General features: G+C 29.4%; 3 protein-coding genes across 4 annotated transcripts; 2 read left to right on the top strand and 1 right to left on the bottom strand.

Annotated features, from left to right (window-relative positions):
• The first annotated feature begins 41,468 nt into the window (after positions 1-41,468).
• LOC142323867 (uncharacterized) lies at positions 41,469-52,670 on the top strand. Its single transcript, XM_075364165.1, has 3 exons — positions 41,469-41,864; positions 42,928-43,068; positions 49,628-52,670. Exons 1-3 carry the CDS (start codon positions 41,786-41,788, stop codon positions 49,960-49,962), a joined length of 555 nt encoding a protein of 184 aa, XP_075220280.1. The 5' UTR covers positions 41,469-41,785; the 3' UTR covers positions 49,963-52,670.
• A 23,205-nt stretch (positions 52,671-75,875) lies between these two features.
• Positions 75,876-76,664, top strand: LOC142322716 (uncharacterized). The gene has a single exon (XM_075361792.1). It carries the CDS (start codon positions 75,876-75,878, stop codon positions 76,662-76,664), a length of 789 nt encoding a protein of 262 aa, XP_075217907.1.
• Positions 76,665-85,013: 8,349 nt separating this feature from the next.
• On the bottom strand, positions 85,014-131,600 carry LOC142323866 (SPRY domain-containing SOCS box protein 3). Of its 2 annotated transcripts, XR_012756175.1 has the most exons (7): positions 131,364-131,600; positions 123,999-124,189; positions 120,015-120,117; positions 114,003-114,128; positions 107,486-107,704; positions 103,283-103,556; positions 85,014-88,920 (listed from the first exon to the last, which is right to left on the bottom strand). XR_012756175.1 is itself a non-coding variant. In XM_075364164.1 (6 exons), the coding sequence occupies exons 1-6, from the start codon at positions 131,494-131,496 to the stop codon at positions 103,557-103,559; spliced, it is 807 nt and encodes a 268-aa protein (XP_075220279.1). In that variant the 5' UTR covers positions 131,497-131,600; the 3' UTR covers positions 103,459-103,556. The 2 variants fall into 2 exon arrangements, 1 of the variants encoding a protein (XP_075220279.1); XM_075364164.1 differs by lacking the exon at positions 85,014-88,920 and having other exon boundaries at positions 103,459-103,591.
• Positions 131,601-144,179: the final 12,579 nt, after the last annotated feature.

Below are 144,179 nucleotides of genomic sequence, written 5' to 3'. Positions count from 1 at the left end.
CAAATAATTAAATAATCTATCTTAACATTTATCTCGCAAATACTACAATTAAGATTGTAGCTTAAGATAATCGGAATAATCAGTTTTAAATTACACCTGATTTAAAATACAATAAATGTAAACAACAAGAGAACTTAAAAACTGTACACGATTTAATTTCAACAACAAAAAAAATAAGTAAAAATTCATAAGTACATAATTAGTAAAAAAAAGAATAAAAATTCTCCGACAAAAACTCTCTCCTCATCAATATCAATGGAGGAAGGTTCCTTAGCTGATCATGACGGCGGTTTACGGTCCCTTATGGCGACCAAATTAACATGAATCACTGATTCAGAGAACAGTCCACAGATTTACTCGATGTATTTAAACCGTTTCTTGACAACCTCATTCGACAGATATTAATATATTAAATTAAACTGATATATTTTATTTCGTATTTTGTCTTCTTAGCTAATCAGAAATTTAAATAATCTCAAATCAAGGTAGCGTAAGTTCGCGCACAGTAGTCATCTCTTAACCTTATTCTCTGTATTTCTTTTCTTATTTTATCACGACGCAGGTTTTTTCATAAAAATCATATTTTTGTAAACCTAGCTACATTTTAAATAAAAAAAAGATTTTAAATAAGTACGTTTATAAAAAGGATAAAGCTCACTTAACAAAAAAATTCACTAAAAAGAATAAAATAATACTTTTTCAGTTTTTACTTTCCAGGCTATAGTTCCTGAATTGCGAATAGGAGTATACGCTCAGGATTCATATTACTGTATATTCCAGCATAGGTATAAAGGAAAACTATAGCGATCGGATAAAATATACTGTTAGCCTGTATTTTAATATTTATATACCTTCTTCTTTCTTTCCTGTTTAGCCTCCGGTAATTACCGATCAGATAATTATACTTCAGAGGATGAATGAGGATGATATGTATGAGTGTAAATGAAGTGTAGTCTTGTACATTCTCAGTTCGACCATTCCTGAGATGTGTGGTTAATTGAAACCCAACCACCAAAGAACACCGGTATCCACGATCTAGTATTCAAATCCATGTAAAAATAATATTTATATAACTGTATTTTACATATTACACATATTATTACATATTACATGCGTATTTTACTGTATTTTATATACGTTCGGATTTGTTAACATAAATTCTTCGAAAACAGCTAAAAATCTACACATTGGGCATTGAAAAAAAAAGTTAGATATTTTTGGTAGCTCTATATATGAAGAATAAATTTTCAAAAAATGTTTGAAAAATATTAAAACCGAAAGGAGGTAGAGAAAAAGAACAAAAAATATATATTTAAATTTTAAGAGGAGGTGGTTGATTTATTTGTTTTTTTGGATTATTTATATATACATTTCAGGTAATAAATTTGCTTTAATAAAGTTTTCTCTAAAATGCCTCTGAAAAAAATCGAAATTGGGGTTTTTCGCGATATTTCTCACTTCCATAAAGAATTTTGAAACAAAAAATTATATGACCAATGCTCCATATATAGAAATATTTGAGCCAGATTTGAAGACAATTGGTTCTGTCAATCCTGAGAAATAAGACCAAAATCAGTGCGACATATATACATACGGATTTGCTATCTAAAGAACTAGTTGTATCTTAAAACGTAAATATTTGCAAAACATCCGATACCCCATTTTTGACATGATCACCATACTTTCTTCTTTAATATAATTATTCTTAAATATATTCGCTGGAAAAGTAAAAATAAAGGATGGTTTTTACAATTTTGAATTTTTGTGTAATAGTCACGGAAAACAGCTTCAGTACGATGAAAGTACTTATTAAGTTATTTAAAATTCTAAAGTTTTAGATTAATAATCAAAATTATTTCTAAACAGTTTTTCTCATATCTCGAAAAGGTTGATCAAAATAGTTGAAATCTGGCATAAATATTTGTCTGTATATATATATATATATATATATATATATATATATATATATATATATAGTATATTATATTATATATATATAGTATATTTACTATATTTGTTGTATAACATTGCTGAAACAAATACTGAAGTAAAGTATTGCAAATTACTGAAGTAGAAAATTATTACAAGAAATAAACTTTTAAGCCCCAAAAAACAAGCGGACTGAATGGGAATCGATTAAAATTTTAAAATCCTGAATTCTTGAAAGAGGGCAGCAGCTCTTTCAGTTAAGGGCGTAGATCAGGACTTAAACGGCCATATCAACATCAATCAATCCTCTGAGTACTGCGCAGCTGAAAGCAGTGGAAAACTACAGCTGTTTTCTTTTCCAAGAAAATGTAGCTCTCTGCATTTTCATGTAAGAATGATGGAGGCGTCTTCCTTGGTAAAGTATTCCGGAGGTAAACTAGCCCCCCGTTCGGATCTTCGGGTGGGGACTACTAAGGAAGGGGTCACCAGAAAATGAAAAAATAACATTCTACGAGTCGCAGCGTGGAATGTTAGAAGTCTAAAAAAGGTTGGTAGGTTAGAAAATTTGAAGAGGGAGATGGATAGGTTAAATGTAGTTGTAGTAGGAATTAGCGAGGTTCGGTGAGACAAGGAAAACGACTCGGTCAGGAAAACGAGGAAAACGGTCAGGTAATTTTAGAATAATTAACTCAGCGTCAAACAAACAGCAGGCAGGAGTAGGTTTTGTAATGAAGAAGAAGAGAGGGAAGAGAGTAGAGTATTTCAAAAAGTATAGCGATAGAATTATTGTAATCAGGAAAAAATCAGAATCTAATCGACAACGATTGTTAACGTCTGTATGCCTACAATTGCCCATGATGATGATGATGAAGTAATGTGTGTATACGAAGAAACTGATGAAACAAATACATAAAAGGGGATGAAAATTTAATAATAGTTGGAGATTGGAAAGCAAGCATCGGAAAAGGCACGGATGGAAATATTGTGGGGAATACGGGCTGGGCAAAAGGAATGAAAGAGGGGACCGACTTATTGAGTTTTGTACGAAGTATAATTAAGTAACTTGCCAACACCCAGTTTAAAAATCATAATAAAAGAATATACACATCGAAAAAGCCTAGTGACACTACAAAGTATCAGGTAGATTATATCATGGTTAAACAAAGATGTAGAAATCAACTCGTCGACTGCAAAGCATATCCTGGAGCAGACATTGATAGCGACCATAATTTAGTGATAATGAAATGTAGATTAGGGTTTAAAAACCTAAAGAAAAGGTGTCAGATGAATCGGTGGAATTTAGAGAAGCTTGAGGAAGAGGAGGTAAAGAAGATCTTTGAGGAGAACATCGCAAGAGGTCTGAGTAAAAACGATAAGGTAAACAATATAGAAGAATGCGAGAATGTTAAAAAGGAAATTCTTAAATTAGCAGAAGCGAACTTAGGCGGAACAAAGAGAACTGGTACAAAACTATGGATATCATAGGATAAATTGCAATAGATGGGTGAACGTAAAAAGTATGAGAATGCTAGTGATGAAGAAGGTAAGAGGAACTATCAACAATTAAGAAACAGGAAGTGCAAATTAGCGAAAGAAGAGTGGATTAAAGAAAAGAGTTCAGAAGTGGAAAGAGAAATGATCATTGGTAAAATAGATGGAGCACACAGGAAAGTTAAGGAGAATTTTGTGGTACATAAATTAAAATCTAATAACGTGTTAAATAAATATGGTACACCGATTTATAATACGAAAGGAAAGATCGATAGGTGGGTGGAATGTATTGAGGAGTTATACGAAGGAAATGAATTAGAAACTGGTGTTATAGAGGAAGAGGAGGAAGTCGAAGAGGATGAAAAGGGAGATACAGTACTGAGATCTGAATTTAATAGAGCATTGAAGGATTTGAATGGCAGAAAGGCTTCTGCGATGGACGGGATTCGTGCAGAATTACTGCGCAGTATTAGTGAGGAAGCGATAGATAGATTATACAAACTGGTGTGTAATATTTACGAAAAAGGGAAAGTTCCGTCAGACTTCAAAAAGAGTGTTATTGACATGATACGAAAGAAAGCAGGAGCAGATAAATGTGAAGAATACAGAACAATTAGCTTAATTACTCATGCATCAAAAATCTTAACTAGAATTCTGTACAAAAGAATTGAGAGGAGAGTGGAAGAAGTGTTAGGAGAAGACCAATTTGGTTTCAGGAAAAGTACAGGGACAAGGGAAGCAATTTTAGCGCTCAGATTAATAGTAGAAGGAAGATTAAAAAAAAACAAATCAAGATAAATGGCATTTATAGACTTAGAAAAGGCATTCGATAACCAAGACGGGAATAAAATGTTCAGCATTAAAAAAAATTTAGGGCTCAAGTATAGAGACAGAAGAACAACTGGTAACATTTATAGGAACCAAATCGCAACAGGAGTTAACATAACATTTATAGGAACCAAATCGCAACAGGAGTTAACATAACATTTATAGGAACCAAATCGAACAGGAATAATCGAAGAACATAGGAAAGAAACCATAATAAAAAATGGAGTCCGCCAAGGATGTTACCTATCCCCGTTACTTTTTAATCTTTACATAGAACTAGCGGTTAATAATATTAAAGAACAATTTAGATCCGGAGTAACAGTGCAAGGTGAAAAGATAAAAGATGCTACGATCTGCTGATGATATAGTAATTCTAGCTGAGAGTAAAAAAGATTTAGAAGGAACAATGAACGGCATGGATGAAGTCCTACGCAAGAACTACCGCATGAAAATAAACAAACAAAACGAAAGTAATGAAATGTAGTAGAAATAACGTAGATGGACCAATGAATATAAAAATAGGAAGAGAAAAGATTACGGAGGTAGAAGAATTTTATTATTTGGGAAGTAGAATTAATAAAGATGGACGAATCAGGAGCGACATAAAATGGCGAATAGCACAGGCAAAACGACCTTTCAATCAGAAATACAATTTTCTTACATCAAAAATTAATTTAAACGTCAGGAATACATTTTTGAAAGTATATATTTGGAGCGTAGCTTTATATGAAAGTGAAACTTGGACGATTGGAGTACCTGAGAAGAAAAGAGTAGAAGCTTTTGAAATGTGCTGCTACAGGAGAATGTTAAAAATCAGATGGGTGGATAAAGTGACAAACGAAGAGGTGCTGCGTCAAATCGATGAAGAAAGAAGCATTTAGAAAAAATACAGTTAAAAGAAGAAATAGATTTATAGGCCACTTATTAAGGCATCCTGGAATAGTCGCTTTGATACTGGAGGGACAGACAGATAGGAAAAATTGTGCAGATAGGCAACATTTGGAATATGTAAAACAAATTGTAAGGGATGTAGGATGTAGGGAGTATACCGAAATGAAACGAATTTGATTCTAAGTAAAATTTAAACTCAATACAAACGTAAGAATTTCAAAGTTTATTAAAAACAAAACATACCAAACGTGGCGGATATTAATTAGGTATTAAACAAAACAAAATTTTGAATATTAGAAAACAAAAGTATTAACTCATTAAAATTAACTCATTTTAAGTCAAATCCTCTACAAGTTTTTCAATCAAATTCTCTACACGTTTTCCTTAACAATTGTGTATTTATTACCTAACATTTAACAAAGTTATCTTAAGCCAAAGATAAAATAGTGTGTTTTCGACCACAATCGTTTGTCTTTTACCCCAGATTTCTCGAAAAATACTATAAATATAGTTCTGGACCTATTTTTTTTTTTTTTTTCAATTGTCCAGGCCAGACTTAATATATAAAACTTAATATAAAACCACTAAATTTACCGCTTAATTTGGATCCTAAGAATTACAGTCCGTCGTAATTTTATCGAAGATGCAGAAATCAGGGCGAAATCATTCGCCAGCCGACACTCGCTAACCAAGAGTTTCCGAACCTATATTTATATGAACTTAGTTCTTTATTTTTACCACTGGAACAAGTCCTGAATGTTCGTTACATTCTTCGTGAATCACTCTGTATCCCCAAATGTAGAGGCTGTAAATAAAATTATTGTTATTTAATAAAATATTACATCTTTAAAAAAAAAAATTATATAGTTATATTCGTAGCAGTAATAAATAAGCCTAAATAAAAATGTTGCGTGCATATTAATAATGAAGTATGAAGGAAACTTTTGGAGAAAGGCGCAACCAATAATTTTTAAATTAAATTATTTTTATTATTATTAATTCCCCTTAAGGGTCTTTTTTATTTGTTACTTTCTCATTTAAATGTTCATCGTTAAATATGTATGGAGGTAGCATGTCCATCCTGCTACCTGATTTTATATAATTTTAAGAAGTTTAACAATATCTTAGAAATTATTTTATCATTATGGAACAAGAAAAATAATTACGTGTTTTTAAAAATTATTTTTAGCTTATTCTAAGAACGTTTAACACAGTTTATAGTAATCATTAAAATTCTTTTTTACATAAATTTTCAATGTCACGATTATAGGAAAATACTACTGCGCACGTATGTACTTTTACATGTATTTTTTAAAAATTTGTAAAATTTAGGAAATATTAAATGAAAATAATTTAACCGAGATAATAAGTCATACTGTTTAAAGATAACGTATCATATTGTGAGATATACGGAACATATGTAAACAGTATATTGCATTAAAAACATGATTTTCAAACGACCTCCAATCATATCTGTGTTAAGTACTATTATTATTATTATCATCACGCAAACAGTATTGCTCCTTGTGTTTTAGTTAGTTTAAGCCCTTGTATCTTGCAAATTTTAAAAACTAATATTTATTCATTTTTTTCTAATTTATAACTTTAACATGCTGTTATAAACATTCTATATTTACAATTTATTACTGTCCAGGAAGTAAATTGTGATAACCGACTTAAACATATTTCCTTGAAATTTATCGATAATTTTCATGTTTGTATAACTGTTTAATGATTGGATATCATTAATAATCCAAATATTTAACATTTCCATAATTTTATATAATTACTAGCCAGTCGGGCGAGCGAAGCAAGCCCCAACCGGCTAGCCATGACTGGATGCCCGACGCGTTCGTTATTTTCATGGCTGTGAGAATATTGAATATTTTACAGATATTCATTAAAGAAAAAATAATTAGTCATTTTATTTCATTCTGTTGCCATGGTGACAAAAATATAATGAAGTAAAACGACTAATTTTTGTTTCTTAAATGAATATATTTAGCAATAATCCGCAAGGGATTTAGGATCTCGATCTATGTCTATTTTAAGACATAGATCGAGAAGGGAAGATTTTACTTCCCTGAGATAACACGAATGTATCCTGAAAATTTGAAAGCAATCGGTCGATTGGTTCTCGCGTGATACTGTAGCAAACAAACAGACAGATCCACAAAATTTCGCATTTACACATAAGATTATAAAAATTAATTTTTTAATATTAAATTAAATTTTATTGTTAATTAACTGGAATACAATGAATTATAATTTACTTTGAAACAATTTGAAAACGAATACTTTTATTCACTGCTAGGCCTCCGGTACAACACAACCCAATAACCTCTGCTGACGCTCCTTCATATGGCTAGGCTATGTGACGTAAAATTCCTAAAGAACACTTATATATATAATACGGGTATGATATATAAACGACGGGTTATATTGTGTTAATTGTTAACAGAATTAATCCTACTCTTAGAGTAGTTTAGTTGGCAATAATTTGAAATATCTGAAGAAACAAATATTTTTAAATCATAGATCTAAGAATTTCCTTGCAAAACGATCTCTATAATAACAAAACTTTATTTTACGAATTCATATAAATTTAGATTTATAACTGTCGTGATTCTTATTCTATAAATTGAAATTCTGCCCTATCAATTCTTCTGTTAGTTCTTCACGCTGATATCTGACAATCTATAGCATAATTGTAGAATTAGACAATCTAAAACGGCCAATTCAATATTTATAATATTTAGCCTTAATAAAAAGTAAAGACATGACTTACAATACTGCTGGTATTTCACATATTTCCGCGCATAAGAAAAAACTTTTTTTTTAATTTTTTTCTACAAAGTGATCAAAATAACATTAAAAAAATGTATTGAAACCCGACATTGGACAAATTTTTAAATACCTAAACAATAAATAATACTCTGATTTTAAATATACTTTAACAGTAATGTTTTATATAATAAACCACGTTAAAAACAAAACAAAATAAGCTACCGCAAAAACAGACGAAGACGAAGAATCTTTTATGCGTAAATAGCCCTATTTCTACAGATAATATAGTATATATTTTCTTCAGATAATTAAAATTCCTAATAATAATGAAAAAAGTATAAAAACCATCTTCGTACCAAGCAGATCGTAAGAAGCAATTAAATTTTTTACCGACAAATTTTTGCGACGAACTTATAGCCAGATTTACAGACAAGTGCAAAACTTTTATTTTATTCTAAGTTTATGTAAAGCATAGATGATTCCCTATTGTAGTTTCACTGCCTTGGATAAGATGCGAACCATTGGTTCTAGAAGGTATACAAACAATAAGATCTTGATTTACCCAAAATATATAAGTATCCTGTCCATATTATACAAAAATATTTTCTTAATAAATATTTTGTTAAAATAAAGGATAAACAATTTATTTCCTTATTTCTGACGTTAAATATACATCGTGACTAACGTTTTTCCTTTTCTTAAATAGATAAAAGTTATTAAAAGATTTAAATTGATTATTCATTTCAGCCAAATTAATCAAATATATTATTTTCATCAGTTAAATCAAAATTTACAACGGTTTAAATTCTAGGTAATACGAAACGTCACGATCACAGAGATAATATTTGTAACCGATTCCTGAACAGTATAATTTAAATAAATCCTAATTAAAAACAAAGAAGAATTAATCATCTTATTTGGTTGTATTGGGTTAGTCAATCCTAGAATAACAAACACATCTTGCCAGGCATATCGTGAACGATGACAAGTGTTGTGAAAGAAGGTTTCCCGTTGTCTTTATAACTGAGGATTTATTGATGCATACAGACAAGTCAAGTCCATAAAAACACAAGTGACATTCATTTAACTTTACTATTAGCACCATCATTCTGTCTATCACAAGTGTTGAATATATTATAAAGAATTACATATAATTACGTATAAATTATTCTGGAACTAAGCGATTCTGTTTAATGCCGCTGCTTGTCTGTAGATGCTTTACATGCTGCATCACGGTCGTATAAAAAATAATTATATCATTTACATCAGTACTAATATTCCAAGGCAGACGACCAGACATTTTTCTTTCTATTACACAACTCTCCTTTTCGTAAATTGTACTCCCTCCTTATTCCAAGTGTTAAGGGACTGCTGGCCTCCGTGGCACGAGTGATAGCGTCTCGGCCTTTCATCTGAAGGTCCCGGATTCGAATCCCGGTCAGGCACGGCATTTTCACACGATACAAAAATTGTCATTCATCTCATCCTCTGAAGCAATACCTAACGGTGGTCCCGGAGATTAAAAAAAAGGTGTTAAGGGACTAACAAGTTGTAGTCGAGACACTGGAGATTTAAATGTATTTTTTTAAGGGTACAGTAACTTAATCTAGAACTTTAGGACTTTTTTCTCTTATTTAATGGGTTATCAAGGGGAAAAATAATTTTCAAATTATATCACTGAAAGAGGGTTTATATTTTAAGATCTATCAAAAGTCTGAAAAAATTCAGCAGTACGGTTGACAAATTATTTTACATTAATTTCCTTCTTATCTCTTTATCATTATGTTTGAAATAATCTTACTAAAATAAATTTCAGCCAACAAAATCAGTAATTTCCTAATAGAACTACGAGTAAGATACAAAGGTATCAGTAACAAATAACAAAATAAAGAATTCCACTATAACCTGAATTTGTCAAATAAAATAACCTTTTCTAGTCTATACAATAGAGACAAGGAAAAAAGGTAAATTCTAATTTTACTTATTTGTATATACATAGTAAAATACAATACGAGTATTTATCATATAAAAAATATATTAAATTATAAGATTATGTTAAAAAAAAATTAATCATTATTAGTTATATAATAAACTAATAATGATTAATTTTTTTTTTATTAAACTCGTACATTGTCGTTTGTTGGCATAGTTGAAGCGGGCTTTTTTCGTCAAGTTATTCAAATATTTCATAATAGGAATTTTCTAACTATGCTGCAAGTAATGATGATCAACTTTCCTGTTACTCTAAAAGATCCATGGTTGGGTTGCAATTTTTCAGTGTTCGCTAGCAACTTTTTCGGTATCATTCCCGTAGTCGAGAGAATGATCGGCATTATGTGACACGCTGTTGCCACATTTCTCTAATTTCTCGCTCTGCTTTTTGTCCAAGTTTTATTTATTTAATTGTTCCGTATCGAACAAATAAATAAATAGATAAAAATTTATTATTGTTATTATATTTCTAAAAATAATTCCGTTTCTTGTTTTTATTTGCAAGTGAAATTTATTATCAGCTTGCAGCACTAATCAAAGTTGCATGGTTTTCCTTGATCCTTCCACGAAAATGTTGAAGCAGTTAATTTTATTTTTAGTGGAATAATATAATTAGCCATTTTTATTCAGTATATTTTATATCATTTTTATGTATATTCATTAATATTCATATATATATATATATATATATATATATATATATATATATATATATAATTATATTATTGTTTAAACTAGATAGAGCCAGCTCTATCCGATAAGATTTAACACATAAAATAAATGAATTAGGATTATTCTTAATATATATATATTTAATATATTATACATTTATATATATATATATATATATATATATATATATATATATATATTAAGAATAATCTTAATTCATTTATTTTATATGTTAAATCTTATCGGACAGAGCTGGCTATATCTAGTTTAACCAACAATATAATCTATCAGATACTAACTAAACAAAGGGGGCGTGTATAGTTACCTAAATAATACTCAAATAAGGAAATCCATTTGAAATAACAGAGATCTGTAGTATTAAAAACATAAACAAGGAAATTACTTTATTATAATACTGCTATTATTTCATTAAAAAAAGATTAACATAAAAATGTGCAATAAATTTGTATTAATTAACTCATTCTTATTCAAGCTAGTCCAATTAATGATTAAAACGCTGGGTCCACAACAAAAGCACTGTTAAATACTATATTGAAAATTAAATACAAAGATTTGCAAATGTGTATTTTTACTGGGGAAAGATATATATATATATATATATATATATATATATATATAATTTTTGGCTTGATGATATCGCCACATAAGCTTGAAGCTTGTGAGTTGGATATGAAAATGGAAATTTTTAACGTGTGAAAAATGCCATGCCTAACCGGGATTCGAACCAGGAACTAAATTATTTTATTTATAAAATAGCTTAATAAATCTTTAAAATAATATGATATTAGTATAAATAAATTAATAAAATTACTAACTTAAGTTAAAAAAAATAGTAATAATAAAACCACTTTAAAAAACCCGCTCTAAAAAAGTAAAAAAATATAATTTTTTTCAGTTATTCTTTCAATTTCGACTTTTTAAAATGAGTTTAAAATTAAAAAAGAACGTACTACATTCATGAAATTCATGTACGCAAATAACATTGCTTTCGCTGTATAATGTAAAACATTCAAGGAGTGTAAAATAGCAATTGAGTACATTTTTTTTATATTTACTTCGATAATTGGGTCTGAGATTTAATCAAACTAAAACAGAGGTAAGCTGCTTCAATTTAAGTAATAGAGATGCCAGAAAGTCGCTAGAGGTCTCATTTGTGGGGAAAGGACTGCGAAATAATCCGACCCCGAAGTACGTAGGCTTGACGCTTGATAGAACCCCGATTTACAAGCAACATATTATATGAATACAGATTCAAAATTGACAACTCAAGGTAACATAACTCATAAGTTGGCTGGAAGCACCTGTGGAGCGGATGCAAGCGTAGTCCAACATCAGTATTAGCCTTGGCTTATTCTGTGGCCGAGTACTGTAAACCTGTATAGTTAAAACTGCCACATTGGTAAACTGGATACCGAGTTAAATAAAATTGTGGGAAATTTACTGGTACACTCTCGTCCACCCCAATTAGATGGCTCCCGATACTAGCTAATGTACCTCCACCGCGTCTCAGGCTCCAGAAAGTCCTGATACTACTCTGAAAAAAGATTACCGATGCAGCGGCACAATCAACATGGCCGTCAGTAGATCAACTAATCTGCGCTTGAAATCTCGGAAATCTGTAAGGGAACTCGCCCAAAAGCTCACAGAAGAAGAGTTTAATATCAAACAACAGTGGTAGATCTCGTGGGACGAAAACTACGGTTCCCAATTTATAGAGACGGAGCATGCGCAAGAACTGGGCTTTAGTCTGCTAAGACAGTTGTGGGGCAGAGTTAATAACCGGACATGAAAGATGTAATTACCTTATGAACAAATGGGGCATGTCACCTACAGCTGGTTGTGAGTACTGTGAACCACTCCAAACTGTTGAACGTCTAATTAAGTACTGTCCATAGCGAACATACAAAGGAGATCCACAAGATTTATATCGTGCTGGCTGAAAAAACTGGATGTTAATTTGTAGTTATATAGAAATTTGTAATAATATCTAGGAAAATATTACATATATACATTTGCTACGATATTTGTTTCAATGTTTAGTTTTAATATCTTGGATAGAACACATCTAAATACCAAACGATTAATAAATAATTAAACCTTTAATTTGGGGCCGATTTCAAAATTCAAATTTTAAAGAAGGCCTAAAAATTAATATTTTTTATTTACCATTTATTTTTAGTTCAGTTCATATTTTTTATTTTTATTTAAATTATGAGCAGACACAAAAAAAATTGTAAAAAAAAAAATAAAATAATAATCAATTCAAAAGAAGCAAATTATAAACACGATGATAAAAGTTAGACTAAAATACAAGGAAACAATGCAAAGAAGACTTCTAACGACTCTTAATCAAAACTCTCTTTGGAAGATGGTAATATGGTAATAAATTTTCAATAATTTTCTTCTTTTTCTGTAATAAAATATTTTGAATAATAAAATAAGGCTATTTAACAACACGCTACAGTAATCCAATGGTATCTATTATGTATTTAAAAATAGTAAAGAAATTTTCAATGTTGATAATATTTCCTTATTTATTTTACACTAATATTCGGTTTTCCTAATTCCACTGTACCTACTATAGGTGTGGTGATGGTTGATTAACAATCGAAATGAGTATTTAGTTTTATATTTTTAATTGTTTCTATAAAAAAATTCATAAGTGTTAACCATTTAAAATTTTATTTCAAAAAAAAAGTTAAGCATAACTTTTACTTGGTTTAAACTATATTATTTAAATTTAAATAGTACAAATTAAATTCTTTACACTTATTCACGACCTTGTTTACTTTTTTTAATATATAATAAAATATTAATTAGCTGTTTATGCAAAATAATTTACTTTAATAGACCTGCAGAAAAATTCATACACAATTTTTTTATAACAGTGTTAATTTCGGGAATTTCCATAATTTTATGGATGAATTATCGGGAGTCAGTTGTATCTTATTGTTTTGTTTGAATACTGGTAATTAATGAACACATACTTTATTTTGATCGGTACATAATAAAACATTTACAGTTCACACCAAAAATGGCTAATTTTTCTAGTCCATCAATAATAAAATGAATTACTCCAAAAATGTTCCTGTAAGGATCAAGGAAAACCGTGAAAAATTTGATAATTGCAGCAAAGCTGATGAAAAATTTCATTTGTAGATAAGAATGGAAAACCCATTTTTTTTATTTCATATATATATATATATATATATATATAAAAGTTAAATTATTTAATCAATATTGTTTTTAAATTTTCATTAAATCCTGATAAAATGATAAAAAAATGCTACTAAAAACCATAAGGAAGGAATATACGATAAACAATGAATTCTTTCCCAACGCTTAGGGGAACGTTATTTACTAGCATTCCCGTCGCGGATTCGTCCGCGTTATACGACCTGCGTTTCCCGTCGCGGTCAGGGGATATTTAGCCGGTCACAACTCGCTTCGCTAATCTTTCCGTCTAGCCAGAGGGCTCTGGCCCTTTTGACCCCGCTGTGTTCATTAAATCATGTCTGTGAGAATAACAATGATAAATAAAAAACTAAAGCCTGTTCAATTTTAAAAAAAATATCGGTGTATTGTAATTTCTTCAGAGCAACAGTTTGGTCAGTACAGGGCCCGAAACTCTGAGTGATCTATGAATGTGGGATTCAAAAGTCAGCCTTCATCTTCTTTTTTTTTTTCTTTTTTTTTCTTGTTTAGCCTCCGGTAACTACCGTTTAGATAATTCTTCAGAGGATGAATGAGGATGATATGTATGAGTGTAAATGAAGTGTAGTCTTGTGCATTCTCAGTTCGACCATTCCTGAGATGTGTGGTTAATTGAAACCCAACCACCAAAGAACACCGGTATCCACGATCTAGTATTCAAATCCGTGTAAAAATAACTGGCTTTACTAGGATTTGAACTGGCTACTTGTACTTCATACAGATAAAAATGTATTTTGTCCGGTTCTTAGCGTCACCCGACAAACACCACTAGGAGGTAACCGAACTTCGTTTCTCATTTTTTTTTTTTAATTTTTAATTACATTTATCTTATGTTTTTTAGTCAAGTAATCGGAGGCAGGTGCAGCCACTCGCGTCGGACTTACAGTAACAGTAGCTGTGTTGGTTGAGCCGCCTTGCCGTACACCGTAGCATTCCTTAAAAGACTGAAATTAAAAAAAACCCGAAAATTATTTTTAGATATTTGTCTGAATAGTATTTGAAAGCCCAATTTAATGAATATTACGTTTGTTATAGTCGGAAAGGGGAAAAATTTGCAATCATTTTTTACATATTTTTTTCTTTCTTCACCTCTTTCAAAGTCCAATTTCGAAAAATCTAGAAACTGGTTTTCTGAAAATTACACAAACCATAAATCAAGTTCATACCTTCATTTCAACCGAAAAATTAAAAAAGAAATAATAAAGTTCATTATTACTCCATTTTAACCCTTTAAACTCGGAATTTCAAAAAGAAAATTACTTTCTTAGTACGTACTTAAACCGAGAGAAGAACATGTATACAAATTTATCTTCAGTATTTTTTGCGGGGCATTGTAGAATCAGTCAGTCAGGACAAGTTGCTTTATAACTACAGATATATATTTTTTTAAATTTTATTTTGTATGCATTTTTTGAATAGTACAATAATGTTATTATTAATACCGTAAACACAAACCTCATTCTTTCAAGTACATTGAGCTAAGTCTCATGCAATAATTAAACAGTATTTGAGTACATATTAACTGTACGTATTTACATGTCAGTTAATTTATCATTGTTAAATATTGCACTTAATTTTTTAGCATTCTAATCAAAGGTGATAAAAACTAAAATTAGTAATATTTAAAACCTAACCCACCGGGTTGGTCTAGTGGTTAACGCGTCTTCCCAAATCGGCTGATTTGGAAGTCGAGAGTTACAGCGTTCAAGTCCTAGTAAAGCCAGATATTTTTACATGGATTTGAATACTAGATCATGGATACCGGTGTTCTTTGGTGGTTGGGTTTCAATTAACCACACATCTCAGGAATGGTCGAACTGAGAATGCACAAGACTACACTTCATTTACACTCATACATATCATCCTCATTCATCCTCTGAAGAATTATCTAAACGGTAGTTACCGGAGGCTAAACAGGAAAAAGAAAGAAAGTAATATTTAAAACCTAATTAATAAAGTAATATTATATTTTTAAACGAAATTTTTTTAATTCAATTATAAATAAACAGATACTAACATTTTTTAAACGGTTAAATAAGCTATTAAAAATGAAAATAGGAGCATAACAAAGGTTTTTTCGTAGGCCAAAGTAGAATTGCTGTGTTACGCTAGAACAGTTCTGTTGTATAGTCGGAAATGGATAAATAAATTTTAAATTATAACAATTTTTTTTTTTATAATTTACTTGTATTCCTTAATATAAAATCATGAAAATCTAGAATTTTAAATTTGCTAATATATATGTTTCAAATTTGATGTCTTTATTGCATGGAATATATTAACTTGTTCAAAGGGATATATAAATGAAATAATATAGTTTGGCCCATCCAGACCGGTCACAAATAGCCGACTAACTCCCGTCAAAACTCTGGTGCTATACATAAAGGACACTTTTAAAAAACAATCTGAGTGTAATAACGTTATGTCCACGTTATTATTTTTTATATTATTGCTTAACCAAACATTTTAGTATGAAATGTATAAACATATAAACGTTTTTCAAAGCTACGAAGTTTATTGTATCTTAATGAATTCTGTCATCATCCAGCCAATCTAAATAATTACTACTGTATATAAATGTAAAAAAAAGTCGACTTACGACTGTATTACATTATATAAACTTTTGTATAAATCTATAGGGTTTACTAAAGCATAACCCTAAAAAACGTGGTTGTTGTGTGGAACATTACTATTACTGGAGTTGAAAAAAAAAACCTAAAACAATTACATCAGACTTATCTGTACTAATTAAGATATCTAAATCAATATGTATGTATATATCATGCAGCTAATACGTTCAGTTAATTGGGAACAGAATTTCAACAACAATTTTATTAGATTCATATGCATAGCCACGTGAGGATCAAAATCGAAACCAAAACATAAAAGTATTTATAAACTGACCAAAAATAATAACAATATAATTTGCTGTATTATATAAATATTAATATACGAGAAAAAGGAAAATACTCTTTAAAAACCGAGAATAAAATTCGTATTCATTTTCAGAAAGACAAAAGAAAATAACAGCATAACACTGATCTAGAAAATCTTTCTTTAGAAAAAAAATTATAGTAATAATAAAAATGCTTCGTTAACTATAGTTATTCTTTCATTTTATTCACAACTATTATTGTAGTCAATTATTAACAGTTATGACATTTATTAATAAAGCCCGGGCAATTTCAGTTAGTTTAATAATTGTTACAATAAATGAATTGGTGATTTAAAAACAAAAAAATTAAAAATAATTAATTTAATTATAAATATATTTATTTGTTAAAAATTAGTATATTTTAGTAATTAGTATAAAGAAGCAAAGTAAATTTCAGCTAATTTTAATTATCTTTTTAAAATTATTTCTAAAACAATATATATATATATATATATATATATATATATAAACCCACCGGTTAGTCTAATGTTAAACTCGTCATCGCAAAATCAGCTGATTTTCTAAGTCGAGAGTTCTAAGGTTCGAGTCTTTGTAAAGGCAGCTTGTTTTAAAGGTACGCTTTTATTGTAGAGAGGTTGATTTTCAATTAACCACATATCTCAGGAGTGGTCGACCTGAGTCTATTCCAGTCTACATGTTTACCGGTACATTTATACTTACACTACACTACATCTGTAGTTACGTCAGGCTGGCAAGACCCGGACAACTACCGGAAAGATCAGTAAAATCACACAAAGAAGTAGCTTTCGTTTTTTTTTAGTTCTTTATCTTTCTATTTCCTGTTTAGCCTCCGGTAATTACCGATCAGATAATTATACTTCAGAGGATGAATGAGGATGATATGTATGAGTGTAAATGAAGTGTAGTCTTGTACAGTCTCAGTACGATCATTCCTGAGATGTGTGGTTAATTGAAACCCAACCACCAAAGAACACCGGTATCCACGATCTAGTATTCAAATCAGTGAAAAAATAACTGACTATACTAGGACTTGAACGCTGGAACTCTCGACTTCCAAATCACCTGATTTGGGAAGACGCGTTCACCACTAGACGAAACCGGTGGGTTTCAGTTCTTTATCTACCAATAATAAATGCAACGTTATTTTTTAACCCCAAACAGGCAAGTGTACTACGTGGCAAAGCAAACTGAAATACTGGATGCTCTTTAATTGATTAACATATTTTTTTTTTTTATTTCTACCAGATGTCTTTTACTATTCAAAAATACCTATTTTTTATTTTGCTATATTTATTGTGTCTTCTTTTTTAATAAACACTATGAATTAATTAGGTTACACATAATATGATTTACTCAATCATCGAATTTAGAAATATTATTATCGAATTTATTTTAAAATCATTTAAATTAAATAACAAAATCGTCAGTATAAGATACACTGAATGATTCACGAAGAATGTAACTTTCAGGATCTGCTCTATTCAAGAAAATAAAGAAGAAAGTTCATATAAAATTAGGTTCGGATATGCTTGGTTAGCGAATGTCAGCTGGCGAAAGATTTCGTCCTGATTTCTGCGCCTTCGATAATTTAAACCAGATTGTGATTCTTGGGACCAAAATTAATGGATAAATTTTGTGATTTTGTATGCAATCTGACCCGAACAACTGAAAAAAAAATAAATCCCAGAGCTGTATTTTTAGTTGTTTTCGAAAAATCTGGGGTGAAAGACAAAAAATTTGGATCGGAAAACACACAATTTTACGTTTGGCGTAAAATAACTTGTAAAGAATCTGATTCTGATTAAAATAAAAAGAAATTTTATTTCCTACACATCTTTCTATACGTTTTAATTGTTACCACTGGGTTCCGGACAAGAAGATCTATAGGAAGTAAAATTTCAGGTAATTTTAACGAAGACGCAGAAATCAGAACGAAATTTTTCGCCAGCCGACACTCGCTAACGGAAAATTTCCGAATCTATATTTATTTGAACTTTTATGTTTATTTTCATCAGCAGAATATGTCTTGAAAGTTTGTGACAATCCTATTAATCAGTATACTTTATAAAACAAATTTTATTTATAAAATAATTTTGGTAGCTTCTGGTGCGCAGTAGACAATAATCTTAAATATCCCGTAAAAGTGACTACACACCTTCATATTACTATTACTCTTTAACACAAAGTAAACAGTATTGGCGCTGCTACCTCGGCTAGATAAACGGTTGTAACTCGTCACGTTATGAATATGATTGTAATTGATGAAATACATCATAAATTGATTTCAACTAACGAATGTTACCAATGGAATTATAGCTTATCATCAAAAATAGAATTATGGATCACATATGCAGACAAATTGGCAGCTGATTGACGACAGATAAAAAACAATCTATAGTATCTACGGAAACAAAAATATGTAAACTATTGGTTTTACCCAGGACGGAACGGAGACGGTGTATTCGTTTGGGGTAAAAGGTTGTGTGTGTGTTTGTTCGTGTGTATGTCTGTTACCAATTTCCTCAAAAACTACTGGACCGATTTCTATGCGGTTTTTTGGATTACAGATGTATCACTACAGACCAGGTTCTTAGACATTTTTTACGGTTACAGGCCACCAGGGGTGGCCTGTAACCGTGCGCCTATGGAGTCTATATTAAATTAAATTAAATAATCTGTAAATTAATGGACAACGGACTGCTTCTAGTGGGAGAGAGTCGTGGTTTCTATTGGCGCAAAGCGGACCAATGGTGGTACGCCGGACGGCTGCACACGGCTCCTTCCACGACTTTCTCCCGCTAGAAGCAGTCCGCTGTTAATTAACTGAACTTCAATTAATCCTGAAAAGTTCACCTTACAGAAAAGGTAAACACGTTTTTATTCTATTGCAGAATCATTTAATAATATGAAAAATAGTTACCTTAAAGTTAAATAAAATTTATATATACATACGTATGGCAAGAAAATCTAAAACCATCACTGCCGTACAGCAATTTGAATATTCCTCCTACTTCAGCAAAGTTTCACCAAAATATTATTCCTTAATATGCCTAGCATACCTTCATTCAAATAAGGAGGAGATTTATTGAAAGACAAATTCAAAAAGTTCTATTTTTACCCACGACGGAACGGAGACGGTATATGCGTTTAGGGTAAGAGGTTGTGTGTGTTACCATTTTCCTCAAAAACTAATGAACCGATTTCGAAGTGGTTTTTTGCATTATATAGGTATCACCTCAGAGGAGGTTCTTAGATTAGTTTTACGTTATATGCCACCAGGGGGCGCTGCAATAGATATGTTTCTATCGAACTGATTTCGATGCGGCTTTTTGCATTACGCAGGTATCACTTCAGAGCAGGTTTTTAGATATGTTTTAAAGTTATAAGCCACCATGGGGCGCTGCAGTAGATATGTTTCTTCAAAACTGCTTCGTGGGTTTTTAAAATTTTTAATTTTATCACTTATCACTACGCAATAGTCACAAAAATTCTGACGTCAACATATATACGTTATATCATATAATTCACGTAAAGAAAGATGTTATTCGTTGTATGCAAAGTATATCACGAGGTTCATATAAACATATGTCCTAGAATGCTTTGTTTGCGAGTAACAGGTAGTGAAAGATTTCGCTCGAATTTCAGCTACCCCGGTGAAATGAGGTCGTACTGAAACTTTTAAGACGTTTACTAAGGGGCAGAGTTAGTGACTAATTATGGGGTTTGACCTGAAAAAAAAAACAAATAAAATGTATTAAGATAAATTATACGCACTAGACCAAAGTGAATTATACGTTTCAGTTTATAATAAATGTTCAGAAATGAGCCCGCCATTTCAACACATTTCTTGATACCCTTCTGTACCATTATACAAAAACCATCTGACCTTCTTAGCTCTTGCCGTTGTTGCCCTTTTTAGTTCTTCAGGGCTTTCCTTAAGTTGCTCAGCCGCTTCAATAATGCAAAACATTAATTCCTCGAGAATGTATTTTTGTTTTGTATACAATATTTTTCATCCATCCCCAGACGCAAAAATCTAAAGGCATTAGATCAGGCGATTTTGTTGGCCAGGAATGTGGACCTCCACCGCCGACCCATTTTTTAAGTAAATAATGATTTAATTGAATGGAAACGCCGCAAGAGAAGTGGGAAAGCATGCCATCGTGCTGGAAGTAACCTTCCAGCTGGTACGAATAATAGGTAGTGTTTCCCAAAGATCGCAAAAAGTCGCGCTAATTGTTTTGGGATCTGGAATCCTGCGATTCGGAAAAAGTATTTCATGTTCTACTGCAGCAGCTGTTGCATTACCATTACACACACTCAGAATACTATATCAGACTATTCCTCTGTAGTAAATAAGTATGGCATTACTTCAATGGTAAATACTTAATATAGCTTACAGAATATTTTAAACACTAATTTAGTACTGCGGATTATTGTTATTTTATTGCCTACTTTGAAATAATCATTCTTAAAATAATTAATTGTATTTTGTCACTAATAAAAAAATTCTTACTGCAATTTTTATTTATTTATTTTTATTTTACAACGTTGCGTAATTTCCCGTTTTTTTTTTTAATTTTTTAACAATAAATTCTGTTTTTACAACTTTTCACATCAACAAATTTAATTTGGTTTTTTATAGCTTAAATAACTACTTTTTTGACAAATGTTGTAATGTACAGTTTCTAAATAAAATTCGAATTTTCCTAAGTTTTATTAAACTAACCTTGCATAAGTTTGTTCAGAATTAAATTCTCTCTACATGTTTTGTTTAAAGGTTTGATGTGTTTACCCATTTAATACAATTATTGTACGTCAAACATAAAAAACAGGGGTTTTACCACAATTTATTGGTTTTAATCCCACAAATTTCTTGAAAACTACTACTTAATACGGTTCTGAGACCTATTTTATTGGATTTTTTAGGTTAAAATCCATACAAAATCACTAACTTTTCCTCTTAATTAAGTTTTAAAATTTCAGTTTAACTTCATTTCACCGGGGTAGCTGAAATCCGAGTGAAATATTTCACTAGCCGTAACTCGCAATCGAAGCATGTTAGGACATATGTTTATAACAACTGTTTCCATTATTTTCACAAGTATATATATATATATATATATATATATATATATATATATATATATATATATATATTGTAAATACATATATTTTTTTTAAATTTCAGAAATTCTTTGAAATCAAATAAATTCTCATAAACCATTTTCGTCAGTTTATAACGCAAAAAGATAAAAAAAGAAGAATTTTTACCCGGAAAACATTAATTCTAACATATTTGCTATAAATAAGAGATAACAACTCAACTAACATTATCAAAGAATATTTCATATGGTTTTTAATAAAATAAAATAATCAGGAAATAGATTACTTATCTATAAATAAGATTAAATTTTTACTCAGAATGTTATATTTTTACTTATATAAAATTGAATCATAAATAAAGTGTGTTATCCCTGAAGAAAATCTAATATTTATTAACCTAAGTAATATTCAAAGGTATAATAATAAAATTTATTAAAAAAAGCCCCCACATCATTTTTACACTTACTTGGAAAAACTCCACTTATAAGAAAAGTACTTTAAAAATGTGAAACTAACCTATTATAATAAAAAGTATTGAACATTTATAAAGGATACTGGATCTTTTGTTGTAAATACTTTAATTCCACAACGACAAAAGGAGATGTTTTGTTGGTTATATATGTGTATTAAATGTGGTGGTAACCTGACATGTGTCACAACACTCTTAAAGTGACAACCATTTTCAAGAATAACAAAATTCCATACCAGATCTACTAAGGAAAGTAATGAGTGATATGCCTTCTTTATAAATCCAAATATACGATGCATGTCAACAATCCTAGCCCAAAAAAACTTGGTGATACTTTCACTTGTTCTCTACAGGGATTTGCTGTTTAATGAACATTATTATTTTTAAAGACAGAAAAAAGACAGGCATCTTTCATTGGTGTATCTTGTATCTTAAGTGCTCAATAGTAAAGACTGGTATAGATAATATAAAGAAGAAATTACCCCCATTTTTGGACTTAAACAATGTTTTCATATTCATTACTTCAACTCGGATAGTTTTGTTGGTAATTTTTTTTTTATTATTACACCGCTGATACTTATGAAATAGATATCAAACAGTTCGTTTCAATTATGAGTGAGACTGGATACGTAAAGATAAAAAAAAAAATTACATGAAAAATAGTATACTTTTTTTTCAAAAATCCAAAAACAAAAATTATTTGAAACTCATTAAATTGGATATAAAATAAAAATTGTTGAAAAAGAATTAAAAATAGAAGATAAGTAAATATACTTATTTTACAAAATAAATAAATAAAAGTAAACGTTAAAATAATTCCATTAGAAATTAAATAATTTAAATAATGGAATTTAAAATAAAATAAAATTATACTACGGTAATGGATAATTTTTTCGAAACATATTTCCTGATGATATTGAAAAATTCGTACCTCATAAAACTTAAATATATCAACGTGTAATAGGATATAAAGTTTTCGAGGTTGCTGAAAACAATTACGAAATCATATTTGTGCAATTCTTAGAGGAATTTGTATATGGCTGACAAGTTATATTTGTACAAATAATGGGTTTTCGAGGTCACTAAAAATGATTTTGAAAATTAAAATGAAGTATTAAATATGGAGAATAACAAAATATAAAAATCAAGAAAGATTGAAAATCACGTTAAATTTTTTACTGAATATAATAAAAAAAAAAGGTTTTTTGAGGTAGCTTACAACAATTTTAATGCTAAAATGTTAACATTTAAACTGGTCGAGATACAATTAAGAATTAAACAAGATTAATAAAAACAGGAATAACGTTTTAAGAAAACTGATTAAAATACATGTACATTGAATATTGCGTGGATAAAAAGCATATCCTCTTGCGCTACAGAGTCTATTTATTACACACGGGTTGGTATAAAATTTAGTTCCACAAACGCATTTATTTTATCTAAGTTTCTTGTTTTTGATTAAAAAATAAAACGAACACACAAGTAAACGAATATACACAGATAAACGTTTTATGTACGAACACAAACACTAAATTTTATGAAAATGAAATAAATATATACGAATATTAAATTTTTTATTGGGCATTTCCCAGAAACCACCCGTAATCCGTATTTTTCAAGATTCTATTTATTTATTTTAGTTTCACAGAATTCAAACCTACAATCTATCTGGTCGTGAATCTAATTATTCGCCTTATATCTCTGCTGATTAGTTTTTAGCCCGATAATAATTGCTTCAAATAAATAAGCTGGACTAGTATAGGGAAATTAAATAATTTTTATGAATAAAATACATCGCTTTGAAAAAGACGACACGAATTAAAAAATGAAACATAACCAAAAATAAACAGGAAATTAATAATAATATATAAAGTTAAAGAAACGCTAACATATTTTTTAAGAAATGCAGGCGGATGTTAAAAAAAAGCCGGGTAAGTTATAAGAGAATTCAAAGATACGCTACAAGTGGCATCCAAAAACGACTAGTAAATGACCTTCAGCCCGCAGTCAGGCCCGCCGGAGGCATTGCGGCACACCAGGTGGATGACTCCAACATCCTTTTATTCGGTATATTTTCTCTAATATTGTTTCTTTATACAATATCATTCTCTTTTGAAACTTTAAATTTTTAGTATATAAAATAAACATTATTCATAAAAAAAACAATAAAATAATCAATTTAAATTGATAAAATGCATACATACCAGCAAACAACCATTATAGGCCTTAAAGAGTTTTACCTAAAAGATTTGGATATTAAATATTTTAACAATCTTCTTTAAAAATACAACCGTTCATTGGGTAGCATGGTTGTTGGTTAAATTTAAAATTCTTCGAATATTTAATGAATATTTTCCAAAAGGATTTTGATTAAAGAATTTTTTAGAGCAAATATCTAATTGTATTCCACTTATTAATAAACGTTAAATTAATTAAACCTTAAAGAGATATTAACACAAATTAACGGCTAGTTACTTTATTTAAACAGATGTTGATTTAGCCAGATATTTATTTCTTTTTCAAAAAAGGAGGTTATGTATTCGACCCGTATATTTTTTATGTTTGTTCGCGCATAACTTTTTCCTATTAATACGATTGAAATAAATCTTGTTACAGTTGACGCAGCTGCTTTTCGCGGTGGTACCATGATGTTGAAAAAAATTTTTAAATAAAAAATCGGTCTCAAAAATTGACAAAAAAAATTTGTTCGCCGTCCGGCGAACAAATTAGGTTAAAGGAACCCTCCTTTTCTTTCGTAAATCGTTTCCGGTTGGCCAGTTGCAAATTCGCCAAAACGAAAGTTATTTAATAAACCGATGAACTCCGTGTCATTTTTTTGTCTCGTGTTTATTGTTAGCTCGCAAAATGAAAACCGATGCCACAAATTTATTTCTGCTTCAACAAAGGAGGTTGAATAAAACACCAATTGACTGGAGGCAGCTGCATTATATCGCCAAAAAGGAGCACATAACACCGCCGAATGACTTATCGTTATTAATCAAGTTATGAAAAAATTATGTAAAGAAAAAAGAAATGGAACCGACATCACAATCTTCTAAAAATTAAGAAATAATTTGTCCAAATCTTAATAAATTCCTTAAGACACTTATTTGAATGGGCGCCAAAATACATGATCATACGGTACTTATGTGGTCTTGAATGAACCTATAGATGGCGAATGTAATAAGACCTAATAATCGCAAACGGAAAAGCAATTACAGCACATAAATATGAATTTCACTGTTGTAATATCGGTATTGGTTTTATGAAGTATGTGTACATAGTATTAGAGAACAAATCTAAATTATATCTAGAAATTAATTTTGTAGAAGCAGGTGCCGATTCAAAAAAGTGTCTTAAGGAATTAAGTATTTGCACGAAATTATTTCTTCCTTTTTAGCGCATCTTGATGTCGGTTTCGTTTTTTTTCTTTAAATTATTTAATAAACGTGGCTTTCAAAAACTTATTATCTAATAATCTAAAGCACTGCATCCATATTTAAATTAACAGTAAATAATTTCCTTAAAAGTGATCGGTTACTATAGAATAAAATTGGTCATTAATTTTCCTTTTCAGATTCGAAGGCAGTCTATATTTATTTAAATAATACAGAAACCGAAAATCATTCTTAAAACCAGTTGTTACTGGATACATCAGCAATAATCGATTTATTCAGTCTTGTCACCAAATCCACTGACAGAACCGAATAAATGCCACCACATCTAGTTCGAATTATTTTTTTTTATTGATGGCTCAATCCGGAAAATAATCTGATACATATGGGTTAGCTAAAATTTATAATTAATCTATTCAAGCAAAAAAAAAAGCTGGCAACAACTTTGTTGAATATTAATGGTATTTGCAGACTTTAAAATGTAACTTTTCTACTATTATAATAGTGAAGATTACATTTACTCTTATCCTTGGATTTTAAGTAAACTTTAATAAAAGAAGGATCTCAATTCGATCCTTATTTATTTTATGTATATATATAAACAAAATAATATATATATATTTTTTTTTTTTCAAGGGCTACTATTGATTAATTCCGTTGATTCTGATTTTATTTTGTAAAGCAGATCCCCTCGGGTCCGGTGGTTTCAAGATATTTTTAAACGAAAACAAATGGAAATTTAAAAACGTTTCCTTTTATATGACTGCCCAAAAAGGAGTGTATGACCCCGCATTGGAATCCTTACGTTACCGGGAATGTTATAGACTAACTATATATATATATATGAATTGAATTATTAAACTCTGAACTGTGAGCCTCTATCACTGTGTGAGCTGGGTTTGAACTGAATGATTCAAATCAATCAAATGAATAATATTAAAAGAATAATAGAATTAAATTTACATTAAATAAAATAATATATCAAATAAATTTAAAAAAATTTCTGTTTAATAATAATGGGTTTCCTGTGAGAACTGCGGGTGAGGCTAGAGCAGTGAGGTGACACGAACACCTCGTGCGAGGCTAGACTAATAATCACTATCAACTGGTAGCAAACGATGTGCCCTTGGGGCGCTGTTTTGGGAGGTGCAACGGGGGTGTTCTTTTAATATATCTGCAAACAATCGTTCGATTTTCAAAATTATAACGGCGTATTTGTTAGTAGGTTGAAGTCAAACGTTTACATGCATCAGGTACATCTCGATCTAACAGATCACCGTTATTCGGAAACGTTATATTTTCGCAACCAATCTTCAGACTTTCATAATTCAAACTGGGTATTTGCTAATACAAAATCACGATGGAACAAAACCAGAACAATAATTAACAAATATACTCAGAAATGGACCTTATTACATGATTGTCCAAAAAGAATTGTAATATATTTAGGGTACGTAAGTAAGTACGTTCACAACAGTTAATTTTTAAGGATCAGAGTCATTTAAAAAATAATACGGATACTGCTACCTTTAATGAAGATTCCGTGCAAGATTTCCTAATTTTCCACTACTTACGTTTACGAAAATACTGAACATAAAATTTTAAAATACTGGAAGCATTGCATATGCTCTACGATCTAGTTGCATTTAAAAAAAAAAAAACAGCCTGTTGCAAAGAAATTAATAAGAGCCCTCAAACCTAAACTAGAAATGCTTCCGTTATGTTGGAAATACCCGTATAATTGATTTACAACAGATTATAAAGGAGTCGAAGTTTAAGTACAATTAGCAAAAATTATTTCATGCACTTCGTTAAAATTATTTGACAGAAGGGTAGAATTTTTTAACGGATTTACTATTCGCTGTGAAGCTTTAGTTCAAGTGTATTGTCAATGAAGCAAGCTTCTAATTGAAGTAATGTCAATAATTTTACTTCATCAGACCTGATGAAGAAGTAACTTAATGAGTCTAAAGTTCATGTATGGTACGGATCTCAAAAAATAAAGTGTTGAGACGTGATTTCTTCGATGGAAGTATAACTAGATCATTGATTCTCAAACTTTTTCGCCCACCACCCACATTTAGAATCAAGAATTTTCTAGCGCTTCCCAAAATTGTTAAACTTACCTACCATCTGTTAAAAATAATAATTTCTGTTTTTAAGATGCACCCTTAAAAACAGGATTTAAAAAACCCTTTTATTTCCATATTTATTTCTATCAATATGTTGTTATATAGGGAGATATGCAGCATTAAAGACAAAAGTGGTCTTTTCTCTTTAAAGTGGAATATTTCGGTTCAGAAATATATCGTAGAGAGATACAAAAAAAAAGAAGATTACAGCTAAAGTCTTATGCTTCTAAACGATTTTAATGCAGTATACTAAAATAAATTTCGTTTCCCCCATGCGCTCGATCAAACACGAAGAAAAACTTTCAAATTTTTAAAACTTTTCTTCTCACTGATTTTCTTTTTTAATTTGATGATTTTTGAAATCATTAGAAAGTACAGTAGTCAAACTTAAAATTTTTTTATATGTCTTCAAAGCCTATTGTGGTTGCAAAGAAACGAAATTTTTTCAGTAAACTGCATTAAAAGACTTTAGTTTTAATTTATTTTTTTATGTCTATGATTTTTCTTAACCAAAATATTCCACTTTAAAGAGAAAAGGCCACTTTTGTCTTTAATGCTGCACATCTCCCGATCTCGATCTAAGCAACGTATTGATACAATAAATATGGAAATTAAAAGGTTTTGATCTAGCTTTAATGAAAAATTGAGAGATTTTTAATGTAGCATTGCAGTTTTTGGCTTTCGTTCATTTTGTGCCGAGGTATTCAAATCTTTATAGATTGAGACTGCAACATGTATCACCCGCTCTCAGCTTAACCCAAGATCATGTTACAGTCTCAATCATTGTTTCAACTCAGATATAGGATATGCCACGTTTAAAAACAATAATTGCAATTGCTATTTTTAAGAGCGCATCTTAAAAACAACAACTGCAGTTATTATTTTTAACAGATTGTAAGTTTAAAAATTTGGGGGCGCTAGAAAATATCTGATTCTCAATGTGAGCGATGGGCGAAAAAATTTGAGAATCAATATTTAGATCTATTAAATGACCTTGTATTTGACATCGATCGTCCTTATGTTTTGTAACAAGATGGGACATTTCCTCACTCTCCTCTTCCAGTAAGTACTAAAAATTATTCTGAAAGGATACAACACCGAGTTACAACTGAATGAATACTACACTCATATGATTTAACGATGTCATTTTTCCTTCGGGGAATCGTCAGAGATAGTATTTTCTCAAATCCATATGACTTAAATCGCCTCAAGATATCAACATTGAAAATTTACTTGCTTTTATAAAAAGGGAAAAACTTATTGGAAAAGGTATTCAGTGGTTAAACAACAGCACAACGAATGGATAAGGGCGAAACTTTGAAAACAATTTCACTGACATGCATTAAACATATAGTAGCATTAACTTAACATCTGCTTTTTTTATTTTCTTTTTACCGACTTTTCGAAGAAAAGTACGGTATTACTTTGAACGCATAGTAGGAGTGGAGGGTGAAAATGGATTTTATTTACATTTTGAGGGACGAAGATTAAGAAAATAGCATTCACTTAAATTGTGGTTTCCTTATATATTTATTTATTCACCTTCGTGTAAAATATTTTGGCTCGAATATCTTCAAATCTACAAGATCAATTTCATTGAAATGCTGTAATAGTGTATCTGAAGTTGAGCGTGTGAAAATTTGATGAAGATTGGTTGAGTTATTCTTGAATTACGCTTAATTTATGGTCGAAAAAAATTGAGCGGGGAAAGCGTGGTTTGTTATGATGCTCCAAGATTGAAAGTTGACGTTTCTTTACCTGCGGTATCTATTGTTAGTAATACTGTTTGGCAACTTCAGGTAGCGTTACCTATTTTGAGAGACACGATGACTGGGTATATGTTTTTTATCTAAGGGTTATTTTGTCTGTGTAGTGGTGTATTTTTCGTAGGCTCTTATGCAGTGAGTTACAGTGGTGAGTGAGTGGAAACTTGATAATTGTATCTATTGATCTACTAGTTAATCGAACGTATATATTGCGTTGTACTCTGAAAATCAATGCGTTTCTGACTGCGAAATAGTGAAGCCGTCAGAATTATTAACTTATTACTGATTTTCTTGTTACAGTATATTAAAATCATTTTTTTAATATTACTATCATTATATTTGTACATAATTTTATTTTATTTTAATTTTCTTCTTGATTGTTTGGCTATTTATTTCTTAATTCGTTTTCTTTGCAAAATTTTAGATTAGAATGAGTTGATACTTTTCCAAAAGGAAACAAAATAAAACAACGAAAAGTCGTTGTGCAGAACTGCAGAAGAATTTTTTTTCTTTTATTAGTAATTAGGGAAAGTGGCTTTCAACCTACCTGATATATATTTGTAATTCTATAGTAAACAAGATATACAGAAAAGCAAACTACATGTTACGTGCTTCACCTCAGGTATCTAAAGAAAAATGTAGTTTTTTCACTGGAATAGTGTAAACAATCTACAATTATTTAATACCGTTAAGATGAAATGAAATTTTTAAAAGGAATTTCAATTTTCCAAGAATTAATTTTTAATTTCTTAGAGGCAAATTAAAACTACAAGTATAATATTACACAACACACAATAATAGCAAAATTTATTCTTCACGATTATATTACGCTAACTTGTAATAAATAAGATAGTTATCCAAAAGAAAATTATGATTGATTACTTATCGTAATTTGAAACCAAGTAATAATTTTTTTCGTATTTAAAAACTCTGTGTAGTTATTAACAAGATCAATGTTATACTTTATTACTACTTTTTGTCTAACTGGGGCTGTAGTTACTTAAGTGGAGCCCAGAAAACCGTTCTACGGGTTCCGCGAAGCCCTTCCAAGTTAATTACACACACTCAAAGAATTTTTCAAAAATTAAACTTTTAATTTTTACTGAAAAATAATTTTTACAACATTAGCAATAAAATTTAAAATCACAAAATAATCTTATCTATCGGAGAATGAAGATTATTTTAATTTTTCTATCATACGACAATTTTGGGAAAAGCATTTATTTCACGATTCAAAACTTCTTGAATTTTGCACAACGAGTATAAAGAACTTTGTCTGTAAAAAGCATCGACTTATTTGAAGCATTTTGTTCAACTTACTTTTACGAACAAGCAGCCTTTTCTATTTCTTGTGGTATTAAAAAAGTATGAAAAAACTCAACTTTGGGTGTAATCAGACAATGATGATAACTAAAACTGGTCTTGATTTTAATTGTACACTTTAAAAATGCACAAACTGGTTTCATTCGTCAAATTAAGTTTTATATCGTGTTTTTACTTAAGTATTACGTTTTTTTTTAAATAATTATTTTTCTTAGAAAATAAACAAATTAAAAATAATACTGGATTTCCTTTTCATCATTTGATAACTATTTTTATGTATATTTTCGCCATTTAAATACTGTAACACTTTTACAAAAAATAATTTAGATCATTATTTTTAATTAAAACAAAATCAATAATGCTTTACATGCATTATCTTGTGTTAGTTTTTTTTTTTTTTAATAACTAAAACAGGAATAACTTTTTTGTAGTTCGTAGTTTTTTTTTTTTTTTTTGAAAATTCGTACCGTATAAATACTTTTAAAATAATAAGCTGTTTTTAAAACTGTTTAAAATCATTTATTTGATTATATCGGTCACGTTAACGAAAGGATTAAGCAGACTAACAATACTGTATGCAGGAAGCAGAAACGAGTTCATACCAGGTACTAATCTTATATTCAAAGCCGGTGTGACTTCTGGAGATTATCACAGCCAAACGGATGGCATTAATTTTGAGAAAAAATAGATACGAGAAAGACTTGAGGAAAAATTCACCAAAAAAAAATCATTTATCGTACATGAAAACGTTTTTTTAAGTTTTCAGCAATTTGATAAAGGGCCTTCTAAATAAGAGGTAAAAGAAGAAATGGGGTAAAAGCTTCTGAGAAAAGACGCCGCGTCTGAATAAGGAATGCGCAAACAGAAACTTTATTCTTATATAAATACGTAACTAAAAGAGAAGGCGTACAAAAGCAATTCCAGTTTGAAGGGTCAGTTTATACAACTATACAACTGCCGCCGTACAGTGCGATATAAGTGCAATTTAATTCGCCATAAAAATTAATTGAAAATTAAACATATTGCAAGAAATAATAGCGTAATCGGGAGCGCTAATGCAACTCAATGAAATGGCACTTGAACCGGTAATAACTGATGACTGGATTAGTTATGAAAATAATATAATAAGACAAGACAGTGAATTACTGTTACTGTAGAATTAATTATGTCAGAGATTGTTAATAGTTTAGTCATCGATTTTCAAAATAATAGAGATAATAGCGATTGAAAAAATGACTGAGAAAAATCCGGGAAAGACTCGGAATTGGCCCAACCATTTAAATAAGATAAGAAAGATTTCCTGTTTAGTCACTATAAACGCTGGGAAAATTTGTTTCCTTTTATTATCTCACCACATATCCTTGAAGCTTGTCCGTTGGATACGGAAATGGAATTTTTGTAGCGTATGAAAAATGCCACGCCTGACCGGGATTCGAAGCGGGACCTCAGGATGAAAGGCCGAGGAGCTACCACTGCGCCATAGGAATCGGCATTTAACTTTCCTAAATTAACAAATTTAATAATTGCAATAAAAAATAATTGTGAAAGTACACAATAAATTTGGCAGATTGATAAGCAATTTATGTTAATACTTTTCAAGGATAATACAGTTTATATATTTAAACTCTCTAAATTTTGGAAAGTCTTATATGCTATTCTTACCGTACAATAATTTGAAAAAAAAATGTAAGAACTAATGAAATACATTAAGAAAATACAAAATTATATTTAAAAAATAAACCATATGACGAAATAAATAGCTGAATATGTGTTTTTTAAATGAATAGTACAACATGGATTTAGAAGAAACAATGAATGGCATAGATGAAGTCCTACGCAAGAACTATCGCATGAAAATAAACAGGAGCAAAACGAAAATAATGAAATGTATTAGAAATAACAAAGATGGACCACTGAATGTGAAAATAGGAGGAGAAAAGATTATGGAGGTAGAAGAATTTTGTTATTTGGGAAGTAGAATTACTAAAGATGGACGAAGCAGGAGCTATATAAAATGTCGAATAGCACAAGCGAAACGAGCCTTCAGTCAGAAATATAATTTGTTTACATCAAAAATTAATTTAAATGTCAGGAATACATTTTTGAAAGTATATGTTAGGAGTGTAGCTTTATATGGAAGTGAAACTTGGACGATCGGAGTATCTGAGAAGAAAAGATTAGAAGCTTTTGAAATGTGGTGCTATAGGAGAATGTTAAAAATCAGATGGGTGGATAAAGTGACAAATGAAGAGGTATTGCGGAAAATAGATGAAGAAAGAAGCATTTGGAAAAATATAGTTAAAAGAAGAGACAGACTTATAGGCCACATACTAAGGCATCCTGGAATAGTCGCTTTAATATTGGAAGGACAGGTAGAAGGGAAAAATTGTGTAGGCAGGCCACGTTTGGAGTATGTAAAACAAATTGTTGGGGATGTAGGATGTAGAGGGTATACTGAAATGAAACGACTAGCACTAGATAGGGAATCTTGGAGAGCTGCATCAAACCAGTCAAATGACTGAAGACAAAAAAAAGTACAACATGAGTGTTTCGATCTTCCATACTTGGGAGACATATTCCTGACAGAGTTCAAGAACTGCCGTGGGGATAACGTATATACGTGCTGTGAAAGTGTAACGTTAAATAAGTTATTTAGAAAAAAAGCCGAATTGAAACAGCCGTCATAATAATTAAAAAATAATATTGTTTCAATTCTTTTATTAATTTCGACTTTTGGAAGTCGACGTGTACGTGGTTCAAGAAGTCGAAATTTATAAAAGAATTAGTGAAACAGCAATATTTCTTTATCCTTTCTGTCAGTTTTAATTTCAATTTGGTTTTGGTTTTATTTAAAATATGGATAAAACTATAAAAAAAAACGCTGATTTTTTTATAACTTTTCAAAAAAAACATCGTTTACAAGGAACACAAAACTGAGAAACATGTATTTTGATAAAAATTAAAAAAGAAAAACCAGGAAGTAAACTGCTCTATAGTGTGAGCTAAATCTGTCGAGAATGCGGGTGAAAATACTTGGTATATCAAGTTTATCATATTTATGCAACAACAATCCACAACTAAGAAATGATAAAAATAAATCTTAAAATTTTTTTTTTGAAGATTTAATTTGTCGTTTATAAAATCCTCCAATTAAATTATCTGGAAAAAAGTAGCAAAGGGTACACCACCGAAGGAACTTCCTATACAGAAAACAATTGTATAATATAATTTTGAACCTCCTTCTTTAAAATAAGTTAAATTAATATAATCCACCTTACCAGCATGTTGATATGTTCTCTAGATCTTTCAGTTTACTTGGAAGCCACCATTAAAAAAAAAAAAAAAAATTAATGCATTAAAGTAAACATATAATAACATACGGTCATGCATACAATCATAATAATTTCATGAAAATCTTAGATATTTCTTACAAATATTATACTACTTCTAATTTGGAAAAATATCATATATACTGTAATAATAAAAATTTAATTAAAGAACAGAAGTGTTTTAAAGACGATATATTATTTAAGAACATACCAAATATAAATATAAAGAAGTAATAATTTAATCTAATAATTATCTCTTTGATAATGGTTCCGTTTGATTTCATTTTAATCCACCAGAGTATATATATATTCCTTCAGTATACTATTAGGACCGGACAGTCATGACTGTTTTTAAATTGTAAATTTTGACTTTAATGCATTAATTATAACTCCTGATGACGGCATCGAAGTAAGCCGAAAAATTGCTATTAATTAATTAATTAATTGCTAATTTATTTATTTAACAAATCAGCGGTACCATGTTTGAGAAATTACTACCATGTTTGGTAAATTAAGCCAGATTGAAATTCTTGGGACCAAAATTAAGGGTTAATTTAGCGATTTTATATGAAATCTGGCATGAAAAAAAAGGAAAAAAGAAAAAAAATTAGTTGCAGAACTATATTTTTAGTAATTTTTGAGAAATCTTAGGTAAGAGATGAAAGACTTGTTTAAAAAAACATTAAAAAGAATCATTGGTATGTAAACAAAAGTGTAATACAAGAGAAAAGTTAGTTATTACAATTTTCAATGCGATACAAAACAACCCTTTTGAAATACGGAAAGCTACCAAAAACATTGTTTGTCGGATAGAGAGCAGTATCCAGCAAAAAACATAACAAAACATCCCAAAATGTGGCGGATTTTAATTAGGTATGAAATGAAACCAAATTTTCAATATTAGAAAAAAAAAGAATTAAATATTAAAAATCTAATTCTATACAAGTTTTCTTTTTAATTTTTACATGTTTATTACCTAATTAACCAAGTTATTTTACGCAAAACATAAAATACTATGTTTTCGACTCGATAGTCTTTTACCCCACATTTCTTTAAACCTATTAAAAAAACAGTTCTGTTATCTATTCTTTTTTTCAGTTGTTTAGATCAGATTTCATATAAAACCACTAAATTCACACTTTAATTTGGGTCACAAGAATTAATTTGGGTCTGACTTAATTTTACCGAAGGTGCAGAAATTAGATTGAAATCTTTCGCCAGCCAACTCTCGCTAACGAAGTGTTTTCGATATTTTTATACAAACTTCGAATCTATATGCCGTTACGAATTTTTTTAGCTCAGTTATGATGGCCACTAACTTATTAATGTTTATTTTCTGAATGTGGACATTCTGTTTAACAACTAATTGTGTTTATCATTATTTGAATTCATTTTTTATTTTTGGTTGTTTGTTTAATTCGTTTTTGTAATGCAAGCTTTAATTAAGATTTTCGAAATAAACTTTTTTTATATTCTCTCTTTTTAACGAATCACTTTTTTTTACCTTTATCGTATTCTGTTTTGAATTTTTCGTTTACGATTTATTTTTTCGATAGATGTATTATTTTTCCGGTCATTAATATTCTGCTTACGACAGCTGTTCTACATAAATGAGCATAACACTTCTACACTTTGATGCCAACATAATTATATCAAAATATCTAACGAAAAGATTACAAAATATTTATTACGAGACATCAGAACTAAAAAACGATAGTAGGATTCTGTAGTCTAGTATTAGCTAAAGGTGATTGATACACATTAAAAATATATTTTAAAATCCTTTTTTCGTATATTTTTATTTGATACCCTACTTTTTTTTTATTTTTCAGTTACTGTTGGCCAAGTCTGATCAGGAAAATTTCATGAATTATATATTCTTTCTTTAGTGGAAACTGAGCGAAGTAGGAATGAACGCCTGAAATAAATAAATCTGCAACGGCTTTTTCAGTCAGAGTAAAAATTCATATATGTATTTTTTTTGGTAGAATACCAGAAATATACAAAAAGTATAAGCGAAAACACGATTGGATGTTGCACAATTAAGAATTTAATAACAATAGAGCAGTGTTAAGACTTCCAGACTGTTAGGGCGCGTGGAATGATAGGAAGAATGGTCTAAGTATATATAAAATGAAGATAAAAAAAAGTAGACACAGCAAACAAAAAGGTCGTGGGAGAAGTGAAGGGATAGCTAACAAGAGGGATGTGTATAGGAAACAGGCCAAGATACCTCAAAGCTGTGAGAGAAAATGTTGAGGAGAAAAAACAGACGATACAAGCCTACGGATATACATTTAAAAACATGATACCTTCGTGCCTATTCAGAAATTATACTACCTCACGACACGTTCTGAGCCCTATTATAAAAAATTAGAATTTAAAAATTAAAATTTAAATACTACGGAAGTGAAAAACTCCAATGAAGTACATAACCACTTCCGTACTGAACGTAAGTGGTATTTAATTGTTTCTACACTCAGCCGTTTTTAAATTTCCCAATCAGTAAATATACAATATACAAATAATTTGGATAATTTCGACACCGGAAGATGTCGAAAACCCCTATTTTATATTTATAGGCATAGAGTTGTTTGTAGAAAAAAATGTGTTATGTTGAAAATATATAAAAGAAACTTCATGGATCGAATCAGAACATGTTTTGATTTGATTTTTTGCATAGAGTCGAAGATGTATGTGGAGTTAATAAAAATTATCTTGTACTGAAATAAAAATGAAACCATATAGAAGGAAAATTATTGAATGAAAGTTTAAGCTTGACAGACTGTGTTTTGATTTATAATATCTCTAAAATTGAACAATCTGCCGTTGAATTTGCAGTGATGAGTTACAATGGCATTATTGAAAAAGAGTAAGAAGATTGTTATTACTTAATCAAAGATAAAGTATAGTAATTTTTAATTTATCTTCTACTATGTATTAAAATTATCACCTTGGTTGCGTTACAGTATCCCGATGTGCTGTATCTTTGATCTTGTTTTGACGGGTCCAATTGACAATAGTGTTACATTACGTCCGGCGTTACCTTTTTTTCTCCTGTTTAGCCTCTGGAAATCACCGTCAGGTATTACTTCAGAGGATGAATAAAGGATGATATGTATGAGTGTAACTGAAGTGTAGTATTTTACAGTCTCAGGTCGACCGTTTCTGAGATGTGTGCTTAATTGAAAACCCTACCACCAAAGAACACCGGTATCCACGATCTAATATTCATATCCGTAAAAAAGTAAATGCCTTTACCAGGATTTGAACGTTGGAACTCTCAACTTGCGAAGACGCGTTCACCACTAGACCAACCCAGCGTTACCTATTTTTATTTAATTTAACTTGGTATATTTCTTTTTATATGTCCTTTTGTTGAACATGAAACGGATTCCAAATTAGCGGGTCTTTTGGATATAAATCAAAGAATTCTTAACACTAAATCTTTAGTCCGTTTTATGAATATAAACAACCGAAAAAGATTTTTTAGACAAAATAAAATAAAATATTAATTGTAAACAAGTAAAATCAAATTTAAAAACTGTAAAGTAAAATAAACTGCAAGATACTTTTAAAAGTACATTCGAATATGTGGATCGAAATGCTTGTTGCGTGAACATGAAAACAGCTGAATATTGCTGTGCATGATTCATCCATATTACTGTATTAACCGAACAACAAACAGACGTTGCTAGGTATATTCGACGAACTATAAATAATATAGCTGCATAATAAAATAAACAATATGATACTTTTAGAAGTGCTTTCGAATGTACGGATCGAAGTATTTGTTTGCGTATAGACAAAGGTTTGTCAACTTCGATGTTAACTAAAACCGAATGAGACGGGTAAATAGTGATTCCCGGACGTTTACCCGAACGACCAAAATTCCGAGTGCCCTTTTCACAAAGGTATTGTTCCCGAAAATAAAAAATATATATTTAAAAAAATAACCACGATTGTAAGTGAAATTTCGGTATTTATGGAAAAACCTAAACATTTTAAAAATTTATAAAAATCTGTAAATTAAATAATATTGTGTGCAAAAGTTCAAAGATATTCGAGCGGACGGAGTTCGTACTCTTGATATTTTTCAACAATGTTTTGAATGCGCTTTTGAATTTGTTACCATTTCTTCTTTGGCATAGCTTTAACGACTCAACCTAAGCTTAGTCCAACAACTTGAATTTCGCTATCTGCTTGTTCCTTTTCAAATTCATTGAGAGCAGAATACAAATCTGGATAGTTTTTTACGACGACCAAGTGAAATCTACTGTGCCAACCCTGGCTTATGTTGTCCGCTAAAAGCGGCTTCGTATTGATTCCAGACTTGAACAGAATATCAAGTCGGCATATGACGTCGTCGAACTCTTAAATATTTTTTTTAATTCTCTCGTTCTGGTAACTGGCACCACGATTCATGGTAAAGTTTCCTTAACTTTCTTCCCTTTTTTTTTTTTAATTTGGTTTTAACATTTGAAAATTCTTGTGCGAAAAAATAAACAAATAATACTAATTCAGCACGAATCGCCAAATGTGACCAACGTATAAAAAAAATTCGCAAAAAAAATTAAAAAAAATTTTTTTATTGAAAATTCGTACCGTATAAATACTTTTAAGATAATAAGCTGTTTTTATAACTGTTTAAAATCATTTGTTTGATAACGGCCAATTCTTATGTAGCCTAAAATAAAACAAAAAAAACATAATCGCGAGATTAATAACAGTAATCTCAGTATTAAAGTTACTTGTATTATGTGTTTTAGGGAAGATCACAAAAGACCAGACTTCATCCGATAGGTCCTTATATCGGTTTGTAAGCAGTTTTTCCTCCCAGTTACACCAAGCACGCAAACACTGAAGATCTCTATCCCAGCACCCTAAGAGTGCAATCAACAGGCCCGGACTTCACTCGCAGAACTGAAAATTAGAAGAAAGAGAAAAAGGATAAAAAAAAAAAGGAGAAGGTAGTAAAACAGAATAATTTACCTCCGTGGAATCACGGTACGACATATAAAATCTTATTCAGAGGAAAATTCTTCAAGAATCTTTCCAGTCGACTCATCATGTCTATTATTCATAGGCAATATTTTTAATCAAATGGTATGAGATATTCCTGATCAACGATTTTTACTGATCATTTAATTAAATTCTGCAAGAAAAAACCGATTTTTTTCCAAAATTGATGAGCCATCTAAGAATAGGTATAGGTTTTCTGAATGAATATCCTTGGGCATCCCCGGAACTGTGCCGCATGTCAAACCATTTAACTGAATAAGAACCATTCAGCTACACTTCAATCAGAAATGTCGTTACATCACCGATTAAAATAAAATTAACTTAAAAGAAAAATGAAAATTATTATTAATAGTATCTTATAAGAAATAAGCAGTTTGACTGCCTGTAGGTACAGGTAAAGAAAAAAAAAACAAAATCGTTGTGAAATGGACTGCGTTACACGAAACAATATAAGTGCATGGTAACTGGAAACGTTAGGGGTCAATGTACTGGCTGCACTCGTTCACACATGGGAATTCGTTTTTTTTTGCAGATGCAGCATATAGGAATCCAGTAAGGGCTCGAATCAATTCTTAACATCTAGTCATCAGTTGTTTATTTCTTTTCTTTTTTCTACAATTCCAATCCCAGGCATCCCGTTATACAGTGCTTTTAAATTAGATAAATATCATGTAACCTTATAATTCTTAAAAAAAAAACTAATAATAAATAAATAAAACAAAAAGTTCTTCAGTACGTTATTGATAATTAATTAAACAAATTTCTAAATTGTAATTAATGAACATTAGACAAAAAAAAATTAACAAAATTACTGTTGAGAAGACAACTAGTATCTAATTTTTTCTATTTCCTATAAAATATATCCTAGCATACTAAGAAGGCAGGTACATCTTTACATACACCAGTGTTTATTGCTATTTTTTCAGTGCTTACTGTAGCAAAGAAGTGAATGTTTTACTCCTTGTTATTTACTTTCTTTTTTCCTGTTTAGCCTCCGGTAACTACCGTTTAGATAATTCTTCAGAGGATGAATGAGGATGAACATGTATGAATGTAGATGAAGTGTAGTCTTGTACATTCTCAGTTCGACCATTCCTGAGATGTGTGGTTAATTGAAACCCAACCACCAAAGAACACCGGTATCCACGATCTAGTATTCAAATCCATGTAAAAATAACTGGCTTTACTAGGACTTGAACGCTGTAACTCTCGACTTCCAAATCAGCTGATTTGGGAAGACGCGTTAACCACTAGACCAACCCGGTGGGTCCTTGTTATTTACTACGCTTGAAAACTATTACGGTTTTGGAAGTGAACAAACTGTTCCTCTTAGCAAAATAAGTATAATGAATAGTTTATTATTTTTTAAACGATTGGAAAGTAACGGAAGGAAAAGAATGGGAGATTTGAGACAAAACAGAAAATTAAATAGATCGTTTTAATTTTACAAGAAAATATTTTTAAAGGAATCTGGGAGTAATGAGATTTTGTTAAATTCTTTAAAAAAAAGTTACGTTAATAAACTAGACGAAAATGTTAGTGCACAATCAAGAACTGTATCAAAAACATTCAGTAGAATAAGAAATGCTTACAAACAGAAACAAAACACGAATCTGATAGAAATAATTTTGGATGTTACGGATATGAAGGAAGGAAAGATTTGAATTCGTATGATGGAGAAGGAAATTGGATGAGGTAACAAAGGAGAGAAATAAGTCTTATGAAATTACGTTAAAAAATTTACTTTAAAGCTACTCAGAATCCGAATCACCAAACACTTGGTTTTTATCGTATCATGCAGATAATATGTTTAAGTAGTAAATACAATAATAAATTAATTAACTTTAAATCATAACGTTATAAATAAAATACTTCAAAAAGAAAAATCATGACCCATAATTTTCAATATGATTCCATATAAGTAAATTATCAGGAATAAATCCTTATCAACTTCAACATATGATTAAACAATCACGTTTTTTTAGTCAAATGCTGAATACTTGAATTTTTTTTAATTTTTACTATACTATTCACACGTATATTATACCACTAGAAACCGGTGCTATTTGTGATGAAATATCAGTTCTGATGTAGTGATGACGCCTAGCTACGTCACGAATTAGTTGCTGGTGGGATCGACAACGGTGTGTCAGTTTCTTATATAAGAACAATTTCTCCCTACCATAGCATTGTACACTCCTAGCGAGCTTAGTGTATGTTGAGATATCTAACGCTTGATTATTCTTTTTCTTTGAATGTTACTTGAAGTTTGTTGATTATTTTATAGTGGTTTTATTGTTTTGTTATTTGTGAATTGTGCATACATCCTACGTTTGTTATCATTTATTTTATTATTGAACAACAAGTTCTACCTACTATTACTTTTACAAGCTAACAAATTTTGCTTACGTGCCTAACCTAGTGTTTCTAACATTAGTTTACCGCCACGAGCACGTTGTATCTTCCATATTTCTGTGACTCATCAGTTCAACAAGCTGCAGAATGCATACAATGATCGACCTTACTGTATACTTTCTATTTTTTATATCAATTTCAGATGGCGCAGTTCTTAAAAACAAAGGTTCGTTAATTTTCAGTAATTTTATTGAGGGGTAACTATATGAAAACTAAATTTGAAAACATTTTTAAAAATTACAAAGCAGCTAGTGTATTCATATACCAAATTAAATAAACAAAATAATACAACAATAACAATAAACAACTTTCTTTTTAGAGCTTATTATAAGAAAAAAAGAAGAAATTTCCTCGCGTTTTTATTCAAATTTTGAATTAATTTATCGTAGTGGATGTAGATTTTTAATTAAAAATATATTTTATATAGTAAATATTGTAAAGCATCAAAAATCTGGATCTGAATGTAACATGTGAATTTCCAGCATAACTACGATGCAATTAATACGATGTTTATTCATTTTTTATTTTCCAAGAATATTGAGTTTTATAAGGGTTTTAAAAAAGAAATGAAATTACATTTTTTTCTTATAAATGGTTAAAAATAATTATTTATAAATTTATTAATTTTAAATAAAAAAATAATTTATACAAATATATATTTTACCTAAATAAGTATAAAAACGTTAATTGAATGAAAAAAAAGATGATTTCTGACTTTCGCCTACCAACCAACACGTTAAAATAACTGTACAATGTGATAATTTAAAAAGAACCGTTAATACAACACGAACTTCGAGCAAGGATCTAGAGTATAACCTCGTTTGTTAATAATAAAATTTAATTTAAAAACAAAACATTTTAATGACACATTATTATTTAAAACAATTTATAGAAATATATTTTTTTATTAACCAGTTAAATAAAATTATTTAACACTATTAAATTTATACATTATTTATAGTATGTTATACTATTATTTTAATAATAAAATAATTATAAATAATACAGAAATAACATTTTTGTTGTCGATATAAAATATGATTTAAATAGATAGCGAATTATAAAACACTAGCAGTTAAGCCTAAGAGTTAATATTGAACAATAGTTTTCAAGTACATAATAAGGTTGTTTTTTGTAACCTATATGCAATTAAATTAAATGTAGTAAGTAGGCTGTTCAGTAAATGAGATATACCTGTATGGTGCTTAATTACTTTTTAATGTTTTTAGAACTGGAACCTAATGAAGATGATGATCGGCTCACATTATCACGTTTTCATGATATACTTCTGAAAAATAAGCAAGAATTAATGTTCAAATCGGATTATAATGAAGAAATGATAACAACAGTTTCAAACTCCACTGACAAAGGTATAGATATAGTTATTTAACTTTTTTCAAACATAAACTGAGATAGCATCCATAATTAATAAAATATGTTATTAATCCATAATTAATAACAAATTACTCCAAAATGTAAAATGTATTCTAGATATTTTTAAAAAAATTGTAATTGTAATTTTTTAAATAACTAGAATAGCTTTAGGAAATCTAAACTAATTAAAATTAAACAAATTTTTTTACATGCCCTCCATTTATGTTCCATTTAAAAAAGTAAATTGTACATTAAAACTGGATCTCCTTATTACAAACTACCTCATATGAAAGGATAGTGTTTTGCAAAAGAATAAAAAGCTTCTAAAAATCAAGTTTATAGGCTAATTCTATACATTTCATTTTATTACTTTGATAATTCTACAGCAGCCCGAATATCTTTGAGAATAGTGACAAACATTAAAGCTGGGATAAAATGTCAATGGCCCCAGTTATAATTTGCAAATTGTTCCTACAGATTAATAAAAATAAACAGTCCTGAGTAAAGTTGTAGCTAAAAATTATTGCCATTTATTAAAGTAACCAAATTTACTTAATATTTAAAGAAGAAAGAATGAGTTTCTTATTTTGTGATAATTTAACTATAAAAAAAAGGATTACGATAAAGATGCTACTTAATTTTTAAGTTATTTGATTCAACTTATGATGTACTGTCCATAAAACTATTAGTATTAATCTTAATATATAAATTAATTAGACGAAACATATGATTGTATGTAAATATTTTACTTGTTAGATATCAGATTTTAATAGTTATAATTCTGATTATTATGCTCTGAGAAAAAACCAGGCAGATAACTTCTAAATTTGTGCAAGTAATATAATTAACTTTTGTAATAAAAATACATTAATCAAAGAAAAAAAGAACTTTTCACATAGTTTACTTAAGTTCTTCATTGTTAATATGTTTTTTTATTTAAATAATAATATTTAGAAGACTATAAATATTTAACAAAAGATTGAAATAAATTAATGTATAATAAAAGCACCTATGTATGAGAAAGAAATTTATCAAATAAATTTTTTTAAATGTACTATTTAAGTAAGTTATAAATTAACTTTGTTTATTTAATTATTTTGTGATATTAATATTTAAAAAAAGAAGAAAAATGGTTTTAAATTATATTAAAATACAACATAACTTTTGCGTTTTAAGGTTTGTTATCGAAGTCATAAATATTAGTTGAAATTACTTATATTTTATAAAAATCTAATTTTTTAAATTTAGAACTTGTTAATTATGGATGTGATTTCTATTCTTTTGAATAATTTAATATTACATATTTACAAAAATAAATTTTATATATATATATATGTCATTTGCATTATTGTGATAGTAACTAAGTATTTATGCAAATAAGGCTGATATGAAATTGACTGAATGAATAGTCTGATAATAAAGTTATTTATATAAAAATATCATTGTTTTAATATTCTTTTTAATGCAAAATTTGAAATAAACATAACATTATCTTTAGTTATTAGTTTTCTGTTGGCTAAATAAAACAAAATTTAAAGGGAATACATGATTATAGGGAGATTAAATATCAGCTTTCTATTGTAAAACTAAGTTGTGTGTTTAACTGGTTAAAACCGGTTTGAATATTTTATATAATGAATAGCTAGATGACCCAGACAATTATAATTTAGTTTTCACCTTCATAACAAAAAATTCTATATGTTAAAAGTTTTAAAAAAAAGTTCAGTTCATATGTAAGGGCATTTTTTTCCAACTGGATAATTCTTTTTGTAAAACTGAAATAAAAAAAAAAAAATTAAACCAAGTCAACCCTCCTAGCTAATTAAAGATTAATTAAAGATTCTTTAATATACAGTCTCATAAAGTTTAAGGTGAATGATCTGATCATTCGCCTATTTGTTGATTACTGTTAATATTTTCTATAACTGGTTTTTATTAACTGATAAATGTTCAATAGTAACAAAGTGGTAGTAGGTTTTTCTCTTTAATTAAAATAATTATAAGATCCTTACTAGGAATTGAATCTATATCAATCAGTTTACCCATTACACTGAACAAACCTGTAGCAGCTTTTTTACAACACAACAGATAAACTTTGTGTTTTAAAACATTTTAAATTAATATTTAGCATATAGCAGTCCATGTGTTTAGATGAATAAAAAAATGTTTATTTTTCAGTCAACGTGATTTCATTTTTTTTTTATTTTAACGAAATTATTTTCTACTGTTAATTAAGTATTAATTTTTATATAAATCATCATTTTAAAAAAAATATCATCATCATGGCTAGATTTTTAAATGTATCTTGCTTACTTATACAAATTTTTTTATTAAATTTATTAATTTAACTAAATTTCATTTATCTTAAATTACTGCTGCCGTAAATAAACAAAATTATTAATTTTTATGATGAACTAAATTTAAAAAAATATGTCTACGATTAAATTAATATAGATAGTGTGATATACAGAAATTCAGTTCAATTTGTTGGTAAAATCAATTTTTTAACATCATTTTCACCAACTGTCAAAGAGAACAAAATTATAATGGAATACATTTCTGAATAAAAATAAATAAAATAAAAAAAACAACCTTTAAAAATATATATTCAACCGTGTTGACTTTATATATTTAACCTTTAACTTATACAAAAAAATAATCAAAATTTGAGAATTTTCAATTAGATTAACATTTTAAACAAATCAGCTTAATTTCAAATGCAATTTCAGTTATATAATATTACTTTTACATGTTAATAATACAAGAGTGAAGTGGCTGTGTTAGAATTTGAATTTTAATCGAATACTTCTCTTTCAATGATTGTGGGATGTAATTTGAATTCCCTTGATTTTATGATTTTAACATGTGCTCGAACCATTATTACTCTTTCTTCAAAATTCTTTTTGCCTTCTGCAAGATTATTAAGGGCAAAAATATTATATCATTTTATACCATTACTAAAAAAATTCTTCAACATTTTTTCATATTTTTTAGGTTGTCAAGTATATTATTTTTTTAATAATATAAAAATCATTTATGTATTTATAAAATTTATTCATATGTCAAAATTTCATTTAAAATATTTGTTCAATTGCCCTTTTGACCTCATCATATCAAAATATGAATCCATCTTCTTACAAATACATACACAAGATGATGAACATTAATAAGTCCATTTAATGTGAATCTTTTTAACAATTTGCTAAGTCATTTAGTCTTCGGTCTATGTTTAAACTGCTTGTACAATTTAAAAGATCAATTTACTTGGTCAAGGTCTTAATTTTTTTTTTATTATTTAAATAAGTATATACTTGTGGTTACGTCATTTTCTTTTACTTGTCTTGTTTCGTTTTGTATAATATTTTTTTTAAATGATTCATTTTAAATAACATACCTTGCATTTTATTTTGCTTATTTAAAAACAAAAATATGAAATCTACTCTTCATTAATTTGGAAAACATATTTATATGTTTACTCTTTATTTGTTCTTCTTTTGTTCTATTTGTATCTCTTTCTTTTGTATCTATTTGTTTGACCAAAAATTATGTTAATATGTAAAAATATTTTTCAGCTTTTGTTCACATTATTATTATTATTACTTTTTAAATGATGAACATTTGTGGTTCATAATTTTTTATGGTTGCCTTCTCTTTATCACAAACAAATTTATTTATTTTACAATAAAATATTCAAAAATAAGTTAATTTAAATATGTTGACATTTTTTGGTTAATAACTGTAGCAGTAAATTATCTTACAAAAAAAAAAAAGAACTGCTGCAGTTATTATAAATATGTAAAACAAAAAAGAATAAATTGAACTGAAATTTTTATGAAAGATTTGATTTTTGCTACCTTAACAAATTTAGTAAATTGATCATCCTAAAATCTGCAAGCACAAGTAACTGTGCAGATTGCTAATTAATGCTATCTGGATGTAGATGCTAACTTTTCTGAAAAAAAAAAAGTATGCAGTGTATATAAAAATTTACCTCTGTGGCCACCATTATGATCAAAGCTTTTAAATATATATAAAAAAAAAAAACCATAAAAAGTTATTGAACCACACCAAATTATCATTCATTTGTTCTTGTCATAGATTATTAGCTTGAAATGTATTTTCCATTATTTACATTGTTTAAATGATGTATTATTATGTAGTTTTAGTGCAACCCAATTACAGAATTTGCTGTTCTTTATATGGTTTACCAAAATCATTCTGAAACAGAGTTCTGGAATCAGGTGTGTTTTTAATAACAATATAATAATATTAGAAACTATATATTATTGTAATATTGTTTATAAATAAAGTTTTTACTGCACCTTAACCGCAATAATTTATGTTTAGTTATTTAAAAATGAATATCGAATTGTACTGCATGCATTCATTATAAAGTATATTAATTATGGTTTGCAAATAACTAATGCTTTTTTGTATAATTGGCAGCTTAAAGTCCGAGTCAATCAGTCCCAGGATTTGGGTTTAATCCCACTTCCTGGGGTTGGGATCTCCCCATGCCCCGGGGTTGGGATTGCCCCGGGTAGAGTCAGGGGCCCAACTACAAGAAGCCTCGCACAGGACACCTTCGTCTACTAGATGGGCCTCAGTGCCCCGAAGGTTCAAATGAATATTTTTTCTGTTCAAATTATTTAGTTTTATTTAGGTCATTAGATTTAAGATAGTTTATAACGATATGCTTCAGAAAATTAGTAAAGTTTAAGGTCACAAAACAAAAATAGGTACTTCTGTTTATGTTGTCATTAATATTGTTATTATTACTGCAATAATATGTTCAGTGAGAAGCAAGGTAACAACTCATGGGTAACAACTATTATAGATAATGCTATAAATAGAATATTACATAAAAATTTGATGACCTTAATCTAACTAATTTTTTTAAGTATATTATACATTTTTACTATAGTCTATTTTTAACTACTAAAATGTTTCGATTTATTTATATGCATTTACTTAGTTACTAAAACAATACTGTTTTTTATTATAATCAAAATATATATTACACCTCAAATTTAAAGAAAAAAATGCATAAATGTAAAAATATAAAATTATTTTATATGACAAATTAAATTTTTTTATTTTTGTACTATTTTGATAAATAAATTACTGTATTTTAATAAGTTAATGCTTTTTTTTTCTTTTTTTAAAAAAAACATTAAAATAAATTTTTTCTTTACGCAAATAGATGCTGTCTTTTAAACCTATGTTTCATGTTATTTCAAAAATTGTTTCTTTGAATTTAAAATATTAATTAAATTTTATTTTAGAATTAACAAATATATATATATATATATTAAAATTATAATACTCCCATCTAGTGTTTCCTAAGCTTTTTGCAACAGCTGATGACAGCGTAATAATTTAAATATTTTAATTAGCCTTTGGTCGTCTTTACTATGTAACTAATTATTAAAATCATTTCTCATGTATGCTATTGGTAAGACATATAAATAAATATAAATTGTAATTATATTTTATTATGATATATAGTAACAAGATTTATCAAACTGTTGTTTAGGTATGGAGTGTCTGTAATTTTTTAGATTTTCTTTTGATTTTTTAACACCCTTGGAAATGTTCTTTCTGGTGAAATAAAAATTACAGAGATAATTTGAGTGTATTTATATAAATGTATGTATAAATCCATACTAAACTGCTGGCCAAGGTAGAAATATTCCTGTTTTGATATTTAGAATCTAATTTAAGTTTTCTTTACAGAAAAGATATCTTAATTATTATCAAAATAAATTAGTTTATTTATTTCATTAAGGACTACAAAACCTTTAATTAATTCACCAACACCAGCTTCAACTTCAACCTTTATTTCCATTACTATACATAGCTCATTCTAATTTCATTTTTCGTATTCTTATACTTTTATTATAATTATTCTTATCTATAGAGTAAGTCTATTATTTTAATAATCCATACATCAAAGTAACAATATCAATATGGCTAAGGATATCAAACGCCCTAATACTCATCTGGAAAGTTTAAAATTTCTATTCTTACTTATATTAATTATTTTTGTTTTAAATTCCTTCCTTTTTGTATGAATGAGTATACTAGAAAAAAAAATAATTCAAATAATTCTGTTTAACGGTGTTGTTTTATTGCTAAAATATTTCTGTATAACAAACTAATTATACTAGTTATATGTTAATATTTACAATAGTTTTAATACTGTTTAATAATAGTATTAATTATGAAGAGAATTTTATGTTTAAAGAAAAAAAAAAAAAAGAAAACGTTAGTTTTAAGAGACAAAAACCTATTTGCGAAAAGTTAAATTACTTTAGGTATAGCTTAACAAGCTGGAGGAATTACTCTTGCTTCAATCATCTTATTTAAAAAAGATCTATACCAACTTAGCTCAACATCATATAGAAGAAAAGGTAATATTAGAATCGTTACGTCCATTGATATTTACCAAAGAAAGAGAATATAGCGTCAAAAGGTTTGTTTTAATTCAAATATAGAATTTTAAAACTTTAAATAATTATATATTTAATTTTTTTTTTTTTTTTTATGTTACAGGTGAGGAGTCGCAAGATTCAGATCCATGGTCTGTAATTTGGTACCTTGGTGCTTTTAGCGGATTAATTACTTTTTTTTTGGTTGTAACATGTTCTGAATGGTGCTGTGGTAACCATTTATATACACGTCATTATGGTGCAAACCACATTTATGCTAACTCTTTTACACATACATCGTACAGACCCCCTGAAACACCACCGCCACCTTATCATCTCTTTGCACCGCCATCATACAATGATAGCGTTAAGAATTGCCAAGAAAAACCAAAACCACCAAAGAAGTCTAGTATATTTATTATACCAATACATCGTAATAAACGTAGTTCTACGACTTAATTAGTTAGTTAATTTGTAAGAATATTGTGGATTAAGTTACTAAAATGTCCTCAATGAATTAAAATTGAGGATTATTACCATGAAATGGTATTAATTATAGCTCCCTGTAAATGCCGCTTCTGAAGAAGATTATGTAAAGGTATTTCGTTCGGAGTTGTAATAAAAATAATGGATTTTCACATACAGCAAATATTGCATATTACATACTTTAATTAAATAAAAAATAATAATGTTAAAGTATAACTCAAAATATATTGTTGATGAAAATCATTAGAAAAGATAGAGATAGAGAGAGAGAGAAAGATAACAAAGTTGAAGAATAGTATCGGATAAAGAAAAATAACATAAGATTGATAAGAACATCGTGATAAAAAAATTTGTGCTGGATTTTTTCTTTCTTTATTGTAGTAATATTCATTTACTTTAATGTTTTTCTTTAAGTTAGTCCAATAAATAAAAATGATCAGTTACATTGAAAATAGTTTCCTTCATGCAGTTTCACATACATTAGCATAGCACAAGCTTATTTTATGTTAATAAACAAAATCATTGTTATCAGTTTTTTTATAAAAATATTAATCCTAATAATATGTTATATCAGTATTATTAAAAACAAAAAAGTTTGTAAGTTTTATAATTAAATAAGAAAAATATAATTTTTGATAAACTGTATTATTTTTGAATTTTTTATGTAGTAACATTTACAGTATGAAAGGAGGAACAATATGAGATTTTCGATTATTGTTTGTATTTAATTTTTAACTGGAAATAAGGAAAATAATTTTTTCTCGAAGCAGTAACATTTTGCTCTATAAGAAGTTTTTTATTGTAAAAAGAAATGTCACTGTTTTGTTTCTAGAGCACAAGTTTTATGCTTACAGGAACACAGTTTTTTCTTGTATTATGCTTAGTTTTAAACAAAAAATTATAAGCTTTCAGTTATATCATTGTATTCAATTATATTCATTGATATAATTATTGGATAAGTCAACAAAACATATTAATTTACTATCTATACGATAGTAAATATATACATATATATATATCTGTGTGTGTGCATGTGCTAGGTTAGCTTAGAAACCTACCTGCAGGTCATTTAGTTAGAGAAAAATTGTAATATTTGGTCCACCAATAAATTTTATGTGGTATCAGTAATATGGTATTAGATATAAATGCTAAATTTCAAGAAAGATGCTACGAATGTTTCAGAAGAGCATTTATATTATAATGACTGGTATGTATGATATGGAAATTTCTATACCAAGCTTGTTATATCACTGGGTTATCAGGCAGTTTAACAAGGATAATCAAGATGAGTTGTTAATTATAGAGCCACAGTAAAGAAAGTGATTGGAATACATTATCAAGATGTTTATGACATTACAATGTAATTTCCCTGGCTGATATCAAATTGTCATCTGCATGAAAAGGCAAGCAGTAAAAAGCAATAATATTTTTTTCTTAAACATATAAAAAAAGCATCTTATCTAGAGTAATTACTTTTAACTTTACAGGCATTTGTTACTAGGTTAAAAATTGAAAATAAGTGATAGAAATCTGCCATTTAAATGAAGCACATTTTTATGTTAAATTATTATATTTATAAAACTAGTAGTATCATTTAAATAACCATAGCTCATTAACTTATTTAAAATAAGTTAAGTTTTATTTTTTTTAAAAATAACTGTAGTTATATTCATATTTACTTAATATAATTTTAATAAAGCATTCCATAATAAACATTCGTAATTATTTTTTTATTATAGACATTTTTAAAATTAAAATTCTATTATAGAATACAAAACCCTTTTTAATTATGATCTCATTTCATTTAATATTGTTAAATAATGTATATTTATTATTTAGTGGTGTTACTTATAACTTAATAGGCCATATAAGTATGAGTGTTCATTTACAACAATACTTAAATTTATAAACGGAAACTAATCATTTAATTTAATTATTCTGTTTTATCATCATTACAAAACTGTGAAATAAATAACTTTATAAGAAAAAACAGTTTAATTAATTACATTATTCTACAAAACAAGATTAAATAAATTTATATTATCAGATATATAGATATATATATATATATATATAAAACTGATAATTAATTATTACTGTTTCATACTGTTTCAATGTGACTAAAAACAAATAAATTATATACATTTATAATTCATTTGTTATTTTTATTTATCTTTTTTTATGATACAAAATTATAAAGCTTGTCTGTTTTTGTAATAAAACATTGTTTTGTAGATTAAGCAATGTAATTAATGTTGGTTTATTATTTATTAAGGACTTATTTTTAATAAAATATGTTTATGATTGATAGATACAATTTTTAAAACTGGTAGGGAATAAAATTTAGTTTAGAATTAAGTGCTGTTACATCAATTAATTAGATTAATTTATTTTATTAATATTAGTTACTGTGGTTCAGTTGCATTATTTTATAAAGACATTGAATTTATTATTTTATTACTTTATTAAAACATAAGCTTTATTATAAATAAGGTTAAATATAATTTTTTTATTACACTTTTTTATTAACTGTATTATTAAATTGAAATGGTGTATTTTGTGTTGCGTTATATGTATTTTTATACTTCAATATTTTTTTATAGAAGAAAAAAAAATATTTTTATTGTAAAAATAAAAATGTTATGAATAAATCAGCCTATATTAGGCAATTTATAATAAAATATTTGTTTTTAATTGTTTTAATTCACTGAGTTAATTACTAATAATTTCAACTGTGAGTGGGAAATTATTCTTTCACAAGTCATACCTAGTGTTTCATTAAATTATGTTTTTCATATATTTATTGCCAATTACCCAAAAAAGTTATCAGCCAATTTTTTTTTTTAATGTTGAAATTAGTAAAATAACTTGAATAAGTAAAAATATAACGTTGCAGATGATATTTTACTAAATTATGTAAAAATAATTATTGAAAGAAAAATAAAAAGTTATAAATGAAGCTTAAATTCTGATGACAAGATTTTCAAAACCAAAATTTATTACCGAATAATACACAAACTGTGGTGTAATTCATAAATTATTTCAGCATTATATAACCTTTAGGCATGCTTATGGATTGTTCAAATAAAATTTGAATTTTTTACATTTTCAATACTTCAGTCATTCACTTTTATTTAGAAAACTTAGTCACTATTTATTTTTCTTCAATAACTGCGGAATAGCTTTTTTTATCTGTACTTTTAACAAATCAAACTTTTGAAACAACAAATCAAACTGAATAAAATCAATAGATGTTAGGTTAAAAACTTACATCAAAATGTTTTCAGTCACTCTCAATCTTTTAAACTGGAGCTAAGTAGTAACACTTGATATTACAAACAGTAATTTTTTTGATTATGGTGAGACATGTTTAGAATCTGGCCCAAGGTGTATGGGATTTTGATTATGCCTTATTTTTGTGTTTGTATATTTTAAATATTTGAGCAAATTTAAGTGTAATCTTTTTGTTGTGTAGAATAAAAAAAGGATTAATTATTAACTTATTTAAACATAAAAACACAAATACTAACAATTACATGCCAAGATGAAAACAAAAACAATAGACAATGAAAATGTTTTCACAAGTTATTAAACATTGTATTAATCAAGTCTGGTTTGGATTATTTCTAAAGATTATAGCTTTAAAGATTTTTATTGCAAACTAACATGGACAAAAACATTTCAAACTGTTTTTAAAATAGTTCATACAAGATACATATTTGGATGTTGAACTACATAGTCTGACATGTTTCATGATTTGCGACTAAGTAATAGGTCTCTTCAGTATTGCTCTATAAAATAGATGTCATTAGTAGCTATGAAAGTGGTTAAAAAGCAACATTTAATTTCTAACAAAAGCCCTGAAGTAGCCTTCAGCAACAGCTTTACTTTAGTATAAAGCAATATCTAGTCATAATTTATGTATTTTATAAAGCAGTATTAAATATTTCAAATGATCCATCACAAATTATGAACTAATCCTTTATAGCATTAAACTGATATTGGCAAAATTACCAATTAAATAAACCAATAAGACAAAGTATTTTTTTTCTTTTTGGAAAAATTTACAGTTTTTGCGAGCATTGATTGAACAATATTATGGATTACAATTTACAAGTACTGTTCTAAACATCAATCTGATGTGAATGAATCTTTTCTTTTCTTTCAACACAACACAATTGTGTAAAATAGTAGCAAAGTATTTTTAATCCTATTTTTGCCAGTAATAATGAACAAACATAATCATTTTATTTTCTCTAAATCATTTATAGGTTCTCTCATATACATTTCTTTAGTAAAGTAGTATTTATTCAGTATCGCTCATTGTACTTCTTTGATTAGTTTACTCTTAATTAGATGACTCAAACATATAGTTTGATCTTAAATTTAAAAAAATAATCATATCAATGGATACAGGTATGTTAAAATTGTAAATACAATAAAATTGCCGTACCAAATTAAATTCATAAAAGGAAATATTTATGCACATTTTGCTAAAAAAGACAATTTCTGCTTTATTATTTAGGCATTTCAAGGTGTCCTATTCCAACTGATGATAAGTCAATAATTTTTCTCATTATGTATGTGAATACATTATGCACTTGCACAGTACTGAGGGACTGTAAAAAAAACTGGGTTGAGTTTTAGTCGCTTCCAAAAATGATATGGCTGTTCCCAAAAATAACAACCATGAATGTAAATGAAGTGTAGTCTTGTACAGTCTCAGGTCGACCATTACTGTGATGAGTGGTTAATTGAAACCCAACCACCAAAGAACACTGGTATCCACGATCTAGCATTCAAATACAAATAAAAGTAACTGCTCGAATATACTGTTGTTTATCAGCTTACTAAACTCTCCAAAATACAAGAAATATTCAGCCCTACAAGAAAAACCTTTTTTTCTGTTCTAACCACAGAAAATGACTTTAATGAATATCATAATTCACGGAAAGCAACTTTGATTAGTGGTTGAACCTCAGAAGCTTTCTTTAAAAGCACTTTGGTGAATTACACATGCTTACACAAATCTGACAACATTAGTGCAATCTTAGTTAAGTAATTACATATTAGACAATATTTATTTATTCTCAGAAACACTATGCATTAATTATATAACATATAATATATCTATTCTGTTTTTGATGTTGACAAAAAACTAAAGCTGTAATGCTTTAAAACATTGTTCTACATTCTTCTACTCAACTAAATAAAAAATAACAAGGCAGTATTGCATATATTATACATTTTCATAATATAAATAAAAATGTTATTTATTATAATAATTTTGGCAGCCTGTGGTGTATAATGACTGTAATAATCTACTTGAATACATGGATCAAAACACAAACATAACAGTAGCAGCACTTTAATCTAGATAAATAGTATGATTTTCAAATTGTACATAATTTTCACTTAGTACAGGAAAATAACTTTAAAGTATCTATAAAACAAAAAATGAAAATCTTTACATAGAAAAACCTAATTAAACACCTTTTAACTTCTACCCAGTATCACAGTAAATGAAAGGGAGTATACTTAATGCAGTATAAGACTTAATACAGTAATGGGAGTATAAGACATTAGTGCAGACGCACTAACCTGAATTTGTTGTTTGTTTAATGAAACTGTAATTTCCTTTGTTATCAATGAAAATATATAACAAGCGATCAACTTAAGAAAAGAAATGTATAGTTAAAAAGACAAGAAAGAGATGTATAACTTTCCCAGTTTTGCTATGAAAGTTATGAAATTCTGGCTACTGAGTGTTTCACCCTTGCAGACTATTATGTAGGTAGAAAATTTAGTGGAACATTAAACTTTATAAATATACGAGTAAAGAATTACATTAAAAAATTATTTTACTCTTTGAGTAAAATTAAAAAAACAAGTCCGATAATTGTCATACCTCCTCATCCCTTGACCAATTGTAACTAAAATTATCTGCAACAATGACCAATATTCAGAAGTCATATAACATTTTTAATTCAGTCTAAAAATATCAAAGCAAAACAATTACTGACAAAAAAATGAAAAGAAAATTCCCCATCCCAGTGAATGAAATACAACGTATTGCATAATGGAATCATCTAATTACTACAAGAATGAACTTTTGAGTCCAGTAACTTCAAAAAAGATGAAAGTGATTTTTGCCTGCATCCTTTATAGAGGGTTGAATAAAAGCAAACATCATTATAAATTATCTTAGTTATTTAAGCAGCATTAAATTTTGTGAAAAAAATTTACATAGTTTCAATAAAATTTTGAGATGGTACCCGCTAATTCCATATATCCTTGTCATTTTGAACAATTGTAACCAAAATTACATACCATCAATGTCCCATACACAGAAATTAGTGTGTTAAATCTATCCATTCACTATGAAACAGTATAAATGTATAACCAGTAAAAAAAAAAATTATGACTGACTATAATGATTTTTTTCATGTTTGAACACAAATGTCTTCCTATGAGCTCATCAATACTGTAGAAAGTACATACAAAAATATTTTTATGAGTATAAGTATTTATCATTGAAACCATGGTAATTTTACCATTTTACATGGTTTCCCATGATCCATGCAGGCAAATGCTGGGACAGTTTTATCTGTGGAGTAACCACTTTTGAAATGATTTATTATATATTTATTACTGATCAAATAAACTATTTATTTATCATAATAAATTTAATTATAGTGTTTTAGATAATAAATTCATTTTTACTGTACAGCAGATTTTTCCAAAGATGACTTACATTAAGATAAAATTAAAAATTGTAGAGATGAACAGATAGAGCAACATTGAACATTAAGAAACCTAATCTTAGCAGCTGTTAAATATTTTAAATCTTTTTAAAAATGTTTTTAAATTTTTTCTAACAAGTCAAAAGTAATTCTACAGAAATTTATACATATTAACAGTTCACTTATAAATAGTGTATAAGATATCATTTTTATCTATTTAAATATTTATAACTATTTATCTTGGTTTAATTTGTTTGGTAGCTTTAAATAAAATTTAATAATTTTTTAAAGATGTAACTAAGTTTTCACCTGAAGAAAATAAATTAAAAAAGCAAAATTTCAAAACCCATCATTATATATAAATATATATATATGCTAAAATTTCAATTAATAAAATATTTGCTAACAAGAGCCTGATTTTATGTATGGTATAGTTAGCATACATAAGTTTTATTTCATTAACTCCTTATTTTTTCTTATTGTTATTATTAAATTATTATTTATTGTAAATTTTTACAATCCATGTAAAAATATCATATAAAATAAAAAAGATGACAAAAAAATGATATAATGATATAATTATTAATAAATTAATATCTTTAAATAAAAGAAAAGTTAAAAAAAATGTATATGAAGTCTGATTCGAACCAATGTGCCTTCCTAAAGTAATACCCAAATATTTCATTAATTAAAATTTCATTTGGCTATAACCCTGGAAACAATGAAAATAAGTACCAGTTATGATATTTCGTTGAAAAGTTCTCAATTAGGGCTTGTTACTGCAGTTAAGAAAAAGTATTTTTTGACACTTTTGGTTGAGTCGATTGCAATCAAAAGGGGACGAGGTGCACAATTAGATGTTACAACAGTCCTAAAGCCAAAATTTCAACATTCTATGGCTAATTGTTTTTAAGTTATGCGAGATACGTACAAACAGACGTCACGCTAAAACTAGTGAAAATGGATTCAGGGATGGTCAAAATGGATATTTCTGTTGAAATCTGAAAACCGAAATTTTTTGTAATCACAATACTTCCGTTACTTCGTAACGGAAGTAAAAATGAATTTGACACCATATTTGTAAGGAAATTACACAGTTGAAGGAAGAAATGTAAAAGGTTTACATAAAACCAATTTTTTTAAATGTAAGTGGTACTTACATTTAGTCATACAATAAACCAGAAGGTCAAGGATATCTAATCATTTATACAGGGTGATTACAAATGATTCATCAGATTTTAAAAATCTGTATTTAAAATAGTACACATAAAATTCAAGAAAATAAACAGAAAAAAATTAAAGTGGTCGCTAACAGATAGCAGCACAAGCTCAGTTTCTTCATCCTGCAATCTGTGCTCATTGTGGTGATGAGTGTCCGAAGAAGTCGGAGGGTCTGACTTGTGTTATTAGCAAGCGTGTTCGGAAGGTGTCCAAGCACTCTGTGAACAGCAAGGAATGTGGTGGTTTTTATCAGAGGACTGTCACTATGTACTTGAATTCTTAAGTGTAAAATATTTACGCGAAGAAGGATTCCTAGCGTTCCTTTGTGCATGAGCAGGGAAACAAGTATCTCTGGGGAGTCGTATATAGGGTTGGGACACTAACGAAGGAAGGAACGTTCTTCTGTCTGCTCCCTCGACTAGGCTTGGTTTGTCTGGCATTTCTCCCACCACCACTCCATTCGGTCGCCCTAAAGCATAAGACCGAATGTCCGTACCACAAACAGCTACTGTTCCTCAAAACGGTTTAGCGACCAATATCCTAATTAGCTTCAAGAGCTTACCTAACTGCGTGAGCGGAATAAGCGTGGTGCCCTACACCACTCGCTTGCCTGTGATGAGGCAAGCATACTCATCGCACTCCATGTGATGAGTATGGTGACGAGCAGTAAGATGGAATATGTCCTGCAAAAATCCTAGACATTTCAGGGGTGTTTAACAATTTGTGGTGGCCCTCGGTCATTTATCAACTGCAAAGAAGAGAATGCACTGTGAGTGATCTGCAGGTAATGCTTTGTGGCAGGCCAGATGGTATGAGGCAAAGGGCGGACGTTATACGCATGATCTCTTTCCTGATGTTAGTTTGCAGGGCGCCTCTTGGGTACACCCGAATAAGTACGAGACACAATATCTTTCTGGGCATGGCGCTTTCCGGGACAGGCTGCAGAGGTTCGGCCTGGTGGACTCAGGAATGTGTCATGTCTGCAATGCGGACAATTGGACGATGTACATCATGTTCTGTACGTTTGTTCAAAGTATGAGTTGATACTCACAGAGACTATCTGTCGGCTCGATATTATCGGGTCGGTGCTGGATCTCTGTGTCAATTGGCAAAACCAGGCCGAATGGATAATAGTTGAGAATTTCATACACTATTTGACAAAAGACAGGACTGCCGAGGGCATTTAGGGTGCCGCCTGGGCCTTCCCGCGTTCTTCTTTTATTAGTTTTGTAGTTGCTAAGTTTTTGTCTATGGTTTGCTTTATTGTAACTGCGTGTTGAACTCACTTCTTTTACCTTTGGGTAGGTGGTGGATTTTGTTTACTCGGTGTTGTTTGAGACTAATGTAAGTTGTGTTTTGTTTTTAGTTTTGTTGTTTTTTAGCGATAGTAGTACATCGATGAGAATGTCACATGTGTCATCCTCAGCCAGTGGCATCCTGACTGAGAGATTCCTTTTGCCAAGGTTTTGAAGATGACCTGTGGTAAAGCATATAATGGCTAGGTATGGAGGTTGTGGCATGGCGGCCGCAACTGTCACATGGTGGGTGCCTTCCTCTATGGGGTCAGAATGTGATTGTTTCCTCAGTTAAAAGATGACTCCAATAACTTTGTATTCCAACAAGAGGGGGCTCCACCTCACTGGCATGCTGAAGTACAAGGCTTTCTGAACGAAGAATTCCCTCACCGCTGGATCAGGTGATAACTTAGCACTCTTAAAATGGCCTCCTAGATCTCCTGATTTCATGGTTTGTGATTTTTTCCTTTGGGGGTATGTTAAAGACTGCGTTTACGTGCTGCCACACCCAATAACTTTGGTTGAGCTACAGGAACGCATTACATCTGTATTTATGACCATCAATTCAGATATGTTAACACGTATGTGGGCTGAACTGGACTAATGCATTGATGTGTGTTGTGTGACAAATGGAGGCCTATAGAACATTTATGAATGTATGACTGAAACTAGGGTAGTTTCTGTTTATTTTCATGTATCATTCATAATTTTATGTGCACTACTTTTTTAAATACAGATTTTTAAAATCTGATGAATCATTTGTAATCACTTATATTTAAGACCTACAGATAGGTGAAGCATTTTTTTGTACAATGACAACATATATGCAGCTCTGTTACACTCAAGCTATGTGTAAGAATTACCTATATATAATCGTTTATGGTATCATATTATCTATCAATCAATCATTAATTATATGAGTACATGGCACACATCACATGTTCATGAATATAAGTTATGTATGAGCATCACCTAAACACGTATATAAGTTCATCAAGCTATGTGTAAGCGTATTTTTATAACAATCCTTGAGTGTCATATTAATTAAGCCAAATACATATATTTCTTCATACTACTTTCTTCTACTGTAGCTGACAGGGTGACACAAGCATGCCAGTGCCAGCATACACATTCATTGAAAACTTGTTGAAGATTTTATTTTTAAAAATTCATAAATGTAGCTTGTTAATTTAACAAAAATTTAAACACAAAAAAATAATAAAAACTGAATACAACACTAATAAAAAATGAACTAAGGACTATGAGCTATAAAAATGAATAAATTATATATATATATATATATAGAATATAAAGCATGGCATCATGATTTATATTAATAAAAACTTTAAAAAAAATTTTTTTATACATATTATACGAGTATGTAATCTGTAATTTTAAAAACATACTGACTTTCTCATAAAAGAACACAAACAAAAAATTCATAATCTACCCAATTATATTCATTACAAGAACTTCTTCATGACAATACTGATTTATTTTTACAAAAAAAAAAACTATATGAAAGAACAATTTTTTTTAAACATCATTTTGTTTATTCTTAAACAAAACTTAACTAAAACTTGATAGGCTGTATATATATTGTTAAGAAGTATTAAAACACACAATTCTATAAGCTAGAGTTTGATTTATTTTTTGTTTATGTAAAAATTTATTTACATCCTCAACTACATATGATACCTGTTCATTTTCACGATGAACATTAGGAGAATATTTTACATTATAAATAAAATATTATGTAGGAATTACTAAGAAGAGTCAGCAATGTTATAGATAAAATTTGCTGGCAAAGTATTGTGTTTTACAAAGAAATGTTTCAATCTTTATCCCATACATTTTTACATTTTGATGAGCATTTCTGGTTCAGTAAATCCTTTGGCAATAAAGCGAATACACATACACCCAAATATACATATATACCCAATACATATACGTAAAAACAAATAAAAAAACGGAAAATATCTTGTTCATCTATGTTTGTAAAGCCAATTTAAAAAAAAATAATGATTTTTGCATCATCATGCAAAATTTGAAGATCCAGCCAACCAGGGTTTCTTTTCTTTTTTATCCAAATGGATTCCAACAATTGTGTTTTACAAATGTGATCTTAAGTCATATGTACATGCTTTTATGTGATAAAGGCATATATATTTTTTTAATTAATGAATTAATTAATCATACATGCTCAAAGCTCGTGTATGGGAATATGAAAATGGAGATCTTATAGCGTATGAAAAAAACCTGACTGGGATTTGAACCTGGGTCCTCCAGATAAAAGGCTGAGACCCTACTACTCTATCATGGAGGTTGGAAATTTTATCACACAGATATAAAAATGGCAATTTTATCATTTGAATCTTGGGCTGTGATAAGATAATTCAAAGTTTTTTGAGTAAACAAGTACAATCATATAATACTACAGTTTACTAAACAAAATCACCACATATGTCTCAAAAACCAAATGTCTAGTTGATAATAACAATTTTAATACTTTATAAATATTGAAAATCAACTTTCATCCCACTCCTAATAATAACAACTGATATAAAAAAGTTTGTGAATTTCATAATATATCATTCAACAAAAATCTGTAAAAATAAACTATATTATCACACTATTTATAATTTTGACAATTAATAAAAGTAGAAAATACAAAAATATAACTAATGTAACTGATAATCAGTTAATCAATCATAAATACATGTTATTTCACTTAACACACTAATGGAAAATATCAGCAAAGAATACCAATAAAGATAACAGTGACATAAAAAATGCATTAAAATAACATAATGCAGACGAAAAACATGGAGGTTAATTTTTTTTTTTTTTACTGAAATACAATAAAATACACATTGCCAGTAAATTACTATTTTTAAATTTATATTTTATATAAAACAATTAATTGTAATATTTGATATACAACTAAGTTTTTAACATGAAATAATTGCACATATTTTGCTACTTTTTTATACACTTAACACTTGACATATCGTAAATACAAAAATAAATACTTGAGTAATTTACAACAGTTATTTCTCTACTATTTACTATATAAAGAATTATTGGGAGGGCCAAATTTATCCAATAAGCATTCACATGTTAGGCTTGTTGTGCAGCTACTGCATAGGAAACAAAATTCCTGAATTGCCCATCTACTAGAAATCAAGGATTCACCTCTTCTTCAGATCCTGTCATCCTCAGCATGGAAAACCTAGTACGGTCAGACCAGACTCACAGAACTGGTAATAGAAAAGAAAAGAATGAATCAAGAATATGGAAAAGAGAATGGAATTGATGGTGAAAAAATGAACTACTTGTCAGGGTAGATCAGAATAGTTTGCCGCCTTGCCCAGGATCTGAATATAACTATGTATTCACTGCTACTATGTACATAGGGATATATATATATATACTACTGTGAATACCTAGTTTCACCTAAGTGATGATCATGTACTACCATCACTCAAAGAAGCTATATTATCCTCCAAAAAATGTGAAAGCCAAGATGGACATAAAATACAACTTTTATTATATCTAAGAGTATCCATTTGTAAATTTCTAGATGTGATAATGTATTCCCTTAAACATGTCAAGTTAAAAGGAAAATATGTCTGTCTTAGTAAAATGTACAGGTTGAAAATACAGTTTACATATTTCAATTTTGTTTTTTGTTTGTAAATAGATGAGCTTAAAAGTAACTGGGTGGACAACACGAATCAAATTTTCAATTTCATAAAGTATCTACTGGGTCCAAGAAACATTAAATTTTGAAAAAAAGAGATTTAATTAATCAAACTCTCCATTTTTATCACTTGTTTGGTAGACAATTCATTCACCACAAAAGCTTGTGCAAAATTTTATGGGATGAAAATTGTTTGTAGAGTATGAAAAATACTGTGGTCAACTTTGATTAAACCCAAGATCTTCTGGATGAAAGACTGAGGTGTTACCACTCTTATCAGCGAAGATGGCAATTAATAGGCTCTTAGAAAGCCGGAGCTGAAACAACATTATATTTTTACATTTTTCCAGTAGGTTAACTGATTAAAAAAAAAACTATTGCAGTAATTTTTATTAAGAGGACTAAGGAGTATGAACTGTATGGAAGTTATGGTGTAAGCTATTTTGAGGGGGGCTAGGAGAATAGAGGCCTTTAGGAGACAAGGGAGTCAAGATTTCTTTTACTATTTTCTGAAGGTAAAACATATTTTTAAGAAAAAAATTGTTCTGATATCAAAATATTTAATCTTTATTAAGTTAGAATACTTTAGATGATAAAAAGGACTTAACTTTTATAAGTCTTCTTCTCCTGTAAATTTTCATATTTTCTTCTGAAAGTAGAATCTGTTTATGAAGAAACTCTATTATCACAAATTAAAATTTTTATTAAATGAGAGATGTAAGGTAACTTGAGAGTACTCTGGGAGAATAAAAGGCATGAATCACTTTTCTCTTAAATTATTTTAAATTTTTTCTGTTGGTAGAACACATTTTTAAAAAGAAAAGTTTAAACATTGTAATATTTCAATTTTCAGTTATATTACAGTTAGACTACTACTATATAAGTTATAAAATCACTACATTTTTATATGGTTTATTATTTTCTGGTATTTTTACCGTTTTTAAAGGCAGATAAATGTATTTTGAAAAAAAATTGAATATTTTAGTATTTTAATTTTTTTAATGAAGTTAATCAGATGTATGATCAGATGTATGAAGGTGATTGTTGGGATTTAAAATCATTTCAACCCATCTTGGCTAGCTAGTATGTGTGAGGTAGTTAATTTTGGATCTCATGGGTTAACGATTTTATGATGTGTTTCAATGTAGTCATTCTTAAGTTAAATTACATTTTTATGTGATAAATGATTAAAATGTTTTAATGTATTTTTGCAAAAGTTTTATAGCATTTCTCGTAACTATCAACAAATTTAAAAATAGTATTGTCAGGGTTTTTATGAATGCAGTAATTATCAGCATAAGATTTATACACAACAACGGCGAAATCATACACCGTATTTAAAGCAGATAAAATGATAGGAACAGTTTTAAAGGTTCACCACGCAACCTTATCCAACTCTGATAACAGTAAATATCAACTTCTAAAATAAGTAAATGAAAACGAATCAATTAACTGTTATAATGTGTAATAAACAACTGTAATAATATTAAACTATATTCAACGTTTTATCAATCAAATTAATACAAATGTAATGTAATAACCTAAATCTAATGTTTTCAGTATACGGCAACATAGTCACGTAATAGTGAGTTTTATTAGTTATTTCTTTTCATATGATAATCATTTATTTTTATTATTAATAAACTTACCTAATCATAGAAATCATTCAAATAATAAGCAGAATCAACACAAAGTTAAGTTTCACCAAAAACTACAACGAATTTTGAAGATTCAAAACAAGCAGCTGATTAAACGATACACGACTTCAAATTTTACCATATGATAATTCGACAGTGCTTCTATCTAACTTAATCAGGAAGAGCAGCAGCACCAGACCTTCATAATGTATAATATGGCGAAATATGGAATTTCTAGAACGTTATTACAGTTTATTTGATAATCTAAACGCGTCTCTTGCAAATTATTGAAATTTACTATGATTTAAACTTGTGTAAAAAGTAAATCCAGTCTGCAGATTATTTATGTTGAAGGAAACTTGGATTTCCACCAGATTGTTAAGACAATATTGAAAATCACTTATTTGTTTCATTTTCAATTGCATTACTAACAATTCTATCATAAATAAAATATCGCTAACATAATTTTTAAAGTTGATTCATATGTCAACTTTGTTTTTGCAATTATTATTATTATTGCAAAAACATTATTGTGGTGAAGAAAATAACCGGAAAACAAGCATCTGAATAGTTAATTATACTTCCAATTCGAATTTATTCAAATATAGATGTATGGTATACACACATTCAGAACCAAATAGGCTTCATAAGTTTGTGTTCGCTAATTTGGTTATACATAATAAAAACAAATCCCATGACGTCAAGCAAATAACAGACACAAATTTTTGTCTGTTTATTTATTCACTACTTTTTTAACAAGGAAATGCTAAACATAAACTGGTCACACACATTTCATATAGCAAATACCTAAACTAAACTAGATTTTAATTGCAACTGAATTTAACAAAGTAGTAACCTACACAAATATTAGGTTATGGGAAACGTCAACATTAAAACTGCACCCTATGTTACCATACAGTTACAAATATGAATAGTAACTAATTTTATAAAATTTGAGTTCAACAGCTGTACAGCAATTACACCAAAACGATGCGCACTAAATAAAACTTCAGGAAGACTTATTATTTTTCAAAATAATACTATTACAACATACAGAGTTAAAGAATAATTTTTATCAAAAATAAGTTATCTACGAATACGAAATGTAATATATATTTATTTACTTTTATAACAACTTCAGGATGAAGTTGTTCATCGGCATAGCAGATGCCAATGAATGATAATGAATTTTTTTAGCTTGTGAAAAAATGCCATTAATAATCAGGACTCAAACTCGGAAATTTCGGATGAAAGGCAGAGACTCTACCACTCAGTTATGCAGATCAGCACTAGTGTATAATATAATTTCTTATTAATTTAGATTTATCTAAATACTTTTTCAATTTTGTCTAGTCTACCAAAATCAGAAGTCACTGATTAAATTTGCGCCATAAAAGTTAAATTCGTGGGAAAATTCAACTTTGAGAGAACAAAATTAGTATACAGAGTGTCCGTAAAGTCTTGTCATGATTACAAAAAAAACTATTACAGTTACAACTGTACGATTTGTGTCAAAAGAAGGAAAAAATTATCAAGGTTTTTACCATGTCAATAAATTTCAAAATGTGCGCCTTTAGTCGGTCGTAGAATATCCAACCGATAATCAGTTTCACGTTATGTATTGGTCAACATTTCTAACATTTATGTATTGGTAACACTAGCAACAGATTCAGTTATTCTCCGTCTTAATGGGTCCAGATCAGGTACGGGTGTTGCATAGACTCTGGTTCTTAAAATAACCCCAGAGGAAAACTTCTAAGGGAGTTATGTCTGCTGATCGTGGTGGCCAGGGAGTGGGACCGTCGCGCCAAATCTATCTACCATGAAATGATTCATTCACTAGTAATCCCTAATATGGTGATGCACCCCCCTGCTGGAAAACCACCCTAGGTTGCAAGTCATTTAGTTCAGGTGTAGCAAAGCAGGATATTCAGGTAGATGTTAGATATTATTGATTGCTCAATGAAAAAGACGGGACCAATGATTCTGTTGTGCATCAAACCGCACCACAGATTCATTTTAGGAGAATCTCTCATTTTTTCCCTGGTAAAGTACGGATTTTCTGAGCCCCATGTTCTCACATTATGCCTGTTTACTTTGCCGTCGTCTGAAAAACACACACGTTGCAGGTACTCATTGTCATTATCAATCCGTTGCAAAATCTCTGTCAAAAAGGCAACGCGACGAGGGCCGTCATCTGGTTGTAGATGTTGCAATATCTGAACTTTATACGCGTGCAACCTTAGTTTCTTGTGTAAAATTTTGTGCATTGTTGACCGGGGAATACCTAGTTCACGAGATGCACGACAGGTAAATTTAGAAGGGCTATGTAGAAATGCTTGCCGCACAACCTCAACCTTCTCTTCGCTAACGGATAGCCGCCCTGTTCGCGGAAGGTTCTCTAAAACTTTGCATACCACGCAACGATACTCTTGCTATCAGGTACTGGTCGTCCGGATTCCCTTCTAAAATTTCGCTGCACAGTAATCTGTGATTTCAACTCATGATTATACATTGCGCTTTCTCCTGGATTGACGCCATTTTATAAAAAAATGATCATAGTGCCTTCTACTCTACGTTACCTACAACAAACCAATATAAAAAAAACTGATAATTTTTTCTTTCTTTTGCCATAAACCGCATAGTAATTTTTTTTGCAACCAATAATATTTTTTTTTAATTTTGTAATCATGGAAAAACTTTATGGACACTGTATTTTGATATAGAAAAAAACGTTTTTTAATTTACACGAAATAAATTGGTTTATTCTTTAAATAATAAATTCTGGTCTGGAAATAATTTTTGTTCATCGTATCATTTTAATAAGCAATCAAAGTTTTTACACGCAGCTGTTAACAAGTTGATTACAATATCAAATTTGTCTTGCAAATCATATTGTTTCTATAAAATGAGACACGTTTTTAAAAATTAAAAAAAGGTTATTTATGTTCGTTTTGATAACCTGATTAAACGAATGGTATGATTGTAAATTCTATAGTAATATATGAAGACTTCCTGAGAAACTTGCTTCATTATAAATTTTATTGATAACAATCCTGATTCTGGGCTATAAAAATGTTTCTCAATTCTAATTTATAATTATGTTTATTTATTTGATTTAATTATGCATAACAAAAGATAAACCAAAATAAATTATTCGTACAGTTGTTTAAAACGCAACAAAGACAACAATAGATAAAAACAATATTTATATTCTGATTACGTGAGCGCGTGTTCATTTTTATCATGATAATATTTTTTATGCTTCATTCTTGTAAATAATTGTTATTAAAATTTAAATTGTGACGTTAATAAATAAAACAATATTCAAGGTCATATTATAGTAATGTTATTTCAAGTCGAAGTAGTAAGAGTTAAAATTATTTTACTCAAAAATTTCGGCGTAAATTAGAAAAATAATTAATGCAAATTAAATAAAATATTAAAAAGGAAATTTTAAAATATTTCAAAAGATTTAAGTACGATAACGTCATAATATAAGTTTCTGAATCTAGTGATCCATCCTTTTTGTTTGCGAACGATATATTTTTGAACGAATCTGAATTCTGCGGTAAAACTAAATCGTTTTTGCATATAAAGTTCAGATTGTTCAGGAATTAAAAGATGCTGATTTAATTGCTAGCATGAATTTTTAAAAAACATAGCAACTTATGTAAATTAAAAAAAAAATCTATATAGTAGCATAATTGAAATGTACATTATTTGAAAAATGGCCGATTAGTCGCAAACCGCTTGTCCAAAAAAGCCAGATTTCATGAGGTTAATGTAAATGTAATAGTTATGACAATTTTAATTGGGCATAATTTAGACATTTTAAAAAAAATTTCAGTAAGGTTAAAAAGTCAAAAAAATAATTACTTTCGTTTAGTATTTTTAAAAACAAATTTTGGTAATTAATTGAAATTGTGTAGAAAAACAAAAATAGCTAGATAATAAAATAAGAACGCTCGATTTTTACTACATTATGAAGTTCCAAACTCATGTCAAATAAATTGTTGTGACTACACAGTAACTTGGGTGGAAGGGTTGACTACTCACCTCGCCTGCCAATTTAATTAAAAATAAACAAGATAAAATACAAACACTTCAGAATCATTTAAAGATATGTCTCTTCGGTACAGGTGTTCCCTCAATTAACAGTTATCCTACTCCTTTTTGGTTGAAAAGAAACGAATCTTTTAACTATGAATAATATTTTAGCGTGTGCTAAGTCCGAACGGGAATCGAACCCAGAACCTTGAGGGTGAAAGACAGAAATTCCTACAACTCCGCCACGGAATTTTAAAATTTATTTTTATATTTATAAAAATAACGCATAGTATATTAATACAATGAATTAAATAAATGAAATAGAGTATAACCTGTGTCAATCGGTCAATTTTTAATTTGTTAGCTATTTCTGCATTTTTTGGTAATAAAAAAAACTGGCAACAAAGTTGTAACAAATTTTTGGCACTGGTTATGTATTCTTAAATAGTAAAACAATAAATATACATGGAAAAAGTTATTTAAGATTTCTTTTTTGGAATAGGAGGTAATATATGATGATTTTTTTTAATATTATTATTATATGTTTAAATAAACCAAAAAAGGTTTTTAAAAAAATCTATCTTTTTATTTAGATTACCTTCCAAGAGAATTTTTTGATTTTTCTACGTTTACTATTTTAAATGGAAGAAACTAAAAAAAAATTATACATGAAAAAATTATCTAAGATTTCTTTTTTGGAGTGAGTGGTAATTTATGTTGAAGTTATATTATAAAATTATCATTGTTTAAATAAACAAAAACGTTTTAAAAGTTAAAAAAAACAAAAATCGCTATTTTTTATTATTTTTTTGTTACTCACCTCCAAAATTACCTCTAAAAAATATACAACCAATAAAAAGTTACCTTAGATTTGTTTTTATGATGAGGGTGAATTATAATAAAATTTTATTGCAATATTACTTTAAAAGGTTTATCGATTCTTATTAACTTTTGATTTTTTATTAACTTCTAATATTATAAAAGTTTAAATAAACCAAAAAAAATGTTTTTTCAATTAAAAAAAAAAAAAGATATTTTTAAACTTTAATCAACTCCCCCACTCCTAATATTGCCCCCAAATATTTTTTCGGTCCTTTGCACTACTACTATGATTACGAAGACATTAAAAAATTCGGTTGAATAAAATGCAAGGAATAGAAAAATAGAAAATAGAAAAAAGAAAGTTTTTTTCTATTTTTAGGGAAATATTTTTTTTTTTTAAATTGTAAGATAATCACATACACATGTACTGAGTTTAATATAAAGTGGGGTTATATTGGCTAAAATTTGAAAAAAATGACCCCCCCCCGAAATTCCTTCATCCGCTGGAAATATTGACCTTAAAACGTTACCAACAAATTGCCCCACATAGTCTATGTACAAATATTTAATCAAAATCGGTTTATTCAGTCAAAAATTATTAAGCTTCAAACATGGCAACACACGTAAGTACGAAATTACCACCACTTTTTTTTTGAGCTACTAGGTCATGAAACGTTAAGAAATGTAAAAACTCGTCGGTTCTTTATTATCTAATTATATAAAAAACTTGATAATTGTAACTTAAATCTTGATTTCAAAAATTATCGAAGATCAAATACTGTAGAGAAGTTCGAAGACTACTACATTAATTAAGGATTGCATGAATTCTAACCGTTGTACTAATTATTTTGAATATAGAAGTTCTGGGTGTAAAATAAAAAAATTCTTAGTAAAGGGTTCCTCAAGGGGTGATTATTCCACGTAGGATTTTTCTACGACTATTATAATTTTATTAATGGAATGCTTTAAATATATATGAAGTCTTAATGAAATACGATAAAATAATTCAACATTTTCAAAGCTTGAAATTCGTTTAGTATTGTAATAAAATATTACAACATCTATAATATGAAAGAAAAATTTGGATATGAAGCCACATAAAAAAATATCGAATTAAAATTGCAAAATAAGCAGATATGTAAGACAAACAAAGACTAGATAATAGATTATTTATATATTTTATAAAGGAGACGTAGTAATCTTAATAAAAATTCTACTCGCGAATTACCTGAAAGATTAAATTAATGTAATAGGCTAACAAACAACCGTGACTTTAGTTTTAACATAAATTATATTCCCTTTCCTTTTAAAAAAAATCATACAGGTTTAGTAAACAAATAGGATCCAAAAAATGTTATTTATACAGTCAGTAGAACATCAAAAAAATGTATTATTTAACTGAAACAGATCAATCACAAACACTACTGATGTATGCAATTAAATAAATTTTAGCATTACAGATAAAAAAATCGTGTTTACAGTTTTTGGCAAAAAAACGTTTCGTGTTCCTAATATAACATTTTAGCTGAATTTAAAAATGCAACTAAATTTTTTTCATTACCCACAGTTTTTGTAAGATAATATTTTTGAAGTGTTACTTTTGCGGAATTCGACGTACTTTTTAGGGATAACTAATGCATATAAAAGAATGTTTTAAATGATTTCTAACAAAGGATGGGACATAAATATAACATTATGAAGGCAATACCTGTGTATGCATGAAGATTAATTTACTTACTTGATTCTGAGACTGTAGCACAGAGCACTATTCTGAGACATCAAATTAACAAACAAGTATCGTTTAAACCTTCGCTATGTGTGTTACCGTGAAACACCAAAATTAGGGAATATCAGTATTCTCCGGTATATTTGTCGTATTCAGCATGCACTGGTTGTGAAAGTTGAATAAAAATATTTTTATAAAAAAATTGAACAAAGTCAAACCGTCTATTTATTTGTATCATCGTTCATCCATGCAGTTAACATATTCTCTATATCCTGATTGGCCCTTTCAGTTTATAAAATACAGAAAATTTAATTAATTTTTTTTATAAATCCGGTGAATTTGATGAATCTCCTCCAATGTTGGAGAATAACATATATAAATTGGATACTTAACGTTAATTAGACAAGGTTATGAAGCGAAGCAAGCGTAGGTTATGTTTAGCTTAAATTTAAACTTACTTTTTTTACGAGGGTTTCTCGTAATTTATTTCCCTTAGAGATTGGTATTGGGTAATTTTTTTAAATTTCTAGTTATCGTTTCGACCACCACTAGAGCTTATCTGTGTTTGCCGATATATACCGGCGAAGGTCCGAATAAGCAAATATCGACATTAGCCAGATATCAGTCTTTCATGGTAACTTATTCGCTGCGGTGTCATGTTTTTTTTTGTAATTTACAGTTACTGTGTCAAGTGTGTTGTGTTAATGAATAAATATGCCAAGGAAGTATGTAAAAGATTACTTACTTCTGTAATGTACGTGGAGATTTGACGTTTAAAGAATAACGACCAAGTTGGATTCCACTACTTAAAGAATGTCATGAACTACATTTTGGCGTAAAGTTGGGGATCAAGATAAGAACTGACCCCTTTCTGCTATAAGGTTCGTACCTCATGGTGACGACTTATTTGTATCGCATCTTCCAACACATCCAACTTTAGAAGATGAATTGAAATATGAAGTAGCCACTGAAGTTCTACATGAAGAGCAAGATGATCCTAGTTTGGAGCAGAATCCTCTTCCCGTGAAACTCAACTGATGAACCAAGGTGAATTACCTTGTTCAGAATTTGAACTTGTCGAAGAAATAGGCCGAGGTTTTGGGATCTAGGTTAAAAGGCTAATCTTTTTTTCTGTTTAGGCTACGGTAATTACCGTTCAGTTAATACTTCATAGGATATGTAGTGGAAGCTTGTGTTGCGGTCGAACGTATTGTTGTGCGCTCTGTCTTATACTGTTTTTTTCGGATCAACGGTTTTTATATCTGATTTTTGGAATTGGGAATCGACGGTGGAAAATTTTCGGAAGTGTTTTAATATAATTTGGTGTTTTTTGGTTGCGGACTGACCTTTTTATTGAATTTTTTATCTGAGTAGCCTTATTGCTATTGGCAATAAGGTTCATAGTTGACTGCTGGTCGCAGTGGTTATTGTGAGTTAGTAGTGGTGTACCTTGAGTTGTTTTCAATCCGGGTGTAGCTTATCTGTAGTGGATGGCATAGACAATTATAACTGGCATCGACTGTGGATAATATTGTTTATTATTCTTCAAATGATAAACTTTTGATTTTGGAATTAATTTAATTAATTTTGGTTGTTGTTATCTCTTGATAGACTGCTGTAGCTTAGTTTATCAAGCTAATTTTTTTTTTTTTTTGGACGCGGAATTGTTCCCGTAATCTGATAGTGCAAGTATGAGGCGCAGAGGTTCGCTCCCTTTAAAGGCAACAGCCACTCAAAGTAGTAGTCAACAGAGGGTGGTGCCTATCAAGAAATTAGAGGGCAAATGCAAGAAGAGACCACGCAAAGGGTCATCAGAAGAAGAGCTACCAGAAACTTTGGGTAGCCTAATTTATCAACTGGGACACACGCTGGCTTCCCTAAAACAATATATGGGGGCTGGACTTAGCAAATACATTGGTACGCATGAGCAGGAGCTCAGAGCAATTTATGAAGGCCTGAACGCGCTGGCTGAAACGCCATCCACGGCAAACATGGTAACGCAAGCCACACAAACGGATCTGCCGATAACTGAAGATAGCATGGAACATATTCTTTCTAAGGATTTAGAAGATGGGGAGCTGTTAGAACTCCTACACAGAAGGTGGCCCGATTCCTTGAGGAGTAAGCTAAATTTGGTGACAGAACTCCCTCCTGACAGGGAAATTACATGCAGTCTAAAAGACTTAAAGAAGATGGGAGAACAAGAACAAGGCCCCAAATTAGTCGCAGGAGACATTATAAAAGATGAAGTTTCAGTCATTGGAGACAGCACTACAGAAAAAAGAGAAGTAAATATAAGATATGCTACAACTCTGGCGTACCTGAGAGGGAAACCCTTGCTACATTGTTAAGAGCGGTCAGGAGGGTTATATCTCAAGTACCAGATGCTGTGTATATTTTGCCGGCAGGGAATATTGGAAATTACATGAAGAAGATCCTGTCCTATTTGTTAAGGAATAAGGAAACGTCAGTATACATATTGACGCTTCAAGGAGATTCAAGTGTAAGGTATGTGGGAGTGAATCATATACCCATAAAGAAAGCTACACCCCAGCGGATCAAAGTCGTACAGTAATCGTCAAGGCTGAGGGTAAGACGTATGCGGAGCTCCTTAGATCGATGAAGGGTGCGGTGACAAGTGAGGAGGCAAACAACGTAATAGCACTGCGCAAGGGCCGTAACGAAGAGTTATATGTAAGGATCGAGGGTGCAAAAAATGCAGAGGACTTTACCACATTACTTAGGGATAAGGCGGCGGATTTGCACGTTGATCTTAAGAGTAGAGCCACCAGAAGAGCTGTTGTCCACATCAGAGATGTAGAGTTTGAAACATCAGAACAGGAGGTGATGGCTGCAATAGCAAACAGGGTTGGTCCAAACGAAGAGTTTAAGATATCATCAATCAGAAGAGGCTTTGGCGAGACCAGGAACGTCACGGTTATCACCTCCTATAGAGCAGCGTGCAAACTCGTAGAGCAAAGGCTCAGGATAGGCTGGATAAGTTGCCGAGCCTATATACGCGAGGACGAAGACAGGTGCTATCGTTGCTGGGGGACAGGACATAGACGTCAGGACTGTAAGGGCCCAGATAAGTTGGAACTCTGTTTCAATTGCGGCGGTCGAGGTCATAAGATTGCTGACTGTCGAGAACCGAAGCAGTGCCTCGACTGCAGAAGCAGAGAACATAGGACTGGAGCTTGGCAATGCAAGAAAGACCAACATATATAGAACATTATTTGCTAATGTGAACAGGAGTATCCTCGCTCATGATCTAATTGCACGAGTCGTCGTCGAGAGAGGAGTTGATTTCCTTGCAGTTGCCGAGCCGAATAGATACGAGGCAGCCAAGTCATGCTGGATCGCTGATACTCAGGGGGATGTTGCTATTATGGTCATAAATCATAATATTCACTGGAGACTCAGGTTTAGGGGTAGGGGCGTGGTAGCATTGGAGAATGAGACCGTCATGATAGTGGGTGTGTATGTCTCACCCAACATAGAGCTTGCGGAACAAATTACATGAAGAAGATCCTGTCCTATTTGTTAAGGAATAAGGAAACGTCAGTATACATATTGACGCTTCAAGGAGATTCAAGTGTAAGGTATGTGGGAGTGAATCATATACCCATAAAGAAAGCTACACCCCAGCGGATCAAAGTCGTACAGTAATCGTCAAGGCTGAGGGTAAGACGTATGCGGAGCTCCTTAGATCGATGAAGGGTGCGGTGACAAGTGAGGAGGCAAACAACGTAATAGCACTGCGCAAGGGCCGTAACGAAGAGTTATATGTAAGGATCGAGGGTGCAAAAAATGCAGAGGACTTTACCACATTACTTAGGGATAAGGCGGCGGATTTGCACGTTGATCTTAAGAGTAGAGCCACCAGAAGAGCTGTTGTCCACATCAGAGATGTAGAGTTTGAAACATCAGAACAGGAGGTGATGGCTGCAATAGCAAACAGGGTTGGTCCAAACGAAGAGTTTAAGATATCATCAATCAGAAGAGGCTTTGGCGAGACCAGGAACGTCACGGTTATCACCTCCTATAGAGCAGCGTGCAAACTCGTAGAGCAAAGGCTCAGGATAGGCTGGATAAGTTGCCGAGCCTATATACGCGAGGACGAAGACAGGTGCTATCGTTGCTGGGGGACAGGACATAGACGTCAGGACTGTAAGGGCCCAGATAAGTTGGAACTCTGTTTCAATTGCGGCGGTCGAGGTCATAAGATTGCTGACTGTCGAGAACCGAAGCAGTGCCTCGACTGCAGAAGCAGAGAACATAGGACTGGAGCTTGGCAATGCAAGAAAGACCAACATATATAGAACATTATTTGCTAATGTGAACAGGAGTATCCTCGCTCATGATCTAATTGCACGAGTCGTCGTCGAGAGAGGAGTTGATTTCCTTGCAGTTGCCGAGCCGAATAGATACGAGGCAGCCAAGTCATGCTGGATCGCTGATACTCAGGGGGATGTTGCTATTATGGTCATAAATCATAATATTCACTGGAGACTCAGGTTTAGGGGTAGGGGCGTGGTAGCATTGGAGAATGAGACCGTCATGATAGTGGGTGTGTATGTGTCACCCAACATAGAGCTTGCGGAACATACTCGCTTCGTAGATATCCTACAGGGATTAATTACTAATTCACCGAAGAGATTAGTTATGTTGGGTGACTTTAATAGTAAAATGGTGATGGCTGGTAGTAGTTACACGAACAGGAGAGGACAGATCCTGGCGGACCTGCTTGAGACTACTGGCTGTCATTGTATAAACGACGGCACACCCACTTATGTAGCAAGAGGCCACCAGTCTGTGCTTGATTTGACCATCCTGGATAATAGATGGAAAAGTGAACAATATGACTGGATGGTCCTCATTGACGATATAGCTAGTGATCACCGCGCAACGATACTAGACCTGAGAGATGCGAATTTCGAGCGAGTGGAGTATCCTCCCCTACCAAGTTTTTCAGCGGAACAAATTGAACTAATAGTCAATAGAACAGGTGATAGACTAAAAGATAGGCAGCAGCAGACCCCTGAAGCTTTACCAAATATAATTAAACAAGAGATATATAGAGTGGCAAGTAATGCTGCAAGGAGACGTAATGTATATTGGTGGACGAACGAGATCGAGAATATGAGACAAGAGCTCCAGTCCCTTAGGAGAAGAAAACAGAGACTTCTCAGAAATGGTAGGGAAGATTACCAGGATATAGCAAGAAGGTATATTGAAACTAGAAGGGCCCTTAACAGAGCAATTAAGAAAAGGAAAAGAGAGTGCTGGAATAATCTCTGCAGTGAGTTCGATACTGACCCATGGGGCCAAACTTATCGTATAGTAACTAAGAAGTTCGGCAGACGATTACCTATTTTGGATAAGGCTAATGCTGAAATGCATGTGGCGAGATTGTTCCCTAGCATGATAGCCGATGATAGTGGACCCACATCATGTGAGGCAGGAGATTTACTATAGATGAACTGCAACTAGCGGCCAAACGTCTGGCTTTAAAGAAGAGCCCTGGACCGGACAGAATCCCTGCAGCGGTGATCAAAGGTTTAGTCCAGAAGACTCCCTGGGAGGTATTAGAGGTTGCCAGTTACGGTTTGGAGAGAAGAGTTTTCCCCGCGTGTTGGAAAGAGGCCAGGGTGGTGCTCCTTCCTAAAAGTGCACCCATGGAGGAGGACGCCACTTACAGACCCCTGAGCCTATTGAATACCATGGGGAAACTCGTGGAAAAAATGCTGGCGGGCCGTATTATTCGGGAACTAGAACAGGGAGTCGGGATTAGCCCAAACCAGTATGGTTTCTGGCGAGGGCGGTCCACTGTGAAGGCCATCTGTAGGATTTCGGACTGGGCTAATGAAGTCAGAAGAGGCACATGGCGCACAAGACGCATTCCATTAACGATTTCACTTGATATAAAGAATGCCTTTGGCTCAATCAGTTGGAGTCACATAAACACGGCAATAGCCACAAAGGGATTGAGCCCTTATATATGTACGCAAATCGAGGACTATCTTTCCGATAGAAGATGTTTGATTGAAGCCCAGGAAGGAAGAATTCATTTTGAGATGCAAGGTGGGGTGCCACAGGGATCGGTCCTAGGGCCGCTGCTATGGTTGCTAGTTATAGATGATCTCCTGCACAGAATGTTCCCTGCTGGAGTTGACGTTTTGGCATATGCAGATGATCTCGCTGTACTAGTTGAGGGCAGGACGGTAATTGAGGTCCAAGAGAGGGCGAACGCGGCCACTCAGATCATTAATGAGTGGATGATTTCTAGGGGTCTGCAGTTGTCATTGGAAAAATGTAGGTGTATCGCCATCACTGGATGAAGAGTACTGGATCCTATTACTATTTTCATCAATGGTAAAGTTATAGAAGAGGTGCATAGTTTGAAATACTTAGGAGTCACCTTCCAGAGGAATTGTAGATACACTGACCATATAAGTAACATATGTAGGAAGGCTGAAGCAATGGTAAAGAGTCTTAACATTATAATGGCAACGCAGAATGGCCCTAGAGCATCAAAACGCAGATTGTTGGTGTCAACGATAGTATCCTCGTTGATTTATGCTGTTCCCGCATGGAGTCACGCTATAGATATCAGGCGTAACAAGGAGAAGTTAGCGAGGGTGCATAGGAGAGGGCTCCTAGGTGTGGTGGCCGCGTATAGCACAGTGTCCTATGAAGCCCTTTGTGTTCTCGCCGGAGTACTGCCGATAGACCTCATCGCGAGATATAGAGTCGAAAGATCGAAGGGCAGAGCAGATCAAGAGGCCAAAGAGGTGGACTAATAGCGGTGTGGGTCGCTGGACAAGACAACGATCTCCCTCATCCCGGAGATCGAACCGTGGATAAGAAGAGGTTTTGGCGAGATGGATCACTTTTTAACGCAATTTTTTCACCGGGCATGGCTCATTTAATAATTACTTAAAGTAGGAAGGAGAATAGAGGCAATCTGCATGTATTGCGAAGAGATTGACGATGCAGAACATACTTTCTTCATATGTGAAAGATGGGCCGCCCTCAGATTTGACATGGCGATCGACGGGATGACTCCCGAAGCTATAGTACCTTTTATGACTAGTCGGGAATCCAACTGGAAGAAAATAGCGTGTTACACCAGACAGATCTTATCGCAGAAAAACATCGACGAAAGGAGACTGGGTTTTTGATTTAGGTTAGGGAAGGGAGGACAGTCTCAGCGGGGAGAGCCGGCATGCCGAGGTGTGTCGGTTCCAATGAGCCGCTGGGGACTCCTGGGGATATAGTTTAGGGAATAATAGAATAATAAAACACAAGATATAGAGAAAATACCTCGACACCACGTCACGACACTCCAGGTATGGCGTGGTGTCTGAAAGGGGCACATAAAATAAAAGATTACTCTCAAAAAGAGCTACCGGTAGGCCGACCTGCCATGCCAGTATATAGCTGGTAGGCGGGAAGGCCTATTTGAGTATAAAGACACTCCCCTGGATGGCGTAATACCAAGTCGGTCCGGCCCAGGAGAGCTGAGAGAAAAAAAAAAGGATATGTATGAGTATATAAGAAGTGTAGTCTTACACAGTCTCAGTTCGACCATTCCTGAGATGTGTGGTTAATTGAGATCCAGCCACCAAAGAGCACCGGTATCCACGACCTAGTATTCAAATCCGTGTAAATATAACTGACTTTACTAGGACTTGAACGCTGGAACTCTCGACTTCCAAATCAACTGATCTGAGAAGACGCGTTCACTACTAGACCAAGCCGGTGGGCTAAAAGGCTGGATGGAATCTTCTTCCCACTGACACTAAAGTGTGTTTCTTTCGTAATTGTCAAGAGTTTCAAGATTTATATGGAAAAAATGTACTGCAATAATATTTGTTCTTTCATGAATATAACTTAACACAATGGAGACTGTTCATTGATCCTTCGAAAATTAGTTTAAAAGTTTTCCTTTTGATCAATCGCAACAGATTTCCTTCTGTGCCGTTAGCTTATACAACTAACATGAAAGAAACATAAGACAATATGAAAATCCTGCCAGAAAAAAAAATTCAGTACAAGTTTAACTAAATGATGCAATTTAAATTTTTTTGCTTTTTAATGGCTTTGCAGCTCGGCTACACTAAATTTTGTTGATTTTTGTACGAATAGGACAGCAGGGGACAAGACTTTATATTAGAAAGGGATGGCAAAATGTGAAGCACTTAGGCCTGGATAGAAAAATGTGGTACAAACTTGTTGGGATTTGACTCCACAGTTAACTCGGAAATGATTCTTCTACCTCCGCTCCGTATAAAATTAGGGCTTTTCAAATACTTTTTTTAAGGTAACGGATAAAAATCGTGCTGGATTTCATTGTTTGAAAGAAAACTTTCATGTTAGTGGGGTTTCAATAAGGAAGCAAATTTTGTGGGTCCCCAAATTAGACCGGTTTTACTTTTTGTTCAGCTTAAAAATCGATATGTTTAACTTTTCATTAGTATGCTTATTTTTGTCCCGCTCACCAACATTTTTCAGAATAGAAATTATGTTTTCCATTTTGTTGATGAATATAACTTTAATTTTATGAACGAAGTTTTTTGTTAACTTTTTATTATTGTGAAAAAAATGTTTCTATAATATATGATAATGGATAATTTTTTTCAAATGCCAACCAACTATCGTCGGCAATTAAACATTTTGAAAATGAAAGTAAAAATTAATTTCAGTATTTTTACATTTATTATTATAAAAAAAAAATTATCAAAATTACAAAGTTTGGATGTCGTATACGAGAAATTTTATCTCTTATATCAATAAATCTACAATTAAAAAAAAAAAAAATCGTTTGAATGGACATTAATCAAATAATATATAAAGGCATATACATAAATAATAATATATACATAATCATGTACGTTTCATGTAATATTTGTTATTTTTAATATAATTTTAACTCTGAGGTGTTTTCTATCGTTTGGCAAGTTGTGGTATATTTCAACTATTGCAAATACTTTATTACGCCGACATAATACTAAACTAAACAACATATTATTATTAACGAACTTTTTGAATTGTTTGTATAAAAAATAACATTTACAACTACTAATGAATATTAAAATTACATTCGCAATTTTTCGGTAGAAAAACCATTATTTAATTTAGAAAGGAAGAGAATATTATTACAAAGCGGTAAGAAACTAGAAATGCAATCACATGTTTGTCTCATAAAAACCGGTTACTTGATCAAGTTAAAACCAAAGCCAAGGTTTGTTTACAAAATCTTTACATACACATCACGCCTATTTTTATATTCCACCTTATTTTTGTTATTGAAAATGTTAAATAATTCTCAGAATACAAGGTTAAAAAAAAAATGTACATCCACAAATGATTTTTTTTAAAAACATACGTGGGTTAAGAATAATATTAAATTACAATTTATTACAGTTCTATAGATTACAGTATATGCCTGCTTCAAGATACAAGAACATTCTGAATGATCAAAAAAATTAAAAATAAATGTCTCTTGGAATAAATGTTGCTCAACGTTATATATATATATATATATATACGTTGATATATATATATATATATCTTTTACAAGGATATATATATATATATATATCCTTGTAAAACACTGAAAAATTGTTTTAGTTATCCAAAAACTTTTTTTAATTCTAAAAAACTTTTAAATAAATTTTAAGTGACAAACATTTGACATTTAACTCATTAAATCCTGCAAGTCTAAAAATTCTGAATGCACAGCAACAACTGTCACAGACTAGTTCCCTTTACATCTTTTCCATCATTCAGCCATCACTTAATTAAAAAAAAAAAAAGTGTTGATATATATTGAAAAACTTATAACTGTAATAGTTAAAAAATAACTTTTAATAAGTTATTTTTTAACTATTACAGTTATAAGGATGCTTTAAAAAATTTAAGTTCACAAAATTCTATATTTAAATTTTTATTTGTATAAAATATTGGATATATTCACTTTCATAGTTTTCTTTAAAATTGAAAAAACTGCCAAAGTAATGCATGACTTTCCTGGCTATGCTGATCAAGTCATACAATAACTTTCACATCTTTTTCTGCATTTTAGGTCCGGTGTCTACAATTTCGTTTTTAATTATATCTTGATAATTTTATACATGAAGTTTAAACTTTCAAAAAAAAATTTGAAAAAATATTTAAACCTAAGGGAGCTAGAGAAAAGAACAAAAAACAATTTTCAGAGGTGAGGTTGAGTTTTTAAAAAAAAAAATTAATATAAATTGTAGGCAACAAATTTGCATTAAGAAAGTTTTCTATAAATGCCTCTGAACAAAATCAAATTATTTTTGTGATATACCCCACCCTAATGAATTTTGAAAAGAAATTAATATTGTCAATACTCCATATATAGAAATATTTGAGTCAAAATTTGAAGAAAATCAATTTGGTCAAGCCTGAGATATAAGGCCAAAAGCAGTGCAACACACATATGTATGCACATGATTTTTTTTTTTTGTTTAGATGAACTAGTGGACACCAAAACGTAAAGATTTGCAAAAACCTGATACTACCACATTCTTTACATGATTATCATTTCCTCTTTAATACAGCTATTCTAGCTAGAATATAGCTTTCCCAGCTTTAATTTTTTTGATTAAAGTATGGAATGAACTCTCCTATTGACTGGATGTGTGCCGTATGGTGCTCATATTGAACTACAGGAAACTGTTACAGTTGCTCTTTCATTTCACGTGTAATTTATTGGTGTAAGTATAACTTATTTAATATTACATAACTTTAAAACCCGATTTCTTTTTGAAAACAGGTATATTCATATTTCATTGTTTTATTGATAATTTAATTTAATTTTGATAATTTAATTAAATTATTGATAATTTAATTTTGATTGACAAGAGATGATATCTGTTTCTGTTGACATCAATATCTTTTTTTTTTAACAACTCACTGACCTAGCATTACGTAGTTTGTGACCAGAGCATCCTTTCCACACCATTGCTACATAAATTATTTTATTTAATTATATCTAATCATACAAAAAAAGTATGTAAAATATTTTTATTTTTTACATAAATATAAAATGTGTTTTATTTATGCGTTTTTTTATTTATATTTATTTTTTAAAACATGTTTATGTTTTTATTTTTTATATTTTTATGTTTAATTAACTTGGGAAAAAAATGTTTTAACAAGGGAAGCAATATGTGATAGTCTGCTAAAGTTTGTTTTTAATTTTAACATTTTCTGACTTCAATTAAAAAGAAACAAACAATTAAGAGAAATTTTGTAATTTCAGAGAAAATTAATTAACCAAATATTGTTTTGTACCAGTTTTTATTTTTCTCGGTGAAAGCAAATTAAAGAAACAGATATCATCAATTGTCAATGCCAACAGCATATCATTTTCTATCAAAATTAAATTATCAATAATTTAATTAAATTATCAAAATTAAATTAAATTATCAATAAAACAATGAAATATGAGAATATACCTGTTTTCAAAAAGAAATCGGGTTTTAAAGTTATGTAATATTAAATAAGTTATACTTACACTGATAAATTACACGTGAAATGAAAGAGCAACTGAAACAGTTTACTGTAGGTGTTCAATATGAGCACCATTCGTCACACGGCACACATCCAGTCAATACGAGAGTTCATTCCATACTTTAATCAAATAAAGTCAGGTAGATCAAGCTAGTAATGATGGCATATACACTTGATACTTTATAAACCCCAAAGAAAAAAAATTGCACAGGTTCAGATCGGGAAAACGAGGAGGCCATGGCAAACAAGCCCTGTTATTAGGTCCCAGGTGACCAATCCAGTGGTTGGGGAGAATTTCATTCAACCATCATGTACAGCATTATGCCAGTGAGGGGAGATGCACCATCTTGTTGCCGAATAAAGTTCTGTGGTTTGTATTGCAGCAGAGGAAAGAGCCATTGTTTTAGCATATGATAGTTCATTCCAATCACACTTACTTCTGTGAAAAAGAAAAGCCCGTAAACTTGCAGTCTGGATACAGGACAAAAAACATTCAGTTTTGTGGAGTCTCATCCACACTCCAATATTTTGTGAGGATTTTCTAATCCTCAGATAAGCACATTATGAGTGTTTACATTTCCATTAACATGAGATGTTGATTTGTCACTGAATACAACATGATAAAGAAAGTCTTCATTGTCACAGTGTATCATTTCATTTGCGAAGTTAGCACACAAACCATTTTAGAGCTTGTAACAGCTGTAAACAATTTGGATGCAGTTGTGTTTCCTTAAAACTCTCCATACAGATGTAAATGGAACTTCTAATTCGCAGCTAGCCTTCCTAATGAATTTCCTAGGACTACACACAAGACTCTTACATGTTCAAAATTGTCTTCGGACATACTCGGTTGTCCTGTACTCTTCCCTCTACAAATATCGCCAGTGGTTTCAAATTGTTTATACTGTCTACAAATATTATTGTCACTTGAGGGATAACAACGGAGCTTCAAACAGAATGCATGTTGAATAGTAATTACAGGTACACAGAATGCTTTCTGTTGAGGGGTTGCCATCTTTGCTAATAATGCTTTCAAGCGAAGGTACAGGAAATAGTTCATGAGCTTGCGAACAGCTAAAACTGTTTGAGTTGTTCTTTCTTTCATGAATAATTAATCAGTGTACATGAAACTTGAGAAATATTATAGCTTTAAAACTCTTATATTCATTTTTAAATACAATGTTCACAAAGCAAATGTACAGTAAACAAATATTAAATACATCAACTGAATGACATGTGCTTATCATGGAAACAGGTTAGTCAAATTATTTTAAGACTTTTCAAATTCAGTCTTTTAATAATCAAATAAACATAATGTTTAAGAAATAGAAAGTGTTTTAATTAACACTATTATATCAAGATGAATTTCCAAACATGAATTTTAGTATTGTTTATAATTTTAATTATTTAACTGAGATCAAGCAGTGTTATTTTGATGTACATGCACGCATCACTTCATGGTGAGCAAGACTTGTCTAAGTGAAGGCCAGTATGAATCCATATTTATTAAGCAATGCATTAAAAATAAGAAATGATTACACATAAAAATACATATTTTTTTCCTGGGCGCACAATGAAGTGTCATTATCAGTACCTACCTGGGTATGATATTTATACATTAAACCAACATATATTTAAAGAAACAATTAATAAAACTAATCAACAGTAATATAAAAACACAGCATATATGGAAAAAGCCCATGATGTATGTTAAAAGTGAAATAATAAAACCACAGTGAATACAACATTAAAAAAGTGACGTTCGATAACATCATTACATAATTGCTCAATGTATTTTGCATGTTTAAACTTGTGATGCAATGCTGCATAACAGACACAATCCACAAGGATAAGAAAGTCACAGTGAGCACAAACAGGTGCATCCTTGGAGTCATCAGATATCCATGAGCAAGTCTAGTTTGCCCTATTTGCAAATAATAATCTCCTCTTGACAGTTATTCCTGCAAGAGGAGCTTTACGGTGACACAGGTTTCTTAACTGGTTCAGGTTTATTGTTGAGGGTAGCATTCCATTCACTTTGCCACTCATGAACCACCCTCTTCAGAAAACAGACTAGATCATTCAAAACAATGTAACTAGTGAAAGACTCTTTTGTATCAGTGCTCTCATTGTCTGAATTCCAATATGGCTGGGGACCCAGCAGAAGCTAACAGCACATAAATATAGTGGTTAAAAAATACTTAATGCTGAGGTACATGAGGGTACCTCATGTACCCTCAAATACTTTCACACCATGGGGATAAAAAATAAAACAATAAATACTTTCACATCAATATCTTTATTTATCATTATTAGAACATTATATATTGTATTTTTTCCATGCTGTTTGTCTTGTATATAACAAATATTATTACGCTACATATATAGGAGGTAAAAATTAAATTAATTTTTTTTTGAAGTTAAATGCAAAATAATAATAAAAAAATTACAATAAAAAAATGAATAATTTCTATTTACAAAAAATTAATAAAAAAATAAAATTACAACTAATAAATATAACAATATTAAATAATTACAACTAGCAAAACTATAAAAAAATCTAAAAACAAATCAATTTTATTTTAACATCATATATATTATGTGTAAACCATCTCATAAATAATTAATTTCAATTTAAACTTTCATTTACCTTAAAATATTAATGATAAAATATGATTATTAAAATAATAATTAAACTTTAGTTTATGAAAAATCATTAAAACTGATATAAAAACTTATCACATTAACTCTTACTGCATTCAGCATAATTAATTTAATATATATATATTTTTTAACAATGACATCCCCATTTAATACATTATTTAACAGAACTTTATTATTTTACTGATGATGTACCAAATAATACACTACACTATAGCATTATTGAAATTATTGTTGTGATACAGTTGGGTTGATCATCTAATTAATGATCTACAATTTTATTAACTGGTTACAATTGAAAACAAGTGCGATCTATAATACTAGCCACCTATATATTGAAAATTTCTAAAGTATATGCAGGATTATGCTCTTACTTTCTAAAGTATATGCAGGATTATGCTCTTACTTTCTAAAGTATATGCAGGATTATGCTCTTACATTTTACATTTCTAAAGTATATGCAGGATTATGCTCTTACAAAAAAGATATGTATGTGGGAGATGTTGCTACAGAGTAAAAAATTACTGATATAATATTATAAATTTGTTAATAACGGTGTGTAATCATTATTGTCTGCAATTACCTTTAGAAATTTTAATTAACTCTGTTATAATTATTAATATTTTTCTTTCAAACATTTAAAAAAATAATTTTATTAAAAAAATCATACAGATGCTTCATATTGGAGATTTCTTATAATATTTTTATTTAGGATAATTCAACAATTTTAAGATTTTTAAGATTTAAGACAATTAAGAGAACAGATCATATCATGCCAACAATTTAAATCATATTTTGTTGTGCCCATGATGAGAAATCTCGACCAGTAATTTATGGTCTAAATTACTACTGGATGCCAGAAACAAAAATATTGCCAACGTGAAGTTCATGTTAAAATTTCAAAAATATATATATTTTTTTAAATTATGTAATGAACCATATTTTCAAACAGCATTAATATCCTTAAGTTGTTAATTAGGTGAAAAGTTAATTTTATAGTAAAAAAACCCAATTTTTCAACTGTTGTCATCATGTTGCACTATCAATGTAGCTAGCTACTCTTATAACATTTGCTAGTAATTGCAAGTTAATATCAGAAAGATAATACCCTGAGCAACAAAGGGATCAATAAAGTATTTTATAGATTTATGATGAAAAGCAGTTGAGTTTTACAATAATTTAATTAATGAGTAACAAAATGACAAAAAATAAAACACATGAAATTTGGTAAAAAAATTTGGTGTTAATCACTGGTGCCGAGATGTAATGCAACACTCAGTTTCAGGTCATTTATAACAAATAAAAGTATAACATTGCTAGGTTAAGATACGTCATTTGAATGGATATCTCTATGATGTTATATCAAAAAATGATATCTCTATGATGTTATATCAAAATAATTCATTAAATGTAACAGTCTTTATTGAAATCATAAAATTATTTTTTAAATTATTAAAATTAAATTAACACCATTAATGGTAAAAAAAGTAAATTAGAAAACTAATATAATAATAATAAATCAGAATAATATAAAATAAAGGAAAATCCTCTCAGAAAAACTACACATGTATCCAATAAAGAACCACTGTTATTTTTATTTAATAGTATAAGCATTTAATTATTTATAGTAATAATATATCAACAAAAATAATTACAGCTGATTTATGTGTTTAAATGTAATATAATAAATAATGATAAGAAAGAAATCTTCAGTAATAAATATTTATAAATGTATAATGAAGAAAAAAACTATATAACTCACCCTGCTTGTAAAACGAAAATAGTAAGTAAACAATCAGATAAATAAACCAAGAATATAAAGATAAAAACTGTGATAACAAATAAAATATATTGAAAACTTTACAATATTTGTACCAAATGTACCACCACCATGTTTTACAAAAACATGTAACAAATATTTATATTAATTATTTTAATGATAACAGACAACTAGTATTTTTTTAATGCAAGAAACACTATTTTTCATATATTAATGTTATTACCAATAAATATTACGCAAAAAAAATTTTATAACAATCAAGGTGGTTACAACTGAGGCAATTTACTGTTTTTGATGATCAAATTTAATTTTATCAAAAGATGTAACTGCTACAAAAAGAACCTAGAAGTAAACAGTACTACACGCACTAAGATAAAACAATATTTAATAAAACTATCTTAAAACATTTATAAGGGAACAAAATTGAAGTAATTACTTGGGTACAGGGTGAGCAATAGGGTGAGCATAGTCTCTGATCGGTTGCTACGCCATCAGTTCTTTAATACCATAAAAACCCAACTTCAGATACTAATTACACAAAGAGATTAATTGTATTTTATTACCAATATGATGGTTGTTAATTTTTAATTGATCAACAGCAATATTTCAGTCAGTTGGACTAAAATAACAACTATGTACTGAACTTGAGGTAATGCAAATTTGAAATGATCATATGACAAGCCAATATTGGACAATATAAGATAAAATAATCATGGTGTCCTGTAGAATAATGGCTTGAACATAGCTTTATTTTTGTTCTTAATATTTCCAATTCCTAACAAAAAATTGCAATTTTATTTTATAATTAGAATTAACAATAACTAGTAACAGTTTTAATAGCTTTTTATCTTTGTCAAATTAATTTTAATAAGAATTTCATTTCTAAACACACTGGAAGAGGTCAATAATTGAAGCAAAATAAAAATTGTTTTATTTTTAATGTTGTTTACAAAACTTTTTTATGCATGCAGCAGAAAATGGCTTAAAAAATAGAATCACTATATTCCTTGAAAAATGCTTGTTTTGTTTATTACATTTCTATGATAAATAAAATCAATATTTTGAAGAAAAATATTTATAAAACTGTAATGATCAATTCTTTTACTAATAAAAGAGTAAAGTTATATATGTATAACTAACAATTATATCCGATAATTATCACATGCACATCATTTATAAATTCTTCAAAATAAAATTGACCTTAATCCAATGTAGAACTTTGAAAAAATTCAGCTAAAAATAGTCATTATACATTAGAATGATATATTCTAATATAATAAGTAAAGATTCGTGAATAAATTATGTTAATTACATCAACTCTAATTTTTTTTCCAAAATATCATCTCTTACAAAGTTTTAGAAAAATAATTAGACTGACTAAACACTACAATTTTCAGACTAATATTGGAAAATGCTTTGCCATATATTATCCAAACCATATATTTTTTTTTAATGTTAACTTACTTTTTACCTCTCACAAGATATCTAAGAGTAAAAAAAATAGACATTCTATACAGAAAAACATTTAAATTTTATTCAAATCAAATTTTATTTATCTGCAACATATAACACAATTATTAACTGTAAATATTACAAATGTAATTGCAAATTTATTAATCAGTATATCTTGAAAATATAAGAACGCTTTGAAATTTTATTTTATTATTATATTTTTTAACCCTTTGACTCCCAGCCATGTTTATCTAAGCCTATATGATGTTAGACAAAAATATTCAGTCATTTCAACTGAAAAAAAAAAAAAAAATAAATAAAAATATATATATTTATATATATGCATCTTTTATTCTTAATTTCAATGATTTTTTCCTTCTAGTCACAAATTTTTATACATTTATTTCCAAAAATAAAAGTACAACTTTACTAAAACTGATTATTTCTGACATTTTTTTTATTAATTAAAAAATTGATTGGCAGTATCAATATCGACAGGGTTCAGATATATAGCGTGTAATATATTTTGACATGCATTTTTTTTTATTATAATAATAGCCAATATAAAAAAATACAAGGAAAAAGCCAAAAAATGTAATTTTTCACAACAAGAATTTTTGTGTTTTATATTATTGAAGTACATAACTATATGCCAGAATATTATGTTTGAAGCAGCTAACAATTTTAATATAAAAATAATTAATTTTGATATGAAATTTTTTTTTTTTACTGATGATTAATTCACCACAGAAACTTATAAAGAAGCTTGTATGTGGGAATATGAAAATGGATAATGTATGAAAAATTCCATGCCTGACCAAGATTTGAACCCAGGACCTCTGTATGAAAGGCTGAGGCACTACCATTTTGCCACAGAGATTGGTAAAATCGAATACATTATTTTTTTGTTTATGACTGTTTTTCTGCAAACTAATCAAATTATATTACTATACTTAATATTTTATTATCCTTTTCATCAGACTTTTATACTGATTTGACCAAACTGTCATTTTTCTTGTAATGATCAAAATAGTAACAATAAACTGATGTCGTAATTTGACTAAACTGTAATACAATTGCCTGTAATTATTCAAAAAGTATACATTGATGTATGTAGTATTGTTCTGCCTTTAACAAGAAAGCACACTGTAAGATTCTTTTTTTTTTAACCACATGTGTTTCCATAGTTTTATAGTATGTGTACAGTTGTTACTGTTTTAAGATGAACAGAGAAACATATAAATATTAAGAAAACTGACCCCATGTTTTGACTAATTTTTTTTTATTTGCACTCCTTTGTCAAAGCATGGTGGATGATGTTCACTCACTTGCAAAACTAAAGATCAGTATTTAATGCACAACTTAAAGTCTAGTAAACAGGGGGTTGACACTTCACATGAAAAGGTTTTATGTACAGAAAACTGAACACTGATTCTAAAAGGATTAAAAACTTCATTTGGGTAAAAACAATCATAAAACATAGGGATTCAATTATATTTAAAAATGTATAATTTTATATGCAAGCACAAAAAATTACAATTAATTCTGATAAAATAATAATAATAATAATAATAATAATAATAATAATAATAATAATAATAATAATAATAATAATAAAATGGTACATTTGGTAAAAATAAAAAATGTATCTGATAAAAAAATTAATATGAAATGTTAATAATAATAAAACTAATAATTTCAAAAAAGTATTAAATAAAAAATAACAATAAATACTTTCAAATAATACAAAATAATTTTATAGAAATATTTAAGTAAATAAATCACTCAAAAACGATATAATACTCTAAGCACTAAAGTATAAACTTATTTATAAATAAATATTAACAAAAAAAAAATTAACAAATTAAATAAGCACAAAATATATAAATATAGGAAATATACAAACACACTCAGATAACTTATTTGTAATTAATTATCTTGACAACTAAAATTATATTGCATACTTAATTTTAAATAAATGGGTAACCACTGAAAGGCAGTGAAAAAATATTTCCCTACTATTTTCAGATTAATTCTAAGGAACATTTGTAGAATTCTTACTCAACAACAGAGTTGAATAGCGAGTAACTTGAATGTAAAGAAAGTGTAAATATTTCAAATTTTACTTGCTTAAAAATAACAGGTCGATACAAAAACTTAATTTATGATAGAAAATTCTAATTTTAATTAGTTATCTAATTTTACATAATTCAGACTTTGAAAAAGATAATTAACCCTATGTAAACTAAATTTACTAGATCATTAACTAAATAAAGATTAATTATTTAATCTTCTTATATTCTCCATTAACATAATTTTTAAAAGCAAAGAATGATGGCATGTGTACAAATTTAATGACGGTAATAATAATAATAATAAAAAAAAAATGAAACCTAACTAAACAGCCACCACCTTCATTTTATGGTCACCTGATTCTTTTAAGCAAAATGGATTTTTTTCTGTAAAAAATTACCTTTAATTCCAAGTCCCCTCCTGCTTCTTATTCTAACCAACAGATAAACTCAAAATGACTGTTCTAAATTTAAAAACCATTTTCCAGTGCATGGTTACTCAGGGTAGTGAATTAAAAGAGTAAAAACATTTTTAAATAATTTTTTCATGCAGGCACTTTCCTTCCCTGAAATTTGGAATGTTTGATTTTCAGTCAAAAAAAAAAAAAATTTATACATATATATAATGCTGTACTGAAAAAGGCTGCATTAAGAAAAAATATTTGTTTTCAGTATAATATTGAAATATTTTTTTAAATGTTTATGCCCGAAAATTCCAAATGTTACATTACATTATCAGGAATTTTATAATGCATTAATGAGATAAAATTTTTAAAAAATAAAAGAAAAAAGATTAATGGGTAAATCTTTAGTGGAATCTCTATTCGAAAGAGATGAGAAAAAGTCAGCCAGGTGGTATCTGTCATTTATGCAGGACTGATAATAGAACAGTTAATCAGTTAAAAATTAGTCTTTTGTATTTTTTATAAAAGTGTAAAATTAAATTTAAAAAAAATTATGCATATTAATAAAAAAAAAAGAACCATATGCACAAGTAATACTGAAACAATTATTATAAATAAAACATTTTTTTTTCAACTACCTGTATGTATTATCTAAATTAATGCAAATTATATCAATAGATATATTTTTAAATATTAAAGAAAGTGTTCTAATATTATTAAGTATAATAAACTTCTAAATTTTTTTTTTTTTTTAATCCCCTAAAATTTATTCAATATTTCAGGTTACAAAAAAAGGAAAAAAATCACAGTAAAAAATGTTCTCCACTGTCTTTTATTCCCATTTCAGTGGTCACCCTGATAAAAATATTCATCATAAATTTGTATTTAATAATGTTAAAAAACAAATAGATCACACTGCATATGATTACATTCACACAGTATATAAAAAATATGGGTATGTAAATTTGCTAAAAATCTAATTCAATATAAATAATTCATAACCTACAAACCAGTCTTAAATAAGTTTGTTCATACACATTTTTCGAAATGCATTTCCATTAGTAATTTACACATTAATTGATAGAATAAGATCATCATTTACAATGATACCAAGGAAGTAATCAAACATCAGTAGGAAGGAGGGAAATCTAGTCTATGAAAAAAAGCTGATAATCATATACAGGTGAAAAAAAAATTAGGAATAAAAAATAATAACAAAAGCATTTATAGCCAATTTATGTTAAAAACCACTTTTTCATAGTTATGTAATAAACCATGTTACATGAAGTAAAAAAAAAACAATATAAATGAAGCTGGATTACATGAAATCTCAAAAATTATGTAAATATAAAAATCTATTTTCAGTAGGAAAGTTACAAATGAAAACCAGAACTAACTTTAATATTAAAATCTGTACTAACTGCAATCAATTTACATCTTACTTTCTGAATGGAATAAAATACCTTTAAATAATTAACTTATAATAACCTCTCTTCATTCAAATTAATCTACTTCCATGACAAAAATGGAGAAAAATAATATGTAATTATATAACAAGAGTCAAATTTCACTGGTATACATATCTTACAGAGAATTTATTTTAAGATTAACAATCTCCCACCCAAAAAAAGAAAACCACACAGTTTGACTTTATGTACTGGATATTATTATAAAATCAGATCTTTCTTTAATTTTCTACACGTTAGATAAAAAGAAAAAAAGAATAGTAAAATGGTAACATGAAAAAAAGTACAGATTAACTGTTTTAATTTTCAGAGACAGGAATAACATTTCATAATAACTATTTCACTAAAATTAGGAAAAATTTAAAAAATGAATTACTTTTAATAAATGCTTAGGACAAACATTTAAAACGATTTAACTATATTTTTTGCAGTCAAATCTATTTATAAATCTTTCAATTTCTACTAAACAGTAAAGACTATTTTTGAACCAACAAGCTCCTGTTAACAGAGGTCTGCAAATTAATAACATTCCTCATTCTCACCTTCATTAAGCTAAAAAATAATGTTAAGTTGCTGATATACTACAGTGTACTTATTAATTATAAACATCAGATGATGAATTGGCACTAGGTATGTGGTTGTCAACTGTATATAAAAAAATGTTTCTATTTTAACTAATTGTAGTTAACTAAAAAGAAAACTTACAATGGTTACCATGGAAAAGAGATTATTACAATAAATATGGAAGAACTGATAAAAAATATTCAAGAAATACAATGTGACTGGAAATACAAAAAGACATATTTAGAAGAATATCATGCAATTATTTTTTTAAAAAAACTGGGAAAATTGGGCTTCAATCAAAAGGGTAATACATTATGTAAAAATAAAGGTAATTTTCTGGTAGAATAGCCTACCTAAGGTTGCTGATTTCAGGGCCAAAACTACAAAAGAGGGACAAAGCTTAGTTTGTTTCCAGACTGATGTTTTTAACAAGTCAACATAAAGTTGCTTAAAGTTGACTTGCTTAAAACATCAGTCTGGAGACAAAACCTACTAAATCCCTCCTCAATTAGATTGGTTAAGAAAGTCTCTATTATATTATGTATTTTCTTGCTACAATATAATCTGCTGGAAAGATATAAAAATTATATGAAAACGACAGCTACCACACTGAATATGATTGTAAACGACCATTAAAACAATGGTTAAATAGAATAAAAATAGACAATGAAACTGAATAAAATCAAATTCTATTACATTTAACACTTTCAATTAGAGAATATTTAAAAAAGATTAATTATTAAATAAAACACTCATATAACAAACAAATGTATATGTATTTGCATTCAAAATTCTGATAGAAAATAGAACAACATTAATGAACGACTAAAACATATAAAACACTGTTTAGTTTTAAACTTTACCAAATATATTAAAAAATATATATGTATATAGATATTCTATGAAGCAAATATAAAATTGAAGATTTTTATAACTGTAATACTTGACTAACAATTTTGAATTTTTTATAACTTTATAAAAGGTTACATGATAGAATAATGAAATTAATAAATATTACAAATTAAAAAACGAAAAAAATAATAAATTTTTAACATGCATAATAATTCTATGAGATGATAAGAATGGGCTAATTAAATTTCTTTAAACAGATTATTTTAATAAAAAATTTACAGACAATTCAGATACTAATAAAAAAAGATCTATCCCATAAGCAAAATGATTTCTGACAAAATTAGAATATATAGGAAGTGTTGGGTAATACAAATTTCAATGTAATAATAGTAAACCTTTCCGCTGGTTCTAAAAGTAAAATATACATTTAAATATAAAAAATACAAAATAAGATGAAAAAAATTATTACTAATACAAATATTACTAATTATTATTAACAAATATTACTAATACAGATAAAAATTCAACGTTTAAATTTGAATAACCAAGGGTTAAATTTCATCTATATGGTAATAGTTCATGATAAATATTAGGAATGGACACCAATGCCATCATTACCTTATCTACTAATATTCTTACTATTTTCACAGCTAGTTTTAAAGTGTAATAAATTAAAAATTGTGTTCTAGATAATAGCAGAATCTAAGTCATTGCTAATAGTACTATGATTCCAACTATTCATCTTATACAATAAGTGCAGCAAGAGCTGAATTCATTTATTTTGTGAAATGGCACTTTCAACTACTTGATTTTATATTTTTAAATTTAAATACAATATGTCAAAACTTAAAATTTTGAAAGCCAGGACCACTTTATTTGAAGTTGAAAGTTATGAAAATATTATCGGTCAGGGCTATTTTTCATTCAAACTTTCTCTGAAGAAACCTAACAGCATGAAAACTAATTCAGACAATTAAAGTTTTTAAAACTTTCAACAAAATATACTGTAGTCTATTCTTAAAAACTTTTAAAATGGCAAATAAAGTCACTTTCTTCTGTAATTTATAATAATATCTGATAAAGTAACTTTCATTAATTTCAGGCATTTAATATTAAGTTTTAAGTGATAATTTTTCAACTTTTTCTAATCTTAAACTTTTCATTGTATGATTTGATTTAAATTTAATACCCCCCTCCCACCAATGTGTTGGTTGTAAATCAACTTTAATACGTAGTCTGAAAAGAAATGTTCTACTTTGGTGTGCAAGTATATAACATGGTCTGATAAACTTATTTTCTATTAGAATTTAATACATTATAATTTTAATATCATTAAATTTTTTGATATTCTTTTAATATGGTTCTGTCATTTTTAATTTAATTATTTATTACATGTTATTATTTTTGTTAACTATGCATTGATTATAATTAAATATTATGCGTTGTTAATTATTTGATTTACTTTTCTTTTTAATGTTCACACTTTATATCATAATAATTTAAAACTATTCTATAGCATATAACTTGGACTGTTATTATTATGAAAATAATAATCAGTTGTAGCTTATTAGTCATTGTTTTAATAAAAGAATAACATCGTAGTAGTTTATATATATATAAATAATGAAAAATGGTAACAAACTATCTAGCATCTGATGACTCCCAAATTTAATTATTTATATCATAACAAACCTCTAAAGTCATATTAGGAGTAAAAAACTTACAACATCTTTAAAATTAAATTGAATGTTTAGGAATATATATTCCATATACAGCTGAGATAGTTAAAATGTTAAAAACTCATCACTCTTCAATAAATAAACACTAATTGTTAATTGCAAAAATTGACAGTATGAATAATATCATGCATATTGTCTTACTGGTGCATATCTCAGTAAGATAGGAATCTTACAACAGTAAAATCACTCAGAAAGTAGAATTTTTATCATTCATAAAATCACCATAGAGCTCCTAACCATAAAATAAAAAGTGAAAATAAATAAATAAAAGACAATTTTTTCACATTAAAAAAGAACAAAAATAATTAACTTAAGTCAATATAACCGACTTGATATGGACGTTATACAAAACTTTAGTTGTGTTATGATAATTAATCGTACCATAACATTTTTTAAGGGCAAATAGTCGCTGCATTAAAGAGATACTTATTACTGCATTCCAAAAAACCATTACAGCAAAAAAATTAGTAGTACTTATACCCTTACTGACAAATATTCATTTGACTACTTAAATCTGATGAAGAAATACCAGGTTTATTGCCTTTCAATAACAATGATGATACTTTGAATCAAAGTAATTTAAGAGTTTGAAAATATTTCTATTTTGGAAATAATAAAAAAAAGAATACCATACAAAAAATTAATATACTGAAATAAAACCTATTAAAAGAATTTAAATTAGCCCATAATATATAAAAATACAGCATAATATATATGCTTACAAACACGCGTACATGCTTACATACACATACATACATGCACACATAACCAAGTATGTATATATATATCAATAACTAATATCATTTAACTTGTACTTTGGTATAACATGAATTGCACTATGATTTTCATTTCACACTTACAAAAAAAAAAAATATATAACTGAATAAATTATTAACGTAAAAAAAACCATAACTGATTGGGAATATCACAAGAAAAATTAATTACATCTATCATTAAATTAATAATATAGTATGTGTATAAAAAAAAGATAATCAATTAGTACAGCATTAAATAAATAATAAATCTCACAATATTTTATAAATATGTAACAAAAAATTATTACAATAGTTAATTCATATATATAAATCAACAATAATTAATAAAATAATAAATGATACAATACAATTATATAATTATTTTTATTAAAATAATACTTATATCATGGTAATGGTTGACTGTATTCATAAGGCTTATTTTTTAATTATTAATAATTTTTCATTTATCATGAAGATGCATATCACTGGTAAAGCAATTAAAATCTTTTTTTATTAACTGTAAAATAACAAACAAAAAATATATAATGACAAATACAAGAACCAACTTTTATTATATTTGTAAAGATTTGAGTAATAATAGTTACAAAAGCAAATAGTTAAAGTTGAGCATTTTATCTTTTAATTACCTGTTATGACAAAAATTAACAACTGGTTTTTATTGTTGTATTAAAAAATTGCATTATATATCAATCTTAAATTGACATATTTTGATTTTGATTTTTAACATATTTCATATAGAATGAAATTTTGTAAGATCAAGTAAATCTGCTGATAAAAGATATTAATCTCAATAAGGAAGTTATGGTTGATAAAACAAAATTATCTCAAGTATTGTGACGTATTTAATTAAGTAAATTGATAAAAGAGAACAAATTCATTACATTTTAATCCAATTAAATAAAATAAAAGGTTTTGATTATCAACTATAATTACAGATGATTACCTTTAAACATTTAGTTTAAAATTGTATAAAATAATTAAACCTGTTGAATCCACTACCTTTATTAATGTAACTTAAAATATTAATATTAAAACTAGCAAGAGAGTAAAAATGATGCCACACTGTCTGTTTAATTATTAAAAGTACATATTTTAAACAATTTTGGTAAAAATCCAGTCAAAAATAAAACCAAAAAAATATTAAAACATGGCCAAACACAAACTGAATTATTAATTAACATTATTCTTTCATGAATTTGAATTAAAATTCATATTAATAATTCAATTTGAATAATAATGCAGCTTATCTATAGTACCAATTAAATTATTTAAAATCTTACTGACTTTTTTCAGAAATTCTTTTAAAATATTAACTTTTAAAAATATGACTGATGATGATGCAAGTAAAAATTTTTTATTTTACTTCCAACATAGACAGATGGCTACACACCTAGGGCTAGGGTATATGTCTATCTAGGCAAGTATCCTGAGTACCGTAATTTTACTGTCTTTGGATTTTAAATAATTAACTTTTAATACATAATTTTATTAATTAGGTTGCAATGAATTATTTTTAACAGAAGAGATGTTTTTTAGTTTTTAAAATAGAACTGAGATAAAGAAAAAGAGATTTTTAATTAAATTATTGTGCGAACAAGTACAAAATAAAACTTTCCAAATATAAAAACATTATCTCTTAAAAAAAAAAAACAAATTACAATTCTAAAAAAACTCATTTCACCAATTTTATCTTGTTTTTAAAAGAGTATAATTATTATTGAGATGAAATTTATACAATGTGTTACAAGTTAATAATATCAAATAAAAAAATCTAACAAACTTAAAATTCAAATTAGTTTTCATCATTGAAGTAGTAGTTTCTGAATCCATTGTTGATATTACCTGAAGACCTTCCAGAGACCTTAAACTGTTGGGTACTTTTGTTTTTGTACTTATACAAATTTCAGCTATTAATATATTAAAAATAATAAAAAACATTACCGATGTTAAAAAATCAGTAATAATGAAACAAAAGTGATTTCAAATAATTTTAACAAAAACTTAGCACAGAACTATAATTCATACACTTTCAAAAAATTTGTTTCAATATTAAAATTTAGTGTAATAAGTATTTTTTTTAAATTTGTATATGGAATAAAATTAACAATACAATATAATCTAAACTATTTTTCACATCAGGAACTTCATAATAACAAAATCTAACAGGATAAAATGAGAATAGTTTTTAAAATAAATAACAGTTTTTATAAATAATAGTTTTTTAAATAATGCTTGGATGGTAAATACAACTGGGGTATGGATGAATATCAGTAAACTTTTATTTATAATTGTCTGTGTAAACTTAATAAATAACTGACTTTATGTATATGAAAAAGTATGTATATAGTATCAGTTGGCTGTGTGTTATCTTCAGAATTTAGACAATCATTTTCACACATATCTATAGCAGTAACTGTCACATCTCTGACAAACTATCATTAATTTCTCGCCTGACCCTTGCTTACAAATTAGGGGTAGAAAAATTTCCCTTTCTCAAACATAAAAAAAACCGCCTTAACCAGTGTGTTTAATTAAAAACAATTTATTTAAAATATCACCTAATTAATAAATATTATTTGATAATTAAAAATAACAAGAATTGACTGCACATTTAAAAATTAGAAATTGTTTACTTGAGAAATTTTCAATTTGATATCTTCAAGCTACCATCTACATCTGGTAAATTAAATATATGAAAGTGCTAAACTTTGCCAATAGGATAATTGTATCCCAGTGGCAGAATATAATTTTATTAAAAATTAGTTTTTTGATTACTCACTGATTTTATTTGTTATCTTTTTAGAGTATTTCACAAAGATTTCTGCTTTACCAGAATCTTTTTGTTTTGTTTATAAAAATTAATTAAAAATATAATTCAATTGGTTATGGTCCATTACTCTGGTCCTCCAGGATGGGGGTTGATGGCCTTGGGCCAGTAAGATAAATATTAACAAGCACGCGTTATAATGGCTGTGAAGACAATAGGTAATATGGAAGAGTGGGATTTGCTGTAAATAAAAGGTGGGTTCAGCTGTTATGATCTTTGAGATGCATAATGAGAGATTGTGCAGAATTAGGATAAAGAAGATTCAGAAATATTTTATTAGCATATATGCCTTTGTAGAGGACTCAAAAGAAAAACTGAAAGATCAGTTCTATGAATCTCTAGAAGAGTTATTTAAGTTATAAAAATATAATTTAATTATTATCATACGGGATGCAAATGCAAAAGTCAGTAGCGGGTAAAGAACCCCTGCATAAAGTATGAAAAATAACAAGAGAAGATGGCATCAGTGCAGAAATTTTACCAGCTTGTGGGTAAGATTTATCAACACAAATACATATGCTGATACTACAGGTTTGGAAAAAGGAGTAAACACCCAAGGAAAGAGGCCATAACTGTACCTACACTCAAAGAAGGGACAAGCAGAACCCTAACAGCTAAACTATAGGGGGTATCATTTTTGAATATAACATAACATTTTGGCAAGAATAATTCAAATAAGATTTGAAATCTACACAGTAAACATCATAGATCATCTGGTTGGATTTAAGAAAGGTAAACCTACTATGAACCAAATATACATTCTGAAAGAAGCCAAAGCCAAGTACTTAACAAAAGCTTCTATTGGCCTGCCTTTTTTTCTTTTTCCTGTTTAGCCTCCGGTAACTACCGTTTAGATAATACTTCAGAGGATGAATGAGGATGATATGTATGAGTGTGAATGAAGTGTAGTCTTGTTACCATACCTGAATGTGTGGTTAATTGAAACCCAACCACCACCGGTATCCACGATCTAGTATTCAAGTCCGTGTAAAAATAGCTGGCTTTACTAGGACTTGAACACTGGAACTCTTGAGTTCCAAATCAGCTGATTTGGGAAGATGCGTTCACCACTAGACCAACTCGGTGGGTGTTCTATTGGCCTGCCTGCATGCTGATTTCCATAAAGCTTATGACAGCCTCTATAAGATAGAATATGGGAAAAAAATGGATGGTTTTGAAATACCAAGAAAACTTATCAGGCTAGCAGCTTTAAGTGCGAGTAATGCAAATTTTAAAGTAAAATTGGAAAATGAATATTCACTGAACTTTGAAGAAAACATGGGAGGCAGACCTCCCACCAGTGCTTTCCAACATTGAATAGGAGAGAGCTTTTAAAGAAGCCCAAAAGATTAATCTTGAATTAAAAAATAAAAGAAATAAAAATACTGATCAGAGAAACACATGTTGCTGGGTTGAAAATCAATTATAATACGACAATATTGGTACATTATAGTAATTTGAATGACATTTCAGAACCTCAAAGTTCTAGACCACAAATTTGAGCAAGTGGGGACATTCAAATATCTGGGGATGGTAATCAGCTCACAGAACACAGAAGAAAATAAAATACTGAACCAACTAAATGAAGCAACAGAAATCTGTTTGCCACAAAGAAAATGTCATAGATTGCTTTCACATAGGGCAAAACTGAAAATATAGAGAACAGTCATAAGACCAGTCTTTTTACGTGGAACTGAAACATGGATTTTAAATATAAGTGTGGAGAAAAGCTCATAAAAATTGAGAACAAAGCTCTGAGAAGGATATTTGGACCAACCAGGGAAGTAGATACTTAGAGGATAAAGCGTAATCAAGAAGGTAACTTTATGATGCACTGAACAAACTGGCAGAGGTGAGGAGTAGAAGATTAAGATGAGCTGGTTATGTTATAAGATGACAAGAGGATGTTCTGATAAAACAGATCAAGAAGGGATCCCAGGAAGACCCAAAAAGCAATGTATGGACCAGGTGGAGCTGAACATGAATAGGGTAGGGGAAACTGAAGAGGATGCTCAGGATCAGACAAGTTAGAAGCAGTTTGTTGGCGAGGCCAAATACCATCTTGGGTTTAAATGGCCATGGAATTAAATAAGTAATTCAAACATTAAAAGTGTAGAATTTTAAACAGTATTTGTTAAGTTATTCAATTCAAACCAACATATTAGTTAGCGATTATGTACAGCAAGAATTGTATAATATTACTACCTCAATTGTTGAAATAATTTTATTAATTGATATTTAATATTTTAATTACATTTTATTAAGTAGATACAATTTATTTCAACGAATGAAAAAAAGATATACATCCCTCTTCATGGTTTTTTAAAATCTTCATATACATAAATATAAAAAAAAGAAGAAAGATCTTTGATGAAGCAGAGATCTTCATGAAAGTACTTTAAAGCAGTAACTGGTAAAAAAAAAAATAAATAAATAAAAAAGGAAGATATAACTTTTTTCAAAACTGATGAATACAACCTGAGTTACAGAACTTCAAAATTTATTGATAACAGATACATTATTTTTAAAGAAAGTTTTTCATAATGATATAAAAATTGCAGTATAATCACAAAATATTCCTGACTACTAAAATTTATTGAAGTTCTTATATAATTTTTGATATATTTTTTAATACAATAATAACTTGTTATAATAAACAAAAATATAAAACAACCTACACCAACCTATAATTAACAAACATTTGTACATCTTCGGTATCAAACCACTATAATTTTATTTTATATGCTTGTAATAAAATACAGACAAGAAGAGAAATGTTAGTGGCAGTATATTTGACTGTTTGGTTGATTCTGGGAATATAGTATTGAAAATTTAAAGTAAACCAGTAATGATCTACATATACTTTTCATCACGTACTCTTTCAACAACTACTTTTAAAAGCAGCCAAATTATTAAAACTCCTACTGCAAACCACATATATGATAAATTTAAAAATATGAAACCATTACATAATGACCTAAGTTTTTACATTTACTGTTGATAGTCGATACACATACACAAGTTACAGTGATTTTTCTTATCGGAAAGTCATACACAATTTTTTTCATCTACCAGTATAGATACTGAACAATTTTTTTGTACTCCCATAATCAATTTTTTTATAATAATTTTTATTTACATTTATTTTTGTAATTTATGAAAAAAAGTAAAAATAAATAATATTTATGAAGCAAATGTAATTGGGTAAATTTTATAATTATTGTCTGTTTATAATTATTTCAGTAATAAGAAAACAAAAACAGCAATTTTATTTTAAATGACATTACTCAAAAGGTATTGTAACTCGCTAAGTACAGGATTCTTGTAAAACAACTGTGATAAATTATATGTTTATCATAATACATAAAAATACATATCAAAAAACATTTCATACAATATGTTAATAATTTTTTTAAAATACTATCATAATGACTAGATTACAAGTTAAGTAAGACCAGTACAATTAAACACTGATCAGTACATGTAACCACCAGAATAGAAAATAGAAAAATAGTATAAGCATAACCTAACTATTAAATAAATTAATTTGTACTACTTAATTTTTTTTTATAAAAAATTATTCAAACATTCAATCTGTTTAAATTTATAAACTTAATAATAATCAGATATAAGTTTTACAACTTTTCAAACATTCTTATTGCTAGTTTATGATTGAAACCAATTCAAATTTATATAATAATTAATTAAAAATTGTTTATAAAACATTTACTTAATTATAAATAAGATCTTATGAAAACAGTCAAATTATCACATAATTGCAACATCATAACAAAATAATTTGAAAAAAAAACAAAAACAAATATAAAAAACAACAAATAAATTATCTGAGTGTAATGTAACCCTATAATAATTTGAAAGCATGATCAAAAAGATAGAAATCATGTGCAGTTATTAGTTTAAAACAATAAGAACTAATTAGGATTAATGATAAATACCTGGAAATGTTTTGTACAAGAGCTAGGGTGAGAGAAATATGGCGGATCACAGATCGTAAAAAGATCGCAACATAATCCGCCAGTAGTCACAGGATGATATCGCATACATCGCAGACGACGCAGACACGACGTACACGTCGGCTATTGACGACGTTTTGTTTGCAACAGCTGTGGCAGCCTCCAGATGTGCCAATTGATTCATCTTTGCAAGACAGTATTTTTAATTTCATCTTCTCAAAATCATCTTCTTCTGCGATTTTTTGGCTCCGTGACACTAATGTACACAAATCTCACTAAGATAATAATTTACTAAATAAAAACATAATATTAGTAAATAGTAAAAATATAAAATTAATAATAATTACATGATATTACAAAAAATTAGGAATGATCTTCTTAATGAATTACTCTTCTAAAAACATATAATGGCAAAATTAAAAATATACATGGTAAAACACATTTAGAGCGACTTCTTCATCTGTATAGAACAGCATTTAAGGGCCCCAACAAATTACCAGAAAAAAATGCTGAAAAATTTGTTAAAAGTTTTAAGTGAATTCTTAATACATAAAAAGTTAATACCAGCAATACTGTAAAATATTGTAATTTTTTAAATAGTGGATATGGACAATATAGTAAACATTATGAAAATAAACTGAAAAAAAAAATTACTATTAAAGAAACTAATAAAAAATTTAGAAAATTAATGAAAAATTTCATTAAAAATATTATGTTCACATAATGATTTAGAAGATAACTAAACTGATTACGTAACTGTAATTTCTCTTTGAAATTTTTATGGAAGTATTTATTTTTGTAGACATCTTTCAGAAAACACTTATGAATACATAATACATACATTTTTCAATTTTTGGATGTGCTACATTTACAATATATCTCAGAATATTCTGATTTTTACTAAAAATGAATGCCATTTAGAAAAATTAAAATGCTTGTTATAAATTTAAGAACAAATTAAAATATCCAAATATGGCTTCTGAAACAAGCATCTTGTAAATTCAAATAGTATAAAGATGATTTATACTAATAATATTATTTTGCTTGTTTATTGGTAATTTAACAAAGTTAATTTACTCCAACTTCTTTATGACTTCCATTTTTTTTGCTTAACAGCTTTCTCAGAAACAGTACAGAAATCAATTTTTTTTTTCAATTTTCCGTGACAAATATCATCTGAAACTACTAATTTTGCCAATCCTCAAGCATTTTACAACATTTATCATTTTACTACTGTAACAGAAATCAAGGTAATATTTTCACTTAGTGTATATATAAAAAGTAGAACAATTTTGGATTTATGTTTATACGAAAAGTTTTCTTCATTTTGAACGGTAGAATGCATTGTTGTAGTATCTTTGATTCCTTATGGGAAAACCTGGAGATAAATTCTTTAACATAGACATCTTGGTTTGATATAAATTAGGTTTGATTTAATTCTTTAATTGTTTCTTGTTTATTAAATTTGGAGTAAATTTATGGTCTTTTAATGATATTATAGTATTTATGCGACTATTTGAGCTTTTATCAATAGTTATGTAGTTATTGCTTGTAGGTTTATGATAAACAGAAATTTTAATATACGTTACTTTTGTTAAGCGTAATTTTTGTTTACAACTCTATTAGATGGTGTTCATATACTGAAAATGATAATTAAATAATATACCTTTAAATATGTCATACAAAATTATATGTAGATCTATATGTGAAAATTCTAATCATGTTAAATCATTCTAAATCTAATCATGTAAAAATTATATAAATTTTTCTAATTAAGACAGAATATTTTAGTCTGACTTCAAAGATTGACTTTGAAGAAGTAAATGTAAAAAAAAATTAAACAACTAAATTAATGAACTAAACATAGTTTCAAAAGACTTTCCAGTCTAAGATAAATACTAATTTCATATATTTTCAATATTACAATTTTGAATATGCTACAAACACATCTTAACAAGGAAAATGAAATGCACAAGAATGAAAAAAATGCCCAGAACCTTGCTGGAAATTTGAATTGTAGCTGCCAAAATTTTGGTCGATTATTTATTTGACTGTTAATTTGGTATATGCACACATATAAATGTACATATAATGATATTGTCTAATAATTTGCTATCACAAAATGTAAGTACTGAGAAAATAAAATAACTCTGTTCTGAGTAACTTTAAGTTACTCATTAATGACTACCATTGTTATGAAGAGTCTTGTTTTCTCAAGAGTGTAACATAAGAAATGGATAAAAAAAAATATCATATTTTCATTACTATATATTTAAAATTATTTTTTTATAAATTTATTACGTATTTGCACAAAGGTACAAATGTTATATGTGTTGACGTATATACAAGGTGACGTTATAAAGGTTCAAACGTTATACACAAACATCCCTACATAACTGTTGCTTGATATAGAATGAAGTGTACTAACAAGTATCATGTTCAATAAACAGGCACTTGTATCTAAAAGTAGTATTAAAACATTAAACCTGACTATGAAAATTAATAGTCTGCCTCACCACAGAACACCATACCCATACACGTGATGTGTGTTCTGCAATTGATGTGATAAAGCATATCACACTGTTCGCCCAGTTTTAGAAATATTCATCAAAGGAAACAATGCAATGTTTTTACCGATAATACTCCATTTAGTCTAAAACCATCTACATGAGTGAAGTTACACAAGGGATATCTCTAAAATAAAGACTGCTGGAAAATGTCTCTCCTTAAGGTTGGCAAACCTGTGTCGTTCATGGCCATGCTAGTAATGTACATACTCCACATTGTTGTCTGCAAGTTGTGTTGTAGAATCTCAGATTACATGGGAGTTATCATGTTATAAAATGAACAAGAACATCGATGAAGCCGCTATCTGTGAAATACATGGAGTCATAAGTTCTTTAAACCATCAGAACCTTAAGCCGGCTAAAAATTCATAGACAATTGGTTGCTGTGTACAGTGATAATGTAATGAGTGGAAAAAAGTCCGAAAATGGTGTGAAAGATTTAGAAACAACGGAATTAATGTGCACGATGAAGAACGTTCAGGGAGGCCCTTGATAATAATCACTGGGGACTTGTTGAAACATAACAATGAAATCAGAAAAGATCGTCGCTCAATGATTTCCGACCAGGACCTTCTTTTTCCTGATGTTTCAAGAGCTGTTATTGGTCCCATTGTTCATGACCATTTAGGCTTCAGAAAGGTTTGTGCACGTTGGGTGCCGTGTCTTAACGGAACGTCACAAAAAAATCTGAAGGGGGATCTGCTTTGGAATTTTTAATGGGCTTATCAACACAGAAAAAGTTGATAAGTTCCGTAATTCAATTGGTACTGGCGATGAAACATGGATTATTTTGACACACCAGACAGCAAATGGCATTCAAGCGAATGATGTCATCCTCAATCACCAACCAGACTAACAAAGGTCAAGTCACAGCCGTTTGGACGCAAACTGATGGCCACAGACTTTTGGATTCAGTTTGGCATACTGCTGATTGATTTCATGCCACGTGGAATGACTATAATTCCAGAAGCCTGCTATGAAACTCTATGTAAGTTATGGTGTGCTATTCAAAATCAGCGACATGGGCGACTGACCAATGGCGCCGTCACGCTGCACGATAATACATGTCCACATGCTGCGAGTCTGACACATGATTTACTGATAACATTTGGATGGGAAATTTATAATCAACCACCATATAGTCCACACTTAGCCCCTTCTGATTACCATTTGTTTGTGAAACTGAAAGAATTTTTGAGTGGTAAGTAATTTGTGAGTGACGAACTTAAAAAATGCTGTTAATCAGTGGCTATACACACTGGTGGTAGAAGATTACAACGGGGGTATATTGAAGTTGGTGTATTGCTATGATAAATGTCTAATTCATTTAATGATTATATAGATAAGTAGTATAAGGTATGTAGTTAAAGAGAAATAAAAAATGTTAATAAAATTTTCAGAATAAATTTTTTTAATGTGAATTGGTCTTTACTTTAGAGATAATCTCTTGTACATTCAAGTTAATGTTTTTTCACAAACGATTTACTTCGATAATCCTGATATTACAAGACACTCTTACTTTTAGATAATGGTTGTGCTTAAATTTTAATACTCTGATGAATAAATATAGTTTAATTAAATTTTATAAAAATATCATGATAAAACAAGAAATACTTACCAACATGTATCCACCAAGAATTAGCAATATATTTACGAAGACCTGGTACTTCAAGTAATTTACGAATGCTCTCTTCGTTTGTACTCAGAGAACGTAAGCTAAGAAGTTTCAATGAAACTGGATGAGAAACAGAATATGTAATACGCATTGCACTCTGAGCAGCAGTAGAACACACCATTGGATATAGATCAGTGTTGCGTAGTGACCTAAAAGCCACACCTGCACAAATGACATTATTTTTAACAACAGAGAAAGTAGAGAAAAACAAACCTTTTCTATATCTAATCAAAATCTCATACTTCCGTTCCTTATTTCATGAGGGCTGTTCAACAATTAAAGAATTTCCATTATTATGATTTGTTTATTTAAAATGTCAGCTCTGCTTCAAACTTGTACCGTGGAAGAACAGCGTACTGTGGTAAGATTTTATTTTCTGAAATTCATTCACTGTTGTTAAAACAGTATGGTAATTATATATCAAATTGGGCAGAACAACTATTAACACTTTTCATAACAGAAGACTGGTGGAAGTTTTGATGCTTTGAAAAATTGCATTAATGATCTTATTTACAAGGCATAAAATTAGGGAAATTTATAATCCATCTTTTGGTATTGTCCATTCAAGCCAAGATAAGCTGTGGCTCTGAGTTCAGGAACAATGAGTGGGGCAAAAAATGTGGTACTCAAGACACCAAGGTGAACAATTCTTCATTACTGGAATAAGCTTACAGAAAGATGGGGTAAGTGCATAAATGAGGCTGGAGATTATGCCAAAAAAAAGTAGTGTTAGTTTTATTGTCAAATAAATAATAATTCTTCTAGTTATTTTTCTAATTATTGAATGGTCCTTACATACTTTTATTTTAATAACAGTACATATTCTTTACACCTTTATTATTTATCAAATTTTTTTTGTCCATTTTCATGATTTTCTCAAATCATAAAAGTAGTGGAGCAAGTAACTTTCAGTTCTCATAAGAGGTCTAAAGTTGCTTTCAACAAATTCATATCAATATTTTATTTAATTAAAAAAAAATTAAAGGCAAACAACCAAACAGGCATTATGGCATCATTAATGTCTGAAAAGCATAAAGAAGAGAATGCTGACCTACTAAAATCAATAATGCCAAATTTTGAAAAAATAGAACAAAAATACAAAGAAGAAATTTTTCTATCAGTAACATACAATAAAACATAATATACATCAAGTAAATAGATACCATTAAAATAAGAAAAACTAGCAAAACTAGATGTATGTAAAATATCTATTACACAGAAGGATAAATACAAACACAAAAAGAAAATAACAGGAAGATAAAAACAAGTTGTAAAGGACCAAATGGATACATTCATTCAATCTTGTAAGAGATTTTATGTACACCTTGAATAAAAAGAATAAATAAAGAAGAGCCATTTAATAATTAAAAACATAACTACTGATGTCACAGTTATTTATTTCATTAAGGATTTAATATTCAATATAATCAATCTTTTACAATTACACACTTATCTCATCTTTACCAAATGACTTTTTCTGGTAAAAAAGAATCTTGTTTAAACAATGAATCCAATGATACTGCTGAATTTTCACTTTTTAATTGCTTTAGAAGTTTTCTTTGGCAAAGTTTTTCTAACTGGACAAAATGGATGAAAATTACATAGTAAAAAAAATGTGGACAATATAGGCTGAGTATAAAAGGACTTGGTTAGCTGAAAAGATTTTTCAGGTTGTGTAAGATGTAGAGGAACTCTTATTAGTGTTCTCACATCAGCACCTTAAATATCCATACTATAAATATTTTTCATTAATTCAAATTTTTAACAATAAAATGAGCTGTATCAGACTGGTCATCAGCTATTTTTGTCTGCTAAACTATATTATTTCTTCAACATAGTACTATAAGTTCGGAGTAGGCAATTACAAAACTGCAGTATTTGTACTACGAGGTGTACACAAATGTGGGTTTACTATGATATTTATAGTACTTATAAATACCGGTTTTAGTTATAAAAACCAATCAACTTTCAATTGATAAAATACACTACAGTGAATCTCAGTTTGAGTAGTTACCAGTACAAAGTCAGTTCCAGTAAAATATTATTAATACAAAAGCACATCCCCATTACAGTATTGATATAATGCATTCCTTCCAACTAGTTGCATCAGCTAACACACTGGGTCTTCCAAATCAATGTTTATCTTACACAATAATTTCCAGCAGTTAACCAATAAAACATACTTTAACCAGTAATACAAACTTTAAAAAACTGAATTTCTTCTAAATTTTTTAAAACCTATTACCTTATTTATGCCATTAATTATGGGATGATCCTTATTATCTATGTAATAAAATAAACTTTTACGATATTGAAATTTATCCAGAAAAATTAGCAAAATGAACATCTATAATAGTGTATTTTACACAACATGAATGGGCTAGGCTAATGATAAAAGGTGCTATAAATTGATACCCATAATATTATACAACCTACTGTTTATCATCTTTCATATTAACAAATAGTATAACAAAACAAACATGAAGTGTGTTTCTAAAGTAAGGTTGTTGAATTTACCACCTATATATGTGATGCAAACAGATTGTGCTTGTGCAGTTGTTATTTCAATTAATATTCAGCTGTTAACAAAAGTTTAGTCATTTTTTTTGGTAGTTATTTATATTCATCCATTTATAACAAATGCTACAATTCATGATCCTGCCAAGAGTGAAGTACTTTGTACTCTGATTGTACTTTACATACCAAGTTTGAAGTAGGAGTAATCTGATGTTTAAGGGTTGAATATTTTAAGTGACAATAAAGTAAGGCAATGGTACCATTCATTTTGAGAAGGGTGAATGAATGTTCATGACGAAGAACATAGAAACCGCCATGTGATAATGAAAGATCTGATTGAAAAAGTTAAAGAACATTTTTTTAGAAAACTGGCACTTCATGCGTCATATTTATCTTTGATGTCACATGAACTTTAATTTATGAAGTTTGAATGAAAAATTGGGCTATAAAAAACTGTGTGCCAGATTGGGAACAAGATCTTTAAGTCAAACACACAAGGAAAAGCATCTTGCTGCAACGCATGAACTTATGCAGTGTTAGGAAAAGTATCTTGCTGCAACGCATGAACTTATGCAGCGTTATGAAAATGAAGGTAATATAAACTGTTTGATCATATTGTTACCGGAGATGAAACTTGGATTTTTTATTCAAATGAGGAGACAAAGCAGCAGTCAATAAAATGGAGGCATTCATCATCTCCAAAATTGAAAAAGTTCAAAAGTTCTTTGTCAAGAAGTTTAAGGCTACTGTTTTGTGAGACAATTAGTGTCTTGCTTGTCGAATTTTGATTGTGGAACTACTGTGAATGCCAGTATATATTGCAAAATGTAAAAAAATCATAGAACTATAGAAATCATATGATGTGGATGGTAGATTTTGTTTTTGCATGACAATGTCCAGCCAAAAACGGCAAATCAAACAGTGAAACAATTTGAAAACTTTTATTGGAAAATCATCAATAATCCACCCTATAGACCTGACTTAGCTCCCAGAAATTTATTTCTTTTTCTTCATCTTAAACAGTGTTTTTCATCACAAAGGTTTGGCAATGATAACAAACTGAAAAATAGTGTTATTGGGTGGTTTAAGTCACTGGTAGCAGCAATACAGAAAAACAGAAAATAAATGTAGTTTATGCGTTACTTTCAAATTATTTTTATTTCAAAACAGAGCTTACTTTAAAAACATGCCTCACAATATAACAACATAAATTGATAACAATAAATATTAATGAAAATAAACTTATGTATGTATACTTATTACAACTAGACTAACTGCTTTGATAATGCACTTAAGGCAGTGTTTCTTAACCTGTGGGGCACGTCCCCTAGGGGAGTGTGATAACACTAAATGGGGTGTGAGCATATAAAAAAGAAAATATTATTAAAATAATTTATTCATTTACTGAAAGGAAAGCAAAACAAAATACATTCTGACATAATAAATAACAAAATACACATTTACACTGACATAATACATGAATAAATAAGCTTGTATCAGTACTGCACAATGTATTTAATAATTAACTAATCAATACTAAATTAAAAACAAGTTTAATAATTATCAGTGACTCCCTTGGGCCTGTCTTGCAGATCAAAGTTTTTCGAAGGAAGGTTTAATATTAGCAATAGACACTATGAGTTCTTTTTCTATATTTAGCTGAGATCTATATTTTGTCTTCAAAGCAGCTACCACAGAAAATCTAGTTTCACAAAGGTAGGAAGTTCAAAATGGTAATAGTATAAGAAATGCTCTTGGTTTTCAGTGCAGGAAACTCATCATCTACCCCTGCCTAAAATTCAAAGTGATTTATTTCTAAATTGTCCTTGATTTTGCCACTAGCCATGAAATCTATGAAGATTTCTTCTTTGGCAGTTGAAAGCCCTTTGGGAGTATTTTGAAATGGATCCTTAACTCCCTCGTAACTTGGTACCAAGTTGTCAACAAAAAAATACGTTTTAAAATTCTTTGCAGCATGGCTGAATGACTTTCAATAGTAAAAAAAACTACTTTTACATGTTATTCTTCAGCCTTGTAAGTTTTAACTCATTCATCCACATTTGCAAACATTTCTAGGTTCTTTGCTTTAAATTTCTGCTCCACAATTCCAATTTTCTACAAAAAGCATTATTAACTTTATCACTTGTATCCAACATATGTGTATTTGCTCCTTGAAACTGAAGATTCAAGGTATTTAATTTCTTGAAAATGTTGACCAAGTAGCTCAATTCCATCACAAATAAACCATCTCAAATTTTCTTGGTTTCCAGTCAGTTTTCCTCTTCTAGAAAAATAGTGATTTCATCTCTTAATTCATAAACATGTTACAAAAATTTCCCACGTGATAACCATCTTGCCTCACAATAAAATAGTAATGCTGAATGTTCTGCACCCATATCTTTACAAAGAGCAGAAAAGATTCTTGATTTTAGGGCTCATTTTTATATAATTTACTACGGTTACAACTGTCATTAACACAATATTCAGACCAGGACTCATTTCTTTGGAAACCAAAGCTTCTTTGTGGATCATGCAATGTGTCCAGACACACTGTAGAGATTTTTGTTTCACAAGTGCCTATAAAACCTTGGAAATGTCCAGACATTGAATGAGCACCATCGGTGGATATTCCGATGTATTTTTCCACTGTATGTTTGCCTCTATAAAATCATTTAAGATAGCAAATAATGAGAGTGCTGTTGTTTTGAGTTCTACTGGTTTGCAGAAAAGTACTCCTTGTATTGCTGACATACCATCACAAAATCGAACATAGGCAATGAAATGAGTATCTTTATTGCTATATGTTGCCTCATCAAGCTGAATCGAAAACAATTTGTCATACAACTTCTCGAAAAGCTGATGCTATACATCCTCAGCTATATCACCAACTCGAGAGGTAACAGTATCATTTGATATAGTTATGGATTGCACTTGTGTTTGGCAAAATTATCTCCAAACATAGTTTCTACAATCTCAAAATAAGCTCTTCACCAGTGGTATGAAACTTTGTGAAAAGTAAGTAGAACATTTTCATTCACAAAGTTGTTTTTAAAAATGATGTTTGCTTTTCATATGATTTTAATTTTAATTCAAAGAATTCTCAGGATTTATTAATATACTACTCACTATGAAACATTTCCAGATGTCATTTAGGTTTATTAGGTTTCATGTTTGCTGCTGCCAAAATTTTTCAGCAAATGACATATAGAGGCTTTTTTTCTTCTTCACTTACTTCAGTAATGGTAAACCCAGAATTTAAGTATTCTTGAGGATATTTTCTTTGATTTTATTTTTGGAACCATGCTTGTCTGTGCACCTGATTGATACTTCACTATCGTCTAATGCTTATCCATGATTCTGTATAAATCTACTGCCATGAATATTTAATATCATGAATTGCAATTAACAAGAAAATTACAATGTGCACATTTACAAAAGATTTGATAACGATAAAAGGATCGACTCGACTGAGAGACTGGAATTGAACAATGTGCAGCATTTACACAAGTTTGCACAGATGTTCCAGAATTTTCGAGACAAATTGGAACTTCTCATGAAGCTACGAGAATGTCCATTATGGTGGACAGACATGACAGAGAGCAATAGAGGGGCATCAATTCTGGTTTTGTCAATGCAGTTGATCGGTATTGCCGAATATCAATAAATTTACTTATTTTTGGTAATTTATAAGGTTTATAATTGTAGCTTTAGTGTCAAAACACTCAAAATACATTATTATTGTTTATATTGTTATTGTAAGAGGGGGGTTAAAATTATGATTGAAAATTGGGTCATAAATACTAAAAGGTTTAGAAATGCTGCATTACAATATTTGAGCACATGCATAATCTCTAAATTTAAATCACAGATGTGTCAAAAGAAATACAATAAAACTAAATTACGAATTATAAACCATTAAATACACAAATTATTATTAACTTACCTAATGGCCTCCTGTTCAAAAAAAATTCCAGTGTTCCTTTCCACATATCCAAATAAATACCAATCGTGCTTCCTTTTTTAAATGGTGGACCGTAAGGTTCAAATTTTCCATCATGGTATACACTACCTATAATTTTAAAAAAATATTAAAATGAAGCATAAATTATACATTTAAATAAAAAGGTTGTCACTAGAAAAATGGACAATGACACAAATTCCAAATATTAATATCAATAAGGTACAGTATGCTTCAAAGCTATGTAATATTTCTCAAGTTTCACATACATTGATTAATTATACATGAAATGAAAGAACAACTCAAACAGTTTTAGCTGTGCACAAGTTCATAAACTGTAAACTGTTTCCTATACCTTCTGTTTTAAAGTGGTAGTAGAAAAAGAAAGTGTTTCATGTTTTGCTGATTGCTAAGTGTGAATCTGTAATTACCATTTAACATATGTTCAGTTTGAAGTTCCATTATGGTCGCTGGAATGACAATAACAATCGTAGATGTTATAAACAATTTGAAACCACTGGCTGTATTCATAAAGGGAAGAGTACAGGACAATTGAGTATGTCCAAAGACAATGTTGAACATGTAAGAGAGTCTTTTGTGCACCGTCCTAGGAATCTATTTGGAAGGTTTGCTGCAAATTAGTAATTCCAGTGATGTCTGTGAGTTTTAAGGAAATACTTACAACTGTGTCCATATCGTTTAGAGCTGTTATAAGCTCTAAAGCCACAGATTATAGTTGCATGCTAGCTTCGCAAATGAAATGATGCACCGTGACAAAGATTTTATCATGTCGTATTCAGTTGACAACCCAACATTTCATGTTAATGGAAAAGTAAACAAATCATAATGTGATATCTGGGGGTTCAGAAAATCTTCATGAAATATTGCAGTATAAAAAGGACTCCACAAAACTGAATGTTTTTTATGCCGTATCCTGACAACAAGTTTACAGGCTGTTCTTTTTCACGGAAGTTAAGTATGTCTGGAATGAACTATCTTGATATGCTACAACTATAGCTCTTTTCTAACTACAATACAAACCTCACAACTTTATTGGGTAAGAGGATCGTGCTCCTTCTCACTGGCATAACACTATATGTGATTGGTTGAATGAAATTCTCCTTGACTGCTGGATTGGTCGCAGGGATCAGATGACAGTACGTGTTTGCTGTTACCTCCATGTTCACCCAATTGACCCCAAGCGAATTTTTTCTTTGGGGTTATTTAAAAGATTAATATATGTGTCATCATTACCAGCTGACCTGTTTGACTTGAGACACAGAATTTAAATATCTATCCCATCAATTACTCCAGACTTGTTGATTAATGAATGGGATGAACTATCCTATTGGCTGGATGTGTGCCATGTGATGAAAGGCGCTCACACTGAACACTTATAAGGAAAACTGTTTGTGTTGCTCTTTCATTTCATGTATAATTTATCAATGTAAGTAAAACTTAATAAATATTACATAACTTTAAAACCCTGATATTCATTTTGAAACAACACATGGTATATTGAAGTATCTAATCAAAGAAGTTTGTAATAATTTCCTATACTTAATGTTTTCCATTATGTAAAGCACAATCCTCCCCCATAACAAGGCCAAGAACACAAATAGTACATAGTTTCTCATATTCTTTAATCTTCTGATGTTAGGTTTCTAATTAACCTTTGTGTTTAGGGCAATCCAAAAAAATTACAATGAAATTGTAAATCATATGGTATGTCTTACACATATCATTTCTTCCGCTCGAAAAATAAACATTTCTGTAACATAAATAAAACTGTTTTTAATAAATTGATACTGATATCAAAAAAGGTACGGCATTAACATTTCTATTTTCAAAATTTGTTATTAATTACCATTTAAAAAAAAAAAAATACATGTTAAATATATATAATAGACAATATAAAATAACAGGTAATAAAAAATGTTTACACATCTATATAATAAGCTAAAAATAGAAAAAGTTTTTACAAAAGTCTTAGCAGCTCAATTTCATTATTTAAACAATGAATAATCATAAAAATTGTATTATTCTGTAAATGTGATATGTATTACATACAAATGAAGTCAGGCCGGTAACAGTTTTGTAACAAATTTTTCTATTTTTTTGCTTGTTATATGGAATGCTTAAACATTGTTTATTATCTATTATTATATACCTATTGTCTGTTACATATATTTAACATGCATTTTTTAAAAACAACATTCTAAATTAATAACAATTTTGAAAATAGAAATGTAGTGCCTCCCTTTTTTGATATTAGTATCATTTTATTAAAACAGTTTTATTTATATTACAGAAATTTTTCTTTTTTGAGCAAAAGAAATGATATCTGCAAGACTCTTACCCTACCGTATACAATTGCACTGTAATTTTTTTGGATATCACTGCATTTTTTAGATTATTCTTTTATTTTTTTTATGAATTGTTGATTGTTATCTTATGGAATTATTATTAAAATTTATTGCCTACAAATAAATATACATTTTTTGAATTTCTCACCAAATGTTTTTGGTGATAAGTCATATCATTCACTTCATACCAGATTTTTCCTTTTTAATTAAGACTAGTATGACCTTCATGAATCTAAGATCCATGATGTAATACTGCTCTTATTACTTTGTAAGTGTAACCCCCGATTTTTATCGTATCTGTGGACACACTTTTTACATTATTATTAAATGAACTTTTTTTTATTTCTCCATCAATTAGTTCTAATTGTAGAATAAAAATGTTTCCAATCAAATTTATTTCTGTTTTATGTAACAAATCTTTGTTGCCACATTTGCAACACTTTCCTACTGTTCATGTTTTTTGTATTTTATTAGCACCTATAATTTCTTGTAAACTAATACTTTTATTTTTTTTTAATGACGTGATGGGAATTAAAAAAAAATTGTTTTATTTCAGTACTTTCTTTAAAAAATAGCATTTACTATTAAAACAAGCTGTAGTATATTTTCTTTTAAATTTAATTATTTCAAGTACATTATCAAGTTTTTGTACCCTACCTAGAGTATTGTACTGCTACCTAGCGGCGCGATTTATAAACCCACCTTTTGGAGGAAAAAGTGACATATTCAAGTCAGAAAAGTGACATGCAGTTCATCAAATGGAAGAAAAAAACTTTTAACAAAATTCAAGGTATTTTTTGAAAGTACTCTTTTTATTACAAATCTAACTGAATTGAAATAATGTTTTCATGCTTATTTTTTCCCCATTTTCATTTCAGTTTTTGGTTAGGTCATGTTTAGAACTGTAAACATAGTTTGTTGACTTTTCCGTGCCGTCCAGTTCTATGGGCTCTTACTGGTGAAGTTCTAACAAACTTCATGATTCTATTTAGTTAAATAATGGAACATTTTTTTTTTTATTATGGTGAATTTAATTGAAAAAAATGAGGGAAAATACCCTCATTTATTTATTGCACAAGTTTTATTGTGCAATAAAACTTGTATTTTTTTCATTTAATAAAATGCTACAGATTTTGGTCATCCAAAATTGATTATCTTTAAAAGTTATATTGCTGTTAATAATAGCTATCACACATATTGAATTTTGCTAAAGGCTTTTGAATAAATAAAACAAAAAGGTCAATTTAAACAATATTCAATTTTTAATTAATTTAATATAATACTGTTACATTTTTTATTTACTTTTTATGATTAGCAGAAAAAGTTATGGTTCTAAATCAAACCAAAAATTATTTTTAAAAAAAGTAAATTTTTTTCTGTTTTTTTTACTGACTTCATCTATATCAATTCATTCAAATATTCAGAATGTTCTGAATTTGAATTATTGTGTATCATACCAATGATTTGTAGGTATACTTATCAGACCTGGGTTACAGTACAGAAAAATCATTTTCAATGGAAAATATACAAAATAATGTTTGGCATTAATAGTAGGGTGAACAAGACTATAGTATCATAGTAAAGTATATGAAAACATAAGAAAAGACTTTGAATGACTCAAAAGACAGACTCTTAAATCACTTTTTCTTTTAACACTTTAGCATATGTTTTTTTTTAACTGCTGGACCCCAGATACCGAGGCAATATTTTTATTTATAACAGCTAAACATCAATAAATAATAATGCTACTGTTTTTTGTTATTTTTACCTTCAGAAGAATAAAAAATAGTCTTGTGACTGATTTGGTTCCTTTGGCATGCCAACCAAATATTGATCAGAGATGCCAATGAAATTGACTAAACACTTTTTTACCTTGCACAATATTCAATTTATTTCGAAACAGCTTTCAATTTATACAACCTGTAGGTAACGAAGTTGAAGTTTCTGTTGTTGTACCACTAGTGTCAGTGTTTTCAGATTGACTGTTTTCACAATGTTATATGGGCAGAATATTATGAGAAATATATTCTATATTTATTTCTGCCCTGTCTGTTAATTTGAACTGACATGAATCTTCATCATCTGAATGATCACTCTGATGAATCAAATTTGCAAAATTCAAACTCAGAATCACTATCTTTATGTCCTGGCAATCTTCTACATTTGAATCTGAACACAAATAATTTTTCCTTAACACAAAGCACCTTTTTACATGAAAAGGCTCCTGGAATGTCACTCATATATATATATATATATATATATATGAATTTTTTTTAATAACTGTTAGAAATGTAAAGAAAATATAACAATTACTATTATGAAGAATATATGAATACAAGAATACAAGAACTATTTATGAAGAATATGATAAAATGAATGCGAAAGTGAGCGTAAAAAATTACTAGTGAAGAATAGTGAAATACATAAACTCACTTGTACAGTATTATACTTCATATTAGAATGAACAAATGAAAATTTCAAACTCATTTTGATGTTTACATTGATAAGAAGAAAGACTTATTTTTTTCATGTTAAATGCTTAACTTTTTTCATCAGTTAAATTTTTAGTGACATATTTTTTACTGTTTTCATACCAAAAGCAAGAATCATTTTTGTATGATCTGAATTTTATAATTTAGGTAGTATTTTTTATTGGCTTGTAATTTTTTAACATATCAATAAAAATAAAAGTGAAGTAAGGGTTATGAATTACACCATACAATTTTAATATGCACAAAAACATTTAATACATAAACATTTATTCCACAAATTTGTCGCATACTATTTAAGGAAGCAATAGTATCTTTCATTATGAAATATAACAATAATTTAATGTTAAAGTAAAATGTAGACCAAACTTTTAAAGATAAAAAAATTATATGTGAAAGGACAATTTCTTGTTTCTTTCAAAAAGGACTGGAAAGTTGTTTCACCATGTTCCAACACTAGTACACCTCTAAATGATATACATAAATGTGACAGCTAATTGGATTAACATCCTAAATGAAATTTCAAGTATATTAAAAAAAAAACCATTTCAATGGTAATAAACATCTTATATATAAAGCAGAAAGTTTGTTTGTCTATTCTGGCATCATAAGAACCAACCGACTGAATACTTTCAAATTTGCAGGATACAGTCATGTTATACTAGAGAAAGTTTTAAGCCATAAACAGGGGGGGGGGGGGTAGGATATTCATTAAAGAAAAAAAAAGAAGATTAATCATTTTACATCATTATTACAATAAATTAAGAATTTTACATTTTCAAAGGTGAGTGTACCTTAATTACCATAGTTACTACTACTCTGCCCTTTATAATTAAGTTTTTTTTTCAGATTTTTATATAAAGCTTTATTTGTTATTTATAAGTATTATTCTCATTACCATGAGGTGGAACAAATGGTGGAGCCCTGTGGAGAATAATTCAGATAAAATTAAGGAAAAATTTTATTTCTTGTGAATGAACGACTGGGTTCTATAAATGATTCAGAACCCAGATTATAACAAAAATTAATTCAAATTGTATACTGAGATACTTAAGAAGAGACTAGAAGAAATAATAATTTAAATTACTACAGACAGTAAGCAAATTAAACATAAATACTTTTATTAAGGAAAAATTAGTTACCAGTGTATGAAAAACCCCAAGATTCCTTATCAGAGCCCAACAGGCTGCAAAAATTATATGTAGATTTATCAAGTTCTGCATTTTTGGTCCCAACACCAACCATCTGGAAAAAAATCAAATAGGGAAGTCAAGATAAACAATAAATTAGCGTAAGTGCTCAAACTCCTATGGCCTTTTAATTAATAAAAAAGAAAACTGGTCTGGTATTGGATGTTAGTTATTCTTGAGATGATTATATCATCTTTGTGATATAACCTGTAACCAAAGTGTCTCAATTTTAATTATCTGAAACTTTTTGGGACACTTGTATTAAAAAAAAGAGTAACAGATTATGTTATGGTATCAACCATGGAATATTTTAACAATAATATTTACATTAATTAGAAGTTCAGAACATACTTCAACTGTTTTTTTATATTGTTTTCAAGTACTTAGATATCAAAGTTAAAATTTCAGATAAAAAACAATGTGAATTCAATACCATGCCATTAATATGAAATATTATTCAATCAATATGTATGAAAAGTCATCATCTATAGAGAGATTGTTCATCTGTTGAGAGATTGTATTCTGTGTGATGGGAGTAATGTTTTTTGAAAAGGTAATCCTGTGTTGGGTGCAGCTTGTTTCAGTGATCAAGTCATGTTGGTGATCTTGAGATGACAAGATGTGACTGGTTCACTGTGCGTTCATTGTCTCTGGACGATTGAGAACATATCTTTCCGTGCGTGGTCAAAATGATGTTAACTTTAGAACAATGAATGAATGAACTACTAAATATTCATTGTTCATACACTGAATATGTCTTCCATGAGTATGGTGAGTAGACACAGACACTGCAAGACAAATTTTCTGTTACATCTTCAGTTACGTCACTTTTTAATCAACATAGTGTATAAGAATGCTGACTGAGAAATTTATGGAGGTGGATTGGTAAAGGACTATGGGCAAAGTGATAGACCGTCAATACTTGATGAAGAAAAACTGCAAGATATATCATGCAACGTAGTCCCAACAAGTTCATGCAAAAGTTGGCCCAACAGATAAACATTTACGGTGCAACTGTACACAAGGCAGTTTGCAAGAAGCTCAGTGAAAGTACAGTGTGATTCAAAGAAACTGGAAATTTAAAAAATTAAATAACGTTAATGAAAATTTTTTTTAGAAAATGAATTTTATTTCATGTAATTGTACAAATGTTGCCATTTTAGGATACATACATTTTAGTTTATTTTTTAAAGATGACATCTTGCAGGTGACCTCCTCTTCTATGTAAACACTCACGAAGTCTCGCAGTTAAATTGTTCATGGTTTGACATAACATCTCAACTGGAATTTCCACAATTGCTTCTCCGATCTTTGTCTTCAGTTCTTCCATTGTAGCAAGTCTACTGTGGAACACTTTGCTTTTAAGGTGACCCCACAAAAAGTAATCGCAAGCTGAGAGATCAGGCGATCTGGGAGGCCATCTAATGTCACCATTTCGTGAAATGACACATTGTCCAAACAATTGGCGTACAGCTGCCACTGATATTCGTGCAGTATGTGACATTGTTCCGTCTTGTTGAAACCAGGCTGTGTTAAGAATTGGTGGAAATCTCTTTCAGGTTTCAGGCATGGCTACGTAACAAGCCGACGTCACTGTAATCGCAAGACCGTTGTCATCCTAAAAAAAATAGGGGCCTATAACACTGTAAGATGACATAGTAAACCACACGGTCACTTTCTGACTGTGCAACGGATGCTGGTGTAGCTGCTTAGGATTTTCTTGTGCCCAGTATCTGAAATTTTGCTTGTTAACAAATCCACTGAGGTGGAAATGCGCTTCGTCTGACATCCACAGTTCGTGAACAAGCTCTTCGTTATCATTTATCTTCTGAAGCATTACATTACAGAATTGTGCTCGCACAACTGCATCGTTCGGTTTCAGTTCCTGGACGATCTGCAACTTGTATGGATGGAATTGAAAGTCCTTTACTAACATTCTTCGAACACTTGAACTATGAAATTGTAAAGATGCTGGGAGACGACAAATTGACCGATGTGGACTTTGTGTGACAGCATCTTGTAAGCTTGAACATTCTGTGGTGTACGGACGGTTCGCTCACGGCCTGGAGGTTTCTTTTTCATTGCCGAACCAGTTTCCTCAAAATTAGATATCCATGTTTTAATTGCATGTGCTGATGGAACACGGTCGTGCCGTCCCAGATTAAAATGATGGTGAAATTCTCTATGCGCTCCCTCCACACTGTCATTGTTTTTGTAAAATGATTTGAATCAAATGCACATTGCGTACCACTCCAAGGATCCATGACAACTAAATGGCAGGTTAGGTTAGAGAGGCTGGCGCCACTTATCAAGTTGTACCAATCGCCCACGGCTACCAACACAACTTTCAAAATTTCCCGTTTCTTTGAATCAGCCTGTAGTTCAAAATTTATTGGCCACAGATTGTGGAAAGCAAATTCATACTGTGATTGATTTCAACAGTTTCTAGCAGACAATTACTACTCTGATATTACAGAGTACCTTTTCTATACTAATGTGGCTTGGTTCCATTTATCAGGATCTGTGCATGTACAAAACTCCCATTTATCCTCTACATGACCAAAAGATAGGGGTGTGGATTACAACATCCAGGAGAGGAATAGTCGCCAAATATTCTTCATACATACAATAAATTCAGCTAGTTATTATGAAATCATTTACCAGTTTACAGGATAACTAACTGAGAATGAAATTAATAATATTTGAATTCAACATGACAGTGCGACTATACTTTTGAAGTTATGGAAAATGTAATGTTTTTTAAGAAAACTCCCAATAGCTTTCAAAAACTTAATTGCTATTGACTTCACCAAAATCATTCCAGATGTACTTGTGAGTCTTCATAAACAAAAAGAAATGAGTGAAGATATGTCTGGATGTTCATGCGGACCATTTCCAACAACTACTAAGGTAAGTTGATGTTACTTATTGTTGTACCAATACATAACAGATGTACAGTTACTTTTTGAATGTACTGTATACCTTGTAAATGTTTTTATTGTTGCAATTGTGCAGTATTTGTTTTCCATCTCAGATTTTTTTTCTACTAACAAGAATGTAGTATCACATCAGAAGATACTCTTCAGGTTACTACTGCACAAAATAAGTTGATAACGAAGTAATGTAGGCTCTTGTGGTATAAAAATAAATAGGATAAGTAACAAAAAGTTCTTACATATACAAAATTTGTTATATCGTATGTCCCTTGGCAATTTAATTTTGTAACGTAAGGCCACATAGCATATGCAGTCCACACGGATGTGGTGCACAATCAAGCAGCAGTCACATCAGACAGAGTGGTGTGCTCTCCGCTGACATCAGATGTCCGTGAGTAGCTTTGATATGTTCTTATCACTATTAACATAGGAAAACTTCCTCTCTGTGAATTTTCGTGCAAGAAGAATCCCATGGTAACACTGCGTCTTCTATATGTCAGAGTTTATTATCTGCTGCAGCAGTCCAGTCATCTTGCCACCTTCTTCAAATTATATGTTTAATGGAATTGATGAAATCGGTAGTTGTAACTCGAGTAGAGAAAGACAGTTGGCTATATGCATCTTTAGGAGCAGAATCCACAAGTTTGTTTCCCAGGATTCTCGCATGGCTAGGGATCCAATAGAAATTCACTGGTGTATTGTGACAATTTAATTCAGTAATTGCATTATATATTTCACTGACAACAGGATGCCTGAAAAACAAATTCTCTACAGCTTGGGGAGCACTATATGAATCACTATAGATAAGGATGTGATGATATTTTGATCTAATGATATTCAAGGCCATTTTGATGGCATACAGTTCAGCACTGTAGACACTTACCAGGTAGTTCTTTCATTTACAACAAAAGTGGATAAAATATCAGTTGTTATAGTCCATTAAAAAAAAAAAAATTAATATATGAGACAATACAAATTCACAATTTAAAAAGCAACCTACCACATCAGTTCCATATAATGAAGTTAACATCTTTATTTCCCAGTAATAAACATGTCCAGGTTGAAATGGTAAATTACCACGAACAGCAGCTGTCCCAGAGCTATAACTTGGGTGAAAACGTACCTCACGATTACCTTTGCTAAGCAATGTAGCTGAAGTGGTCACTTTTTCATCCCAAGACCAATCATGAACTGTAAAAATAATTTAAAAAATTTAAGTATTCAAGCTTAATTTAAGTATTACAATTTTAATATTCCAGTTTAATTTGAACGTTGATATGTATTACAAATAACACAAAGTTACTTTTTATAAAATTATATTCACTGTTTAATTTATTACCATATAAATGGTAACAGTTAAGTTTCATCTACATAGGAGGAGAAACTCCATCTATGAATCATGAAACCTTGTCGATGGTGAGGGGGCTTTAGTGCTCAGTGACACAAAGTAGTTGGACCGAAGGTGTAACCATATTGGAGAGATATCTGTTGAGAGCCAGATTAAGAAATGATTCCTGAAAGAGGGGGGCAGCAGCTTTTTCAGTAGTTATTAAGGGCATAGACTTAAACGGTCATATCAACATCACTCAATCTCTGAGTACTGCACAGTTCAAAGCAATGGAAAACTAAAGCTGCTTTTTTTCCAAGAAAATATAACTCTCTGCATTTTCATAACAAAGATGGAGGCGCCTTCCTTGGTAAAATATTCTAGAGGTAAACCAGTCCCTGGTTTGGATCTCCAGGTACTAAGGAAGGGGTCACCAGAAAATTAAAAAATAGCATTCTATGAGTCAGAACGTGGAATATTCTAAGTCTAAAAAAAGGTTGGTAGGTTAAAAAATTTAAAGAGGGAAATGGATAGATTAAATGTAGATGTAGTAGGAATTAGAGAGATTCTTAATGGTTTTAGAATAATTAACACAGTTTCAAATAAAGGGCAGGCAGGAGTAGGTTTTGTAATCAACAAGAAGATAGGGAAGAGAGTAGAGTATTTCAAAATGCATAGCGACAGAATCATTGTAATAAGGATAAAATTAAAACCTAAGCCGACAATGATTGTTAACATCTATATGCCTACAAGTGTCCATGATGATGATGAGGTAGAGTGTGTACAAAGAAATTGACGAAGCAATTATTAAAACATATAAAAGGGGATGAAAATTTAATAATAGTTGGAAATTGGAATGCAAGCATTGGAAAAGGCAAGGAAGGTAATATTGTGGGTGAATATGGGCAGGGCAAAAGGAATGAAAGAGGAGACTGACTTATAGAGTTTTGCATGATGTATAATTTAGTAACTGCCAACACTCAGTTTAAAAATCATAATAGAAGAATATACACATGAAAAAAGTCCGGTGATATTGCACAGTATCAGGTAGATTGGTTAAGCAAAGATTTAGAAATCAACTCGTCGACTGCAAAGCTTACCTTGGAGCAGGCATTGATAGCGACCATAATTTAGTGATAATAAAATGTAAATTGGGGTTTAAAATCTGAAGAAAAGATGTCAGATGAATCAGTGGAATTTAGAGAAGCTTGAGAAAGGGGAAGTTAAAGAAGATTTTCAAGGAGAACATCACAAAAGGTATGAGTAAAAAAGATACAGTAGAAAATGTAGAAGAATGGGAGAATGTTAAAAAGGAAATTCTCAAATCAGCAGAAGTGAACTTAGGCGGAATAAAGAGAACTGGTAGGAAAACCTCGTATATCAGAGGATATATTGCAGCTGATGGATGAATGTAGAAAATATAAGAATGCTAGTGATGAAAAAAGTAAAAGGAACTATCGACAATTAAGAAATACTATACAAAGGAAGTGCAAACTGGTGAAAGAAGACTGGATTAAAGAATAATGTTCAGAAATGGAAAGAGAAATGATTGTTAGTCCATACAGGAAAGTTAAGGAAAATTTTGTGGTACATAAATTAAAATCTAAACAGAGATGGTACACTGATTTATAATACAAAAGGAAAGGTCGATAGATGGGTGGAATATATTGAAAAGTAATACAGAGGAAATGAATTAGAAAATGGTGTAATAGAGGAAGAGGAAGTCAAAGAGGATGAAAGGTGAGAAACAATACTCAGATCTGAATTAAAGAGACCATTAAAAGATTTGAATGGCAGAAAGGCTCTTGGAATAGATGGAATCCCTACAGAATTACTGCGCAGTGCAGGTGAGGAAGTGACAGATTATACAAACTGATGTGTAATATTTATGAAAAAGGAGAAGTTCCAACAGACTTTAAAAAGAGTGTTATAGTCATGATACCAAAGAAACAAGGAGCAGATAAATGTGAAGAATACAGAAAAATTAGTTTAACTAGTCATGCATCAAAAGTCTTAACTAGAATTCTATAAAAAAGAATTGAAAGGAGAGTGGAAGAAGTGTTAGAAGGAGACCAATTTGGTTACAGGAAAAGTATAGGGACAAGGGAAGAAATTTTAGCACTCAGATTAATAGTAGAAGGAAGATTAAAGAAAAACAAACCAACATACTTGGCATTTATATACCTAGAAAAGGCATTCGATAATGTAGGCTATAATAAAATGTTCAGCGTTTTAAAAAAATCAGGGTTCATGTACAGAGATAGTAGAACAACTGCTAATATTTATAGAAACCAAACAGAAACATTAATAATTGAAGAACATAAGAAAGAAACCATAATAAAAAATGGAGTCTGACAAGGATGTTCCCTATCTCTGTTACATTTTAACCTTTACATACAACTAGCAGTTAATGATGCTAAAGAACAATTTAGATCTGGAATAACAGTACAAAGTGAAAAGATTAAGATGCTATAATTTGCTGATGATATAGTAATTCTAGCTGAGAGTAAAAGAAATTTAGAAGAAACAATGAATGGCATGGATGAAGTCATACGCAAGATCTACCGCATGAAAATAAACAAAGACAAAATGAAAATAATGAAATGTAGTAGAAATAATGTAGATTAACCACTGAATGTAAAAATAGGAAGAGAAAATATTATAGAGGTAGAAATTTGTTATTTTGGAAGTAGAATTACTAAAGATGGACGAAGCAGAGTGATATAAATGCCACATAACACAGGCTTTATATGGAAGTGAAACTTGGATGATCGGAGTACCTGAGAAGAAAAGATTAGAAGCTTTTGAAATGTGGTGCTAGAGGAGAATGTTAAAAATCAGATGGGTGCATAAAGTAACGAAGACGTATTGTGGCAAATTGATGAAGAAAGAAGCATTCGGAAAAATATACTTAAAAGAAGATACAGACTTACATTGGAGTTACAGGTAGAAGGGAAAAATTGTGCAGGCAGGCGTTTGGAATATTTAAAACAAATTCTTGGGGATGTAGGATGTAGGGGGTATACTGAAATGAAATGACTGGTACTAGATAGGGAATCTTGGAGAGCTGCATCAAACCAGTCAAATGACTGAAGACCAAAAAAAAGGAGAAGAAACTAACTGCTGTGATACCAATTAAAGTAGCATTTTAGCTAAACAAAGAGAGTAACAATAAGGAATGAAACAGTACCACAACTAGTAATGGATCACCTGCTGAAGAGAACTAAGAGGACAAAACAATTTTGTTTTGGAAATGTTAGTAAAACAGAAGAAGAAAGGGAAGAACCAAGTGATATAGAATGGCACGGAAAATGGCACAGATGATTAAGATATAATCTGAACCTTGTAATACTATTAAAAGCTGTTACGGCTTCACAAATTCCTAGTTAATAAAATAATTCTACTAAAGTACACTGAATATCAATAACAAACAAGAAAAAGAAAAACAGGAGATGAAAGGAGAGAAGAAAATGGTTAACCAGCATTAGCACTATTAGTTAAATGTACATTTTTTACACTTTTTGTTACGATTTTAGTAATTTGCTTTGAAGCAGTGTTAATTTTGAAATGTTTTAATTCCTACCCAGTTGTACATTGTTGGGTTGGTGATGGTGGAACATCTTATGAAGGTAAGTGGAATCTAACATGAGCAGTTGAGTGTATGTGACGTGAGGTATAATCTAACTCAGTGAGTGATCACACATGAATGCTTTTACAGAACATGAGTTCCAGTACAAATTTTTTTCTTCCTTATTCATTTATAGTTCAGTTATAATAATTAGAATGATTGATTTTAAACATCACTGAGGAACAGCATAATATAATTATTCTGGACTTACAAATTCTAAGCTAATTTTGGCTTTACAGAAGAAGAAATTAGCAAAGAATAAGTAGTCTATGCAATCTACAGTGTCAGACTTAAAGTTACTAATCACAGCTCTGTAGAATTGGATGAAAATGTAAATGAGATTCCAACTTTTGTTTTTTTTAGACAAATTTCCTCCTTTAATATAAAAAGGTACACTTTAATGAAGAAATAATTCCTGTCTGTGTTTTATCATTTTTGGGACCATAATGATTCATTAGATTGATGGAAGACTTTTATTTGATAAAATGATTGTGAACATGTTCAAATTAAAAGCAATGCATCAATGATACAGATGCAATCAAGACAGTTTACTGATTTTGAATAAATGAGTTAATTTTTTGGGTACTGTATCTGAATAGAGTTAAGATCTGTATGAACATGCATGAATTATAAAACATGGATAAGCGAGTTCCAGAAATATTTATTCCAATATATTTTTATTTTATAAATTCATAATCAATGATAAATCCATCAAACAATGATAATTACTTGATACATTATTGATTACTGAGCTTTTTTAATACAAAAATAAAATATATGAGTTAGAGAGTAATATAAAAAAAATTATTCTATTACAAAAATGGTAAAAAAAAAAATTATGAATAAAATGAAGTTATGTCTCACTGAACAATAAGAATAATCGTTGGTTAACACAGAAAAAAGGGGGTGAAGAAAGAAATAACGGTTAAACAAGGGTATCTTAATATTGGGTAAATGAACACATACAAATCAACAAAAAATAATTAATTTAATGTACAGTTTCCTGGTAATATGCAGCTGGTAACTTAATCACTTTTAACATTGTTTATATTAATTATAAGCTGCATAATAAGTTCTCTTTGATTAAAAAGTTCACATAGTAAGCTTTACAAAAAATAAAGAGTAAAATATGAGATAAAATGAATATAATACATAACAAAGAAATTCAAAAATAAATATTTATAATAGTGTGTGTAAAAACGATAAGTGTAAAACAATAAATTTAATGATCAATATAAGAGATCATCATAAATAAAAACAATAAATATGATAACTATCTTATGTGATGAATGCTTCATATTAACATTTTACACAACTGCAATAAATACTATCACAAGTTACTTTTATATCATAAAAAGTTATGATCACTATATTTAATGACAAATTCATACAATATTCTACTAATCCCTAGTTAGCTGATAAAGTTCTGTTGACATGAGGATAGGCAACAGCATCACTAATTCATATAATGCAGATAGTAATAGTGTTTTATAAATGTTAAAACTTCAAATGATTGCTTTTTTGAAAATTTTCTAAGCTATCATTTACTTTGTTAAATTTACTAAACGAGATAAAGAATCTTTAATCTGCTATCCAATTTTAAATTAAGAGGTTGCATGCTATTCTTAAGATACCTTTAAAAACAAAGAATAATCCAGCAGTGGAAAACTTAATCCAACTCTGATGTAAATGTCTGAATAAACGACATTTATTGTGTTTGTAGTTTTGGTTATTTAAACAGTGTATGTTTACCATCCTTCTAGGAAATATTAGTAGTTCCTTATTTATTTTATGTTTTTTATTGTATTAAAAACTGATACAACTCTAAGGAAACTGTTTAAATTTTTACTTTTCCCCAGCACCCAACAAGTATGAAACAATGACAAATAGAACAATAATTCAGTATTTGGTTAAGTATTAATAGTTCAATTCTACAGAAGTTTAGATGGGAAAGATAATTTTGGGCTGATAAAAATGGTAAAAAGGAATTCAGTGTATTCATTTGTAAGTATGACTTGCATAGAAAATTAAAGCATACATATTAAAAAAATCATGTTAAGGCGAGTTGGAACCTCCTTTTATTAATGTCAGTTAAAAAGACTTTCAGTGTCTTAATATTCCTCTTACAGAAAAATTATCAATAAACTGAAAGCATAAACAATAAAACAATTATACGCAATGCTTTGTCACCTTGGCAACTGAAAATTTATTTTACAGAAAAAATACAAACCAATAAAGTAATATAATTAAAACTCATATTAAAGGATAACAGATTATTTTAATATGATATATATAATTTATGTTCAACATTTACTTACAGAATTAAAAATATTAAAGACAAAGTTTAATAAAATAAATTTAAGTATTAAAGGCATAGTTAACAACTTAAAAACTAGTAATACTATAAAGTTTAAAAACGTTCTTAATTAAACATTTCATACAGTAAAATTGCTAAATTTAGTTTTACTAATAATAGAAAAAATACAGCCTAGTAGTAACGTTTTCAAATTAATTAAAAAAAATGAAAGGAATTGAACATTATTTTCATAATAAAAAAAAAAATCTGTTGCATAAAGTATTACAAAGGCTATCACCAAACTGTTTAATTGTTAAATACAAAACTATTTCTAAAAACAAAAAAAATTAGAAATCAGTAGTTTTGATTATTTCATTTACATACTTAAAATACATAAATTTTATTTCATAAAAGATGAAATAAACATAAATGAAATAAAAATTTACAAACTAAAAAACTTAAGCAGTTTTCTGTAACAACAAACAAAGAGAAGAAACTTAAAAAGTAATTTTACAATAATTTTGTAAAATTACAAATTTTTCTCATTACAATTTAAAAATCCAAAAAACAAACAATTAAAATCAAAATATGAAAAAAATCATTTTGATGTTCACAACCAATAGAAGTATTTATAAATGACTTAATTACATATGAAGTAAAACTATATGAAAAACAACATTAACTAAAAGTTATTTATTTTTAAAATCCTTTACACAGCTACAGGCTATTTATAGAAGTTCATTTTTTTTAATAGAGTGTAAATACCATAGATCAATATTTCAAAGCAAATATTATAATGTTTAAGATCGGTTTTACGAGATAAATTATCTTATATTCCTAAGTAAAACTGTAAATACAGTTTACTACTAAACGTTTTATTAATTTTTTTTTTTTACTAATAAAAGGCGATTTAAAATCAGTCACGAATAGTTAATGTAACAGTTTGTAAATAAAAATCTTCATTATTGTATGTAGTCGAAATTCATTCGTTAAAGAACTGAAATAAGATAGAATTGTAATACATAATGTTAAATAACTAACAATAGGAATAATGTAATATTTTAACCACTATAAATTTTAGTCGTAATATGAAGGTAAAATTTAGGCATCTTACCAATAAAATCTTCACTGCAATTGCAAATCATATCCAGCTGATTTTTTCCACAAACACAAAATGGATTGCCGTAAAATTTTTCTGTATCCATCAGTTCCGAATAGATAAATCTTGAACCTTCAACAACATTCATTGTCAAAGTTTAACAATGCCGAATCTAACCAAACAAATCCGAGAGACTTCGCAATTTAGGTACCACAACAGCAGCTACCGTGTTTGTATTTGTCAGCTGTTCAATAAACGACTACTAATGTATAAGATGAATTTTGTATCCGTCCTTTCTCGTGATTCTCGAGAAAGTTCTAAACTAAGCGCGCGCTATTTAAGCAGCTTAATGCACATAAAATGTAATATGTAATTAAACAAATTTAATCATTGTATAGTATAAGATTATTACTAATGAACAGATTATTAACTAAAAATATATTTTAATAATAATTATATTTTATATCATTTTTTAATTAATCATTATTTTATATTATTTTGAAAATGTAAAGAAGTGATTTTTTTTTTTTTTTTTTCTTAGCTGCCGAACCGCCGTTAGATATTACTTCAGAGGATGAGATAAAATGACAATTTTGTAATTCGAACCTGAGATCTCCGGGTTGCAAACGAATTACAGAAATTCAGTCAAACCTACAAATAAATAAAATAAACAGAACCCTCATTAACAAATAATTCTGTGAACAGTAAACATTTGATTCTTTTTGTTGCAAATTTAACAATTTAAGATCTACAGAAAGGTGTAATTAACAAAGTAAAAATTAATGCTAAAGTACAAAATATTTTCAGTTTTAACTACCAGTGGAAGAGTTAGCCAAAAAATAATTTTACTGTATCAACAATATTATAAATACTGATTTAAGGGACAACAGATATCATTACTGATAACTCCCAATTAGATAGTTCTTCTACCATACGCAATTAATTTTTTATATTTTTAAAACTATTAGGTGGTGATTCAATGAATAAGGGCTAACAGTAATTGCTCTTTCCAAGAGCGATAACTAGTGGCTTTCTGTTTAAAATTGAAATTTGCTTTATTAATTGAAATTTCATAAAAATTGGAAAACATGTTCGACTGTAACTGCATGAGAAACATACTAACAGAAGAAATGAGAAAAGTTAGAGTTAAAGTAGTTCCTTGTCTCAATTGGTAAACAAATACTTTTCTGTAATTTGAACATCATAATTGATTTGAATAAATAATTAAAATTTAAGGTATTAAAACTTTTAAACAATTTGAAAATGTTTAACTGCAATACTTGAAGTACAATAATTGCTTGTCAGAGTGGAAGCATTTTCAATTTTTCACCTGAAGGTTTTTGGGTTCGAATCCCAGTTAACTTGGGATTTTTTCATAGCTAAAACAATTCATTTATTATGTATATGCATTATACATTAAAGGAATTGTAATTGGGCAAACAGCCTATAGTTGTTAAGACTAAATAAAATAAAACAGAACTATTGTTCTTTTTATTCTTCATATTTGTTTTATATATTTGAGATTCATATTTCAGTATTAATTTGTGATTTACCTCATAAAGCAATTTTATTTATATTACTCATGTGTTAAATTCAATGCAATTCACTAGAGGGTGAGCGTTTCTGTTGTTTCTGTTAAATGAAAATAAACTGTTCATTAAAAAACAAACTGTTGGCAAAAAATAGGTTAAATTATAATTATTAACTTATAAATGTTCATGACTCATTTTTTCATTATATTGCTAAACTACTTGTTTTTGTGTTTAAAAGCGACAGCTTCATTTTAATATTTTTCTCAACTCATTGGCTGCAGGCTACAGAATGTTTCAGTTGATACCTGCAAATACCATATATCATTTTATCTCAATTGAGATTCTATGACCTTTTTATTCTTTATTTTAATATTATAGTATTTTCATGAATAAGATTTATTTGGCTTTTGAAAGTGATTGATCTTAGCAATTAGCTTACAGCATATTTAATTTTGGTAAAATAATAGTTTGCTGGACTAATAACCTGTTCTCAGCAAACAATAAACAGTTTATTCACTTTATCTGTTTTCATTAAATTAATGTTTGTTAGAGTGAACTGACAGCTTTGTTTGGTGATTCAATGTGTTTGCTATGCAATATTACTATTGGGCTGAAAAAAGCAGTTTGTACTGAAGTGAAACACAGTTTGTTTTTTTCTGAGAACACAGTTTAGTCAAACTGTTTGATAATTTTTGACACATCACTACAATTCAACATACTTCAAATTTATCTGGCAAATCTTTTAATCCAAACATAGGACTAAATTCTTCAACTTGTTATACTTTTCCTGACTGTGGGTAGAGTAAGTGCTTTTGATGGGCTTGCATATAAGTATATATATACATACACAATTAAAAAAAATAAAGTAAAGAAAAGATTATTAAATATAACTCATAACATATATAATTATATTCAAGTAGAATGGATATACCGTTAAAAACATATTTTTAAAATTATTGAAATGTACAAAAAATATACAATGTCAGCAGCCACCCAAAACCATTTGTTCAAGTTTGTAAAAAAAATATCATTAGAAAAAGTATTAAAGAAACCCTTGAAGTAGCTATTAAATTTAAAAAAATTGTAAACTAAGGATAAGATCCCAATAACTGAAACTATATTAATTCTTTTATGGAGTGAACAACCAGATGGATCATTAATAAATTTAAATAGATTGGATGTGTTGCTCTTTGAATATAGCAATTTATATACTGTTATTATTGGCAACCAGAATGATGTTAATATGAGCAGAGCAGATGATGCTACCTAAAATTAGAAAAAAAAGAATTGTAAAGGTATACTGCTTTAAGTTGAAGCTGATTTTACTTCTCTAAACTCAGGATATAAGGTAATCCCTGAAAACTTAATTTAATTTGGCTCTATATTAAGTCCAAATTTGTTAAAGTTTCACTATTAATCATTAGTTATTTAGAAATAATATGTTAAGAGAATATTATACGGCATTACAGAGAATGTTTTCTTTTACTGGTCTACAGTAAGTAAATAATTAATTCTGTATATTTATGCATTGATGGGAATAAAATATACGTAACATAATGATTTTGCATCAATAAAAAACTAATAAAATATTAAGAAAATATATGCTTTATTATTAAAATTAATATCAACTAATTAAAATTTATAATCAACAGTATATTTAACTAAAGTGATTATTAAATAGCAATAACTGAATTGATGTTTTTAATACTCAAAATATTACTAATAATATTACATTATTAAATATATCTTAATACTCAAAATATTATGATATAATGATGCATATCATTGTTGATTATTGGATGGTATTTGACAATTACTTCTGGATTTTTTATTCTAAATTAGAACCTATACACCGCTTACTTTGTAAAATAAATTATTACATTATTTGAATACTACATTATTAATTAATATTTCAACAAAACTATATTATTTGTAATAATTTTTTTAGAATTTTTAATTGACAGTCTTCACATCACTTCTGCCAACCCAACCACGACAAAAATACCTACCTAAGCATGAAAGCTGAGTGATTTATTATAGATGGTGAAGCAACTGTAATAGCAATAAGAAAAACATAGTGCGCTACACATGACCAGAAATTGAATTCTACTTTTCATAACAAGGGTAGTCAGATTCACCGAAGATAATAATAAAAATAGTTATTAACTAAATTAGCCTGAAAAACCTTAAAATTAAAAATTTTTACTTAAAAAATTACACCATATAAGCTATAAATGATCTATTTTATAAGAACACAGTCAATAATTTACCTCTAAAAATTCTCTATTTTGAATTAAATACATCAATATCATTACTGTACACTTCATTTAATCACTGGATGCATCTTTCTGTGGGACACATCTCACCATTACTTTTGTGTTTAAAAACATCTTTTTTACTGAATGCTACTATTACTATTATTAGAGCAAGCCAGTAGTATGTTGTCAATACAATGATTTGAAGGTAGAAGAATAGCATGTAGGTGATAATATAATGCTTTTAATTTATATTAAACAAGCCTGCAAAATTTAGGTTGTGGAATGTTTTTTAATTTCTGATAATTGATTCCTATGTATTTTTTATGGATGAATCCGAAAATAACCTTCATTTTTTTTCATCATGTCAGGATTTTTCACAAATTGCAAATTTCAAAATTTGTAAAAAATTGAAAAATTTTGAAAATATGATATAAAGTAGACATAAAAGGTTTTTTTTTTAATAATAAATTAATATAATATATTTACTTTTTTGACTTATACTATTCATTCTTATAGCCGACTGTTATAACTGTTGAGTGGTCTTAAGTGATAGGCAGGAGGGGGTTGGGTTGAAGATGACAAGATGGTGGGACAGCTTGGCCGACAGGTTGTGACATGACTTAAGAACATGTAACATATTGCGAAAATTGAGTTTTTTCCATCCTCTGTGATCAAATGCGTTTTTGTCAATGGAAAATATATTTTCAGGCTATAAAGCAAACTTTCCATTTTCAGAAAAAGAGGCTGCAAAAATTCTGCAGATTCTTTTTATTACATTTGTGGTTAATATTGTTAACGTTCGTGATTAAATATTGAGTTAATGGTGGAAAGGCAAAAAAGAAATAACATGTTTCATTCAACAAGTGTATCTCGTGTATTTTGGAGAAATAGGAGATCAAGACAAAACTTGGGCACCCCACTACGTTTGCTACACATGTTGAAGCACTTAGAAGGTGGTCAAAGGGTGAACAAGAAGCGTTCAGATTTGGAATTCCAATGGTATGGCAAAAGCCATGAAATCACACTAATGATTGTTACTTTTGTTCGATTGGTGTTCACGGTTTCAGTTTGAAGAATAAAAAAAGAATTGTTTATCCAAATATCCATTTTATGCCTGGTTCCTCATGGTTCAGATGTACCAGTGCCAATTCTACCAGAAAATTTACCTGAAACAAACGATTCCACAAGTGATTTAAATGAACATAACATCAAGGAGTATGAACCCAGAGATAGCTGTGCACCAAAGCTTCATTCACAGTCTGAACTAACCAATTTGGTTCGAGACTTACATCTGACCAAAGAAAATTCAGAATTGCTTGGTTCAAGTCTTAAAGTGAAGTACCTGCTAGCAGCTGGCACTTCATTTTCCTGGTTCAGGTACAGAGAAAAGGATTTTCTTTCATATTTTTCTGAAGGTGACTTAGCCTTCTGCACTGATGTACATGGACTTTTAACTCGATTTAACATTCTGTGTGAAAGTACCGATTAGAGACTGTTCATAGATTCATCTAAAAGAAGCCTCAAAGTTGTCCTTTGCAATGGAAATACGTATCTGTCAATACCCATTGGACATTCTGTCCATTTAAAAGAGGGTTATGATAATTTGGAATTTGTTCTCGATAAAATTAAATATGTCAATCGTAAGTGGATTACATGCGGCGATTTTAAAATAATATCGATGCTCCTAGGACAGCAAAGATGATAAACAAAGTTTCCTTGTTTTTTGTGTGAATGTGATAGCAGAGCCAGAGAAAATCACTGAAAAAGTAAAGAGTGACCAAAAACAGCTTCATTAGTACCTGGAACCAAAAATGTGCTCTGAAAAGCTCTCATAGTTCCAAATAAAGTTTTCCTTCCACCTCTACACATCAAGTTAGGCTTTATGAAGCAATTTGTCAAAGCCTACCAAAAGAAGGTAAATGTTTTAAATATATCTGTGACAAATTTCCAGTTTTAACAACTGCCAATCTAAAAGAGGTTGTTTTTACTGGTCTTGGCATTAAAAAACTTCTCAAAGATTGTAATTTTGAAAAACAAATGAAAATTGTAAAAAAAGTCTGGGAGCCTTTAGAGATGTAGTAAGCATGTTTTTGAGCAATAAGAAGGATTCAAACTTCAAATCAATCATTGAGAACATGCTGCAGAAGTACAAAAATGTAGGCTGTTCCATGAGCTTTAAGGTTCACTTCCTAAATTCACATATGGACTATTTCCCTGAAAATCTGGGTGCCGTTAGCAAAGTGAGAGATTTCATCAGGACATGAAAGAAATGGAAGGAGGTATCAAGGAGAATGGACTACGATGATGGCAGACTGTTGCTGGATGTTATACTGAGATGAACTCTATACAGAACATAAAAAGAAAAGCACAAAGCAGAGTTAAGCCTTCCAAAGAAACTTTGACACATGGAATAAAATTGCAAGTATCATACATACTTTGTCATTATGGTTGGATGAAGAGGGGGAGTGGTTTCCAAAGGCATGATGTACCTCATAAAAATTAATTAAATTAATTTAAAAATGCACTATAGTAGAAATTAGGCTTATTTTGTGGTAATTTTCACTAAAAATTAAGTTAGCTAAAAGAATGTATAATACAAGCCAAAAAAGTGAATATATTGTATTAATTTGTTATAAAAAAAATGTTTTATATCTATTTTATTGTATCACATTTTATTAAAGCTAATCCTTTAAGTAGTTATTTTACTTAACTATAAGCTATTTTTTTCTTTTAATGGATATTTTTATTAGCTAATTTTACATTTTTTAAAATCTGTGATTTGAAGAATTTGCTTAAGCTCTATTTTATTTTAAAATTAATTTTACTTTAGTAATATTATTTACCTTTGTAAATGTTTGCGTTATAATTGAGTGGTTTTAGGCAACAAGATATAAGATCCAAGTAACAATTCCTTTAACAGGGAGCTTATTTGGTGGCTTACCACCCGCTGTATTTACCCCTGTCCGCAAAGGTAAAACTTTAGGGACAGGAACTTTCAGGAGGATCCCACCAGTGTTAGTTTCACTAGCTGTAATTTCCGACTTCTTATTCATTTTCGTTAACTCAGAAATAGTTGCAGTATGTGAAGCAACCTGATCAGACAACACCTGACAGCTCACTGCAGGATATGCACGGTTTGTTGTATGCATTTACAAGAGCTTTACTTGATGTCGCGGCAGCGAGAGACATCCGGTTTAACCAGGTTTCGAGAACTAAGCGTTTTTTTATATTCTCTTCGGGCGGCTGGGAAAGAAAGCTTTTGCTCATTACAGATCTTTAGGATTGCATTCTCTTATTTAAAAACTTGGACAATCTTGAAATCGAGCTGAATGTGTTCCCCACAGTTTCCACATTTTTCTTCCTCCTGACAGTCAGTGTCCTTGTTGCCTTCTTTTGTATAGCTAGCACATATTATGGTGTTCGGGCAAGAAGTTGTGGTACAGCCACACATTTGTCACTGAAAACACCGCCGTGGGTTAAAAATGACTCTAACCAACAGGTATCCTACTTTAATTTTCTCCGGTGGTGTGATAAGGTTGAAGGTTAAAAAAAGAGAGGGAGTAGGTTTTTCCATCCCATTCTGACGCTTCATTATTCTCTTCACCCCCGTAACACATTGGGGAGAAAGCTCTTTGGCAATTTCGTTAACGTCCATCTCCTGTGTGTCCTTGTGGCCTTCTTTTGTATAGCTAACACCAGTACGCGTTTCTTATGTTTTTGGGGGAATAAGGCTTACCTTATTGATCAGGAAAGGTGAGACCTTATGAAGGGATCCACCTTTCTGATTATTCCGAAGAACAACAAAACGGATATTTTTATATTTTACGTCTACAATTCTCTTCTGCAGGACTTTTATCCTCGTCAAACAAAGCTGACCGAAGCCTCTTCACTAGACAAATATTGGTGATTTTATCAGATGGACCACCAACCATCATACAGTTTGCGGACTTGAAATTTTGATCCCACTACTACCGGCGATATAACGGACCACTCCAGCAGAGCGCACGCGTACTGGAGCTAGAGCTAAATACAACTGGGCTCGTCCAGGTGCCCAGAGGACATCGTTCGAGACTCACTACGTAGAGCCATTCACCCATCAGCACGATAGTTCCCACCTTGGGTTACGGTTGCACTTCGTAGAGTGTCGCAACATCACCGAGTGTGTGTGTAAGAAGAAACAGTAATAACAGTAAGAAGAAAAATCCATGTAGAATGTTGTGGTGTAATGTATTTGTATAGTGTAAAGTGTTCTGCAGCTCAGTGTGTAGTGGAAAGAAAAGCTGCAGAGGCTAACCCCGTGAAGACACCAATCCCAAAAATCTTAAAGAATAAGTCTCCCCGTCGGGGCCGAGCATGATAATACGAACACATTTCTGTCGTGGTGCCAATATGTCCAAGATTGGGGTATTTAACAAATATAAAGCCACTTCTATCTTTATGTGACCATGGTAGCTCTAAAATGACACCAGTATGAACTCGCGAGGAATTAAACTGTAACTAGCGTTTAAAATTTATTGCAGCTCGAGTCTGGGCGTAGCGCTCACGGTCAGTAGCTAACATTTACTCTCTTTTTCTTTTACCATGGTAACAGATAAATAATGAAGTAAAAGGATTAATATTTTTTCTTTAATGGATATCTTTTAATATTTTAATCCCCATTAGGAATATCGTGATAATTCTAACCGGAGATAATGACCATGCATCTGAGATATAAATCTGAAAAGTTATTAAAATCTGTCCAGCAGCTTTTGCGTGATGCGCGCACAGATATGACCCTAGTTATCATTTTATTATATGTATAGATAGATTAAAAAGCATGAAAGGTCAAGGTATAAATTTTACTCCTAATTTAATGGTGGTATATTAATGAAATGTTTACTGTTTTTACTTCCTTGTACGAAGTAAAGGAAGAATTGTGATCACGAAAAATTTCGGTTTCCAGATTTCAACGGAAATAACCATTTTGACCGCGTACGTATGTATCTCGCATAACTAAAAAACTATTAGGATGTTGAAATTTTGGATTTAGGACTTTTGTAACATCTAATTGTGCACCTCCCCTTTTGATTGCAATCGACTGAACCAAAAGTGTCCAGAAAAGCCCAAAATTCAAATAAAGTTGGATTTTGGACTTTTTCTTAACTGCAGTAATATAAGCCCTCATTGAGAGCTTTTCAATGATATATCATACGTGGTACTTTTTTTTCATTGGTACCACAGTTATAGCCAAATAAAATTTTAATTAATGAAATATTTGGATCTCATGGGGAGGCACATCGGCTCGAATCAGACTTCATCTCTTTGTTTTTAACTTTTTTCTAATTTAAATATATTGATTTATTAATAATTATTAACATCTTATTCTAAAAAAAAATTACGATGCATAATAATTCAGTAATAACAAAATATCAAAAGTTTTTAATGAAATAAAATTTGATGTATTTTTCATTTTAAAAAAATGTGTAAATGTAATTTAATAAACGTAAAGCCATGTGTAGTGCACATCAATTTTTTTACAGAAGTGATTTTTTGATAGACCATAACATCCAAAATATTAGACACTAATGTTAAATTATATTAGAAGTGAGCTGAGTAAAACAGATGATAGATAAAAGATGTTAAGCAGGTGAAATCAATAAATTTTTTATTTCAACATACCTTTTTTACATTAAACAGCTTTCCGTTCGTTGAAAGAGAAAAAACTATAGACAGTACAATGACCTCTTGGCACAGTTACATAAAAAATTAACTACATTTTATTAGTTCTGTATTCAATGTTTATTATAATAACATAATGTTGAGAAGTTTTACATTAAATTCTAACAAAAGCTTAATAATTCTAATATTTTAATGATTTTTAGATTTATCCACGAGTATATAAAAAAAGGAATCGGTACTTTAAAATAAATATATATTTAAGTCAATATGAAAAAATTGTGACACCGAAATTATCCTGGCAATAACGCAAATAGTACGTACGAATTAAACATAATACATCCGAAATATTTTGAGTTGAATATTTACTTTTTAGTTCCTTGTACGAAGTAAAGGAAGTATTGTGATCACGAAAAATTTCGGTTTTCAGATTTTAACGGAATTATCCATTTTGACTAATTTCGGTGTGACTTCTGTTCTACATATGATTTCGCATAACTCAAAAACGATTAGCCGCAGAATGTTGAAATTTTGGATTTAGGACTGTTGTAACATCTAGTTGTGTATCTCCCCTTTTGATTGCAATCGACTGGGCCAAAAATGGCCAAAAGAGCCCAAACTCCAAAGCATTTGGCTTTTGGACTTTTTCTTAACTGCAGTAATAAGCCCTCGTTGAGAGCTTTTCAACAATGTATCATAAGTGGTACTTATTTTTATTAGTTCCATAGTTTTAGCCAAATAAAATTTTAATCAATGAAATATTTGGATCTTACAAGAGGAAGGCACATCGGTTCGAGTCCGACTACATATACATACGTATTTTTACTTTTTTTAATTTTTTTATTTAAACATATTGATTTATTAATAATTATTAACCTCCGATTATAAAAAAAAAAATTAACGATAAATAATAGTCCAATAATAACAATACAACAAAAAATATGAAAAAAATCATTAGTTATTTAGTGAAATAAAATTTTATGTACTTTTCATTTTAATTCAAATATTTTTTCAATCGGAGGTTAATAATTATTATTAATAAATCAATATATTTAATTTTAAAAAAATGCAAAAAAATTTACGTATATGAAATCCGATTCGAACCCATGTGTGCATGTTTACGGATCCGACACGTTCTCACTTACACCACATAACTATTTGAATGATGTGAAACAAAATTAATATATAAACTAATGTAAAATGCTGATACGGAACCCCAAAAAATGTGATGCAATGTGGTGTCCTACAGTGAGTGCAATTGTGTAACTGTCCAATATATTAAAGAATTAGTGGATCGTATCTCTTTCAAATGAAATAAGTTTAAATGAAGTGCAGCAAAAAATGTGTATATGGTGTCCACATCAGATTCTTTTTTTTATAGAAAAAGTCATCGATTTTTAAATACGGAACCCAAAAAAGAGATTTAAAAACTCAATTTATCTTACCGATATTTGAATTTACATTAAGAAAAATTAAACTAAAGAACAGTTCCAGGTAAATATTAGTATTTGGCAACCAAGAAAATCTGAATTTCTAAAACTAGTAAAAACTTTTCTTATTTATGGTACCGAATGATTCAGTCAAGCGGCTTTACATTTACTAAAGATCTTTAAGTACTGTAAATGAAGAAAATAAATGTTTTACGAAGACCTGTCTAATCTAAAATTAGAGAATTTTTAAAGTTTCTTTTATTATGATTTAGAATGAATCTTATAATTTAATAGTATCATTATCTCATAGGAATTATTGATTTCTAGTTAATATTTAACATCACAACCACCGAAAAAATAATTTTATCGTAGAAGTGTCATTTAAAAGTTGCCCAAACTCTTTCAAACAGATATTCGCATTACATGGATATGAAAATGGTATGTATGCGCCATTAGTTTTTTTTCTATTCAGTTAATTATCGCGAAGTGCGAATTACATAATTTGTCCCTTGATGCTGAGAAAATGTTTATGGGCTTCGAATCTACAGTACATGGTGCTGCAAAGGTTGTTTGGCCTTCAATAAATGTCAAGGGTTGTTTTAAAAAAAATTAAGCATCTACTATTTTCACAAATTTAAATTTTAAGGTAATATTTCCTTTTTCTATAATTATAACGTATTTGAGTAGATTTTTTCTTTTTAATAAACTGAATATTACTAGAAATACTAATTTTATACGAAACTTATAAAATATAATAAATGGTCAGACCCACTTTTCATTTCATCATACGGGAATATAAAACCGTGGAGATATTTTTTGGTGACTGACTTTCGGAAAATACTAATTTTGTTTTATTGGAAATCTGAACTGTGCCATCACAAAAAAAAATAAAACAAACTACATTCGTAGAACCTTTTTTATATTTAGGGTAAAAGAGAGAAAAAAATCTTTGACGTATTTGTCACACGATTATGATGGGTCACCAATCTTTTTATTTTTAATTTTTAACAACTACTTAAATCACAAAAAAATCGGATTACGTAAAAATTTTGGGATTAAACTAATTTTTAATTCGGATTCTTTTTTTAGAACATTTAATCGTGAGTCTAACAATCAGATAAAGGTTTAAGAATGATTAAAAATTTCAATCAAATTTTTAAAATAAAAACTTTGTTAATAGAGTTAGGTATCAAAATGGATTTGTGAAAATTGTAAAACGTAAATGTTGGTAAACAAAATTAAGAAATGCAGTTATGAATATTTTGTGAACAAAAGTACTTCAACAACAAGTAGTTAATAAGAATTAAAAATTAAAGCCAAAAAAATTATATTTTTTAGGGATAGGGAATACCATTTTAAGAAACATCTTTTAAAAATATTCATATATAGGTTAATCTTAGCAACCACCTTTAATAAAAGCTAAAATAAGAAAAAAAAGTTTTTAAAAGACTTTTCTGCATTTTAATATTTCTTGATAGATCTGTATATTAAATATAAACTTTCAAATTTAAATCGAAGGTAGATAGAGTAAAAGAACAAAAAATATATATTACAATTTTAAGAGTTGGAGATTGATTTTTTTTATTTAAAAAACCTTTTTTGATTATTTATATGTGCATTGTAGATAACAAATCTGCTTTGCTTTAATAAAGTTTTCTCTAAGATATTTCTCAAGAGAATTGCAACTGGTTTTTTTGCTATATACCCCAGCCCCATAAAGAATTGAGAAAAAAATTAATATGATAAATGATCTATAAATAGAAATAGAGTCAAATTTGAAGAAAATCGGTTTGGTCAGTCCTGATAAATAAGTTCAAAAGCAGTAAGACACACAAAAACCTGATACCCCCATTTTTGATATGATCACCATACTTTATAAATATAACTATTCCAGCTATATTCGTCGGGAAAGTAAAAATTATATATTTTAATTAAATTATGAAAGTAAAAGCAATA

The sequence above is a fragment of the Lycorma delicatula genome, chromosome 4 (genome assembly GCF_047948215.1).
Source record: "Lycorma delicatula isolate Av1 chromosome 4, ASM4794821v1, whole genome shotgun sequence".
Taxonomy (NCBI): Eukaryota; Metazoa; Arthropoda; class Insecta; order Hemiptera; family Fulgoridae; genus Lycorma; species Lycorma delicatula.
The sequence above is the reverse complement of the archived record's forward strand: the minus strand, read 5'-3'. Positions and strand labels throughout refer to the sequence as shown.

Bases quoted from the DNA above. Each gene is read 5' to 3' on its own strand.
- LOC142322716 (XM_075361792.1), top strand. From the start codon at position 75,876: ATGGTGATGGCTGGTAGTAGTTACACGAACAGGAGAGGACAGATCCTG.
- LOC142323867 (XM_075364165.1), top strand. From the start codon at position 41,786: ATGCATACAATGATCGACCTTACTGTATACTTTCTATTTTTTATATCA. The intron at 41,865-42,927 runs GTTCGTTAATTT...TAATGTTTTTAG, and splicing joins CGCAGTTCTTAAAAACAAAG to AACTGGAACCTAATGAAGAT. The intron at 43,069-49,627 runs GTATAGATATAG...TTTATGTTACAG, and splicing joins TTCAAACTCCACTGACAAAG to GTGAGGAGTCGCAAGATTCA.
- LOC142323866 (XM_075364164.1), bottom strand. From the start codon at position 131,496: ATGAATGTTGTTGAAGGTTCAAGATTTATCTATTCGGAACTGATGGAT. The intron at 124,190-131,363 runs GTAAGATGCCTA...TTATTTTTACAG, and splicing joins TTGCAGTGAAGATTTTATTG to TTCATGATTGGTCTTGGGAT. The intron at 120,118-123,998 runs GTAGGTTGCTTT...ATTTTTTTCCAG, and splicing joins CATTATATGGAACTGATGTG to ATGGTTGGTGTTGGGACCAA.